Source organism: Tribolium castaneum, chromosome 1 (genome assembly GCF_031307605.1).
Source record: "Tribolium castaneum strain GA2 chromosome 1, icTriCast1.1, whole genome shotgun sequence".
Classification (NCBI taxonomy): domain Eukaryota; kingdom Metazoa; phylum Arthropoda; class Insecta; order Coleoptera; family Tenebrionidae; genus Tribolium; species Tribolium castaneum.
In genome coordinates this window covers 20321216-20434383 of record NC_087394.1, presented here as the reverse complement: position 1 = coordinate 20434383, position 113168 = coordinate 20321216, and the positions used below count along the sequence as shown (strand labels likewise).

Sequence of the window (113168 nt, the reverse complement as noted above, 5' to 3'; positions counted from 1 at the left end):
GAAATTCTACTAGGCATCAATCACCAATTGATTATTTTCGCTCCCCAATTTTGTTTACTTGTTAAAATAGTATAAAACAAAATAGTATAAAATAGTATTTTACAATGTAGGCTTTTTCGTTGGTGGTAAACACCATTTTGGAAAATTACTTTAATGCACTGGTTTTTGAAGTTATGTTTGTACATTACTCGAAAGCTGTTCGAAAGGGCTACATATCAGGGCTGATACAAAAGCCTTTAACGGTTCGTATTTGATTAAAATATGCACTTGAAACAGGTGCCGATTGACACTGACAGTTCTCTCAGATAATTGTCAAAAAATGAGGTTGTCAACATTATCCAACTAAATTACCCTGGTTTTTAGTGTAATTATTATAGCACTCCGTTGGATATAACGATACGCAAATCGTAATGACCTCAATACGAAACCGAAGTAGAAAATAGTATATTATGATACGAGGTTTATAAGACGCATTTTGACGCACGCACGAATTTAGAGTAAGTAATAGAATAAGTGCGACAAACTGCCTTATAAACGAGATATCATATAGTATTTTTCCTACTTTGCACTTTTTGTACCAAAAATTTAATTTCGAAATTTACGGAATTTTGTGGCAGTTAACAATATTTGCGCGCAGACAGTGAAATGAAATTAATTATTTGGACCGTCCTTAGTTTATCCGTACAAATGTATTCCAAGACGTTTTGCAATGTATCCGTCAACAAATACGGGCTTGTGTGGCAAATACGAGGAATTTGAAAATTGGCCCAGGGATAATGAGATCTCAAATTACTTACTTGCAATGGCTTTTGAAGTTATGTTTGTACATTACTCGAAAGGTGTTCGGAAGGGCCACATATCAGGGCTGGCACAAAAGCCTCTATTTCGTTCGTATTTCATTAATTTGATTAAATTATGCACTTGAAACAGGTGCCGATTGACACTGACAGTTCTCTCGGATAATTGTCAAAAAACTAGGTTGTCAACATTATCCAACTAAACTACCCTGGTTTTTAGTGTAATTATTATGGCACTCTGTTGGATTTTACGATACGCAAATAGCGTATCGTAATGACCTTAGTAGGAAACCGAAGTAGAAAAAGATTGTTTTGAAACTGAATTTGTCAAAAAGAAAGTTTCAATTACTGGAAAACTGCAAACTAAAACACCAGATGTAGGTACACCAGATTTCCTCAAGATTTGTTCTGATTTAAAAATGATTTCTTCTGATTTTCACTGGTTTCCTTTGATTTTTCCTGATCTTCTCAAAATTTCAGCTAATTTTTTAAAATATTTTCCCATGATTTCTTCAATTTTCTTATACCGATTTTTTTGCTGTTTACCATTCGGCGTAAACTAATATAAATCATAAAAGGGACAAATGGTGTTAGGTTTCCTTTTTGACATGCCACACTCCTGCTGGCACTTGCAACTTCTTCTTTTAGGGTGTTGTGATGTGAAGTCTTCCATCTATTGACTACAACTAGGGAGCAGAAAAAAAAAGAAACACGATGGATCATTGGCTACTAGAAGAGCAAACTTGCGAAATGTAGGAAGCACCTTCTTTAAAAGAACAATACACGTATGTGTACGTCATATTAACTTTTGTACTCATTTTGAATAAGTACTCTTAAGAAATGGAAAACAATTTGTGACGTTGATTAAAAATGATTCATTGATTTGTGTTATTATTATTATTATTATTCACCAAATATTGCAGCACATGTGATTTTTTGTATAACCACCATGAATCATATCCTACTTATTGATGTTTTTTTTATCGCTGTAAACATCAACTTAAAATGGTATTTTGAAAAAAATAGATTTCTTTAGTAACTTGAATTTTGGAAAAACATATAGAGTGAAAATTGCTTCTAAATCAGAAAACAAAATGTTGTCAATGGTGTGAAAACATGTATCGATGTACTTGTTCAAACACGAATATTGAATAAGGAATTTGGAAACGATGACATCCAATACAAATTATCTCTTTATCTATTACGTCAGAAACAATAGATCAGATAGCAACATATATATTACATGAGCAATCTAAAATATTTAAAAGTGTGTGTGATACTGACTTAAGACTGTGCAGAAATGAGCCAAATATAAACTTAAGGTTGATTGAAAGTTATTAGATATTTTTTTTATTTTTCGCTTCTAAAAGTGGTAAGTATAGGTATTTTATATATTAAAAATAATCATAGTTTATGTATTGATCTTTTTATCTGTTACCAAGCCTTATTATATGAATGAATGTGCATATTTTTGTTAATTTTATATACCGGGTGATCAGTTTCATACTCGGACACCCATAAAAAATATGACTATCTTTGACTCTCTAGTTTCTAAGGTGATCTTAGAGACATTCTTAATTTGCTTTGATGATAACAATATTCTAAAAATTACCTTAGAAACGATAGGAATAGTATTTAAAAGCAAGGACAATAATAATTTGTAATGGTGTTCGGGTTCGAAACTGATCACCCGATATGTGTACCTGCTTTTTTAATTAAAAATCCATTACAGTGCAAAAAACCTGCTCTTGGAAGTAACATTTCTATGAGTTGTAAGTTATGAGCTTTTAAATAAAAAAACAGGTATACAGGGTGTATCACAATATGTGTCTTAATTTTATCAGGTAACAGAGAGCAATAAATAAAACATCTTTTCTATTAGTAATTTTTCAATAAAAAAATCGTAAATTTGCTTAAAATCTGGAAAAAGATAACATACTGAAACGTTGTGATAGAAACGGATAATTTAAACAATTTAAAACAATATTGGAAATTGTTGCTATAAATACAAAATAATTATTAAACACTGACCGCCTCGTTTGTACAAAAGAAAGGAGGAAAACAGTGAAAATTATAAATACGAATATTGCAAAACGTTATATAGAAAAGATGTTGTATTTGGTGAGCTTTATTACATGGTAAAATTAACACACGTATTTTTGATATGTCCTGTATATGTATAACCTTTCATATAACCATATACGATAGCAAAACATCCCAAATGCTTTGCATTTTAATAAAACTGCAGGAATTGAATTTCTATTACACAGAGTTATTCAAAAGTGTCGAACAAGCTCTTGTATGGTGATAAAACTGATACTTTTATCACGTCTTTACGTTTAATTAAGCACAAAAATGAGGTCAATTTTTTTTTCAAGCAACCTTTATATATTTTATAATTTGTTTTCCTTAGCAATGGTATCGAATGTTACTCTTTTGTTTTCTAGGATGTGGAATTTAATTTATTGTCGAATTTATAAGTTTTTTAATTGTTTGACACATCATTTGACATTAAATATTGATTTTTTCAACGGGTATTTGCTTAATGTTGCAAGAGCTGTCGTTTCCGCTAGCTAAAGTCAAAAAAATGTAAACTGAGGCATCAAAAAATTAACTTGAAAATTTAACTTTGAATACAAAATACAATAAACAAAAATCACGAAAAACTAGATAGATACATAAAAACACATTTAATTATTTAGTTTTTGGAAATCCTTGACTATGGTTGTCAAACTAATCATTGTTTTATTAATTGTCAGGAATTAGAAGTACCTTTTTCAGACACTGTTATCAATAAGTGATAAATGCATGTGATTGTAATCTAGTTACTTTTATCACTTACTAACTAATAGCAGAAATAACGTTGAGTGTACAAATATGTAAAGACTGTTTTCATTAATATTAGTAATATTCCGAGTGCATGCCAAATTGACGGCAATTTCTAAGTAAGTACGAGGAGTATACAGACAAACAATTTTCAACAACTTTGATTAAATCTAATGAACAGTAAAAAACAATCCTTACAATGATTATAAAAATCGTTTCTGCGGATTTATTCTACTACTTACTGAATTTAAATTTCATTGATGAAATCGGGCCTGAGAGAAAATGAACTGATAGATACAGTACGTTCAACAAGTCCTTAGATCAACTTTTGCTGTGAAATTTTGAACGTATGTGGATTTCTTACGATTACTTCATACGAAAATACTGGCGATGGAGAAAATAGGGCGTTTGACACTTCAACAGAATAAAACGATAATCTATCAAAGACACAAAAACCTGTCAATCTAAGTTCCACAGCAAGAGTTGATCTAAAGACTTTTTGAACGCACTGTATCTATCAGTTCAATTTCTCTCAGGCCCGGTTTCACTGTAATTAAACGAAAATGTGTGTTCAAAAATTGTTTTTTTTTTAACATTTGTAAGGAAATTGTCGAGAGCAGGCATTAATGTAGTATTTTCGCAGTCTGGTAATCGTTAATGGGCTAATGGCTAAAAATAAACTATTCCAGCTTTTCGATTGGCTTAAATTTTTCAAAGGGAATTGTTATTATTTGTAATCGAGATCGTTTCGGAAAGTTTATTGTTAATTAATACAATCATGCGCTTCATGAAATTATGTGAAACACCCTGTATATCATTGTGAAAATTCATCCCCTTTTCCTACGCCTTCATTTCCGTGAATGTTCGAAAGTCGACTGTTACATTAACCAATAATCATTCATTTCATTGATTTATGTCCAAGAAAAAAGATAAGTAATTTTAAAAAAATGTTCCACTTTATGTGTTGGCTAACTTATTGCTTATCTTTAAAATGATACGCTAAAACCTAGATTAAAAATTTTCCGTTGGATTTTCATGAATTACTCACTTCCTTTACTTTTCAGAAAAAAATGGCTAACCGTTTAAATAAATTTATATTGTTGATGTGGAAAAATTGGACGCTTTTGCGACGACGTCCGATTCAAGCAGCATTTGAGATTATTTATCCTGTATTGATATGTTTAATTCTTGTTGCTGTAAGAGGCTTAATTAATGTTAGTAAGGAGGGGCCAATCAGTTATGACCCATTTATACCGGCATCGACAATGGGAGAATTATGTTCTTGGAGTTTTCAAGACGGTCATAGGACTAATATGTAAGTTACCTAAATTCAAATTTACGAAATTGTACTACTAACAAATTTTGAACATACAGTACCATGGCGTATTCGCCAACCAGCCCACTACTAGAAAAAGTGTTCGAAAATCTTTGTCTCAACGTTACACCACCACCCAATTTAATTCTTAAAAGTTATAGAACTGCAGCTGAAATGAACGCTGATATACCAGATAATAGATTTAATTTTGCTTTACAATTGGACGATTCTTTATTTGGACTTGATGACAGCAGCAAACTGCCTGAAAATGTGGATGTCACTTTACGGTAAGCTGGAGTTATTTACCGATCACCGTAACCATAACCATAACATTTAGGTTTCCATCAGAAGATTCAATTGTTTCTAGACGAGAGTGGTACACTAATTTAATATACCCGCTTTTACAAACACCAGGCCCAAGATCGAGTCAGGACAACTGGGGTGGAGAACCAGGTATAATACCATCGCCTACAATTTCAGTAATCATAGATAAGAATTATTTTTCAATAGGGTATGTCAACCGAGGATTTCTCTATGCCCAAGCTATTATTACTAAAATATTTATTAATAACGGCGAAAATATTCCTTTGAATACAGAAGTGGTTATGCAGCGATTCCCTTACCCTGAATGGTTAAACGATGCCTTTTACCTTGATCAAATGGAAACGATGGTATCGCTGATGATAATGATGAGTTTTATGTTTAACTATGTTAACGCTATAAGGGCCATAACAACAGAAAAAGAAAAGCAACTCAAGGTAAATGCAAAATATATCATTATCTAATCTAAAACAAACATTCAAGGAATCTATGAAAGTTATGGGCCTCCCTGGGTGGTTACATTGGATGGCATGGTTCCTACGTAGCTTTGTTATTCTCCTAATAGCAATAATTCTAATCACAATTGTCTTAAAAGTAAATTTCCAAAAGAATGCAGTCTTTGTGCACTCCGACGGCACTGTCTTATTTGTGTTTTTTATACTTTTTGCATGCAGCACCATCACGTTCACTTTTCTAATAAGCGTGTTTTTTTCGAAAGGTATTAACTAGTACAGAAAACTAAAATCTGAAATTGCATAATAATTTTTCACAGCAAATACTGCAACAGCCGTTGGCAGTCTGGTATTCTTTCTTACATATCTGCCATACACACTGCAACAACAGCAAGGTGATATAGTGTCTTTAGGTTCTGCACTAAGTTCAAGTCTTTTGGCCAACTCTGGATTGTCTTTTGCCATCTCTGTTATTCTAAAATTTGAAGCAATTGAAGAAGGTAAAGGCTTTATGCACACTTGGATGTATATCAAAGTTTTATTTATTTAGGAAGTCAATGGAGTAATTTGTTTTCAACTGTATCCCCCGATGATAACTTAACACTTGGTGCATTCTTCTTAATGTTTATCCTCGACACATTCCTCTATTTGTGTATAGCTTTATACATAGAAGCAGTGTTTCCCGGTGACTTTGGAGTGCCACAACCTTGGTACTTCCCTTTTACGAGAGCTTACTGGTGTAACAATATCCAGGCTATGGGTAGGTACTTTTGTGTTTTTTTTTTAGTTTTTATATTTTCCATTAAACTAGGTGATGAACAGTCGTCTGAGAATAAGGGAGAATTCTATGAAGATTTCACCGAAAAACTACCTGTTGGTATACAATTGAAGAACCTTTCAAAAACATTTGGAGGCAATAAAGCAGTTATAAATATGAATTTGGATATGTATGAAGGCCATATCACTGTTTTGCTTGGCCACAATGGTGCAGGCAAAACCACAACAATGTCTATGATAACCGGAATGTTTCCACCTACTAGTGGAACCGCTATAGTTAGCGGATATGATGTAAGAACCAGTATACAAAATGTTCGGGACAGTATGGGTTTGTGCCTTCAACACAACGTCTTGTTTGATAACTTAACTGTTTGGGAACACTTGTATTTCTTTGGTAAATTAAAAGGTTTAAGAAACGACGAAATTAATGAGGAAATTGATCGTTACCTGAAGCTACTTGAGCTGGAAGATAAGGTACTTAACTACCCCAAATATTCTTCTGTTTGTTAATATGATAATTTAGAGAGATGCACATTCAAGTACTCTGTCTGGAGGTATGAAGCGAAAGTTAAGTGTAGGAATGGCGCTTTGTGGAAAATCTAAAGTAGTGATGCTTGATGAACCAACAGCAGGGATGGACCCTTCAGCAAGAAGAGCGATTTGGAATTTACTTCAAAAGCAAAAGAGCGGACGAACAATTCTACTAACAACACACTACATGGATGAAGCAGATCTATTAGGAGATAGGATTGCTATAATGACAGGTGGCGAATTACAATGTTGCGGATCAAGTTTCTTCTTAAAGAAGAAATACGGCGCTGGTTATTACCTAATCATGGATGTAACACCAAATTGCCAACCGTCCAAAATTACACAGCTGCTGCAAAATTATATACCAAACGTGCAAATACATTCTCACGTAGGTTCTGAGCTGACTTATCAACTACCCGAAAATGAATCATGGAAATTTGAAAAAATGCTAGGCCAGTTAGAAAATGAAAGTACCAGTCTGGGTGTGCAAAGTTACGGAGTATCGCTAACAACACTTGAAGAAGTTTTTATGAAGTGAGTTTATCTACCTGAAAGTAATAAATTACAAGACTGTATTTTCAGAGTCGGTGCCGACCATGATAATAAACTTTCGAAAAAAATAAATGGAAACAGTGAAAGTACAAGTATACTTTACAAAATCTTTAGAAATGCAAAATGTATAATAATTGCTGTTTTCAGTAACTGTGGAAGAATCTGGTTTAAGTAGTTTAAACATCGCCCATCTGAGTGGTTTCAACTTACTGAGGAATCAGTTCATAGCCATTGTCCTGAAGAAAAACTTATCTCTTCTAAGATCTTGGTACTTGTTCCTACTCCAAGTTATTTTACCTGTGGCACTTTTGATAATCACAGTTCTAAATGCCCGAGGTTACGCACCCAAAACTTCGTTTCCCGCCTTAAAAATGTCTCTAGAATCGTACAATGAACCAATAACACTAGTCCAAAATGATGGCAGTTCACTGGCCAATACATACATAAATATGCTAAATGGGTACCCAGCAAAAACAGTTAATAATCTTGAATCGGAAATCATAAATTTGGTAAATATACAACACAAAACTTTCAACGTGACTCTAATCTTATTTTTCTGTTTTTTAGACAAAAGAGTCACCATCAACTGTAAAAAGGCACTATACTGTTGCGGCTTCTTTCAACAGTACAGTTGCCACCGCTTGGTTTAACGGTGATCCTTATCACTCAACATCACTATCCCTCAGTCTTGTGTTGAATACTGTTTACAAGAGCAAATTTGGAGAAAAAAAAACCCTTAATTTTATTAATCACCCGCTTCCTCTGAGCAAGGAAGCTGAACTCAACAATATGCAATTTAACCTTATGGTGTACCAAATAGCAATGGAACTAGGATACGGAATGGCTTTCGTTGCTAGTTTCTACATTTTATTTTATATCCGAGAACGAGTTAGTAAATCCAAACACCTGCAGTTCGTTTCTGGTGTAAATGCTTTCGTTTTCTGGGGAACTGCTTTCCTTTGCGATCTAATCACATATCTGATAACAGTCATTTTTGTTCTCATCACATTTGCAGTTCTGCAGGAAGACGGTTTTAAGACAACGGACGAAATAGGTAAGAAATTGATGTAAAGGTTTGATTTTGTTGTCTACTTGCAATTATTTCAGGTCGCATAACTTTAGTGCTTGTTTATTTTGGCTTCTTTGTCTTACCATTTGTTTATTTAACATCGTACTTGTTCAGTATTCCATCTTCCGGATTTTCTAGAATGATGTTGTTGGGAGCAGTTTCTGGTAAATTGCAAACTTGCATTATTTATTACTAAGTTTATTCACTATTTAGGCATTGTTGGAATTACGGCCATGCAAGTTTTGGAAATTGAAGCTCTAGGTGTTTTATATGTGGCACGACCTCTCCATTGGGTACTTCTTTTTGTTCCTTTCTACACTGTAGCTAAAGGAGCTTATGATGTGGGTTCAATAAGTACTTTGAGAGATGTTTGTCTAAAAAATGGTGCAAGTTATGAACAAGCTTGTGCCGCCAACTCAATGTGTTGCAGTAAGTTATTTTATTTCGTGCCACTTGAAATATAGAATTATTCGTAGATATTGACAACTACTATTCTTTTGATACACCCGGTATTGGGCGCAATATAGTTATTTCCTTTCTTATGTCGTTTATCCTCTTTGCTGTACTCTTAATCAACGAATATGGTTTGTTCAGTTACGTTATGAACAAAATAATTAATTACAATAAACCGCCACTTCAAAACGTATCTCTCGAAAGTGATGTGCAAGAAGAAAACGAAAAAATTCGAAATACATCTGAATACGACCTCACGAAAACCTACTCTCTCGTTCTCCGAGATGTCACAAAGTATTACAAGAACTTCCTTGCGGTTAATGGCCTTTGCTTGGGTGTAAAACCCTACGAATGCTTCGGGTTATTGGGAGTTAACGGTGCTGGTAAAACTACCACTTTCAAAATGATGACCGGCGATGAACAAATATCGTATGGTGAGGCCTGGGTGCTAGGACACAACATTAAAACGGAACAAAAGCAAGTCCAAAAACTGATCGGTTATTGTCCCCAGTTTGATGCCTTGTTAGATGACCTCACGGTCAAAGAAACACTGCTGATTTTTGGCCTCATCCGAGGAATTCCTTACAAGAAATGCATCCCGTTGGCCGTAAATCTAGCCCATGAATTCGACTTCTATAAACACATCCACAAAAAAGTGAAGGAACTCAGCGGAGGAAATAAGCGAAAACTGAGCACTGCTCTTGCCTTGATCGGGGATCCCCCGATTATTTATCTCGATGAGCCCACCGCAGGAATGGACCCAGCAACAAAACGGTTTCTATGGACAGCGCTAGCTAAGTTGAGGGATCGAGGAAAGTGCATCGTTTTGACGTCACACAGTATGGAAGAGTGCGAAGCGTTGTGCACAAGAATCGCCATCATGGTAAATGGCACATTCCAGTGTCTGGGATCCACCCAACGATTGAAAAATAAATTTGCGCAAGGCTATGCCCTCACGATAAAAGTGAAGAAGCACAGCGATAACGTCTCTCTTGATGATGAAATTACCGTCATCGATAGGTTCATTCAGACACACTTTCCGGGAGCTGAACTAAAAGAAAAGTATCAAGAGTTGGTGTCGTATCAGTTGGTTAACAATAGTTCGTTAACGTGGTCGAAGATGTTTGGGATTTTGGAGAGGGGCAAGAAAGATCTCAACATCGAGGACTATTCGTTGGGTCAGTGCAGTCTAGAACAAGTGAGGAAAAAAGTCACAAACAACTTTAAAATTATTAACACAAATTTTGTTTTAGGTCTTTTTGAGTTTTACAAAGTACCAAAACTAGTACGATTATTTGTCATTTGACAAGAAAGAACGTATTTAGGTAATTTTCAAATTTATATTTATTACAAACATAACTTACTGTTGCTGTAACGTACAAAATACATAGTATTTATTTTAAAAGTTTGGTTTCATTTCTCTTTTAGAAAATTTAAAAAAATCTATTAGCCGTTTCAAAAGAATAAAAACGCCAACGTCGCCTTTGCTCTCAAAATGATTATGTACGTCACAAAATTTATAGCTACTCGTAATGCAATATATAGTTTCAATGAGAGATGTAATCATTGTTAAGAATTCCCCTCCCTTTACGCTACCCCGACAACGGGGTGGGGGTGCCCATGAGGGTACCGTCGGTACTTTGTAAATATTGTAAATAGAGATTGAATATAGCTTCGTAAGAGTAAACAGCTTATTTGTGAAATTCCCCTAAATTCAGTCTCCTGGTCCTTCAATATACATATTTTTGGTCCAATCGAGCCGGATAAAGTGTTTGTGAGGTGCGCAATATTTATTGGACAAGATTCCGGTCGTGGAAGAGAAGCAGAAGAGAAGAGTGAAAAAGGTCAGTGGTCGTACTCAATCCTAAATCCTAAAATAATATATCCTATTGTGTCATTGTGAGAGTTTCGTAAGGTGTGCATTTATGCGGGTGTAAAATTGACTGATACGCCTGATATCAGTACTTAACGTAGGTAATTATTGTAAATTATCTAGTGTGTTTTTGAGAATTTAAGTAAAAAATGGGGGATGTGTTAAAAGCTGAACGTAAACAAATAAAATCGGCGACCACTAGATTTTCAAATTATGTCAGAGCATTTAAAAAGAAAGACACCATTCCGATGCTGCAGTGCAAATTAAAGGATTTTAAAGGGCTATTAGAGAGGTATAATAAGGTACAATTAGAAATCTAGCTTACTGCTAAAGTCGAAGAGCAAATAGAGGAACGCGAATCATATGAGAAACATTTTTATGCGACGTTAATCGCGGCAGAAAAAATAATAAACAAACGGGAAAATAACGCAAAGGAGGACTCATCTCCGTCAGGTGGCCATCGTTTGTTCAACTACCGTCAATCAATTTACCGTCGTTTAGTGGCCAATATGTGGAATGGACGAATTTTCATGATAGTTTTACAGTCTTGATTCATAATTAATACAGCGTTAGGGAATATAGAAAAGTTTCATTATTTGAAAATTGTCTAACAGGGGATGCCGAACGCACGGTTGACGCGCTTACAGTTTCGGCAGAAAATTATGATAAATCTAGAGAATTATTAATAAAACGTTTTGATAGTAGGCGGTTAATCGTACAGCACCATATTCATGCGTTGTTTAATTTACCGCAGATATCCAAGGCATCACCTAGTTCGTTACGGGAACTAGTTGATAGGGTTAATGCAAATTTAGAATCGTTAGCGTCGAAAGGCAGACCCACGGAACATTGGGAAGATCTTTTAATCCAGTTAATAGTAAATAAGTTTGATTCTGGGATTAAAACAGAGTGGGAATCAAAGTTAACGCCGCATGATCTACCCACGATGACTGATCTTTTAGAATTTTTAACGCGGTTATGTCAGACGCTGGAGTCAGTAGAAGCGTCATCGGAGTTAAATAGCGGTACATCTTCTAATCAAAAAACAAAAGTAATGGAATATCCAAAAAACCGTGTGAATTCTTATCAAACAAATTGCTTAAAGTGTAAACAGCCGCATATGATATATCAGTGTCAAAGTTTTTTAAAACCTAATGTGAATGAAAGAGTAGAAGAAGCCAAAAAACTTAATTTTTTAATTGTTTTAATTGTTTGAAATCGGGACATGACACACGAAACTGTCGTGCAAATCTTAGTTGTAAAAATTGTAGCAACTGTCATCATAGTCTTTTACATTTTCCAAGACGCCAAAATCAAAATATCGCGTCTTTTAATCCAGTTAATGCGGTGAGCAGTAATCATTGTAATTTAACTAAAAACACCGACGTTTTGTTGTCCACTGCAATTGTTGAAATTGTAAATTCAAGGGAAGAAGCAAAAAAAGGTCAAGCTTTATTAGATGTCGGATCGCAACAACATTTCATAACTGAGTCCATGTGTAACGAGTTGAAGCTAGAAACAAATGCCATAATTTTGCCGATTTTGGGAATTAATAAAACGGTGACTCAAATTAAGAAATCAGCTGACCTAACAATTAAATCAATTCATTCCAATTTTACAGCTGACTTAACATGCTTAGTTTTGCCGTCGATTACTAACAATTTACCATCGGAGACTTTTGACGTATCGGACTGGGACATTCCGGGAAATATACGATTAGCGGATCCTAATTTTAATATCTCGGCACCATTGGATTTACTGATTGGAGCCGGGGTATTTTGGCAGCTATCGAGAATAATCGACATCCCATTAACATTTACCAATTGCAAACAGTGACGTATGGACTCACGTGTGCCCCATTTTTGGCTATGAGGTGCTTAAGACAAGTAGCATTAGAAGCGAGAGATGAGTACCCAGAAGCCAGCGAAATAATTTTAAAAGATTTTTACATGGACGATCTCCTTACAGGAACAAATTCGGTAGAAACCGCGATTAAATTGAGGGATGAAGTAAACTTAATTTTAAAAAGAGGTGGGTTTATTTTACGCAAATGGGCCTCAAATAGTTTATTAGTACTCCCAGATGTAACCCATTCGCTCACAGACGTTGTGGTTAGATTAAACTCAGATTTAGGGCTTACGTGGAATTGCGGAAATGATACTTTTAGGTACGAAATTAAAAATAAAACTGGAGTAAGCAAAATTACCAAACGTACAGTTTTAAGTGTTATCGCCAAAATTTATGATCCGATTGGGGTGTTAGGGCCGGTTATAGTTACCGCAAAAATTATGGCTACTAAAAATTAATTGGGACGATCCAATTCCCCAAACATTACGAAGTAGATTTTGTATGTTCTTAGAAGAATTACACCTTATTAGTAGTTACAATATTTCGCGAAAAGTTATTCCTTTTTTTCCATATAATATAATCACCATGCAGTGATTTATATCAGAACAACAGATTTAGATGGTGAAGTGGCAACGCGTCTTTGGTGTGCGAAATCGCGCGTAGCGCCGCTTAAGCAAATAACGTTACCATAATTAGAATTAAGCGCAGCGGTACTTTTGGCTCTTTGAGAAAGTTATAACCACAGTAGGGATAACATTTGACAAATATTTTTTATGGTCGGATTCAACAATAACGTTAGCTTGGATCAAAGGAGCACCAAGTAAGTGGCAACAATTTGTGGCAACTCGGGTCGGTCTAATCCAATTAAATACTGAAATGGCTAACTGGGTTCATGTAAATTCAGGAGATAACCCCGCTGATATTATTTCGAGAGGCGCGAGTCCTCAAACGTTGAAAAGTTCGTCGTTGTGGTGGAACGGACCCACTTGGTTAAACAAAAATGAGCATGAGTGGCCAAAGTCCAATGTAAATGTGTCAAAAATTGAAGCTCCAGAGCAAAAAAGCGTAAGCTTAATTATTTGTATCGACACGTCGGAGTTACCAATTTTTGCTAAAGTGTCCTCATTTTCAAAATTAATAAACATCATGGGCTACTGTTTAAGATTTGCTAATAATTGTCGTAATAAAACGGCTAAACATTCTGAAATATTGCTGACACGACAAGAAAGAGATGCGGCTTGTAACACTATTGTAAAATTGGTACAATTAAGAATATTTCGCAGGACAGCAACAGAGTTAAAAAATGATAAAGAAGTCAGTAAAGAAAATAATTTACGATCACTTAACTTATTTCTAGACAGTAATGAAATTATTAGAGTTGGTGGCCGTCTACGGAATGCAAGAATACAATTTGATAGTAAACACCAAATGTTGTTACCAAAAGATCATATACATAGTTACAAAATTAATAATTCAATACTTTCACGAGAAGAATTTGCACGCGGGAACTCAAGCAATGTTAGCAGCGGTAAGACAAAAGTACTGGCCAATCTCGGGACGCAGTGCAGTTCGTCAAGTAATACATAAGTGCATAATTTGTTTTAAAGTAAAACCTTTGCCTTTTCAACAACTAATGGGTGATTTACCAACCGAAAGGGTTACTCCTGCGCGACCATTCGCGAATTGTGGGGTCTATTATGCAGGCCCTATACTAATTAAAGAAGCGCGTGGCCGAGGCAAAAGAACGGTAACGTCATATGTAGCGTTGTTTATTTGTTTGGTGACGAGAGCAGTCCATCTAGAATTGGTCCTTGATTATACCTCGGAGTCATTTTTGAATGCCTTAAAACGCATGATGGCACGACGCGGTAAAGTAGAGTCAATTAATTATATCGGACAATGGTACAATATTCGTGGGTGCAAACAGAGAGTTGCAGGAAATTGAACATTTATTTAAGTCAAATGAATTTGAAAAGAAAGTGGTCAAAGGATTAAATAATGAAGGTATTAAATGGAAGTTTATTTCTGCCAAGTCTCCATATATCGGGGGAATTTGGGAAGCGGGGGTTAAAGCATTTAAGCATCATTTTAAACGTGTTGTGGGACTCTCGTTATTAAGATATAAAGAAATGTACACCTTGCTGACATTAATAGAATCATGCATGAACTCCCGACCTATTACCCCTTTGAGTAACGACCCAAATGACTTGGAACCATTGACGCCGGGCCATTTTCTGATTGGGGCCCCTTTGACGGCGCCGTTAGAAACTCACATGTTGTCGCTGCCGGACAACCGCCTGTCCAGGTGGCAATTGGTGGAAAAAATAAGACATTTTGGAAAAGATGGAGGAGCGAATATCTGTCGCAGTTCCAAGTCAGGAACAAGTGGAAGACAGCATCGACTATTTCCTTGCAACCGGGCACCTTGGTGATTTTGCGGGAAGACAACCTGCCTCCCTTATACTGGCAGTTAGGGCGCAGACGGCATCACCAGGGTCGTATCAGTGAAGACCGCGAGTGGAATCACAAAAAGAGGAGTAAATCGTGTGTGTGTGCTTCCGATGGACTAGTGCGAATAAGCCACTAAAGTGCGACGACAAAAACGCGACGAAACAGTTCAAATTCAAATTTTGTGGTACACGTGGTAATTACCTGCTGGTTGAAAATGTATTGTGTTCTTAGTTTTAAGTTGTTCATTTTATAACTAATTTGTCTTGTCTTTTTTTCGTTATTACTTGTGTTTGTTAGTTTTAAGTTTTTACCTAGATAATTTTTATGTATTTGATTACAATGATATTGTGCATGTTAGTTAAGTTAGAATAAGTTGTGTTTTATTCATTAATTGTTAATTGGCGGGGGGGAGGATGTTAAGAATTCCCCTCCCTTTAAGCTACCCCGACAACGGGGTGGGGGTGCCCATGAGGGTACCGTCGGTACTTTGTAAATATTGTAAATAGAGATTGAATATAGCTTCGTAAGAGTAAACAGCTTCTTTGTGAAATCCCCCTAAATTCAGTCTCCTGGTCCTTCGATATATAATCATTAACAACTATTTTAAATTTTTATCAAACTTATTTAAATAAAAATAATTCGGTAAACTGCGACGTTGACGTTTTTATAGTTTGAAAGCTAATAGTACTTAATAAATTTTGGCTATTAAAATAAACACGTTTTGGAACTAAAACACGTATAAAGACACCAAGGCTTCAAAACGAAACAACTCTCCAGCCAATCGCTAGAGATTTTTATGTCAAACAGCTTGGTATTTTTTATTTTTTTTCTATTATTAAAAATAAGCTTGAAATCGCAAATATTCTAAATTATTGAAAGCACAAAATTTCTCGGGCAATGATTTATAGCAGACGATCAGACAAATCCACAGAAAGATTTACAATGGGACCGGACGGTCTGCGTCTGAGTAACAAATCCAAGAGCATTTTTTTGTTAGTTTTGTTCAACAAAACAATAATAACTTCCGTTGTTTCTGTTGAAAAAGAAATTTGTTCGAGACAGATTAGCAACCAAATTATAGAAAGTTAAACCATGTAACTAGAAAAAGTATTAGCCGCTTAATAATAATTTAGGGGTCTCAAGTTATTATAATTGATATTATAATAGGTTATCTAATATTTACTTTATTCAGGGCTAGTATTTAGAAATTAATTTATTTGTGAATACACACCTGGCTAATTTTCTATTACCCAAAAATTCTTAAGGTAGATTTAATTGTTATTAGTTTTTCTTTTTGAAAAGTCACTTCTAGAAGTACCTAATAAAACTCTACCTAATTATGATTGATAATAATCATAATAATTACGCCATTAAAAACAATATACACGACACTGTTTTGTCAAAAAATGACACCTACATTTTTATTCTTAATAAAAACCTAATTTTCATTTTAATAATTTTTAATTTTTAAATTAGCAAATAAAATGCAAAAAGTGAGGCCCTTGAAAACTAAGTCATTGGCATTTTCGCTTACTGTTTTAGGTAGTACACTTTTATCCTTCTGGTAGTAATAACAGTATATTAAAAAACAAATTTCATAAGACCAGTCTTAAAGTACGAATTCAGTTTCAAAAACGAGTGGCGTTTGCCCCCTTTTTGCCGTTTTTAAACAAAAATTAAATGAAATTAGTCGATTTTGGAATTTTTGTAACGGCTGGTTATGACTCAATTTTGAAAGTGAAAAATTGATTTAAAATTTTTGTTTTATCCAAATTTTGTCAAAAAACAAGAGTATGGATGATAATGAAGGTAGTCTTGCATAAACATTCCCTGAAATTTGTGAAATTACAAAAATACAGTGGCGAATTTTCTGCAAACCGTAAAATATTCCGTCAAATAATGACTATTTGACATTGCACTTGATGACGCTGCGTGCTTTAAGATGCCGTAAAGTATTAAAATGGCGGCAAATTACAAACGAATAATTGAAATTAAAATCAAGTAAAGTAAAAAGATTATTTTCTACTCTATCAATGACCATAGGTACATACAGGTGTCCGGAAAGTCGCGCACCGCCTTGACACTACATCATCGACCGATGCCCTAGATAACCAGAATAATGTTAAAAAAATCTAAGTTTTATATTGATGAAGATATGATGAAGTAAAGATTAAAAATTCTTTGCCAAAAATGAACGTGTTTGGACTACTATTTCGAATCCAAATTCATTTGTAGTTTAAATGACGTTGCATAAAAGGACTTAGTAACATAAAAACTGGAGAAACCTTTCCAGATTCTTTTAGAAATGGTAATTAAATTTTTGAGTCAACAATGATGTTAAATCTGGCAACACTTGGCACAAATCATTGTTGTTAAAATGATTGCTTATAATGTCATTAAAATGTTTGTTTCGTCTATCAGCGGTAATTTTTCAGTTTCAAAAAGTGTCAGTGAAGGATTAAAATGTTTTTCTACTATGAATATTGTAACTTGTGTGCTGTTTGGTGAATACGCTGGAGATGCAAGTGAAGCCGCTCGTCAGTATGCCGTACGAAGGCATCCAGACAAAAACTCTTTTCATAGACTGAACCAAAGTATGCAATCAACTGGTCGTTTAGATCTTTTACCAAGGGCACCGTTGGAAAAAGCAATTTTAGAAGAACTCGTGAGGAGTTGGTGAACCGAATTCATGCCGCTAGTGCTACGATCACTCCAGAAACAGCATTTGTTATATTTCTTTAGTGCATTGCTTATTCATTCGTACTTTCAATTGTTTAAAGTATCATTAAACTCAATAAATAAAGCTGTTCTCCGCTCTGTTGCATTCAATAACACAAATAAAAATTACGATAATGGGCGAACTAATTCGACTAACAACAATGGCGTAACCATGGTTTGAAACATCAGAAATTAAATGTTGTTCGACACCTTTTAATGGTATCCAAGACTTTCATTATAATTTTTAGTTTTAGTTTTAACGTGTATCTTTGAGCAACGTTGCTTTTTTCAAATAAAATTATAAATTATCATAGTTCCGAACGTCTTATATTAGCAGAAGCTTCCCCCTACTACTATACTTTCTAGAAAATTTATTTGTTTTATTTTTTATAACAAACAACACAGGTATAACAACGAATACGTTAACACTCTAAATACAGGTGTCCGGAAAGTCGCGCACCTCTTTGAAAGGGAGTAATTGGGTAGTCCCCCAGAGTACCGAAAAAATGTTAAAAAAAATTTACATGCTCTGTTTTTACGTAACAGCATAAACAATTTTTGAATAAATTCATGGAATCTATTGGTCCCTATAAAAATTGTATTCGATAATCCGATTATTAAGAAAAGTTGTTATTTTTTATGAACATGCTCATATTTTATTAGTTTTATTACATATATTTTAATGAAAATATGTATTTTAATTGTTCATTGTAACTTTAATTATGAAGAAAATTAATTTGGTAAATAGAAAAATCATAATCCGGAATCCCTTGGATTTGTTCCTATTTATCGAGATTTACGTGTATTTTATTACGTTTTCACTTTTTCATTAAATACACACTTCCAATTTAAAAGAAAACTGTCGAAAATGGGAAAATCATGATGGGAATACAAATATCAAGTAAGACATCTGCTTAACCACAGAATTTTCAGCGCCCTAAGCCGGTCGGGCCGACAGTTTTATGATCGACACCCTGATGCCGAGTTCGAGATTCCTTTTAACATAGCCTGAAAGCTATGAAAGTTCTGAATATGTTCTATTAATTCTACTTAAACAATAAGATCACTCCTATAAAATCTGTATTCTGAGGTAAATTTAGTTTTAAAAATGTTGGCTTGTTTCCATTTATATTCATAGAATCAAACCTATTTTATTACTGAAATTTTTGTCATTTGTATTTCAGAGTTTAGTGATTCAGTTGTGTGTCTATGCTATTATTCTAAGCACACAATAAAATCAAGCATACACTGAAACGATACACGTGCTTGTGATGTGATCCTGCTGAAATGTTTCTAAGGACTGAAACGCCTGCGTTTCAGCGAGAACACTTCAGAGTCTAACCTAAAAAACTCCTGACCTGAATATTTCCAGCATTTACAAAATGTACGATTTTTGTTTGTAGTGAAGTGAATAATAATTTAAAAACAAAGGTAAGACTGTGTTCTGTTTATTTTGAGCCATGACACAGTTGATAATGAATATTCATGTAATTCAATAATATGGAAGTTTGCCCTTTTATCCCTTTACACTATTTTCAACACAAATTCTCTTTCTTTACCTAAAGTAACTTTCTGCTCCAACAATACAGTGTAAAGCAAAATAATCAGTTTGTGCGCGACGCTAAATTCATTAAAAATCCCATAAAAGCGTTATTGTTGTTGAAAAGGTCATGCTACAATTATTATATATTTTAGTGATACTGTATGTATGTATGTGGATTTGCTTTAGTCATGATTTAATCTAAACAAAATTTAAATTAACCGTAACAGCGTATATTTTACATTTTAAACAAAAGTGCGTCCTTTGCACGAACAGTTGGAACGTGTGTTGAAGTTCAAACTCAAAAACAAGGTTTTGGTGTTTTTTTTTAGTTTAATGTATGTCAGTTCGAGTAAGTAATATATTTTTAAATACAAGACGTTTGTTGTGAACGCTACTACTTACGGTTATTAAAAAACTGTGTCGATCAATATATAATGAATAATCAATCCACTTTTGATGTCAAGTTCTAAGTAATCGTCATTGATATTGATCTAAACTTGAATTGAATGCGATTAAAATTTATCATTTCTTTATAAAAAAGTTAATCTTTAAACTTAAAAAGGAAAAGTGAGTTGGCACATTTTTTCGTCGCCATTTTAACTATAAAAATGGAAATATTTTAATTTTTCATAAATATGGTGAAACTTTTGATAACGAGTTATAAATAAGACAATGACAAAGAGAAAGTAGTACCTATACCTATTTACATATGTCATTTTTTCAATAAATGTTTCAACAATTTACTTAAATTTTGGAAAAGATAACATACTGAAACGTGTGGCCGCCTATGGCTATTTTCGTTGTGGTAGAAACAGACAATTTGAACATTTTAAAACAACAATGAAAATTGTTGCTATGAATACAAACTAATTATTAAACACTGCCCGGCTCGTTTCCACAAAAAAAAAGGGTGGAAAACAGTAAAAATAATAAATAAGAATTTTGCAAAATGTTTTATAGAAAAGTTGTATTTGATGAGTTTTATTACGTGTTAAAATTAACACACGTATTTCTGATACATCCTGTATACAGGGTGTTAGAGAATTCTTTGACCAAAACGTGGCATTTACAAACAAATCAACCTGTTTGAGGCTTTTTTGAAAAATTATCCACAACACAAATGCAAGATGAATTTGAAGGTTGTACATAGAGGGTGTTTACGGTCTCGGAGTTGAAACTTAAAGGAGATAATATGTGTGATAGAAGACCCCAAAAACACTATGCAAAGTGTGTTCTTGTTGAGTTTTATTACGTGATAAAATTAATACAAAAATTTCTGATACACCCGGTATACAAATCTAAAATTTAAATTTGAAAATAAATAAAACTGTATTATAATTAAAGTGCTCTTTTTTATAGTGCGTGGCATGAAACTCATATTTTTTGTGGGAGGTTAAACAAATTAGAAAATAACTCGATTTTCTGTTCCCAAAAATTTAGTGCCTGTGAGTATGAGGGTAGGGTGCTCCAAGGTTTAGACTAACTTAAAAATTCATCTACAGGCAGGAAGGTTTAGCGTAAAATTCTTAATAAGCTGAGAAAAATTTACTTTCTGAAAAATGAGAGTTGATAGTGTATGGGTCAAGTAAAGTTTATGTGATTCCTTTCTAAAAATTGCTTCTGAGGCAATACTTACAGGGTTGGGTATTACGACAAAGCACATAAAAATGAGAACTCTATGTAATTTACGTTTTTAATTGGTTATTTAAGTAACGCTTTATCTAGAAATTGCACCAAAGTTAGTAGGTTGAGCAATGCTGTTATATTTATTTTTTTAATTAGAATTAATAGCACATTTGAGAACCATTTTTTAAAATTTATGACAAGACAAATTTCCGGCATAGTAATGTCAAACGAGCCTTATCGGTTTTTGATATAGTGGTGCCCTTCTTGGTATTTCAAGTTAATAACTGTGTTTAAACCATAATCATCAAGAGAAATATTTTTATCACTTTATTGTTCCAAATATGTATGGTTTATCCGGATATTTCCTGGTACTAAATGATAAATCTAATACAGAGTCTAATATGAGTGAGTAGTTAATCGTAATCTTATCATTTTTTAAACAACATCAAAAAAATATAAATTTTGGCTAAAATGAATATTGCTTCCCAGGAAATAATTAAATTGCGATTATTTCGAATGATTCATTATTCATTTTAAGCAACATATCGACAAGTTAGCGAACTTAGTTTAGTATCCGTAACGAAGCCATCATGACGTAATCGAAACGCTTTTCGCTTCACCTTCCTATTTAATAAATTACAGCACGAGATTATCATAAAAAATAAAAAACATGGCATCTACATCAAGAGAAAATTGTTCATATTCATTAATTGGACAGGAAAGAATACAAAGTGCTGAAAATGATGAATTTCGTTCTGTTGGTGAGTGAAATTAGCTTTGTTAACAAACACTGACGACTGACATGAAGGACAAGGTCAATGTTATTATAACCAAATCTCTTATTTACACCAGTTTCAATGATTTAGAAAATACTTTAGTGACAAACATTTTTGAAAAAAATACATATTACCTACGTGTAAATACAGAATGAGAAAAAAGAGGATCAAAACTAAATATTTGTTTTTTGTACTCTGAAATTGCAACAAGCAAGGCAATGCATTCGTCCCGACATCTACCAACCACTTCTAAAATCAATACCTTTGATAATTTTTAGTAAGGGAACCTACATTCATGTAGCGCAAAATTAGAAGCAACTGGAATAGTACCCACTGCTTATCGTTGTAATTCTTTTATCTCTGAACAATAAACGGTATTGTTTACATTTGATTAAATGAGACAATTCATAAAATTTGGCCTCCTTGTCTATTTTTTTATAGCTCACAAACGATGGAGTTATCGAAAACGAAATACGTTCTATATTGTGTTTATTGGGAATTTCTAACGAAACATTTTATAAAATTGACAAAGAATGAGATGACTATTATCAAATAAATACTGACACAATAATATGACAAATTGTTACTGAAGGTAAGATTACACCAAAAAATCGTAAAGTCATATTTTCATAGTTCACCTGTACCCTCTCTCTTATTCTATGCCTGTACCCACTGATGTGACTGATGGGTGATATTTATTTTTGTATTATATGTGCAGATGTGTGTGGTAAAATAGTTGAAATATGTAAAAGAGATGTGCCAAAAAATTAAAACATATTGACAACGAAAGTGGTGTTTTATGAAATAAAATTTGTAATTAAGTTAAACCGCCTTCCACTTTTCACCATTTTATCCACTACAATATTTGATCTTGTAAGTATGTACGTACTTTCGCAGATTTTTTTATCTCTCTTCTTAAATACGTGATGTATATTATTCACTTAGGAGTGTGAAGTTCTTTTGTAACCTATAGGGTGGTCCCGATATTTTAAAATCGAGTAATAGCAAAACTCAAACATAAAAAATGTTGTTAATAAAAGTCTTTTCATTTTCGAAATAAAAATTATCAAACTTTATATCAAATTTTGCTGTGCGCTTACGATTTAATGGGGATTAAAAAGGTAAGTGTGGTTGTTTAGACTTTGTTATTCTTACAAGCACTAACAATTAATTTCTGACAATGCTTCTGATCAGTAGCGTCGAATGTGTGTGGATAGGGGTTAATTTATCTTCATAATTTTTGACCAAACAAAATAGTTTATGATACGAGTTTTATAAGACGCATTTGGTCGCACGTTCGAATTTAGAGCACGACGAGCGCAGCGAGAAGTGTCATAATAGAGTAAGTGCGACAAAATGCCTTATAAACGACATATCATACAGTTTTTTCTCTATTTCGCACTTTTTGTACCAAAAAAATTAATTTCGAAATTTAGGGAATTTTGTGGCAGTTGACAACATTTGCGCGCAGAGAGTGAAACTAAATTAATAATTTGGACCATTCGTACAAATGTATTCTAAATGTATTCTCTAAAGGTCCGTATTTGATTAAGTTGATTAAATTATGCACTTGAAACAAGTGCCGATTGACACTGACAGTTCGCTCAGATAATTGTCAAAAAACTAGATTGTCAACATTATCCAACTAAATTACCCTGGTTTTTAGTGTAATTATTATAGCACTCCGTTGGATATTACGATACGCAAATCACGTATCGTAATGACCTCATTACGAAACCAAAGTAGAAACAGAATTTTTTGGCCGGTTATATCGGGACCACGCTGTAGTAAAAATTAATATTTTCTACCAAGTATTTGATTTTGTAATAAATTTCTCAAGGAACAATGGGGAAGAAACTGGACAAGTTCCTTCTACTGATGTGGAAGAATTGGTTGCTGCAATACCGGAAGCCTCTCCAAACCCTTGTAGAAATTCTAGCTCCAGTCCTGTTCTCCATCCTCCTAGTCGTTATTCGAAGTCTGGTTGATCCTGAAACGAATGATCCAAAGATTTACACGCCCTTCTGTCTACTCCCAATTTTATGCTCGGATGAAAGTATTAGCACAAATCCGAAATTTCTAACGAACCTCGGAAATACGACGTTCAGAAACTTTACACTAGTGTATTCACCTTACTCAAACAAAGCCGTAAGACGGTCAATGGGAATTCTTGAAACTGTTTTGGGTGGCCACGTGGTTGGTTACAACAACTCTGACCAACTAGAAGCCCATTTCCTCGATTCGAATTCCTCTCTCACGTTTGCTGCCATCCAACTTGATGACTCTTTAGCGCACCAAGACACTCTACCAGACGACTTGGAAGTATCGCTGAGGTAAGCAGACACGTATGTAGGTGAACGTAAAAATTAGCACCAAATTTTAGATTTCCAAGCGAACTTCGGATTGGGTTCGATTTGTTTGGGCAAAACTGGCACACAAATCTTTTGTATCCTGTGTATCAAGTACCAGGCCCCCGAGCGCCAGAGAACAACACAGGGGCTCTCCCAGGTAGGCATCCCATCGAAATCTTATTCCAGTTTTTGGGTCAAATGCCAGTTGATAAATTTCGGAAAACGGGTATATTTAGTAATGTTTACAGAAAAGTTACGCGATTTAGATAGAAGAAAAAGAACGTGGAGAACTAATCTTTTATTTCCCATTTATCAATCACCTGGTCCTAGATCCCCAAGATCAGACATTGGTGGTAAACCAGGTAGGCCTGAGTGGAAAAACTGTGATCAAACTAACAACAGTGGCATGGGCAAACTCTGCATGGCATAGCTTTTCTTAACAAAAAATCAGTCATGACAAAGCATACAACGAGTTTTCTCTTATAGGTTACTTCAAAGAAGGATTCTTGACCTTACAACTAGTCATGACGTACATTTTTGCAATTGGCGGACACCTTGAAGCGCAAAATCTAACACAGTTTCAAAATATTATTACTACACTTCTGCCACCGCTAATTAAAATGCAACGTTTTCCGTATGGAAGTTGGATAGAGGATCCTTTGCTACAAGCTTTAGAAAGTTTCGTTGGAGTTATTATTATGTTGAGTTTCGTTTACACTTGCATAAACACGGTTAAAGTTATAACAACCGAAAAAGAGAAACAGCTTAAGGTATACAATCTATGATCCAAAATTAAAATAACGTTTTGTCTTACAGGAGGCTATGAAAATTATGGGTTTGCCTAACTGGCTCCATTGGACTGCGTGGTTTATCAAAACATTTGTCTTTCTTTTAGTTTCAGTAGTTTTAATTATTTTACTTTTGAAAATCTCGTGGTATTCACACACCGAATATAGTGTTTTCACGTACGCAGATCCCACAGTAATGTTGGTGTTCTTAGTACTGTACGTTTGTGCAACTATAACTTTTTGTTTTGCGATTAGCGTATTTTTTTCTAAAGCAAATACAGCTGCAACAGTAGCTGGTCTTGTATGGTTCCTCTCTTATGCTCCATATTTATTTTTACAAAAGCAGTATGACCAACTCAGTCTCTCTACTAAACTCATAGCAAGTCTTGGGTCAAACACTGCAATGGCTTACGGGTTCCAGTTAATGTTAATGTATGAGGGTACCAGTGAAGGTACCAACTGTTCCTCTATTTGTTTCATCTGTTTCGTAAATGTGCCATGTTCTAGGAATACAATGGTCCAATATAGGAAGACCCAATACTCCCGATGACAGTCTAACGCTCGGTTACATAATGATGATGCTGGTAATAGACACTTTTATCTATCTTTTTGTGGCTCTTTACGTCGAAGCCGTTTTTCCCGGGGAGTACGGAGTGCCACTTCCTTGGTACTTCCCGTTTACTTCCGCCTATTGGTGTGGTCATCCTAGCTATGTAGGCAAGTATTTCTAATCCAGTTTCTTCTAATTCTAATCTCAATTGAAGGAGTTGAAGATTTCACTAGTGTCCCATCACAAGAAGGTGAATTTTTTGAAAAAGAACCTAACAATCTTACACCCGGTATACAAATTCGAAATTTGCGGAAAGTTTTTGACCAAAAAGCAGCAGTTCGAAATCTCTCGCTAAACATGTACAACGATCAAATTACGGTCCTTCTTGGACACAATGGTGCCGGAAAAACTACCACCATGTCCATGCTGACTGGAATGTTTCCTCCCACAAGTGGTACTGCAGTCGTTTGTGGACACGACATTAAAACGGATATGGACGGAGTAAGAGAAAGTCTGGGTCTATGTCCTCAACATAACATCATCTTCGACGAACTCACCGTCCGAGAGCATCTCTACTTTTTCAGTAAACTTAAAGGACTGAAACGTGAAGCAATCAATGAAGAAATTGATAAATACGTCGAACTGTTGGAACTGCAACCTAAAGCGAATGCAAAATCGGCCACTTTGTCAGGAGGAATGAAGAGAAAACTTTGTGTGGGTATGGCATTGTGTGGCAACTCTAAAGTTGTCATGCTTGATGAACCCACTGCCGGAATGGATCCATCAGCAAGACGAGCTTTGTGGGATTTGCTTCAAAATCAAAAACACGGAAGGACGATGCTTTTAACAACACATTTTATGGACGAAGCTGATTTATTAGGTGATAGAATCGCTATTATGGCCGGAGGGGAGTTACAGTGTTGCGGCTCAAGTTTCTTCCTAAAGAAGAAATACGGGACGGGATACCATCTCATAATGGATAAGGCTTCGAATTGTCAAGAGGAACAAGTAACACAACTTTTGAAGCGACATATTCCTAATATCCAGGTAAAATTAATTTGTTTTAGTTGACCAAATTATTCGTACACTTTCCCTATTTCTTTTATAAAACATAAACTTAATAGACGACATTCATAATTTGAGGCTATTTGGAAAATTAAAAGCATAATTATTTAATTCCTAGAGATTTGATAACTGGAGCGGCCTCATTCGACACGACGAGCGTTGTCTAAACGAAAAACAGGACTAAAAGTTTTACAGAAATTCTTTCTTGTTAAGAAAATTGAACAAACGCGCTTTACGAGTGTACCGATGTTCATGATTGGAAGGAAGATTTCCTAATTTTTTGTTGTTAACTTTTTTTTTCGTGATAAATTCTTTGCATTACTACACCTTACTGCTACAATATATGATTTTTTTTTGATAATGCACGCCACTTTCTGACGTTCTTCATATGTTCCTCTTCTTTTGGTATCTCCACATACGCACTATATTTACCTAATCTGCTGTAAAAACAGATATTTTCTTCTCTTTTCCTTTGAATTGTTTTGTCTTAGTTTCAACACTGGGTGGAACTGACAGTTTTTTGAAAAAATCCGTTCAGGAATTAGGGTTTATAATACTTTATGGAGTTCAGGAATCCAGACTCTATAAACTGTATTTGACCGTCTTTTCCTTCGTACGTGTACCTACATGCATCACTTCCAAATATTTTAAAACACTTAAAACATTGGAAACTCATCCATTTAGAAATCCAAATTTCTTCCAGCATTCCTCCTTCAATTTTTGTTCTATTTATGCGATTTATGAAATTAGCAGTTAAAAATTTCGGAAAATATGGTCTGAACATACCTACAACATCTCTATTTTTATATTCTGCTTATCTATTTTATTTGGCGAATAGGGTACTTTAATGGTCAATTTGATTCCCATTTTTCCAGACATTCTCTCTTCTCATGGTTATCACTTAGACTAAGAAAATAATTCAACATATTTAAACCACTCCTTTTTTTACACACATGTGATTTATAAGATAGTTTTAGCAAGATAAATTCATGACCCAAAAGCGCGTGAAGCATCCTTGATTTTTAAAAGCTTTTATTTAACTTGCTTTGTTGTCTGTCTGTCTGTTTCATATTTTTGGAGCCAAATTTGAAAGAGTTCCCGTTGTCCTAATAAATTAATGCTCTCTAAAGGGCTTAAATGGGATTTTGTTTACAAATGTAAATGTTTAGAATAAGTAAAGACTAAAAAGCAATAAATAAAAGAATTTAAAAAAGTTTTCTCTTATATACTTGGTTCACTTTCATAAAAACCATTGTGGTGCAAATGGCGAAGCTGTTACTATGTTATTTGCACCACAATGGTTTTTATGAAAGTGAACCGAAAGTAGGTAGTAATAATGTTGTTCCTTATTCCATAGATACGAGTAGAAGTAGTTCACCTTTATTCTATACAAGTGATTACAATGGTACATTATTTCATTTAGTTATGATCTGTTATTTTTATAAACAATTGTTAGTGTCAAAATCGGGTATAAAAGTAGTTCATATCGCCTTAAAAGGGAAAATTGAGAAATTAGTAATTTGTGAGCAAAAATATTCTCCTCTGATAGTAAAACATTATTTTTTACTTTTTAGTGCATCTTTTAAATAAAAGCTTTTTTTTTCTTGTCCTCTTTATAGTTTTTCTCTTACTGCTGGCGTCCTTGGCTATCAAAGCTGTCGAATTTTCCAACGTAGTTGGTTATCCCAAGTTTTGTTTGCTGCAATGAATGAAACTAATTACCATTGTTTCCGGAATCTCGGCATGAACTTCTTTATTTTTACTCTTCTATTTGTTGAGCTACTCTAGCCGATGAATCCCATTTATAATCAAAAAATTGCTTTTAAGCAAGTGCAAAACTTTCATGACTTGAGTTATAAATGCTGTGTTCAGCACAACACTCTGGTACCTTTTATGACATCTTTATTGTCTAAAGCCCTCATTTTGATAAACTACGAGTTCTCAGCACCCTGAAGCTTTTTGGTCTTCCATAATTACTGATTCGAAATTTTGGCCCCTATCTGTTTCTTCTGTAAAAACAAAAGTACAGAACGTGTCCACGAAAATTTAATCACGAACTTTTTCGTACTTTAACCATATGTTTCACTAAGTTGTGGAATTTTGTTAGTAAATAAAAGAGTTACAAAGTTACAGCGTGCAACTATTTTAATTGCGCATGAATACTTTAACCAAAACTAAAATTGATAGGCACACTCAAACACACTAACCTTTCTAAAATCCTAAAGTTTATTTTGTTTTGTTTAGGTACACGGTAATGTTGGCTCTGAACTCACGTATCTACTATCCGAAGATCACTCTTCAGTTTTTGAAGAAATGCTGCGAGACTTAGAAGAAAATAGTGATAGTTTGGGTATTCGTAGTTACGGAATTTCACTAACAACTTTAGAAGAAGTTTTCATGAAGTACGTCTCATCATTTTTTTATTTTAAACAAATATACGATTTTTTAGAGTCGGTGCTGACCACGGCCAGGAAGAAAGCTATAACGGTTTTGTGCAAGAAACAGATTGTAATAAAACAATGCTGGGTAAAATAAAATCGAAATTGAAAAGGAATGAAAACTACGAAAATAGCATTAACGAAACAACTTGTAACTATACAAGAAAATAAGGGGTAAATTGTAATCATTTTTTTTCAGTAAACCTTGAAACTTCTGCTCTTCTAACCGGTTTCATGTTAATCAAAAATCAGTTTTTGGCAATGCTTATGAAAAAAATTTTATCAATCGTACGAACCTGGATATTGCAGTTTATTCAAATTTTGATGCCAGTTGCGTTTCTTATCATAGCCATTGTCGTTAGCAGAAACACTAACAAATCAGCAGATTTACCCAAACTGCCCATAACATTAGATTCGTATCGCAATCCAGTAACGCTAATTGAAGATAATGCAAATAACTCATATTCGGCCTTGTATATGCAAAGCCTTAAAGGTTATGAAATTCAAAGAGTGGCAAGCATCCACGATGTAATGCTTAATTTGGTAAGGAATCTTTATAATATGTTGTAAAGAATTTTTTCTACTTCGGTTTCGTATTGAGGTCATTACGATTCGCAATTTGCGTATCGTAATATCCAACGGAATGCTATAATAATTACACTAAAAACCAGGGTTATTTAGTTGGATAATGTTGACAACAATACGAAATACGAACCTTTAGAGACTTTTGTACCAGCTCTGATATGTGGCTCTTTCGAACATCTTTCGCGTGATGTATAAACGTAACTTCAAAAGCCAGTGCAAGTAAGTAATTTAAGAACTCATTATTCTTCGGCCAATTTTCAAATTCCACGTATTTGCCACAAAAGCCCGTATTTGTTAAGAGGTACATTACAAAACGTCTTGGACACTTTCAGAATACATTTGTACGAATGGTCCAAATTATTAATTTCATTTCACTGTCCCCGCGCAAATGTTGTCAACTGCCACAAAATTCCCTAAATTTAGAAATTAATGTTTTTGGTACAAAAAGTGCGAAGTAGAAAAAATACTGTATGATATCTCGTTTATAAGGCATTTTGTCGCACTCCTCCTCGCTGCGCTCGTCGTGCCCTAAATTTGTGCGTGCGACAAAATGCTTCTTATAAAACTCGTATCATAATATACTATAAACAAATTTTTCAGACCGTAACTGTTCCATCCACTGTCAGACTAAGATACATTGTTGGAGCTAGTTTCAACAAAACATTCGGCGGTGTTTTTACAACTATCACAGCCTGGTTTAATAATAACCCTTACCACTCCCCGCCTCTAGCATTAGGTCTTGCCTTAAACGTGGCTTTCAAGCATTTAGCTGGCACAAATCGTTCAATAAGATGGGCAAATTATCCGTTACCGTTTACAGCCGATACAAAAGTGCAGCAACTGTTGGAAGGCAACAGTATGGGTTTCCAGCTCGCTTTCAACATCGGATTTAGTATGGCTTTTGTATCCTCATTCTACGTCCTATTTTATGTGCGGGAACGAGTTTGCAAGTCAAAACATTTACAATTCGTGTCCGGAGTGAAAGTTTACATATTCTGGATAATGTCATTCGTCTGTGATATAATCACGTTCATTGTGACCATCATCGCGATCATCATTACTTTGGCGTGTTTCCAAGAAGATGGCTTCCGGTCGGCTGAGGACTTAGGTTTTTTCACCCTGTCGTAGAATCCTAAATCTTTAATTATTTTTTCAGGTCGCATGTTCCTTCTTTTGTTCTATTTTGGCGTTGCAATGTTGCCTATGATGTACTTTGCGTCATACTTGTTCGAAGTACCTTCGACAGGTTATACTAGAATGACCCTCTTTAGTGTTTTCACTGGAGTGGCTGCCTTTTTGGTTGTTCAAGTTTTGGCAACACCTGGATTGGATTTGGAATATGTCGCGAATACTCTACATTGGATTTTCCTGGTAGTACCCCATTATTCGTTAGCTACAGGTATTAGAGACGTTTATACAACATTTGCCACTAATAAAATGTGCAAATACGCCGTCCAAACGTGCGTCGAGAATAGGCCAGATATGACTGTGGACAAGTGTTGGGATTTGACTTGTCATAATGCAAGTGCTGTGCTACAGGATTACTGTTGTGGTAGGTAATTTATCAATAGTAATATCTCAAGAGCATTCCGAATAGTCGATAATTTGATATACACAAAATTTACTATAACAATTATTTTTGCTTTGTGAGAAATAAAGAAAAAGTAAGAGTTTTTAGACCTAAATGAGACGTTTTTTTTATAATTTGCACTAGTGCAATATTATTTATCGAGAACACTAGTTTGCAACGTTTGCATATATTTATAATCTGCATATTGCCTAAATTAAAGTAGAGATGAAAACGACTCAAAATCAAATCGTTTAACGTCTATAAAAGTATTTTTTTTTAAATTTCCTAAATAAAACCCCAACCCGGCGCATCCACCGTCATATTGTTAGTTGTAATTATAAATCACCGTCTCATGACTAAAGCTAGAACAAGATAGTACGAAAAAGAGTAGGCCAGGTTAATTCGTTGCTGGTACCATGCGGCAAGTGAAACAACACTAAGTTGACTCATTCACCTCTCGCTGTGCTAAGGCAATCAAAAGGCGTACCGTATTTAGGGCCTAAATGAATTCAATAAAAATTATAATCTTTAATTATTTTTAATAGCAAATACTGATTTCTGTGTGATTATTAATTTTTGAGTGACAGTAAAAATAGTTATTTACGAACCATTTGCGAGAATGCTCCGGATACGCTTCGAGCACAGAGGTTCGTACAATATTTTTTGAAACGAGCATTAAGGCGGCCCCCGAGAACTGTCAAAATGATGTGTTCATACTTTTATACATATCTCAAAAAATATACTACGGAGCAGTAACAAACAAAAAGCCAAATGATTAGAAATCAATTCCCCACAAAACTACACATTTTTTATTTAGTATTGAATCAGTTTTTTGGTCTGCTGATTGGAGGCTTGGGTCCCAAACGCAAGATACTGCACAGACCGGAAAAAAATACACCATTCATGCATAACAATATAGTAAATACGCTTGCAAAAATTTAACCCGATACTAGCAATAGCAAGGAAAAAACAATCTTTAAGAATAAGATTTTTTGAAACTTACCGCTTTCAAAATTTATTTGCCCGTTGGAGGCGCCACAATGGTTTCCGGTTGAAAATTGTTGTCGATTTTGAGATTTGTACAAAAGTAAAAAAAGTGTAAAAACATATTTTTTGATTTGACAGTTTGATTTTGGCAGTTCTCGGGGGCCGCCTTAATTATTATTTTTCTTATGGGCTTGCCAAAGTGTCAACTGTCAATCGAGTTAAAAAAAATATTTCAGCAGTTTCTTTTTACTCTTTCGATATTTTTTTAACATCCAAAGTGGAAAAATGGCGACTTGTAAACCCGATTTTATTATTACAAACTTAAATGATTATTACAACGCTCGAAAATGTTGCTGGTTTTTAGAAATTTTACGCACTAATGCGCGAAATCAAAGTTCTCGCACTAGTGCGAGAAATCTGCGTTTGCGGTTAACTGTTGCCTTCGCGAAAACTCATTTTGATAGTAGTGAGTTCAAAAATACTTTTTTCTACTTCGGTTGTTTCGTATTGAGGTCATTACGATACGCGATTTGTGTATCGTAATATCCAACGGAATGCTATAATAATGACACTAAAAACCAGGGTATTTTAGTTGGATAATGTTGACAACCTAGTTTTTTGACAATTATCTGAGAGAACTGTCATTGTCAATCGGCACCTATATCAAGTGAATAACTTAATCAAATTAATCAAATACGGATCTTTAGAAGCTTTTGTACCAGCCCTGATATGTGGTCCTTTCGAACACCTTTCAAACATAACTTCAAAAGCCAGTGCAAGTAAATAATTTGAGATCTCATTATCCTTCGGCCAATTTCCAAATTCCACGTATTTGTCACAAAAGCCCGTATTTGTTAAGGGGTACATTGCAAAACCTCTTGGAGACTTTTAGAATATATTTGTACGAGTAAATTAAGGACGGTCCAAATTATTAATTTTTCAAATGGAACACTAACTTTTATTGCATTTTTGGACGTAGCTTTTAATCCTGAGGATTTTAATCTAAACGTGTATTGGTCGCTTCTGCTTAGTTTTTAGTTTTAGTTTTTTAGTTTAGTTAAGAAAAGTTTAGTTAAAAAAAATATTACACAAAAACGGAGAATCGTAGAAAAGTAGGCCATTCACCACTTTAAAGGGAAAAGTTCAAACTTACATCTATTCCAATTGTTTAGCGCAATGCAATTAGAAACATAGAAAAAACTAAGTGTGATAAAAGTTGAATAACTTGAAAAAGTTAAATGAAACACCCTATCTTTTGTTCTTGCTTCTCAAAGATTATTAAATTGTCTATCTAAAAACATAAAGTTTCAAATGCCAAAGTTAATAACTAATAAACCGCCATGTTAATCCCGCGGCTGTAGGGATCTACAGCTAAGAGATTAACGAAGGCTTATTCCCAAGATGCATACAAAGCTTTCCAAATCAAATAATGAATTTATTGTTAGTGTTAATATAAACCTCAATATTAGTAAATAAAGAAACTTCAATGTTAATAAATAAAAAAATTCGAATTCCCTAGGAAATAAAGTACCTTATTTTTGATCAAAAACGAGAGAATAAACCTTCACTTTATTTTCGCTTGGGAAGAAAAGATATTTCACTTTAAAAGTTAATTTCAGCAACAATGCCCACTATTCATGATCATTGTTGTTACCATAGTAAACCATACCATAACCAAAGCAACTCCACCACAGTCCATTTGTTGTTTATACGAGAAATTAAAAATTCGCCAAAAATATTACAACTTTAGTTATTTCACTGTAATAAATGAGATATAATGGCCTGGAGTAACATTAAAGTTATTATTAGTAGAAAATTTCACTTTTCGACTACTGAATAATATTTAATATTTTTTTTTAATGTTTAATGTTAAATATCTTTTGAATAATCAGCAAAAGACACTTAACTGTTAATGATTTTAGAGAGACAATTTAAAGGTCTTTTAGATGCGAAAATAGAAAATTGGGAAATTTTGAAGTTATTCAACTTGCAACAAACCTCTCACTTTTTATCATCTTAATTGCAGTAAACTAATAAAAATAATATATCATTTAAGTTTGAACTTCCTTCTTTAAAGTGGTGAAAGAGTTCTACTTTTCTGCGATGCTTAGTTTTTATGTAATAATTTTTTAAAAAAGCGTGTTTTTGTCAAAAAAGACAATTTACTTCAAAACATATACGAAGAATTGACCAACACAAGTGTGGATTAAAATCATCATTATTAAAAGCTAGCTCCAAAAATGCAATAAAATTTAGTGAGTTCTATTTGAAAAAACATAACTTTAGAGTTTTTTTAATATTCTAGAAACAAGCAGCAAAAACACAGCTATTACCTAGAAAAAAAAAGAAAAAGTCAATATCTTTAATAATAAACAGGTTTATGGAGCTCTTTCGGATCGTTGGGACAGCCTGAAGATCCCATTTCAGTTCATAGTAGAATTTTGCAACAGCGCATTTGCATTTTTTGGAATGAAATGGAGCACAAATTGAGGGTTTATGGTGGGTTTTCTTAGCTCAAAACGTGTCGCTGGGATTTAGTTTAACATAGAATTCTTTTCCTTTACAGAAACTCTCAATTTGTGCTATATTTTTGATACCTCTAGTCATAAGACTTTAAATCTCGATGAAAACCTTCACCAATTCATCGTTTAAATTTCCCAATTTTGTTAGGATAATTTTACGAAAACTAAATAAAAGTTGTTTAGGCTTATTTTATTTGGCGAATGTTCTTACATGTATTTACAATATTTACATTCACTTGAGGACACTTCGATAATAATTGTTTCAAAACTTTTAGTGTGTATGTTACTTTAATGTGTAAACTTGGCTAGTTTTTAAACTAGTCAAACCGTTAGCTATTGTAACAGCTACCTATTAACCATGACCCAATGTTACAAAAGTGATCGGACTTTATGCCCAAGTTGAATGAATTTTATTCCATTTAAAAATTCCACTCTGTATGTTAGTGATAAGCTGATAAGAGAGTCATCAGAAAACAAAAGCAGTACAAATTGTCGTTGGGTAAAAAAATGTAAACCAGTGTAATTAGCAGCACTAGTGCAAATTATCAAGCACTTTGAATCTGATTTGCTTAATTTTGTGAAGGAAATATATACTGTAATACAATTGGTAATTGATTGCTTTCAGTACGCGAGCCGCACTATTACAAATGGGCCAGTCCTGGAATAGGCCGAAATTTGCTATACTCATTTTCCGTTGGAATAGTCCTATTTATTCTACTCAACATAAAAGAATATAAAATATTTTCAAAAACGATAGACCATATTGTTGAGAGCTATAGAAACAAATTGCCCCAGCCAGTGGAAAATGAAGACAGCGATGTCGCGGAAGAAAAACACAAAATCCACAACACTTCTGAAACAGAGTTACAAAAAGACTACATTTTGGTGCTTAAAGATTTGACAAAGTATTACAACAACTTTTTGGCAGTTAACGGATTGTGTCTGGGTGTTAAGGAACGTGAATGCTTCGGATTATTGGGTATAAACGGTGCTGGGAAAACCACAACTTTTAAAATGATGACCGGTGATGTAAAAATCACGCACGGAGAAGCTTGGGTGAAAAAATTCAGTATCAAATCGCAACTAAAACAAGTGCAAAAGTTGATTGGATATTGTCCGCAATTTGACGCTCTTCTTGATGACCTGACTGCCAAAGAATCATTGGTAATGTTTGCACTTTTGAGAGGAGTTCCAATGGACGAGTGCCGATACCTGGTCCAGAAACTATCGACAGATTTTGATTTCCAAAGACATTTGAATAAAAAGGTTAAGGAACTTAGTGGTGGTAACAAGAGGAAGTTAAGTACTGCCATTTCGCTGATTGGCGATCCTCCGGTGATATATTTAGACGAACCTACGACAGGAATGGACCCTGCGACGAAACGCTATTTGTGGGATGCCATCTGCAAAGTTAGAGATAACGGAAAATGTGTAGTCTTGACCTCTCATAGTATGGAAGAATGTGAAGCTTTGTGCACAAGACTAGCCATAATGGTTAATGGCAATTTCAAATGTTTGGGTTCCACTCAACATTTGAAAAATAAATTTGCCGAAGGGTATACGTTGACAATTAAAATTAAGAAAAGCCCTGGCGGGGAAGATGCCGATATTAAACCAATTGAAAATTTCATCTCGGACCATTTTCCCAAAGCAATACAAAGAGAAAAACATCAAGAGCTTTTAACATATTATATTGTAGATAAAAGCATCCCCTGGTCCAGAATGTTCGGGATTTTGGAAAAAGGAAAAAAGCAGCTAAATATTGAAGATTATTCTTTGGGTCAATCAAGTTTGGAACAGGTATGAGTGCATGTATGTTCTGACTTAGTATTTCGTTAAAAATTTGTTTTTTAGGTATTTTTATCTTTCACAAGGTTGCAACGTTAATTTAAACTAAACTTGAAGTAGAACATTTATTTTTTATATGTGTGCCTTTTCTTGTTGACAAGTGGTGATAAAACATGTAATACACTCATGTAACTAATATGCAAAACAGTATTTATTTTAAGTTATAATAAACTAAATAAATTTTATTCTATACAACTTTTTACCCTACACACCTCTTTTTTTCAAATTATCTTGTAATGTTTTCCCCAGCATTTGCATTATGCCATACCCCATATCCCTCATTTTTATATGGGACATACAATGTGTTCAAAAGTGGTTGTTTATCAAGTCGACAGTCAAATTCAATGTGCCGCTTTCGTCAGTTTTCGGCTAAGTTGTTTGAAGTTTGAGTTGGTTTGTTTTGATTTGTGTTTATATCGAGTGTGTCAAAAAGGTCTAGTAAACTTTTTGGCACATGTTAAGTACTGTTCATAGACCCCGAAAAAATATAAAAAAAATTGGTATTATTTTTTTAATGGTATATGGCCTTTTTAACAGTTACAGAAAAGTTAGATCACTTACGTATGGTATTAGTTATATGGTTTACATTGTCATAAAAGCATTTTATTGAAAATTTGTGTTCTATCTAAAGAAATAGTTTGGTTTTAATCAAGTTAAAGTTTGTGGACAAAAGTGCTTCAAATGTGCAGTGGCATATGACAACATTGTAATATTTCTATGGAAACAACTTTGAAGGTATTTTTTGGCAAAGTGTCAAACAAATGTGTCAAACTTTTTGATGATTTTAAATCATTTATTGTGAAACAATAATGTTTTCGGCAAGTGAATACTGCGACATGTACTTGGTTTATGGTGAAAGTGAAGGAAATGCTTTAGATGCGGTGAGACAATATGGCATCCGATATCCCCAGCGACGACAACCAAGCATTAATGTTTTTCGACGACTTGATCAGAAACTTCAAGAAAATCGCACTCCGGTTTCGGAATATTAAGGAATACATCCTGGAAGGCCTCGCGTAAGAAGAACTATTGAGACAGAGAAAGCAATTATTGATGCGGTTGACGAAAATACAAGTTGGATTTTCAATCAGTTGTCGTCAAGTTGGTAGACTGTTAAACTTTCCGTTTAAAACAGTTAATAGGGTGACGCGAGATGAAATGCTACATCCATATCATTATATCTACAAAAGTCCAGTCTTTATTGCCAGCAGATTACGAACGGAGAATGGCTTTTGCTCAATGGATACTTGATAAAGATGTGGACTTTTTAAGAAAAATTTTATGGACGGATGAATCTTTATTTACCAACAACGGAATCTTTAACAGGCACAAACATCATTATTTCGCAATAAATAATCCATTTTTGAATTTTGAAACGGGACGTCAGCACAGATGTATTAGCTGGAATAATAGAAAACCAATAGTTTCTTGCAATATGATTTAGAAAATCATTTATTGGATGATGTGCCTCTGGCAGTCAGAAGAGAGATGTGGCGGCTACAAATGGACGGTGCTGGTTCTCATTACGCTGTACCAGTTCGAAGATGGCTTAACGAAAATTACGAAAATAGGTGGTTAGGCCGCGGCAGTGCTACTCCTTGGCCGGCTAGGTTTCCAGACTTAAATCCTGTTGATTTTTTTATGGGGCCATGTCAAAGACATTGTATTTACTCCACCAGTGCCGTAAAATCTAGCCATTTTGCAAGAACGAGTTTTTGTAGCCTTTAACTCAGTTACTCTAGACATGTTAGAACGTACCACAAATTCTGTTAAAAGACGTGCCGAAGCCTGTTTATTAGCAAATGGCAGAACATTTCAACATTTATTATAAAATACATTGTTTGTTTTCAATTTTACTGTTTATTAAATTGCTTTGTTCCTAAATTAGTTTTCCCAATTGTTGTAAAAATATCTATCTATTCCGGTTTCCAAGGAAACATTTATACCTGATACTAATTTCGACTATTGCTATTGAGGTAACATACCACACTATAGCCGCTTTGGTCATTACTTTTTAAAGAATTACTGGCGACACGATGTCTGCACAAAAAAAATCCTTCAAATTTGCGATCCCTGAACTACTCTCCAGCTATGCTTAAAAGTTTATCCGACCTTTTTGACACACCCGATATACGCATGGTTTTTGTTGTTGGGTATTCTTTCGTTTTTAAATTAGCTTTTTTCCATAATTTTTCACAATCCACAATTTAAATTAAGGGGCAAATTAAGTTCAAATTTTATAGGTGTCTTGAACAATCATTTTTGAACAGTGTGTATTAAAGAACACGGAGTAACCTTAAAAACCAAGTGACAAAGTAATTTTCAAAATCCTATTCAATGCTGCACGAACTCATTTTGTTCATTTAAAAAAATATTTAAAAAAAATTAAAAAAAATAAAAATGTGCATATTGAAAATTGCATCAAAACAATTTTTTTTGGGCGACTTGTCTGGAAAACGACATCAATATTAAACCCTACTTTCGAAAGTTGAAAATTACGTAGACTTATACGGAAACAAAATTTTACATGAAGAGTGCATACATAATAACTTATAAGAGTTAGTGAAGTTTTGTTTGCAAAATTAATCAAGACAATTTACTTCAAAATAGAGTCACTGAAGGAAGGGTGTGAGTTTCAAAACACCGCCTTCGGAATCGCTATCTGATTTTTGCACCATTTCTTTTGAGAAATTCACCTAAACAGAATTAGCGACCCAGGGCCAATTGAACAACAAATTTGAATGGCGTGTAAAAATACGTACGGGGTGGCCCAGCTCAGCTCCCGTCTTCTGTAGCTCAGTTATTAGTAAAATTGGACTTTTGATATTTTGTAGGTGTTATTTATACTCTAGGACGTATTTCAGGAAAATATTTTTGATTATAGAGTGTCCCAAAAATGACGTCATAATAATAGTTTTTAATGGCATGCTATTATTTTTTAGTGCTCATTAGGACGCCTTTCTAGCTTCTTATATGTTCTAAAGTTTTTGAAATTAGCGAAATAAAAGGCTCTGAATTTTAAGAATTTCGAAAATAAATTGTAAATACCTTTTAGTAATTCAGATCAATCAAACTTAATTATTAAGTCTGTTATTAGAACTTGTTCACGAGGTACGTACTAATAATGTTATCAAGAAAGCACCGTTTCTATTTTTTATTAATTTTTAAAACTAAAGGTGAAAACCGATATTTTGGTTTTTATTTTTTTTAACAGTAATCCCTGGACTGATTAAAAAAAACTTTAGGGACATTTCAGAAGCTAGAGAGACATACGTCCTAGAGTATAAATAACGTCTACAAAATATCAAAAGTTCAACTTTACTAGTACTTGAGCTATAGAAGACGGGAGCTGAGCTAGCCCACTCTGTATATTGTTGTCCAAAAAATTGAGTTCACAACATGTATCGTAAGTGACAATCATGCTTATGCTACTTTATTCGAATCCGGCTTTGCCTCGTTCGAGTAAATGCACGTGTGCATTGATATGACACTCGATATGAAATATATTATTTCATCGGTATTAGGAGAAATAACATTTTTTCCATTCTCCAAATATGCCATGAAAGTACATGTCACGATCAGAAAGAATGGCACCTCTGGGTATGTATAAACCCAGCCGGGGTTTATAATTTTTAATTATAATTTTAATTTAGCTTCTGCATATCGACTATTACTAGTGGGCGACACAAATAATTACTTAATGGCGTTGGAAATCTTTCGAAAATGTTTGTATTAATTAGAAAATTATAATTTTACTTTATTTAAAAAGTTGGCACATCAAATAACTCGTGCTCTAATTTACGTAATACAGTTTTAATCATTTTGGGTAAAAAGTGAATTAATTACATTTATTAATATACGCGATTAAAATATCGTTGATGTTAAAAAGCACGAAATCATGTTTCTAAGCCGATGACACCCTCCAAGAAATATTTGTTGATGTTTACTATCCATTTATTGCTGCGGTTTGAGTTTCGCCCCGCCCCTTGCTTACTGGCCGGGTTTGTAGGGGTGTAATTCTTTATGATCATAACTGTACATCATGTCGCATGTCTATGTTTTTCTTCCCTTGACATACAATCAACCATTTTGAATGAGATCAGACTTTTACCAATTTGCACTCTGCCCCATATTTTATTTTTCAAAACTCTGCAAATACGGTCACAGATACAAGAAAAATGTTAAGAAGAAAGTTGTTGAGACTTAAATTTTCTACAAAGTACTCAGGAGACTATATCCCTATTTCAACTATTTAGACCCTAAAGTCGTCCAAAGACGCTCAAGCGTCGAATTTGTTTCATTTTATAATGGTTAAGTACGGAAAAATAAATTTATAGCTAAACCGTTGAAGATAGAAATAAGGTGTAGCTTACACTTTTTTTGTATCTTCAACCGTATTCGCTGCGATTGCTAAAATCAGTTGGAAGGCAAATTGATAATTCTAAGCGATATTTTTTCGCATCGTCGCTTGTTTATCAAAACGGTGCGAATGCAATTGAAGATGTAAGAGGCAAAGTTGTAGAAAATTAAGTTTCCTACAAAAAAAGTCCGCGATGTTTAAGACGAAGACGAAAATGCAGCATCTAACGACGATTCTGAAGACTTCTGTGCCCCCATGTCTCCCTATTTCTCCTCTAATGAAGTGTTTAGTTTATTGTCAGGTTTTCAAATCACAAGACATTCTCTTTTAAAACACATTTTCTTACTGATTATTTGTTTCCAGACTTATAACTCGCTTATGGTTAGTCCTACAAGAAAAATACATATAATCATTTTATAGGAAATTTTATCAGCTTTAATTTTGGTAAGAAGATAAAAATTTATAGGAGTAACACTTTCCGAAATTTAAGCAAAAAACCAAAAAAAGGCTGCTTTAACCCCCTCTCACTCCTCGAGCTCGTCCCCCAACCTCAGAGACTTTTGATATATGTCTACCCAAGTGTAAAGGAAGCTTTTAAAAAAACTCCAATTCTCTAGGATCTTCTTCCACCGATTAGTCTAATTTGACTGGGCTATTATTTTTTTGGGTTTGGAAAATCGATAGTCGAAAATTTGCTTGTATCTACTCAACTCGTTTCACATAATAAACAAGTGAAATAAACTGCCAATTTGACAAGTGACACTTTTGAAACAATGGTAAAAAATTTAGACAAGCTCCTCTTGTTAATATGGAAGAACTGGTTGTTACAATACCGAAAACCCGTCCAAACTATAATAGAAATATTAGCTCCCATCCTGTTTTCAGTTCTCTTGGTTGTTATTCGAAGTTTAGTAGATCCAGAAACCAAGCCTCCACAAATCTACACTCCCTACTGTTTATTGCCAACTTTATGCTCTGAAAAGAATATTACCACAGATCGGAAACTCCTAGTAAAGTTTGCCAACACATCGTTCAGAAAGTTCATCCTAGTTTATTCTCCTAATTCGAATAAAGCCTTAAATCGATCAATGTCAATTCTTCAAGAACTTTTGGGTGGTCTGATCATCGGTTACAACAATTCCCATCAACTCGAAGCCCATTTCCTTGACTCTAGCACCAACAAAACATTCGCAGCCATCCAATTTGACGATGCCTTAGCAAAACAAGACACTTTATCAAATGACTTGGAAGTATCGCTTAGGTACACAAACATACAGGGTATCTAAAAGGTGTGGAGAACACGTTTAGCTGTAGCCATAGTTTTTAGTGACTCTCTGAATCAGTTAAAATGGAAAATAAGCAAATGGTTTCAGGTTTCCAAGTGAACTTCGGTTTGGAACCAAATTTCTCAGACAAACTAATTGGCAAACAAATCTCTTGTATCCTTTATATCAAGTGCCAGGCCCGCGGGATGCAAAAAATAATACAGGAGCGGTCCCTGGTATGTATTGCAGTTTTTCCAAACATTCAGTACATATTTTGGATAAACTTTTTTTTTGGTACACGCTCCTTAATGCTTAATTTGGGAACTGATTTGACTCCGCAAAATGTCATTTTAAAGGACAAATACTTAAAGTCGTCATAGCAACATCTTTCGGATTCTAATTAATTTTTTCTACTTTTGTTTCACAATGAGAACTTTTGTGCAACTCCTTTTAGTAAATTTTTAGTTGTTTTGGGAATGCTGGGCTTGCGTGTCACCTGTAATTTAGTGTGTGATCTGTCAACAGTGTCAAGTCGTTTATAATAATTAACAAAATTAAGAGGAAATAGTTTGAATAGGTTCTGATAAGTTAAACTAAATAAAAACAAACAACAAAAATAGAAAGTAGAAAAAATTAGACTTAATTGTAGCACTCATTCTATTAGAGTACTCCTTCGTCGTGCTCCAAAATCATTCGTACCAATAAATTAGTCGTTGTTATGACTATGGGTCGACTGCACTTTTAATGAGGGTGAATTAGAAATGTAAAGAATTTTACAATTTTGTTGTTTTAGAGAGCTGGTACCAAAAAAGTTTGTATGCAACACTTCCGCAAAACACTCTATTTTGCGGACTTGTTACAGAAATAACTATAAATGAATTGTGTAAAAATAGTTTTTTTATAGGCAAAAAATAATTCAAATACAAAATTATTCACATAACGCCAGCTAAAAATGCAATATGAAATACGTTTTACAAAGCAAGTTTTACATCCAAATTTTAAATTGGAAAATCAAATCATAAAGTAGATATTAATTAATTATGACATCATAATAAGAATCCAGTTAGCTTTATAATTTGTATTTTGTAATATCGGGTGTGTCAAAAAGGTCGGATAAACTTTTAAGCATAGCTGGAGAATAGCTGAGAGATCACAAATTTGAAGGATTTTTTTTTGTGCAGACATCGTGTAGCCAGTAATTCTTTAAAAAGTAATGACCAAAGCGGCAACATTGTGCTATGTTACCTCAACAGCGATAGTCGAAATTAGCATCAGGTACAAATGTTTCCTTGGAAACCGGAATAGATAGATATTTTTACAACAATTAGGGAAAATTAATTTAGGAACAAAGCAATTTAATAAACAGTAAAATTAAAAACAAACAATGTATTTTATAATAAATGTTAAAATATTCTGCCATTTGCTAATAAGCAGGCTTCGACACGTTTTTGAACAGAATTTGTGGTACGTTCTAACATGTCCGGAGTAACTGAGTTAGAGGTTACAAAAACTCTTTCTTGCAAAGTGGCTAAATTTTCCGGCACTGGTGGAATAAATACAATGTCTTTGAAATGGCCCCATAAAAAAAATCAACAGGATTTAAGTCTGGAAACCTAGCCGGCCAAGGAGTAGCACTGCCGCGGCCTAACCACCTATTTTCGTAATTTTCGTTTAGCCATCTTCGAACTGGTATAGCGTAATGAGGACCAGTACCGTCCATTTGTAGCCACATCTCTCTTCTGACTGCCAGAGGCACATCATCCAATAAATGATTTTCTAAATCATATTGCAAAAAAATTAAAAACTGATCACCTCCTAGCCGATCTGGCAAAATATGAGGACCTATTAATTGGTTTCCTATTATTCCAGCCCATACATTCAACGAAAATCTGCGCTGACGTCCCGTTTCAAAATTCAAAAATGGATTATTTATTGCGTAATAATGATGTTTGTGCCTATTAGAGATTCCGTTGTTGGTAAATAAAGATTCATCGATCCATAAAATTTTTCTTAAAAAGTCCACATCTTTATCAAGTATTCATTGAGCAAAAGCCATTCTCCGTTCGTAATCTGCTGGCAATAAAGACTGGACTTTTGTATAATGATATGGATGTAGCATTTCATCTCGCGTCACCCTATTAACTGTTTTAAACGGAATGTTTAACAGTCTACCAACTTGGCGACAACTGATGCTTGGATTTCGGCAACTGCATCAATAATCGCTTCCTCTGTCTCAACAGTTCTTCTTACGCGAGGCCTTCCAGGATGTATTCCTTAATATTCCGAAACCGGGGTGCGATTTTCTCGAAGTTTCTGATGGAGTCGTCGAAAAGCATTAATGCTTGGTTGTCGTCGCTGGGGACATCGGATGCCATATTGTCTCACCGCATCTAAAGCATTTCCTTCATTTGCACCATAAACCAAGTACATGTCGCAGTATTCACTTGCCAAAAACATTATTGTTTCACAATAAATGATATAAAATCATCAAAAAGTTTGACACATTTGTTTGACACTTTAAAATGCTTTTATGACAATGTAAACTATATAACTAATACCATACGTAAGTGATCTAACAAAGGAATTTTTAGTTTCAAGCTGTTTTTCTGTAAATGTTAAAAAGGCGATACACCATTAAAAAAATAATACCAATTTTTTCAATATTTTTTTCGGGGTTTCTGAACAATACTTTAGATGTGCTAAAAAGTTTATCCGACCTTTTTGACAACCCGATATGCTTTTAACTTGGTCAGGTTCGGAGTGAATTAATCAATTACCATGTATCGACCCCGATAATTATTCTACTTATTATGAATCAGAAAGTTTGAGTAGAATTGGTCCAAGCTTTAGTCAACTGCTATGTGCCAAAAAATATACCACCAAAAGGGAGTCAAGTTACAAGGTTAAAATTTTCACAGTACTACCGTGATAGAAAACTAAATGATATGCATTTTGAGAAAAAGTAAGAACCTTACCCAGGCTTGTTCCTACGAAGCACTTGCTAGGTGCATCCACTCCTTTTTAAAGTTACACAGCGGCTGAAAAAACTGCTCGCTTCTTCCTGTTTACAGAAAACAAACTAGTTCAACACCAGAAATAGAATTTAAGCTCTTTCACTATGAGATTTTTATCCAGAGAATAGTTGTTTAGTAAAAACTTCCAACTTGTAACTTCATTCCTTTTGAGTGAATTTTAGTTGGCTTGGATTGTGTAATTGGAAACAAACAGTATTACCTACTGTTTTCTTTGTAGATTATTTTAAAGAAGGATTTTTGACTTTGCAACTGGTCATAACATACATTTTGGCAATCGCAGGTCATTTTAAAGTGAAAACTTTAAAAGATTTTCAAATGAAAATTATCAGCCTTCTTCCGCCACTGGTAAAAATGCAACGTTTTCCACATGCGAGTTGGGTAGAAGACCCATTACTGGAAGCTCTAAAAAGCTTTGTGGGAATTATTATAATGTTAAGTTTTGTTTACACTTGCATAAACATTGTTAAAATGATAACACTAGAAAAAGAAAATCAGCTCAAAGTGTGTTAATAACAAAACGTAAGTGAAGTCGATTAATTCTTTTTTTTTAGGAAACTATGAAAATAATGGGTTTACCTAACTGGCTCCATTGGAGTGCATGGTTTATCAAAGAATTTATTTTCCTTTTAATTTCAATAATTATGATTTTAATACTTTTAAAAATCACCTGGTACCCGGGAAGTAAACATAGTATTTTCACATACACGGATCCTACAGTAATGTTCGTGTTTTTAATGCTGTATATTTGTGCTACTATTACTTTCTGTTTCGCGATAAGTGCATTTTTTTCCAAAGCCAATATAGCTGCGGCAGTGGCTGGTCTTATGTGGTTTCTGTCATTTGTTCCATTCATGTTTTTGGTACGACAGTACGACCAACTCAATCTTTCTGCTAAATTGGCATCAAGCATTGCACTGAACACTGCAATGGCTTACGGGTTCCAGTTAATGATAATGTACGAAGGTACTAGCGAAGGTAACATCTTTTGTTTTTAACCAGCTTTTTAATTTATTCCATATTTCCTCAAGGAATACAGTGGTCGAATGTCGGAAGACCTAACACTACTGACGACAATTTAACTCTTGCTCATATAATGATAATGCTAATAATAGACTCTTTCATCTACCTCTTTGTTGCAATATACATCGAAGGCGTTTTTCCTGGAGAGTACGGTGTGCCACTTCCTTGGTACTTTCCTTTTACTTCTTCATACTGGTGTGGCCATCGCCGCCACTTGGGCAAGTAATCAATTTTTTCCCTTCAATCCTAGTTGTAATTCTCTTATAGGAGATGTTGTCTTGTCCAGTGTTATTACAGAGAACGCATTTTTTGAAAAAGAACCCAATCATCTCAGTCCCGGTATACACATTCAAAACCTGACAAAAGTTTTTGGCCAAAAAGCAGCAGTTCAAAACCTCTCTATCAACATGTATAACGATCAAATTACCGTCCTTCTTGGACACAATGGTGCCGGAAAAACAACAACCATGTCCATGTTAACTGGAATGTTTCCTCCAACAAGTGGTACCGCATTCATTTGTGGATATGACATTAGAACGGATATGGACAAAGTTAGAAAATGTCTGGGACTGTGTCCTCAACACAACATCCTGTTCGATCAGCTCACTGTCCGCGAACATTTATACTTTTTTAGCAAACTTAAAGGACTGAAACGTGAAGATATCAATGAAGAAATTGACAAATACCTTGAACTGTTGGAACTGCAAACTAAAGCTAATGCAAAATCGGCTACATTGTCAGGGGGAATGAAGAGAAAGCTTTGTGTGGGTGTGGCTTTGTGTGGCAATTCGAAGGTTGTCATGCTTGATGAACCCACTGCCGGAATGGATCCATCAGCAAGACGAGCTTTGTGGGATTTGCTTCAGAATCAAAAACACGGAAGGACGATACTTTTAACAACACATTTTATGGACGAAGCTGATTTATTAGGTGATAGAATTGCGATTATGGCCGGGGGTGAGTTACAATGTTGCGGCTCAAGTTTCTTTCTAAAGAAGAAATACGGTACTGGATATTATCTAATCATGAACAAAGCCCCAAATTGTCAAGAAGAACAAGTAACGCGATTCTTGCAAAAATATATCCCTAATATCCTGGTATAAACACTCTAGTTTTGTTTACTGAAGCAATGAATCAGTTTAGGTGCATGGTAATCTTGGATCAGAACTTACTTATCTACTAGCCGAAGAACACTCGTCGGTTTTTGAAGTCATGTTAAGAGATTTAGAAGAAAATAGTAAAATTTTAGGCGTCCGCAGTTACGGTATTTCTCTAACAACTTTAGAGGAAGTTTTTATGAAGTGAGTAGAGAGTTTGGTTGCTTCTCTCAAAATGTGTTTTTAGAGTTCGTTCTTATCGTGACCAAGAAGCACAACACTTTGTGAACACCAAGTTAAAATTAAACAAAAACTATAACAATGAGAATAAGATAAATGAAACATCAAGTCCTCAAAATACTCTAACCGGTTTCAAGTTAATGACAAATCAGTTTTTGGCAATGCTTATGAAAAAAAATCTATCACTAAAACGAACATGGATTTTGCTGTTTATTCAGATATTGATCCCTGTTGTGATTCTCACAATGGCAATTCTTACGGGAAAGTACTCTAATAAATCGCGTAATTTGCCAAAACTGCTCATAACATTGGACTCCTACCGCAACCCAGTAACGTTATTTGAAGATAAAGCGAATAATTCGATTTCAGCCTTGTATGTAAAAACACTTAAAGGATACAATGTGAAAAATGTGAAAAATATTACTGAAACAATGCTTTCTTTGGTAATAAAGAAAAGATCAGAACATACTTTTTTGTAATTTGCCGCCATTTTGATGCTTTAATAGGTATATTAAAGAACCCAACGTCATCGAGTGCGATGTCATAATAGTCATTATTTGACGGAACATTTTATGAAAATTTTTAGGTAGGCAGGAAGCAAATTCGTGACCGAATTTTAACAAATTTCAAGGGGCTTTCTTGTAAGATTACCTTTATCATCATCCGTACTCCTGTTTTTTAACCAAATTTGGATAAGACGAAAATTATAAATCAATTTTTCACTTTCAAAATTTAGACATTCCCAACCGTCACAAAAATCAATAAATCGATTAAAATTATAATTTTTGTTTAAAAACGGTAAAATATGGGCAACTTACAAAAAATAATATAAAAAAACTCGTTTCATAAGACCTTGAAGCACTCATTCTTTTAAAAAAAACTCGTGGCTAACGACACTCTTTTTTTGTGCTTCAACAATGGTCTTATAAAACTAGTTTTTTTATATACTATTAATTCCAATTTGTGATTCTAAAACGGTTTGACACAAATATGGAGTTAAAAATAGAGGAAAAACCTAATTATAGTGACTAGAAATTTGGTAAGCAAAACTTTCTGAAAATTGAGAGTTCATAGTATATGGGTCAAGTAAAGTTTATGTGATTTATGTGATGATAAAGTTTATGTGTAGCTAAATAACTATTGTTTAAAAACGGCAAAAAGGGGGCAAATTACAAAAAATAGTATAAAAAAACTCACTTTATAAGACCTTAAAACACTCATTCTTTCAAATAACTCGTGATTAACGCCGCACGTTTTTGTAATTGAATGCGTGTTTCAAGACTGATCTTATAAAACTTGTTTTTTAATATACACAAGTGTTCAATAATTGTTCTGGTCAGATCGCTTATATGTGGCAATTGTCACAAAAAACGTATGTCTCGGTTAACATTACAAAACAATGACAGATGACAGTGTCAGGCCAAAAATGTGGCCAAAAATTCACACGTTCAACTGAGCTTCCAGAGTAAATTCTTGAACGTCTGCATACAATTACTATGATTTTTAATGTGATTTTTATCAAAAACTACTAAATGCAAAAATAAGACTACATTTAGACAGTTCACAGCAAACCATATGAACTTATCAATGATACGTTGTCACGCAACCTACGTTCATGCTAGAAAGAGAAAACCACAGCAAACCACGACCAAAACAATTATTGAACACTTGTTATATCCTAATCCCGTTACCAAATGTCAGGTTTTAACTTAATTTTGATGTGATGCACTGTCACTTATACACTACTCAAAACGAAAACGGAGCCATTTGTACAATGAATAATAGTTTTTAACAGGAACGTATTGCTATTATAATTCTTTTTTATTTATTTGGTTTAGGCTTTTCTCTGATACTACAGTACAGTTTGTTGAGATCTGTTCGTACTCTTTATAGGAAAAATCGAAAATTGCATAAATGTGCGCATAACCGTTGTATGCGTATATTGAAATCTTGACAGAACATTATAATTAATAATGGGTATGCCCTCCTCTAACCCTTAACACTTCAGCAAAATGCCGGGATATACTTTCGACTAAACGTCGAATTTCTCCCATAATTCCACGAGGATGGCTTCAACGTGACATAGGTCCTGGATCGGCTGGTCTTGCCGTAAACGTTGCCTAAGTGTGCTCACCTCGACATCTCCAGACTCGAACACGTCCATCAACGAGATTCAAACAGAATCTGGATTCGTCCGTGAATAGCACGTCGCTCCTCTACTGCAAAGTCCAGTAGCCATGTTCTTCAGCAAACAACCGTCTGGCGTTGTCGGATAGCCCAAATCCGTATTAAACGGTCTTCCCTTCCCGAAGTTACCCTTGCACGCTTTGGATAAGGTTGCCTTCGGACAATACCAAACATTTCATACCGACTCCAGGCCCTATTTATACCAGAGCGACTAACATTTAGGAATCTGGCTACATCGCGTCTGGAATGGCCCTCTTGAATTAGCGTGATGACCCGAGCAATTTGAATTTCCGTTAAGAAGACTCTACCCCTTTGGGGTCTACCAAGCACATCAACATTCATGTTGTTTCTTTTACAATCAAAAAGAAAATGAAGCCAAAAGTGCATAAATGTATTTATCTCTGGATAAATTGCCCTCCAAGGCAAAACTGAATCACTTTTTTGAAGTCAATTTTTACCTACTCTGTATTTAGTGACCACGAAGTTTGGTTGTTATTTCTTGAGTTACAAAAAAATACAGACTGATCCAGAAATACTGAGTCTGTTGGCAACACATTTGAAAGTATTTGCGCTCGTAATTTGCAACATTGCAACCGAATTCAATTTTTCTTGACAATTTTTGAGGTACAACCCCACAAGAATGTTAAATTGTTGTTAACTGGAAGCGTACTCTATTGGTATCCGTAAAAATTTAAGTCCACTGTTGCCAACAGACTCAGTATTTCTGGATCGGTCTGTATTACAATAAGAATAACGTGGCTCCTTATTCGTTTTGAGCAGTGTATTACGAAACTCGTTAACAGTCGAGGCTAATAACTGATTTGTTTACTACTATCTTTAATAAAGTTTCAGAAATAAATTTTAATTTACGACGGAATTAGGAAAATTTTTTTATGTAATACGATATGAAAAGCCTATTATTGTTAAACTGCATAATTTTTACAAAACTGCGCTGCGCTTGTTTTGGCAATGATTATGCTTGTTAAACAAAATTGGTGTTTTCATAACTGACGACGTAAATAACTATTACAAATATATTTTTCAGACAAAAACTGTTCCGTCAACGGTTAGACTGAGGTACATCGTTGGTGCTAGTTTTGACAAACCATTGGGCTCGTTTTTGACCACTATTACAGCATGGTTTAACAACAGGCCCTACCATTCTCCACCTCTAGCCTTGGGTCTTGTCTTAAACGTAGTTTATAAGCATTTAGCCGGCCAAAATCGCTCAATAAAATGGGCAAATCATCCACTCCCATTTACGGCTGATTCAAAAATGGCACAGTTATCGAAAGGTCAGAGTATGGGTTTCCAAGTAGCTTTTAATATCACATTTGGAATGGCTTTCGTATCCGGATTTTATGTCTTGTTCTGCGTCAAAGAACGCATTTGCAAAGCAAAACATTTGCAATTCATGGCTGGCGTAAATGTTTATATATTCTGGTTGACTTGCTTCATTTGCGATCTTCTGACGTTTGTTATTACCATAATAGCAGTCATTGCAACATTGGCATATTTCCAAGAAGACGGTTTCCGGTCGACAGAAGACTTAGGTATTCCTTGGTACTGCATGTAAAACCTTTAAGTAGCTTTTTCAGCTCGAATGTTTCTCATTTTGTTCTTTTTTGGTTTTGCTATGTTACCAATGATGTATCTTGCGTCACTCCTCTTCAATGTTCCATCAACAGGTTACACCAGAATGACGCTCTTCTGTATTTTCACTGGTTCTGTTGCTTTTCTGGTTGTTCAGATTTTGAAAAATCGTGAATTACATTTGGAATATGTTGCTGACACTCTGCATTGGATTTTCTTAATATTCCCCCACTACGCATTGGCGACCAGTATTAGAGACATTTACACCACATTTTCCACCCACAAGATGTGTAAATACGCTGTCAAAACATGTGTTGAATATAGACCAAATATGAATGAAGACAAATGTTGGAGTCTGGTTTGTCACAATACAAGTGCGGTGTTACAACGTCATTGTTGTGGTTAATAGTTTATCAAAATAACAAGTTTGAGACTTGATAGATCATTTCTAGTTCGCGAACCAACTTATTACACATGGTCCAGTCCAGGGATAAACCGAAATCTGCTCTACTCACTTTTAGTTGGATTAATTTTACTTTTAATCCTTCATACGATAGAATATAAAACATTTTCCAAAATTAAAGACTACATTTGTGGAAATTACACAAAAAAGCTTCCCCAGCAAGTTGAAGAAGAAGACAGTGACGTTGAGGAAGAAAATTCAAAAATTCGTAGCACATCTGAATCACAGTTACAAGAAGATTACACGTTGGTGGTCAAAGATTTGACAAAGTATTATAAAAAAATACTAGCAGTTAACGGATTGTGTTTGGGTGTTAAAAAAAGTGAATGCTTTGGTTTGTTGGGCGTAAATGGTGCTGGAAAAACCTCCACCTTTAAAATGATTACCGGTGATACAAGAATTACGTACGGCGAAGCATGGGTAAAAAATTTTAGCATCAAGAATCAAACCAAGCAAGTCCAGAAGTTGATTGGATATTGCCCTCAATTTGACGCGCTACTTGACAACTTAACAGCCAAAGAATCTTTGATAATGTTTGGTCTTTTGAGGGGAATTCCCAGGAAGAATTGCCAATCCCTGGCCAAAAAATTGTCGGAAGATTTTGATTTCCAACCGCATATAAATAAAAAAGTTAAAGAACTTAGTGGTGGTAACAAAAGAAAGCTGAGTACTGCTATTTCGTTGATTGCCGATCCTCCAATTATATGTCTAGACGAACCTACCACAGGAATGGATCCTGTGACAAAGCGGTATCTATGGGACGCCATTTGCAAATTTAGAGATAACGGAAAATGTGTAATCCTAACTTCGCACACTATGGAAGAATGCGAAGCTTTGTGCACCAGACTAGCCATAATGGTTAATGGCAGTTTCAAGTGTCTGGGATCTGTTCAACATCTGAAAAGTAAATTTGCTCAAAGATATACGTTAACTATTAAAGTTAGTAGGAGTTCAAGTGGGGATGATATTGATTTAAAACCGATTGAAAACTTTGTAATGAGCAATTTTCCCAGTGCAATACAAAGCGAAAAGCACCAAGAAATTTTAACTTATCAGATATCAGACAAAAGTATCCCTCTGTCAAAAATGTTTGGAATTTTAGAAAAGGGTAAAAAGAAGTTAAATATTGAAGACTATTCCTTGGGCCAGACAAGTCTAGAACAGGTAAATAGGGTGTATGTATACTTTTGGTTTTATTGAAATTTACTTCTTTTCAGGTGTTTTTATCATTCACAAAACTGCAACGTTAAACTAATTAGTTTAAACTAAAACCATTAAGTTCTTCATAGTTTCGGTAAATGATTTTGATTTTTTCGTTGTTGTAATAAATTATTAACCAAATATGTTTTTACCAAAAGTTTTATACTACTGTGTAGTCTATAAGTTTTAAGTTTGTTTTCCTACATTCGCTATGCAAAATAAATATTTGCGCTTCGAGTTTGTAGTGCAAAGTTGACGTTTTCTCAAATTGGAAAAAATGCTCGCTCCCCCATTTAGGGGACACAACACAAATCAAGCCAAACCCTACACTTTAAACAACTTTGCCGAGAAAATAAAAAATGTGAGTAAAAAGCTAATTCAAAGATTTGACAGAGATGACAGTACTTGAAAACTACAATAGTCATATGGACGAAGCGGCATATTGAATTTGAATTCCATTGTCGACTTAATGAACAACCATTTTTAAACACATTGTATATTCTTAATACTTGCGATTGAGAAAAAGTCTGGTGTGTGTTGCGAGCGCAAATGTACATTGTCGATTTCGAGAAAATGCCGCGCTTCTTCGTCGCGCGTCAATATTCTCTCAATAAACAAGGTACGGTCTGTGCTAGGTACTACTTTACGCTCTTAATACACAAATAGCTATTTTGGTTTATTTGAAATTTAAATTGTGTTGATCAATTAAAGGGCGAAAATTCTCCGTGCTGAGTCATTTTTAATTTTTCCAATAGAATCAGCTACAACTCATAGGGCAAAATTAAGATTAACAAAATTCGAATTAAGTTGCCATTTAAAATTCATTGACAAATGTCAAGTTAATCTAGAATTAAAATTTGATTGCACCTAAAATGTTCTGTAAACCAATTCATAGATTTTTACGAATTAACAATTGACAATTTCAAGTTAAAACAAAAGCAATTTTATTGCCAAGAGTCCACTACAATGGTCCAAAAATATTTTCATTGGTGATGGTAAATAATGTTAATAAATAACTTTGACTAAGGATTATAATGCTTTAGTTTTTAGAGACGTAAAAGTTTCTTTTCAGGAATATTTTTTCAAATACGGACCTGGTAAGAAACATCTTCTCATAAGTTCCTGTGACGGATTTATTAAGGTACCTAAACGACCCAAAAAGTTAAATACCCTGAAAGACCATAAAATCGCTACAGTGTGTTAGAGAATGCTTTTACCAAAATGTAGCATATACAAAAAAATCGACCTGTTCGAGGACTTTTTTGAAAAATTTGGCAACACAAATACAAGGTGAATTTGAAGGTTGTTCATATATTTTAGGGGGTGACAGTAGAGCTCAAAACAAGTAAAAATATCTCAACTTGCCTTATCCGAATTGTAGTACGGGAACGGCGCATGCGCGCCAAGTGACGAGGACCAGTCTACAACTGGCCGATGTACGAACAACTTCGGATAAACGATTCGTCCTGAGACTCAAGTTATTACACAAATGTTTACAGTTTTTTGCACGATTGAGCTCTATTTGATTGTTTACTACGCCTGTTTCCAAGACAGTACATGGTGTTTACTAGTTGCTACGTCCAAGGACTCGGTAAGTATACACTGTTCACGATTGTTTTAAATTCGGACTATCTATGAAAATCTGACATTTTATTTGGCAGTACTGTGAGTTGTCATAAAAAATTTATTTTGGGTTATAAGTTATAACTGATGACAACCAGGACTGTTGTCAGTTTGCTTCGTTTTTTGAATAAATAATTGAATACGTTTTTATTGTTATTCTACTCATTATCATTAGTTAAAAAAGTCGGGTCTGTCTTTCTTGCATCCTTCAAAGCATCTTTTGATACACACTTTCTTATCAACAGTAAATTATTTTCGACATTTTAAATTAATAAGCAGTAGAACTGACAACACAGCGAATTTTTGACAAGACAACGTCATAAAAACAGTACCTGACAGGACCTGAGGCCAACCTAACAGAAATATATCTACGCCTGCTGAGAATTTAAAACAATCGTGAACGGATAATAATTTTGTCGCCGCCACCATGTATAGATAGTCCTGGTGAACCAACTTCCCTTATTTTCCATTGTCGGGCGCAAACCAAAATGTGGAGCAAGTTGGAGCTTTTATTTTATCTGACAGATGGCACCAGCGTAGACTGGGACTGTCACAATGTTTACAAGAAAAAAGATACACGCATCACGTTGTTAAAAATACGACATTTATGAAGAACAATTAATACCTGAAGGATGCCCGCACCGAATGGTAGTGGAGTTTTTTTTCTGGAAAGCATTTATTCTGACTGCAATGTTTCGATGTCTTTCGCGGCCGAAAATGCATCGAACCGAAGTTTAGAACTATTCAGAAAATATTATTATTTCAGCGCGAAAAAAGCAGAAGTTGTTACAAGATGACTAACTTGGGTGCTGAGATAACATTTTTTAATTTCGCATCATTTTTTTATAAAAAACAAAGAAAATTTGTGAAATTGTGACAGTCCCAGTCTACCGTGCTGCCATCTATCAACTTGCTCCAGCGTTAGAATCAATTATAATAGCGAGTTGGTTTACCTGTCTGTCTCTATATCGTGGTCGCCGCCTTGAATGTAGCAACCGGTAAACATAACCTGCTGTTGTGATAATTATTTTGAAATTATTTAAGAAATCTATAAAAAAATGTCGTAAGCATCACTAACGTTAATAAGCATTACCGATCTCAGACAATAATTGGAGTTGTCTTCGATCGGTAAAATCTTCTTACCGTTCTTGATACTTAATAAAATACAATGGCACTTTTTTATTCCTTTGTATCATTTAATTGTTTTCTGTCTGACATGATTATTTTGCATTTTCGTTACTTTCTTGTTAAAAATAGGAAATTGTAGTGTTAAGTAAGCATATTTACATCAAAAACTGTCATCTGATACGGAATTTGATTATGTTTTTGTGTTTCCGTATCTACATTTTCATATAGATTTTTTTTGCCAACATTAATGACATTTTTTCAAAATAAATCAAACACTGAAACCAACTTCTTTTACTTAAATTCTTCCGAATAAATTGGCTATGGTGGCAACGTTAAAACTATTTAATACATGTGTGTTTAAAGAACATCTCTTAAAAAAGTATTTACTGCAATCTGTTCCTAATTTTAAAATTAAAAAAGTAAAAAACAGGTATCAAATTACTCGTTTTTTTTTAAATTCGTATTCATTAACATTCATTCGGTTCAAAATGTGCAACAAAGAAAATAAATGTCCTGTCAAATTTTATTGTCTTTTTAAAGTTGCACAAGGGGTTCACCAATTATTGTCGAATGTTAGAAGGGGTTCGTAAGATGAAAAAGGTTGGGAACAATAGTTCCCAATAATAGCTTCATTTCTTCTAGATTATTTAATGAATTAATTAAGGGATATTAACTAAAATTCAATATTTTTTGAAAAGTATGTTTGAATGAGGAAGTATTTTGTTTGGCACTAACATAAAATAGTTTTTTAAGAACCTATTCACTCATACTCAATCTAATTTTTCCAAAATGGGCGTAGAACTTGTAATTTCATTGATGTTTTTTTAACAAAAATTAACTAAAAACAATTCTAATAAACCTCTTGATAATACATGCTCTCATTTGTGCACATACTCTGAACTGAAGTAACAATTTCCTCTATTTGTTCTGTAGACTAAATTTCTTGCAATCTGCAAAAGACTTCTTGTAAAGTCCTCCGAGGATTTTCATAGACTGTAGTTTTTATTTCTGGGTTGTCTCAGATGTGCTTAATCGGTCTGAGATTTAGACTTTTAAGTGGTCACACTATAACATTAATCCCTCTTGCGGTAAGCTCTCCTGTCATAATATTTCCAACGTTTGGTCCAGCGTTATCATGCATTAAAATGACTTAGTTTGCGAATGGAAATTATGGATTTATCTCTAATCTTAAGATAGCCATTGAACTTCTGCAAAGAAGTGCAAGTTTTTTGCGGTCCTCAAAAGGTATACCTCGCCATACCATAACAGAGCCGCCACAAAATTGGTTTATTTTTCAAATGGCACACTAAAAAAAACATTCATCTAGCCTTCTCCATGTCATTAGAAGACAATTATTGGTTTAAAAACACATTCTGGAGTCATCTCTAAAAAACATGTGCCTCCAAATGTCAAACTGTATTCGAGCAAATTCTTGTCGAGCTCCTCTGTAAGCTACCGTTAAAACAGGACCAGTGTCAGAGAGATATGGTTTTAGTCCAGCTTACATGACCTTCCCTTTAGGGTATTTAAGCTAATTATGATACCTGTAGCATGCTGAAGATCATTTTTTAAATTTTTTGCAAAATAAAAACCTTTCTTTTAAGGTAATGCGTAAAAATCGGTCTTCTGCATTTGTTGAATTTTGTTTTCTAACATTTCTTGGTCTACTACGGAAGCTACCATTCTTCCTATAACGTAGCCAAATTGTAGTGACTACTGGATTGTTGCACATCCATTCTTTGACCAGATTCCTCATGAGAGAATCCTTCTTCAATAAGAGTCACTATTTGGCAACCTTCGTATGAAATAGATGCCTGTTCTCTACATTCATTTATGACGTGCACTTTTACAACAATTTATTTTTTTTATTTGAAAAATTAAAAATATTACATTATCACTTGCATGATTTTTTAAATTTTATTTTAATTTTTATATAATTTTCAGTTTTCCTGGGTAAAATTCACAAACAAACGATTAGAAATAATAAAAATAATGTATTATCTCTAAAAGTAAGTAAGATTATACAAAACTGCTCTGCCAAGATGAAAATATCAAATTTGGTATCCCTGAATTTTTATCTGAGATATAGTAAAATTGTAAAGAAATGTGATCTCTGAGTTCAAATCGTATTACATTGTACTAAATAAATTGAGCTAAAATTGGGAAAACCTGTCACAGAAAAAATGTCCTCACATAAAAAAAATACAAAAAAGGTAGAAATTTTGTTATAAATTTTTTGTTGAAAATACTACCAAATTTAATTGTCTCAAATACCACCGACTAATAGTCATGTAAGCTTGAAAATAAAGTACTCAAAGAACGCAAACTCCGTTTACATTGCATTTTTTGACAAATTTTTAGACGCTAAAATGAAGGTTGCATTGATGATGTATGATATATGGTATCACAACTCCCTTTAATTCCCCATATAAAAATGTCAACTGAACGCAATGCTAGCAACATGGCAAGGTCGGGAACTTTTTTGAACATTGTTCAGCAGATGGAGCTGTTCTACAAATTTTTGACTATTTTTCAAATTTACGTCATAATGACACATCATATTAAATTCTGTGGTCTAAGGCTGTTTACGGTGTTTACGGCTATCTACGAACCTGTGCCAGGTTCGTAGATAGTTATTTAGTTAATGAATCACAAGTATGGTCTTTAAAGGGAAATTGATTTATTTAGCAGTAAAATGGTTTCACTACAATAATCTTTTGAGTAGAGACATCAGCTATCATAAACATAAATAAATTCATATCAGAGGCCCGAAAACAACTGTGAACGCATTATAAGGTGATTGATGTCTGTACAAACGGTAGTTGCATTTGAGTTTTCGAAAGTGTTAGAAAACAGCAACGCCAAAAACAACAAGGTAATTATATCGCTTAACACCATAGACAAAATGATTTTGAACTATGTACTATTTGCAGTTGTGTAAAAAAAGCATCAATCCATCGAGTAATCTTTGTAATCAAACCCATTTGGATGTAGGAACCAGCCTTGTTTCAATGATTTTAACTGAAATTCCGCATAACATAAGAAATGAGAGTAATTAATAAAGTTATTAATATTTTTAATCAAAACTACAGATGAGAAGTATAAAACACAATTAGCAAAATCAGTCTTTTAATTAATTACAGTTGGGTGTGAGTCTCTTAGGTATGTAATTGTGTGAAGTTGTCTTTGGGAGCCACTTTTTGCAAAAAATTTACATACACAAGTACCACTGAAAACACAAACCATCACAAAATATCAGTTTGATGTGCCCGTCACTCAGTTAAAGACCGGTAATAGTATCACTATCTTACCTTTTTCAGTAAATTGAATCTTATCTGCCAAAATGCTACTGTCACTGAAATCAAATCTGAGCATTTTTGAAGTTCAAAATGTGATCGGTAATAAGGATACCTTTAAATCAAATTCAAAAAGCGCTATCTAATGGCCATTGTATGAAATGGTTCCCGACCTCGTCAGTTCGTTCCAGTTTAAAACAAATGAAGGGAGTTGGAGCACCATACCCTCTAACACCACCGTTGCATTCTCTATATTTCAGAAACTATAAATATTCGGATAAGTCAAGTTGAGTTTTTTTAACTTATTTTGAGCTCACTATCACCCCTTAAAATAAAATGTACAACCTTCAAATTCACCTTGTAAAAATTCTGTGTGCGTTACTCTTATACTTTATATTGAAACAGATATTATTTAGTTGTAGCCCCGTTTCTTTCTACAACCAATCTGGCGGGTGTTTGAGTTTTTGATGTTAAATTATAAATTAATGAGAATTAACTTCCTTTGGTCGAGCGGTGTCCTGCCAACAGCGCGATTAAATTTGTTTGTGCGTAAGATCCCCAGCCATCATTTGTGAGCACAACCAATTTCAGGAGAGAAAGAATGTGCAATCATTAAAAATTTCAATAGTTTCCAAACTAATTTAATTTAGTGAAATAAGATAAAATGTACAAAAATACGTTGATACCCAAAATATAAGAAAACTTAAATAAAATGATTAAACTCTCTGAACAGATCCAAAATACAATACTTTTACATTTTACATCAATTTTTAGGGCTTATTCAAAATAACCAAAAATCTCAATTATTACAATTTAGACACAAAGAGATACATTTTGACAACAATATTTTATAATGGCCATTCTGAAACAATTTTAAAAGCTCTTTATCATTTTCAACGAGGATCCTAAACAGTACAGAAAATCATCATTTTACTTTTATAATCAATTATTTAACCATAACATAAAGACAAAAAACTTATTCATGGAGAGGCACAATAACCAAAAGAAAGCGTACGTCATCATATTGGTGGAACAGCAAGTCAAAAACAAATCAAAACTTATATTTTTTAAGACACATTGGCACTCAAAGTACTACTTGGTAGTACCGACTAAACGTCTGAAGACCGAATCTTCAAATGATCGAATACTGCAGCCCCTTTTAATCAGCTTGGTCAGATGACCAACCGTTAGGTGCCATTTTTACCCTCAGCTTGGCCACGTCGTAGGCCACTTTCTCACGGCTAAAATGCTTTCGTGATTCCTTCCGGCTGCTTGACAAGAAAGCAGTAAAGTTTATAGCAAAGATATTTTGTTTCATGCAAAGTTAAAATTACACTTACTGGATGACGATAACCAGCTTCATTCTCGGAAACAAATTATACCAATTCTTATAAACAATAACCCCCTAATGTGATCTCCTTACATTATTAATAAAAAAAATATTTCTTTGCAAAAATGACAAGGAACCTTTTAGCCTGTCACATCAAATGCAGACGTCGAGGCACTGAAGAAATTAAGCTTTGAGCTTTGACAATAAACTAGCGTTAAGTTATACCACCCGTCTCTTATGGAATTTAGTAAATCTTGACGATTTTGAGGAATGAAATGGTCTACCCATTTTTTTACTATTAAGCCCTTTTTCTATGGGGTTAAGGTCTGGGCTTTTGAAGAGCCATAGCAAAATATTCATATTGTTAGCAATATGAATATTTACAATACATTTACATTACATTACATTAGTGTACTTACTTGCATCAACATAGTAGCACTGTAGATAGGTAGTGATGTATGTTCCGAGTTATTCGATAACGCTTTCATGGTACATATTCGTATATAGAAATCACATAAAAACCACAGACCACAGCATAAAACATAAAGTAAGAGAATAAGTCACTGCAACATAACCTTAACTTGTTAAGGATATTTCTAGGGAAAGCTGCTCTACCAATTTTCTCACCGAAATTTTGACTTGGTAATTTTAGGTATGCCCAAAGTTTCCAAAATTTTAAAAGCATAGTCAACAGTTTTATTTATACAGTTTATTTATATATCAGAATTATTGAGTAGCACCTACTTTTAAATCGATTCGTAAACAAAAATTAAAACAAACTGGTCTTGGATCTCAAGCTTTCCTAACGCCTTACTTTCCGAATTAATCGAAGTGACAAAATGATTGATCAGAAACGAGTAATCGTTTTAGAATTCAGCAGCAAGGATATAGATCCATTAGGTACCATTTATTGCTCGTTAGCTCAAACTTGTCTTAAATTACAGAGTAAATCCTGAGCTGGTACGTACATTCTTTTTTCTGCTTTTGAATTTTTGGAAACTGATTTAAAGTAGGTAATTTCATCGTTCTCAACTTGTTCACGGTTTGGAACTTAACAATTTCGGAGACTTGGTATTTTAATAATCGAATATAAAGTCTGAAATAAGTCTGAAAAAATGGATTATTTGTGCATAAGATCAACATTTTGTCAATTATGTCAACAACTGTGACATTAATTTTACGTAAATTTTTAAATTTCAAGAATTAGAGTTTCCTTACGATTTTGGGCTAGTGGAAAGACTAGGACAGACTTTATTATGGACTTTATATTACTGTCAATCAACGCAGACGACGATTTCACTGACTAAAACGGACTGAAATTAAAAATTGACAACGTCACTACACAGAAAAAACTCGAAAATCAAAAATGTGATTTGCTCTTCTAACCACATCAGAAGTGCAAAACATTGACTGTCGCTTTACACAACAATGGGGAAAAAATTTAATACGTTCCTTTTACTAATGTGGAAAAATTGGAAACTGCAGTATCGAAGACCTCTACAAACCACGATCGAAATAACTGCACCTATCATTTTCTCGATTCTTCTAGTTATGCTCAGAAGTTTAGTAGAACCGGTGGACAACCCAACACGCGAATACCAGCCTTTCCATCCAATCCCCGCAGAATTTTTTGCCCAAAAGAAGGTCAAAAATCAAACAGTGCAGTCATACCTTGAAAATCTAAGTATAGTATATTCACCATCTCCACACAAAATTATAGACCAAGCAATGGGTTTTTTAAAAACAACTTTCCGAAACATTAAAGGCTACAAAAACGCCAAACTTTTAGAAGCCCACTTTCTCACCGACGAAGGTCGTAAGACCTTAGCTGGGATCCAGTTCGACGACAACTTGTATAACCAAACGGAACTTCCGCAAAAATTGCAAATTTCGATACGGTACTTTATGTAAATTTCAACTAACTACTTTCATTTCAAAACTTAGTTTTCCAGGTGAATTGCGCAGTGTTGGTGGTTATCTTTTCAAAAATCAAAAACAAGGAACAAATGTTTCTGTAAATAATTCCCACAATGAGTCTGAATCTATAGTTGACAAATTAAACAAACTGTTTCAAATTCACGATTGGAAAACAAACTTGTTGTACCCCGTTTTCCAAAGTCCAGGACCCAGAGAACCGGAGAAAAACAGTGGTGCTACCCCAAGTAACTTCCTTAATATTACCCAAACATTCCATAACGACTAAGTTTAGGTTATCATTTGGAGGGGTTTTTGGCTCTACAAATACTAATAACCTACTTCCTTCTCCTTACACAAAATGAAGTTTACTCGCTACTTCAACGAGAAACAGCTTTAAATATCCAAAATCCAGTTATTCTCTTGCAAAGATTCCCACATGCTGCTTGGAGAGAAGATCCCTTATTACCAGCTTTGATCAGCTTCATCGGTATTCTCATAATGCTAAGTTTCGTCTACACATGCATTAACACAGTAAAGGTAATTACTGTCGAAAAAGAGAAGCAATTGAAGGAAGTAATGAAGATAATGGGTTTGTCAAACTGGATACACTGGACTGCTTGGTTCACAAAGTGTTTTCTATTTCTTTTGATTTCAATAAGTTTCATGACCGCATTGCTAACAATTTCGTGGTATCCGCAAACAACATTTTGCATCTTCACTTATTCTAATCCCATAATCTTATTTCTGTTTTTGTTGTTTTACGTTTGTGCGACCATCACTTTTTGTTTTTCGGTCAGTGTTTTTTTCTCGAAAGCTAACACTGCTGCCACCGTTGCTGGGCTGTTGTGGTTTCTTTCTTACGCCCCATATTTATTCCTTCAGTCACAATACGAACAACTAAGTTTATCGACTAAAATGTTAGTAAGTTTGGGATCTAACACGGCAATGGCTTACGGATTTCAACTCTTCTTGATGTTTGAAAGTACCACTGAAGGAATCCAGTGGCACAACATGTGGCAACCGATCACTCAGGACGATTCTCTCACTCTTGGACTGATATTGGTCATGTTGGCTATCGATACCTTGATTTATTTATTTATCGCTCTGTATATCGAGGCTGTTTTTCCTGGCGATTTTGGGACACCACAACCGTGGTATTTCCCATTGACTTGTTCGTATTGGTGCGGTTATCCAAAAGGTGCTCATGTTCACCCTTTTGACGACTCGAAACAAGATGAAGAATTTTTCGAGAAAAATGAAAATTTAAATCCAAAAATAGAGATCAGAAACTTGCGAAAAGTTTTCGGTAAAAAAACAGCCGTAAACAACCTCACACTAACCATTTATGGCAATCAAATCACGGTGTTACTTGGTCATAATGGCGCTGGAAAGACCACAACAATGTCAATGTTAATAGGAATCATTCCACCGACGAGTGGAATAGCAATGATCTTAGGACGTGATATTCAAACGAACATGAAAAATATCAGAGCCAATATAGGACTCTGCCCTCAGCACAATATACTTTTCGATGAGTTGACAGTAAAGGAACATTTGTATTTCTTCTGTAAACTCAAAGGTCTCAGTAGCGTCGAGATCGAGAAAGAAATTGGGAAGTATGTCAATCTTTTGGAACTGCAACCAAAAATCAATAAAAAATCCACAACCTTGTCGGGAGGCATGAAACGCAAACTCTGCGTCGCTATTGCACTGTGTGGTGGATCGAAAATTGTTCTTCTCGATGAACCAACAGCTGGAATGGATCCTTCCTCCAGAAGAGCACTATGGGACTTGCTTCAAGTTCAAAAGAATGAAAGGAGTATACTATTAACAACGCACTACATGGACGAAGCTGATTTGTTGGGGGACAGGATCGCAATCATGGCAAATGGAGAATTGAAATGTTGTGGTACAAGCTTTTTCCTAAAGAAGAAATATGGTGCTGGCTATCACTTGATACTAGAAAAGCTTCCAAACTGCAACCCGAAAAAAATCACCGAACTTTTGAAAAAATACATTCCAGACATTCAAGTATTGCAACTCGTTTGGAAAGGTTTTTGTTCATGAAATTTTGTAGATACATGGAAATGTAGGCTCCGAACTCAGTTATTTGTTGAAAGAAAATTATGTCGCGTATTTCGAAAATCTGCTCTATGATTTAGAAATAAATACAGAAAATTTAGGCATTCGCAGCTACGGAATATCTCTAACGACTTTAGAGGATGTATTTTTGAAGTAACTCTCTAGAAAATACAGGGGGACGTAGACGTGCGTAATCGGTCTATAACTTTTTTATTATTTGAAATATTGCCATACCGTTTTTATTATCCGATAGATTGACCTTTAGGTCCAGAAGCTAAAAATATTTTATTATACACAGAGTGTTATATACAGGGTAGTAAACCAAAGTTTTATTTTTTAATAAAACACCCTATACAGGATGTAAGCAAAATAGGTAAGTATCTACATTAATTTTAACCAGTGTAGAACTCATTAAGACAAACACTTTTTCTATGTAACATTTTTTTAAAATCGCATTTTTTAAAACATTCCCCCCCCCCTTACAAATTGACGAGCCTTTTATGAAATGCTCCAAAAAAGAAAGGTAATAATAAATAATAGTCGGAACCAACGGTAAGAAAATTTTATAAGATTTTAAAATAATTTTAACTCAAAAACTAAAACGTTTTGAAAAAAGTTATTAGAAAAAAAGACCAACATTTGAAAAATCACTCCGAAGTCGCCTATGAATATTTTCCGACAAATTTCCAACAGAAAAATTCAGAATACCCCGTAGTTTTAGCAATAGTCGACTTTTACTTGAAACACGCAGATAATGTACAGGCTGTGCAAAAACGCAGCAAGTTGAATAACTCATTCTTTTGAAATGAAACAGCATGTATGTTTTTACACGTATCGATAGCATTTTTCTTAAGTTTCTAATGATATGCGGTTTGTATAATAAATTTGAACTATTTCTTAAAGTGTTAAAAAAATATTTTTTTTATTTATTTTATTATTCATTCTTGATGAGCAAAATTAATTAATGATTAAAAGTCAATTTTATAATAGTCAGATAAACCCCGGATAAGTTATTTCTAGTATAATTAATATAGTTACAATTGTTACAACAATGTAAAAAGATGAATAAATAATCCTAATGACAAAATTCTCTATCATGAACGGTATTCAAGAAAAGAACGTTTTAATTCGACCAATCAGTCTTTAAACCACCCAGGTTATTCCTCATAATTGTTGGTAGGTTGCATGTTTTACTAGCTTTATTACCTTTCCAATAAACTGGTCGACTACGAAATTTTTGAGAAACGTCAGCAATACAGGGTGTATCAGAAATACGTGTCTTAATTTTAACAGGTAACAGAGCTCAACAAATAAAACATCTTTTCCATTTGTAACTTTTCAATAAAAAATTAGCAATTTACTTAAAATTTGGAAAAAGATAACATACTGAAATGAGTACCTGCCTATGGGTACAAAAATAGAAGAGCCGAACTATTTTCGTTGTGATAGAAATGGACAATTTGAATACAAACTATGAATACAAACTAATTATTAAACATTGACCGGCTCCTTTGCACAAAAGAAGGGGGGAAAACAGTAAAAATTATAAATAAGAATTTTGCAAAACTTTATATAGAAAAGTTGTTGTATTTGATGAGTTTTATTTCGTAGTAAAATTAACACACGTATTTTTGATACACCCTGTATATTATTTGTTTGCGTAGAATCCAATTATGCAAAAATATGTAGAATGTTATATTCAAAAAGATATAACTTTGGTTAACCATAGTGTATATAACATCCTGTGTATAATAAAAACATTTTTAGTTTGTGAATTTTAAATCGGTCTATCGGATAATAAAAACGGCATGGCAATATTTCAAATAGCAAAAAAGTTATGGACAGATTACGCACCCTTGGGTCACCCTGTAGATACACTGTAGGACGTAGTGATATTGTATCTATTTTAGAGTCGGAGCTGATCCAAGTGGCAATGATTTATGTAAAAATATTTCTTCAACTAAAACGATGGGGCTGCAGGGAAGGAGTACGATCATGGAAACTGCAACCATTTTTAGTTAAAAATAACTGTTTCAGTTTCGCCAAAAAACATAACACTTTCGACTGGTCTGGAACTGATTCGAAATCAGTTCATCGCTATGTTAATGAAAAAAACTTTAACTTTTATGCGAACGTGGTTACTACAACTCGTTCAAATAATCATCCCGGTGGCTTTTCTGATAATTGCCATAGTTGTTAGTCGGAATTTAAACAAGAATAAATTTGAAGATTTACCCAAATTGCTTCTCACTCCACATTCCTACAAAAATCCGATATTTCTTGTAGAGGATCATTTCAAGAACCAGTTTAGTCAAAATTATTTTAAGAATTTGGAGGGTTTTGAGGTCAAATCTGTGACCGATCTTAGCACAGCAATACTGAATTTGGTGAGTTGGTTGACAAGAATCGTTGCTATTTTTTGCAGTCAAGAACAATTCCAGCCATTGTGAAGAAAAAGTACATTGTTGGTGCCTCTTTTGCATATGATCGGAACAAAAGTCCTGTTTTAACAGCCTGGTTCAACAATAATCCGTATCACACACCTGCTTTGTCTTTCGGACTTGTGCTTAACTCCATGTATCAAGTGATCATGGGCCCGAATCACAGCATTGTCTTCGCAAATCACCCACTGCCTTTTACAATGAACACCAAGGTCGATCGGTTGCTCAAAGGCAACAGTATGGGTTTCCAGGTTGCGTTCAATATAGGCTTCAGCATGTCTTTCGTTTCGTCGTTCTACATTTTGTTTTACGTAAAAGAACGGGTTTGTAAAGCCAAACATCTGCAATTTTTGTCGGGCGTAAAAGGTTACATTTTCTGGACGACTTCATTCCTGTGTGATTTGACGACTTTTGCTGTAACTATACTAGCAGTCATCATCACTTTGTTGTGTTTTGGGGAAGAAGGGTTCAGTAATGTCGATGAATTAGGTAAGAAAGCAACAGCTTCGAAGATTGATTCTTTTACCATAGTAACAGGTAGGCTCTCCTTCCTCTTGTTTTACTTTGGTTTTGCGATGTTGCCAATGATGTACTTTGCATCGTACTATTTTGAAGTACCATCAACTGGATTCACTCGAATGACACTTTTTAACGTGTGTTTTGGTAAGAATCAATACATTTCTGCAGTCAACTAAACAAACAAGTTCAGGTGTTACTGCCTTCTTGGTGGTGCAAATTCTACTAACACCGGGTTTATTCTTAAAATATGTAGCAGATGCTCTCCATTGGTGCTTCCTTTTGATCCCCCATTACTCCTTAGCCACTGGTATCAGAGACACGTACATTACATTTGCAACTTCAAAAATGTGCAATTTTCTTGTTACCAATTGTATGGAATATGTAGCGAATACGACCCGTGATAAATGTTGGGATTTGGCGTGTCATAACTATTCAGCTAGTTTATCACACTATTGTTGTGGTAAGTTAGCCCAGTCAACTTAGACAAAAATAAGGCGATCTGTGGAAAAAATACCTAGAGTTGGAATTTTTTAAAGCATCCTTTACATTTGATTAAACATACAGGTGCGCACAAAAACTGGCTCACCAACTCAGTGGTATGTTGTTGAGAAGTATGTGTAGATTACGGGAAAAATCTTGAAAAAATTCCTAAAGTCGTATTTTAAAAAATCTGTAACTATAAACTTATTTTGTTAACTTCTTCAGTTTTTGTTATTCTTTAATGTTTTTATGTTTCACACCAAGTAATCGTTCCCCAACAAAACGATGAATAATTATTTTTAATTTTACTATCAGAACTTGGCAGTTTTTTTAATTAAAAAAAAATAAAGTCATCAAAAAAATCACAGTTTGTAGATGTGCCACCTCTTGGAACTATTTCCTAGGAAACCGTTCAAAAATAATTTATTTCTATTGTTGATCAAATTCTATTGAGATCACGACTGTTAGACAACGTTGCCACATTTCATTTACTTCGTTATTTATCAATAAATTTAATACAAAGAATTTTTTTACTATTTTTCTATTTTTACCTTTAAATGTAAGCAATTCTCTACCACACACCATTGAGTTTGTGCGCCGATTTTTGACCACCCGGTATATCAAAAGTCCCCGAAGGTGGGGAGCGAGCTTGAGGAGGGGGAGGGTGTTAAAGCTGTCTTTTTTGTTTTTTTGCTTAAATCTCGAAACCGGTCACCCCTATCAATTTTTATATTCTTACCAAAATTAAAGTTGATTAAATTTCCTACAAAATGGTCCTTATATTTTTGTTGTAGGACTAACCATAAGCGAACTACTAGCTTTTGAAGTTTGGTGTCTACATGATACTGTATAACTAAACATTAGTATATCATAAGTATTTATATGGAAATAGTGTGTGTAAAGCGTCTCCCCCTAAGCTTAGAGTGGGAAATAAGGGAGAAAAATACTTTCTTCCCACGGGCTCTTCAGTTGAGGACCACAATTCAGCATCTGAAGATGACCCAGAAGATATGATAGAATGAACTATCTATTGCATACAGTTTATTATAAGATTTATTTAAAACATGTATAATAAATCATCTATTTATTAATATTTTACTGAACAAGACTGTAATTCAATTTTCAATGTTTGAGACGAAGACGAAAATGCAGCGTCTAAAGACGACTCTGAAGACTTCTGTAACCCCCATGTCTCCCCTTTCTTCTCTAATGAAGTGTTAGACCCAATAAATTCAGTTTATTGTCAGTTTTTCAAATCACAAGACCTTCTCTTTTAAAACACATTTTTTTAAATGATTATTTCTTTCCAGCCCTATTACTCGCTTATGGTTAATCCTACAAGAAAAATGCATATAACCGTTTTGTAGCTTTAATTTTGGTAAGAAGAGAAAAAGTGATATGAGTAATAGTTTCCGAGATATAAGCAAAAAACCAAAAAAAACTGCTTTAACCCTTTTCCTCTACTCGAGCTCGCCCTCCATCCTTTGGGACTTTTGATATGTCTACCCAAGTGTAAAAGAAGCTTTTAAAAAAAACTCCAACTCTCTAGGAATTTTTTACACTGATTTGACTGGGTAAGTATTTTTTTTTTAATTCCAAATGAGTCTGCTTTTGTAGAAAAAGTTGAAAGTTTTTTCAAGTGGGAAAAACCGGGAATCGGCCGTAACATCACCTATTCACTCCTAACAGGAATAATGTTATTTATATTTGTAATTTTATGTGAATACAAGATCGTAGCGAAAATGAGATGTTTTCGTAATTATGGCATTAGAACATTTCTAAAGGTGCCATACGAAGACCAAGACGTCTTGGACGAAAAAATTAAGATTCGAAATAGCCCCGAATCAAAATTGCTCAAAGAATACGATCTGTTGTTGAAAGACTTGACGAAATATTATAGAACCTTCCTAGCGGTCAATGGTTTATGTCTTGGGGTAAAACAGTACGAGTGTTTTGGGCTTTTGGGGATAAACGGTGCTGGTAAAACTACAACTTTCAAAATGATAACAGGCGACACGAAAATTACATTTGGTGATGTTTGGATTCACGGCTTTAGCGCCAAAACTAATCTCAAAGATGTGCAAAAGGTCATTGGGTACTGTCCACAGTTCGATGCACTGCTAACTAACTTGACAGCAAAGGAAACCCTAATTATATTTGCTCTCATAAGGGGTGTTCCACTGGATGAATGCACATACGTAGCAGAGAAATTGGCGCGAGACTTTGATTTTTATCAGCATTTAAATAAAACTATAAAGCTACTAAGTGGAGGTAATAAAAGGAAATTGAGCACTGCAATATCTCTAATAGGAGATCCTCCTGTTATTTGCTTGGACGAGCCCACTGCTGGTACATTTAGCCAAAAATTGAATAATCATTAATTGAATCTGCATAGGTATGGATCCTGTGACTAAAAGAAACTTGTGGAATGCCCTTTGCACAGTCCGGGATAATGGAAAATGTATCTTACTTACGTCCCACAGTATGGAAGAATGTGAAGCTCTGTGCACAAGATTGGCCATTATGGTAAACGGAGACTTCAAGTGTTTGGGTTCTGTTCAACATTTGAAAAATAAATTTGCGGCTGGATTTACTCTCACTATTAAAGTAAAGCGGGAAGAAAGCAGCGAAACGATTTATAATTTTACTAAAATCGACAAATTTGTGGCTGAGAATTTTCCGGGGATAGTGCAGCAAGAAAAACATCAAGAATTGGCTACTTATTACATAATCGATCATAATGAAAGTTGGTCTAGAATGTTTGGAATTCTCGAAAGTGCCAGGAGTAGACTCAACATTGAAGATTATTTTCTGGGACAAGCTAGCTTGGAACAGGTCTGTTGTATTACGATTCAGGGGACTAAACTATTAGGTGGCGGCCTATAATGATAAGTTGAGCAAACTCATTTTTTCGTAAATCTGAGCACGCAGCTATTTCGTTTACCGGCAACAGTAATGACACAACTCAAAAATCTTTTTTTGAAAATACACATGAAATCAAACATTTTGCACTACTTTAGATAGAAAGACTGTATGCTAAGTATTACAAATCTTAACATTCAATTTATTATTTATTGGCCACTGAAGTGAATTCAAATTTTGAAAAATGTTTTTCTTAACTTTCTAAACAATTTTTAAACGATGTTGGTTTTTGTGATGTGCCACTATTGTCGCCAGTGAACGAATTGTTCCTACAGATACAACATTTTAACATTTAAACAAAAAATTAATATTAATAATTAATGTAATCTTCGAAATATTCTGTAATGAATAATATGAAACATTTGCCCACGTGGAATACAATTATAAAAATACAAAAATGTGTAAGAAACCGTAAAAAAGAAGATACTTATATACCTACTATCGCCTGTAATTCTCCAAATGAGAGCAATACAATTTTCTGCAATACTTCCGACGTAGAGCAATTTCCCTTATTGTGTTTTATCTATTTTTTTTTATCGATTTTTAATCATCATTTTTATTTTTGGAGTGTAATAGAGTACAAATTTAGTTTCTGTGAAGAAAAGAATTTTGTGTTAATTATTTTATGTATTGTACGTCAACAGAATCCATTAGTAGTAACGCGCAATAATATTTAGTTTTTCGTTCGCGTAGGAGGACACACGTTTTTTTAAACAGATTTATATAACAACTTTTTTTGCTGACTTCAAATCGAATCCAAAGTTCGAATTTCTGTTTTTGTTTCTATGGAAATTTTTGAAAAACTTAAAATTGGTCAAATTTTAAATTTACATCGTCGTATCTTCCTTCTGGATAAAGCTAGAAACCTATTTTTTTTGCAAAAGATTCCTCAATAAATGTGGATTCTAACACAACGAGTATTAGAGAAATCCTATTCTTTTAGTCTAAGAAATTCGGCTATTAAAACTAAATACACCATTTTCGTACAACTTGTGGAATAGAATGCATACGTATTTTCTTATCTTCTCAAACATTTAAGAAAAAACTCTTGGACAGCTCGACTTTCATTTTTAATTGTTTGTTTTCCCGTCCGATTAAAAATTTTGTTTAATTTTTTTACAGAAAACAAACAGCCATTCCAGGAAAAATGCAATCTGTCACGGAAATTTTAAAATGATTTTAGTAATGTTAAGTTTGTTTCAAAATACACAATTGAGAGAGGATAATCATTAAAATTGAAGTAATTTATTGGATTCTAAAATTTACCTCCACTGCCTTGTAACAAACATAAAATGCTGACGTACTACAACTGTTGAATGTTTTTTGAAGAGCATTTTTCTAGTTTCTGGTTGTTTAGAAAATGTAAATCAGTAAGTAAATTGATCAGTATTCTTATTTTTTTATCTTTATATCTTTTGCTGTTTCGTCCGTTACCGCAAACATAAAATGTTGTTCTTATTTTTTCATTGTTATTTCTTCATTGTTCATTGAAATTAAGAATTTTTAATTTCCTTTAGTAATTAAAACTTGTCTGAATAATTTTTTAGATTAATTTTCACACACAAGGTTTTTTTTTGTCTCGTTCGTCATGTGTAAACATAAAGTGAATTAATCAGAAATCATTGCACACTGCCGTATTCTTCGATTATATGGTTTCAAAAAGTTCACCTTTTACTTCAAAAATAGTTGTTGGAATTAGTGCCTTTTAAATTAACAGGATTTTATAACGATTGTTCAACGATAAAAATGTAAGTTCTTTTTTGTGTCCCGTCCGTAATCAATTTGTGTTTTTTTTTTGCTTGTGTTTCAAACTTTAAAAATGTGACACTAATTGTAGGTTGCAAACAATTTGGATGGTACTAAGTTCCTATAAAGAAAAATTCGCTTGTACTGAATACTGTTCGTAAAAACTGAAAATGAAATCTAAAAAATTGTGCAACGTGTCCCGTCCATTAAAATGAAATGGCTACAAAGGTAATTCATTCAGAAATGAAATATGCATTTAAAATTGACCACAAAATAATATAGATATTTACCAATTTCAAAAACACCAAAAAGTTTTTCATCGATTTTTTATTTCAGCAACACATTTTGAGCTAAGAAAACACACCAGAAACCCTAAATTAGTGTTTCATTTCACTCCAAAAAATTCAAATGGCCTGTTACAAAATTCTACTATTAGTCCGGGGGCAGGCATCATAAAAGTCGCATTTAAGAAGTTGGTCCGGACTTGATTGCACACGATTGCTGAAAACTGATTCTTATGTAGAATTTCCAGCTGAATTCGAATCTGTAGGTCGCTTTTTGATCTGGAATTGCCTTCATTATAAAAAAGACGTTTTTCTAAAATTTTTTGAAAAACTAAATTTTCACAAATTTCGTGTTTACATCGTCATATTTTCCTTCTAAATAAAGCTAGAAAATTACTTTTTTTTGCAATAGATTCCCCAATATATGTGGATTCTAACGCATATAAACACGCTTAACTTTTTACAAAAGAAAAGTAAGAAAATTACAATTTTCTTGTAATGTGTCATATTTGTATAGTGGAATATTGAAGATGGGAGATTTTTTTTATTTTAAAAGATACACCCCTACATATGCGAGATGAAATGATACCAAAAGTTCAAACAAATTTTTGGTGCAAGAATCATTTTGATATCTGTAATACTTACTAAGCTATTGCAATTTAAATTACTGCAATAGGCGCGCGAGGTGGAAATCGCGGCATATCTCCCTTTGTAGTGATTACAGGACCACTGAACCAAGCGCGCCAGGTCAAATGTAGCGCTGTGTCGTCCGACTTCTCTTAGTTTTTAGTCTTTTTTTTTCAATTACAAACATTTCAAAGGTAAAAAAACGATAAATAATAAAATAATTAATAATTTTCACGTCAAAGAATAGTTTATTTACTAACTAAAATTAGTTAAAATTACACATTTTTGTCATTTGTTTTTTGACCTTTTAAGTTTAGCACCTTACCAATTTAAAGATGTTGTCTATAAAACGAAGCCCTGCAATTGCATTCTTTTTCTTATTAACAAATCAGTTATAGGATGATGGCAAATTGAAATTTTTTTAATAATAATCCTATTTCACGTATTCACAAAAGGGATCGAACGAAGAAACTTTATTACTCATTATTTAAAAGCACTTACGTGATTTCATTTTTGAGTAATTTAACTCATTCTAGAATTATAAAAACACATATTTAAAAAAACGACAAAAAAGTTAAGAAAATTATGAATTAGAAATAAAATGCCTAATTTTAAACAATTGCAAGGGATTTAATTCGTAAATAAAGCGTATTGACATGAAAAATCATTGATGATTTTATTATTTACCCGATTTTTGGCCCTTGAAATGTTTATAATTGAAAAAATTTTAAATAAAAACTAAGAGAAGTCTAATGACTAGTGCGAGGAAATTTCATGGGGTGGCCACTGGCCATGAGGCCACAACCGATCAGCTGACTCGTCGTAGCGCTCTTGCGATGTTCATATTTATCAATGAAATGGTCCGTTATAGCGCGTGCATTGGCGTAGTTTACTAGGGGTTTATACAATTAATGTTACCGGTTAATTCGTTAGAAACGTTACGATTTGTATATTTTTTAAAAAGGACTTTAAAAAAGGATTATTTAGTTATCTACAAAATGTGCTCGAGGTGAAATCGCAGCGTATTTCCCTTTGAAACGTGGTGTGGTTGAAATCATTTCAAGGGCTAAAAATAGTAAATAATTAAAAAATATTAATGTCACACCAAAGAATACTTTGAAATGAATTACAATTTCGTAATTTAGTTCTACTGGGTCACTTTTATGCTTTTTAAATAAGTACATGAGATAAAAATGTTCTTTTGACTTTTTAGATATTATTAAAATTAACAGAGAGTTAGGGCGGTTAAAAGTAAAGGTAAAATATTAATAGATAAGTGACATTAATTATTTTTTAATTATTTACGAATTACGATTTTTAGCTCTCGAAATGTTATCAAAAGCGATGAACACGCTTCAGAGGAAAATACGGTTCGGTTTCACCTCAGGCGCATTTTGCAGTAATTTTAAATTGCAATAACTTGGTGAGTCTTACAGATAACGAAATGATTCTTGCACCAAAAATTTATTTCAAGTATTAGCTTTATTTCGTCTCGATTATGTGGGAGTATATCTTTTAAATTAAAAAACTTTCTCGCATCTCGAAAATTTCACTACACAATTATGCAACGTTACAAGAAAATGTAATTTTTTTGGTTTCCCTTTATCAAAACTCAACCTTGTTAAACTACGTATAAATCTGCATTTATTGAAAATTTGTTTGCAAAAAAAACGGAGTTTCTAGCTTCATCCAGAAGGAAGATATTAGTATGTAAACGCAAAATGTGTCCAATTTTAGGTGTTTGCAAATTTTTAGCTAAAACGTCTTTTTAGCCCCTTCGCGAGGGTTGAAACAAAGAATTCTTTGTCTAAACATTTTTTAATACTCATTCCTAACTTATATCAACAATGCAAGCTGTTCCACATTTCGATTTAAAGGTTTATCTGACTGCAAGCGCGCGCCCATGCACTAACCTTCGCCCATAAAATTTCCTCACACTGCTAATGACACTGCACCACGCTTGACCTAGCGAACTTGGTCCAGTGGTCCTGTAGTCACTACAAACGCCGCGATCTCCAACTCGCGCGCATATTACAGTAACTTTAAATTGCCATAACTTGCTGTGTATTACAGATATCGAAATGATTCTTGCACCAAAAACTTATTGGAACTATTGGCATCATTTTATCCCGATTATGTAGGAGTCTACCTTTTAAAATAAAAAAAATTCTACCATCTCGAAAATTTCACGTTACATGAAAACTGTAGATTTTCTTACTTTTTTTGTAAAATCTAAAGCTTGTTCATATATGTTGAAATCTACATGTATTGGGAAATCCAGTGCAAAAACTGAAATTTTTAGCTTTATTTAGAAGGAAAATTTGCGCAATTTTAGTTTTTGAAAAATTTTCAGAAAAACGTCTTTTTCATAATGACCGAAATTCCATCAAAAAGCGACTTACAGACTCGAATTCCGCAGGAAATTTTATATAAGAATCAGTTTTTAGTAATCGTGTGCAGTCGAGTCCTCGAAAACAGAAGGTTCGTAAAAACAATCCGAACCCAAAATCAGGTCAATTTCGCCAATTAGCTCCAAATTATCCAAAAACAACCCCCAAGTTTTTAGCTTTATTTAGAAGGAAAATATGACGATGTAAATACAATATTTGCGTAATTTTAGTTTCTCAAAAATTTTCAGAAAAACGTTTTTTTCATAATGACCGAAATTCCAAATCAAAAAGCGACTTACAGACTCGAATTCCACAGGAAATTTTACATAAGAATCAGTTTTTATAATCGTGTCCAGTCGAGCCCGGACGGCCATGTTGAATTTGTGTAGCTTGCTCCCGGAATATGAACTGAATAGGAGTTATACGCTCTATATTTTCGTTACCTAGTATTAAATTAATGTCATCATTTTATTTTTTTACGTTGGTTAGGTTAAAGAGACCGATGACGAGTGGACTACATTTTGATAGAAATTTAATTCTTTTAAACGATCTAAGCTGGAACGCTCAGGCCCTTACTTCATCGGTTAAATTTTTTTGGTACAGTAACTTGAATGAAATATCTATTCGCCTCCTAGTTTTAGTCCTCCGTAGTTCCCATTTACTGATCGTCTTAATTCGTTTCTTTTTGTAGATATTCCTGACACTCACCCAACTCCAGCGTTGATTCAAGTAATGTAATGCAGAAATTCTGGTCTTGTAATAAATAAAACTCCAAATTTATTTAGCTAGATATTTATTATAACAAAGACTACTTAAAATTGACTAACAATTCTTTAACAGCGTCATCACAAGCTACATCCTCTGGACTCAAACCTTCTCCATCGACGATATCCCGTCTTGCATTACAAGTTAAAAGTATTTTAATACATTCCAAATGGCCACAACTCGAAGCGTAGTGTAAAGCAGTTTGCCCGTCGGAATCTTGAAGGTCGACATTGGCACCGCACTTGAACAGAAGTTCTAAAATATCAACCGATCCTCTATCTGCAGCCCAATGAATCAAACCCAATCCTTCTTCATCAAGCTTGTTTATCAAATCCTTTGCTATTGATGGTGACTCCAATAGTTTAGCAACTTCCAAGTAATTTTCCTCTTTGACAAAATCAGCAACAGTTTTCTCCTTAGCTTCTTTGAATCCTTCTAAATTTTGCGGTACGGAAACAGAAACCCAACTTTCCTTTTCCGGAACGTTAAAAGTCGGGTCTAAAGTTTTTATAGTTTCGATGTAAATCTGTTTGGCTTTATTTTGAGGCATGTCTCCTAGTTTACTCCACGCTTCCCATTTGGATTTAGCTTTCATGTCAAACCAACTTGGCTTAGGTGTATTGCATGGTCCTTGCGAACCTTGTTTATAGTAACCGTACAAAGATAAAAGAGTGTGATTATCTACATTGGGTAAAAGATTTGGTAGGTGATTAGCAGCTTTGTTAAATGCGTCTGTTAAAGAATCGCTATCTTCGCAATCGATCCCTAGTTCTTTGAGGTCGTTAAAACTATCTAAAGAAGTTGCCATGACTATTGATCTGACTGTGTTTGATTCGCGGGAAAGACTTTCAGCGTGTTGCCTTCTAATTTGTGTCCTTCAGTGTTTAACGCCTTATCAAATTCGTCCTTATTACGGTAAAAAACAAATCCGTAATTCCGTGACAGGCCTGTATCTTTATCAAAGATTACGTTAGCAACGGCGACTTGACCGTATTTGTTGAAGTAGTTCTTCAGTTCAAGATGACCAATTGTCCAAGGCAGATTCCCCACGTAGACCTTATAGAAATTTCGTGCGACATTACCAGCCATAATCAAATTTGTCTAGAGATTTCCAACAAATGTATGCTATGGTCCCCAACTAACCTATGTATATCCAACCCAGCACTAGCCCCCAAATTGCTGATGTTATGCACTTGACAATTCAAATTCCACTTGGCCAGAAGATGCTCAATGGACCAGTCAGAACTACGCTCCTGATATGTGCACAAAAACTTGGCCCCTTGATTTAAGTCGAGCAGATACGAAACTGAGACCAACACGTCCTCGAAAACAGAAGGTTCGTAAAAACAATCCGAACCCAAAATCAGGTCAAGTTCGCCAATTAGCTCCAAATTGTCCAAAAACAACCCCCACGTCAGTCCAATTATGTGAATATCTTCATTCAAAACCAGATTATTCAACTGACAACTCCTCTTTGTGTGATTCAGAGATTTAGGAAGAGTGGTAGAATCGCTTAGAATTACCTTCGCTCCACACTTTGCGGCCACGATTCCAGGCAAAGCGGTCCCAGAACCGATCTCTAGAATTTTCTTTCCGGTGAGCTGTTGTCTGTTCTCCCACAGGAACCACGCAAGGACGGGTGCCGAAGGCCAAGTGTAGAAGGAATAGCTGACTTGAAGAAGCTGTAAATGGAAACTAGCTTTGTCTCCAAACGACACGCAATGAAATGAATGAATGATACCTCAGGAATGATTACTTCGAGTTGTTCTTCCTGAGGCTCGCCTTTGAGGTTATATTTGGACGAAAACACGAACTTTTTTAACGTTTCAGGAGGTCCATCAGACATTTGGGAAAGTGACAACAAGCGGTTTAGGCATTATTTACGCACACAACAAGCAGTTTTTATAAAACACGCAATCCCAAAATCGCAAATCTTACCTCGCGTTTTTTGCCGGAAATTGACAGCTTATGTTGGTATTGGAAAAATTCCCAAATTATGTAACAACCATAAAAAACGGGTTTATTCCTCGAAATGATTATGGTTATTTATTATTTGTCGTTTTATGAAACAAGATAATTGAAACAGAATTATTTTACCTCTTGGCATTGGTAGAATAAATTATTTAAAAAAAATTAGGTACCAACAAAGTGAATTGTAAAGTCACTAAACACCTAAATGACAAATCATAACCTCTAGTCTAGTTAATTTTTCTTCAATTTAAAAAAATAAATAAATATGATTACATACGAGTTGTGCCTCCTTTACAGAATCATGCCAAAGGTTTGTTTTCCGTTTTTGATGCAATGTTGTAACCGTATCTTTTTTAGGCAGAACTGGCTTCCGTGGTCAAGAGAACCGCAAATGCGATTTTTGAAAAAGGTGGCATTATCAGGAAATTGGAGCATTTGGGGACTCGGGATATGCCGCATAAAACGAGTATACATGGTCTAGTTCATCATAAGGCTAGGTATTATATTTTGTGGTAACAACTGAGCTAAATTAAGTAATCTTTTAGTTACTTTTTAATTGAATTTAACGCTCCTCCAACGTGCATTGATACTTTATCAGACGAGTATATGCGTGACGTGGATATTATAAGGAAACGTATATATAAGAAACAAGAAGTTAAGCCATTTGAGTGTACTTTGCATGAAGATATGCTGCCACCTCCATATCGTAAGAGCGTGCAAGAGTTAATAGCACAAGCCAAAAAGTCAGAAAAGCCTAAGTTTAAATATAACACTGGTTTGGATTATTACCCGTTCCAAAAATAAATTTGGAACAAAATGTAGAATAAGTCTAGGGAAATAAAACTTTTTGTAGTTATACCCAAGTTTTTATTTATAAATAAACACTCAGTAAATAAATAAATAAAAAGTAAAAAAATAATACAAAATTCACATTAATACTGACGAATTAAAACTATTTTTTCCTCCATCGTCTGTTTTTTCGGCAGCCTTTTCCGAACCACCCCGCTTGAATTTTATTTTTGATTTGCTCCTTGTTTTCATCAATGTCTTCTTCGTCAGTTGTGTAATCACAACATAGACAAACATTCGGTTTCTCCTTTTGTTCAGTCTTACTAAACCTAAATAGAGGATTGCTAAACAGAGCTTCGATTTTCGGGTAAAACAAACAACTTGTTGAATCGTAATTTCTATCACAAAATTCACATGACGGTTCGATTTTCGGACTGGTCTTTTCGTTTTTGACTTCCGGTATAGGAAAATCTGAGACTGGGTTAATAATGCTATGAAGACCGGGGTACAAGAAACTGGTTTGATGAGGGTAATAAATAAAATCGGAATATGAGCCTAATATCTGACATTGTAATAAATTAGTGGCGAAGTGATTGTAACTGAGAAGCGAGTAATTCGACAATAAAAAACTAGTATCTAACGGACTTGGTGTCTCTCGACGAGGTAATGCTGAAGTTTCGTGAACACGATCGCTAAGGATGTCGTCGATTGAAAACGCGGTTTCTCTTGCAGGAAGACAATTTAGCGTAGATTCAGAATGACTTGGTGATGTATCACTATTGCTACTAGTATCACAGAACTCTGATTTTATTGAATTTGTCGAACTGAGATCATTATCACGATTTGTGGAACAGTCTTTTATACCGTTTTTTTGTACTGGAAACTCCTTTTTCTCATCTTCCAGCTTGAGCAATGGCTGAGAGGTCGTATGCAGCTCAGCATCGCACAGCAACGTTCCGTGGGCAAAAATGGGGTCCTTGCTTTTGTCGTATGGGGGCACTTTGATGTCGAGCAAATTCATTACGGCCTCCATCACCTGGTCACACTTCCCGTGGATCTTGACGTTGGCAACGTCGTCTTTCGGGGTCCACTGCAAGTTGACAATGTACAAATTTGGCCGCTTTTTCGCCGGCTTATCCATGCGCCATAACCAAGGATATTTTTTCAAAACTTTGAGGCTCGACCCCAAACAAACGATCGTTGTGGCCTTCTCCGCGTTTTTGCAAGCACCGGCCCAATTTAGCGGCCACTGCAGGCTCCCCCTTTCCCCAAAGTGAACGATTGTATCGACCAAAGGCTCGTTGCACACGTAGCACCTGCGTGATGTCTTGTGCGAGTATCGCGCGGTGTTTTCCGTTACATCAAACAACCGCCAGTACTCTTTATGAGGCTTGCAAGTTTTGCACACTTCAATGTACATATTTCCGTGCAACTCTGACAAAGCAGTCCGTGGCAAACCTGAACGCAAATGCAACCCGTCACAATTCTGTGATACTACATATTTGAGTATTTTGTTGCGGTATAATTCGGACAAAGCCATGTGCGTGTATGTTGGTTCAGCCATTGAGAGGTCATGAGCCCTGCAAGGAAAATAATAATATATTAATATAATAAATAATATATAATATAATAAATAATAATAATAGAACTTTATTTAAAGAGCGATGTTTAGCGAGATGCTATTCAACGTAACATTTTGTAAGATTGAGTAAAACGTAAAATAGATATATTGATAATTCAAAATATCGATATAATAAATGACAATAGAGAGAAAAAGGAATAGTAAACTAAAATTTAAACAAAATAGGAACAAATGGATTATCAAACTATGAACACAGGTAAATTATACAGCATTCATTTTCGAAAATTCCTTATGTACCGGTTAGGTTGTTAAAAAGATTCAAATTGCTATTATAAAATTTAGCAGAAGTTAATAAAAGTAGCAGATTTAAGATATATAAATGTACGAATCCTGTAAGTAATAAACGTTATGTTGCATTGCGAAGACTAATGGGAGCAGTACGGGAATTTTGTCGTTCATGAAATTTATTCCTAAGGTATAACATATTTTTTAAACATTTTTATTCAGATATATACTTGAAGATGTAATAAAATTTTTTGAAGCCAAAGATAAATCTGCAACAATTATTTTGAATTTTTTTTACAAACTACATATTTATCAACATCATATAAACAATGATAAAGTAGATTACAATGCAGCAAAAGATAAAGGGAATTACTAGAGTTTCAATCAGTTTTTTTTCTCAATTTGTAATTTAAGATGTTGTAATTAGTATATAAGAGCTTCGAAGAGATAAAAATTCGTTTTTTGTACTCATAGCGTTTAGACTGACACAAAATTCCCTAGACGACATTTTTTTTATTAAAATAAGAAAAAAGAGAGTGCAAAGTATAAAAAACAGCATCCATCGCCTACGACTCGTTTTCTAACTTGGGATTTGTGCGCCAAATCAATCCTTATAAAAACTTGTTTATCAATACAGTACTATAGTGACAGGCACATAATTGTGTTTTAAATCGGAGATCATTAAAAATAGTAAGACCTATTTGTTTTCTCAAAAACGCTAAACGCTTACTTCCTTGAGTTTTAAGATAATATTGCTACAATGTTTGTCTATTATTATTAGATCATTGTTTATTTGATTGCATACAGTGTCTTTTAATACTGTAACACCTTTGTTTGGGACTGAAGTGGCTGAATGTGACTGAAGCTTCACAGTGTGAGTATTTTGTAATGAGCAATACGAGGTGAGTCTACTAAAAACATTTTTCACTACAAGGTTGTTCTGAAATTCTATAAATATGCAACCAATAATTCTGATTCTAGCTGCCTAGATCAAGTTTGTCTTGACACTTTTGCTAAAATTTCATTATGGATTATTATTTAAATGATAAAAACCCAGTGTTGATTCAATTAATGTTTTTAAAAATTAAACAAAGTATTCAAGTGGTAAGTGCAAAGAGTATTTTGGTTGCATCCGTCAAAAGTAACCCACCATTGACTCACTCTGTATATCTCAACAACCAATTCGGAAATAAAATTAACTAGACGCCCTCTGGTGATGACTTTTGAACTATGTCGAAAACAGTAAAGAAATTTTCGTAATGCCACATTTAACTGACATTTAATGAATTGTTCAACAATTTTGCGTGTATAGTTTTAATTACTTACAATAGAAAGAATTACTTTAAAAGTACGTGGTGGTAAATACTAGCGTTGACTTTGGTTCTGTAGTTTTTCGTGGTATAAAGTGTTTATTGTTGGAACTTGAAAGTGGATAAAAAGTGAAAAATATTTAAATTTTGATTACAAAGTGTTATCAAACAGTTGTCTAATTAAAGATTATAAGTAATGGATCACAGCGGACACAAAGTTTGGCTCAAGATACCAATAAATTAGTGAAGTGCTATGAATTTTAGGTTAGAATTTTTCAATGAAAAAATCATGAAATGCTGCGGTAAATCTACAAAACTACAATAAAGATTAACAACTGCTGATACATTTAAACGTAAATTATGCCAAAAGGTAGGCTTTTCAATGTCTTTGTAATAATTTTCCAATAAAGAAAGTGAACCAAACAGTCATTCGTTATTCGTGTTTTCCTCGTCATCGCTCATTTGTCAACATAAGTTTCTTGCATCAAAGATGCAATAACCCCATTCCGCATAGGCAATGTAATAATTGTGAAGCCCCAAAATTCGTACAACGCTCAAAATATCCGAATAAACATTTTCCCGCCATTTATGGTTACTGTTTTCGACCTAGCTCAGTGGCGCCTCCAACGGTAATTTTACTTCCGAATAGTCGCACTCAAGTCAACGTTTACTGACTTTACATACTTTATATTCTTCTTCATACATGTAATTTTTTTCAGAATTTTTCTTAAATAATTATAATTAATATTAATTAATTAAGAATATAATATCAAAAAAATAAAATAAAAAATATGAAAATACTAATTAATCGAAATTTTACCAAATAATTTTGTTAAATAAGATTGATAAAATTGTAAAATAGTTATTAATGATTAGATCTCTCATTGAAAGTATAAATTACATTAGCTGTTATTATTTTGAAGTGCACTGAATAATTTATAACAGCTAATTTTGAGAGAAAATGCGACGTTGGCGTTTTTATAGTTTTGAAATAGCTAATAGGTGACTATGAGTAGAACTTATACACAATTTTTTTTCGTTATCGAGGTAAAAATAATAGATTATTAAAAATGCCATTAGTTTAATTTGATTAGTCAGATTTGTTACGTTACAAATATTGATTACAAATGATTCAAGTTGCTTGGACATAGATAAACTTACAAGTACTGACAATTAATTCCTGACTATGACTGTGTTCATTACCGTCGAATGTGTGTGACCATACAAAAAAGGTTTTCTGGACTTGTGGAATCTTTCTAGTGACTCAGAATTTGTTTAGCAGGTTATATATCGGGTCCATCCTGTACTTTTAATTAATAAAAAAGGATTGGATTTAAAACTGAACTTTGGGGCACACCTTAAGTTATGTGCGCTAAATAAGATTTTTGCTTCTTACAACTTAATACCGATCTTGGAAGTAGAAAGAGAATAACAAAACTGCATTTTCATCGAATTCATAAAAAGCTAACTTTTTGCAAAATCTAATGAAATTACTGTAATGCTTGCAAGTCTGTCACCGGCTTATTTACTAAATTACCTAACATAAAAACCTGACTGGTTGTCACACAGAATGTTTTCTGAACTTTGTTTATGAATAAATTTTTCGAAAACTTTTGACAGAGTTGGTAAACTGGTACTCACCCAATGTCTTTTCCTTGCTGAAGCCTTGTCCAAATCCCATTAGGACCTCTATAATCTGGAATTTTAGCTGCAGTACTGATTCCAGCTCCAGTGTAAACTACCAGATGTTGTGCCTGTGCTATAGCTTGTGCAAGGATTAGACATTTTTCTTTCAACACTTCTGGAGGTTCCTCAAATTCCTCTAATCTTCGTTTGGCTACGTCTCGCTTACGCCACCGCATCTGGACCTCTTCGACTACTTCAGAGCATTCATTTAATACCTGAGCTTCTTCAAAAGTTCGATCAGTCTCCGATTTCTGGAGGATAACAGAAACCTACAACGAAGAATATATTAACAGCCCGCTCGATTTACAAGCAATAAACCTTTTTCAGTGATGCGTTTCTCTCATCTTTGGCACAGAACCTCTTTGATTGCACTACTTGTCTTCTAGGTAGTCTACATCGTTTCATCATTCGTTCTTCAACGTCCATACCAACATTCTCGAGACTCTCCACAACATTTACTTCGTTTTCCATTTTAATTAACTGTATTATTAGTGTTTTTGTTGCAACATTTTACATAAACAAACTGCCAGCCCCTCACGTCCATTTTCACCTGTTTGACAATTGTTGTATTGGCATTATTGGCAATGCTGATGGCCCTAGAATAACACTAAAAACACCCGCGAAATTCAAACACACTCAAAATGCTTTATTATCCTTTTATTAGATAATCAATTATTATTTATTACATAACAACATAAATAAATAAAATATACAATTCTCATAAGTCTGTACCGAAATTAGTCAAATCTAACATTACGGATATTTCTGGTATGTTTTCTGGGTAGATTTCTCGTAGCTTGTTCAACTTCAGCTAAAAAGCTCGTAGAATTATGGATTGTTGTGCCTCCAAGAGCAATATTAAAGCTCGGATTACTTTTGTTGAAGGAATGTACAGTTAAAGACTCCTCGTAGGTTGTGCCTCCGACCATAAAAATGATGATGTCTTGAGGTCTCCCGTTGAGAAAATGATTTCCAACGTAGGGATAAAGGCTGTCTTTCAATCGTCCCTTAACCAATTCTTCAAGGGTTTCATGGATTAAAGGTTTATGTTGCGTGTATACATTATCAACTCCACTTAATCCCTTAAAGAACCGCTTCGTGCTTTGAAGGGCGTTTTCCACGTTGAGAAAATCACTTTGTCTAGCGTGTGAACCCGCATATTCCAATATATTGACAATATTCTTAATAAGACGTTCGGAAACTCCTCTCTTTTTTAGCAATTCAATAAGTCCCACCACGTCATTGTTGCTGTGATTTTGATAGCGTAACGCATAAAGCATCACTAATTTTGCAATATCTGTATTTCTAACTTTATCATTGTTTATTAGCTTCTTGATGCTTTGCAAATGTGATGAGTGGTCATTATGTGAGGAAATCTCCTGCTCAATTTCAGACACATCAAGTAGGTGGTATTTATTGACCATTGAACTTAACTCACCAACGACTGTCACATGTTTAGTAACGTTTCCTGAGAGTTTCTTAAATTGTGGATAAGCTTCAACAAAATTCTTCATATCCGCGATACTTTCAATTTTTTGGTGGCTCTTGGCTTTGGCTTGGAACTGATCCATTAGTTGTTTGATATTCTGTCCAATTTCGCCGTAATTCAGAAAAATATTTTTGGCATAAAATGGGTCCTGTTCTGCTGATAAAACCACTTCAGATAATTCTTTACCGACTCCAGGGATTCCCGATAAGTTGACGCGATTATTATTGATTGTTAATAGTTCATGTACCATAGCTTGATATGTCCACTGGTTTAGGAGAGGAGTCATTGGGTCATCTCTTCGGTCCAAAATGAGCAACAAAGGGTGGCTGTTTTGGCCGAACGCAAACAATGACGATTCTTTATTCATAACTTCGTCAATTCGTGTTCCAAGGTCTTTGCAAAGCTTTGAATTGGCTTGATATCTGATTGCTGGACTCTTCTTCAATGAGAGGAGAACAGCAACAATTCCTTGAACTGTTCTTTGGAGAGCTGTAGGGTTCCAAGACAGACTGTTCATGCAAGTTGGTAAACCTATTGAAAACAGATGAGGGTTCACAGCTAAATAATCCATGTACAACTCCTGAACTTCCTTAACAACTTCTTGCTCATCATGTTCAGCTAAAATCTTGATGTCAGCTTTGGCCACAATGTTGCTGAAGTAGATGTAGTAAGCGCCGTACTTGGGATAACGCAATTCATTACACAATAACCCAATGTTTTCCTGCGTGGGGCGGAGGAAGACTAAACATTTTAGATAGCGCAGCCCCAACGAATTGCTCTGGTTTGGTGAATCCAATCTCTCGAGCAGGAAAACCTCTTTTTGCTGAATTTCAGACTGGCCGTAAACCATACTGATGACACTGGTTGTCTCCTTGTCCATTAATAAGATTTTCATTCCGGGTTCGCTCTCTTCGGTCATTTTGGTGACATATGCCTTTACTGCTGCTATTAGGTTCATCTTTAATAACTAACTCTTGGCATAACAATTAAATAACAGAAGTAGGTAAAAGCGGCTTTATCATCTTTCTTCAAATTGGAATCGATTTTCGAGACGTCAAACTAGAGACGTCAACGTTAGTAGAACTACAGTTTTGGTACAAACAATCTACTTTCTACGGTTGACTGGAGCTACGCCACCGTAGTTCATCTGTGTAAAAAAAAAATGTGAGGTTAATTCAGGTTATCTTATTTGAAAAGTAGCCGAGAAAATGATTTTGCGATTAATTTTGCGACAAAAAAGACATGTGAATTTTTGTTATTACTGCACACAAAATGAAAAGAAAAACAAGTACAGTAGTACAATATTTTTGCCAAAAACCAAATTTCCATTGAGGTTAGAGAACAAAAAATTGGTGGAACGTGACGAAAAAATTACTACTGCAAGTAATATTTTTATGTATCTGGTTCATTTGTGATTCAAACGTCTTTAGATTGCCGAATTTGATCAGTTGTACAAGTGGCAAAGAAGTTACTTATCGGAGCCTGAGTTTGTTTTACACGATGGACCCCCATACGCAAACGGAAAGCTGCACATGGGGCATGCTCTTAATAAAGTAATAGACCATTTTTACTTTTTAGGCTTAATTATATTTGAAATTTGCAGATTCTTAAAGATACAATTTTGAGATATCATATTTTAAAAGGGCACAAGGTCCACTATGTGCCAGGGTGGGATTGTCATGGGCTACCAATTGAATTAAAAGCACTATCAAAACCTGGCGCAGAAGCATTAGAAATTAGATCTAAAGGTAAATCAACTGTGTTACTACAAATTACCCACTTGTTCCGGATCTGGTGACGAACTGACAGTGACGTAAAAGACTTGAAATGCACCAACTTAGTTAAAATTATGAAATTAGTTGTCATTTTAACAATAATAAATAATATTAGCCAACACCAATGTCGTATCTTACCGTATTATTTTTCTTTTTAAGATGGATAGAATTGCAAAATAGTTATTAATGTTATTAATGATTAGATCTCTCATTGAAACTGTAAATTACATTAGCTATCAATTTTTTGAAGTACAACTGATTTGAAGAGAAAATTCGACGTTGGCATTTTTATAGTTTTGAAACAGCTAGTATATCAAATTTCAGTTCACAATAGAATTGCAACAGTGAATTTTTCTGAGTGAAAAATAAAGCACAAATAGAGAGTTTCTGTAAAGGAAACGAATTCTGTGTTAAACTAAATCCCAGCGACACGTTTTGAAAACCCACCAAAAACTGTCAATTTTTGCTTCATTTTTGGAACCCAAATTCAAATTTACTGACATGGGATATATATCCCATTTCATTTATATGTAGTAGAATTTTGCAACAGCGCATTTGAATTTTTTGGAGTGAAATGGAGCAATTCTACTATGAATTCTAATACATATAATAAATTTTGAGGACAAAGACACAGAAATATTACTGTTATTATTAATAATTTGTTCATTATGTTATTCTTCATCTTACGTATCTTATTATATTTTTTTAAAGACTAACAGTGGATTTGAAAGACATTGTATTACGACGCCTACGGGCAATTTCTTTTTCAATTGTAAACATATATTTAATGCAAAAATTCACTCATTTTTGACAATGTCAGTTTGCCACCAGATTTGGAATACGTTCTATCGAACTGCAAGTAAAAAAATGTGGTCAAGCGTGCTGTGAAAATTTTATGGAGATAACCAAGATAACGTCAGTACCTGTCAGTCATCTGGCAAATTTACAAATTTACGAATCATTTCATTTAAAACCAATCTTTTTTATACCTTTTCTAATTGTAGCTTAAAATGCGTCAGATAAATTTCAAAAAGTATCAACTGTTTGTGCTTATAATAAATTAAAAATTATGCTTTCTGATTTGCAAATGATACGTCTGATATACAATGGAAAAAGGTGTTGCACAAACAACAAATTCTGTTCGTGTATTCTGTATAATAATTTGTCCTTTGATTAAACATAATATACGCAGGACACGAAATTTTCACAACACTCTGGACCACGTTTTTATTACTTTACTCCCGATATAATTGTTTTGTGTTTAGCTAGGAGTTTTGCAAAAAACACTATAAAGGACCAAAAAACTATTTTTCAATCATGGGGAGTAATGGGTGATTGGAATAACCATTATGCCACTTATAATCCTGATTACGTTAAAATACAATTGAAATTATTTAACAAACTCTATCAAAAGAACCTCATTTATAGAGATTTTAAACCCATTTATTGGTCACCTTCATCAAGGTAGAAAATACTGAGTTATTTTCATTTTAAACGTACTATAAACAATTTCAGAACAGCTTTAGCTGAAGCTGAACTGGAATATAATGAACATCATACAAGCAAAAGTGTTTTCGTTAGATTAAAAGTAAACCAGTTTCCTAACAGAAGCAATGAGCAGTAAGTTACAAATTTAAGCCACAGCGGAGTAAAAATGTTTTAAAGGGTTTACGCCTTAGTTTGGACAACAACTCCATGGACATTACCGGCAAACCAAACAGTTTGTTATAATCCAACTTTACAGTATTGTTTAGTAAAAAATTCCAAAGACAATTGTCTTTATATTATAGCCTCCGATTTGCAAGCAAATCTGAGTGAAACTTTAAATACTGAACTAGAAAAAGTGGAAAACTTCTCGAGTGAAACTTTGTCACATTTAACATACGTTCACCCAATTTATAAAGACAGAAACATGAGATTTGTACCATCATCGCACGCTACGTCAAGTAAAGGCACAGGTCTGGTACATACAGCACCTGCTCACGGCCCTGAAGATTTTCTCGTAGCTCTGAATGAAAAAATGCAAATTGTAAGCACATTTTTTGAATTTTTCTCGATTTAATTGGAAATTTTAGGAAAATCTAGTGAATGATCTAGGGTGCTACAATACCAATGCTGGTAAAGAACTTGAGGGAAAGTTTGTGCTAGAAGACGGAACAGAAAAAGTTTTACAAATGATTAAAGAGGATATTGTTCATTTACACGATTATGTGCACAGTTACCCGTATGATTGGCGAACGAAAAAACCAGTCATTATCAGGGCTAGTCAGCAGTGGTTTCTGGATACAGATTCCATAAAAAATAGAGCAATTGTTGGTATCTACTACCTTGTATACTTCTTCTGAATTTATTCGTTTTAGGACTTGTTGGAAAATGTTGAAATTATTCCGAAGGTCAACAGCCAAATGTATAAACGCAACTTGGTAAATCAGATACAAAAACGGCCGTATTGGTGTATCAGCAGACAAAGAAAGTGGGGAGTTCCAATTCCGGTCTTCTTCAATAAATCAAATGATGAGGTTTTGATTAGCGAGTATGTGTTTAACTTTAAGACCGATTCCCTAATACAGTAACATACCGGAGCGTGATCTGATAAAAAATATTATACTAAGAATATTATGGATTTTGAACGTATAATTTTAAATTAATTAAAAAATATGCTGTACACAAGGACGTTGGGTTTTATGAATACTTTTACGAATAAATTCGAAGAACCTGTTTGGTATACACTTAAAAAGTTTGGGGACTTAAGAGTATCCTCCTTGATTCTCACCAAACACACGAGTATGAAACAAATACAAATCAAAATTAGTTATTTATTTGTACAAGACGATAAAGAGATTGTTTATCTACAAGTGAAAATGTTAAGTTCAAAAGTGACAAAGTCACGGGTCGACTTATTTCACGAGTAGATAAACAATCTTCATCCTCGTGTATAATACAATATTTTTTATAGCGAGACTTAAATTTTAAGAGAAAAAAATTATTGTTATTCCGTTAGTCTTTCAAATTAATATGTTGGTAAACATAAGATTACAAATTTCCGTTTTTTTCCAATAATTCAAAAATAAAAACGACACAACAAAGTGTCTAGCAGATAATTGTTCAGCATAAAAATACGCAAGTTTGCCCTAATTTAACTGACCTCGTATCTCTTATAATAACTGAGATCCCAATGGTGGAGCTCGAAAAACGGACACCTGTATACAGGGTGTATCAGAAATACGCATGTTAATTTTACTACGTAATAAAACTCATCAAATACAACAACTTTTCTGTATGACATTTTGCAAAATTCTTATGTATAATTTTCACTGTTTTTCTCATTTCTTTTGTGCAAACGAACCGCTTAATTGTTTAATAATTTGTTTGTATTCATAGCAACAATTTACATTGTTGTTTTAAATTGTTTAAATTATCCGTTTCTATCACAACGAAAATAGTTCGGTTCTCTTATGTTTGTACCCATAGGCGGGTACCCGTTTCAGTATGTTGTCTTTTACCAAATTTTAAGCAAATTTGCGAATTTTTTATTGAAAAATTACAAATAGAAAAGATGTTTTATTTGTTGAACTCTATTACCTGTTAAAATTAAGACACGTATTTCTGATACAACCTGTATACCTACAGGAAAAGTAATAATTAGTAATTGTAAAGTTTAGCGTTTGCTAAAATTATGTAAGTCACTCCAAAAAATAATGTTTTTTGTCAGAAATAGTTAACTAAACAAAAATTAATTAACTAACTAATTAATTAGTTAATTAATTTTATTAATTAATTAATTTTGGGACTAGTAACAATTTTTTACGTATTTTGTTTGTTTTATGATGACACTGGAGATAATAAAATTTTGATTAATTAATATTTTAATACTTCATGGCAGAATAGAAAATTTATTTGAAATGAAATTTTATTTTTTCATTTAATTCAATTCGCGATTCACTTCACATTTGTCGATGCAATGTAAATGGCAACTTTAGTTTCATTCGGGATTAAATTTAAATTTTTAAACTTGATATAGAAAAAAATTAAGTATTCATCAATAGAGTAAACACTTAGTTCTGTGACTATTAGTTTTTCAGACACAGTAAAAAATAACTTTACCAGACTCACCTTGTATATTGTTACTAGCGCCATCACGAGATTTGAACGTTGTTTCCCATAAAAAATTAAATTATTGAAATTTTTACCCCGTTACAGATTTGGTTTCAAATATTTGGTTTCAAGACAAACTGACCCGTAAGGTACTGATTTAATTTAGAAGCGACCGTTTTATTTATAATTTTTCTCAAAATATCTTTTTTTGTGGTACAGGTAATAAATATTCAATGAAACAATTATAGTATGAGAGCAGAAAAAAATTATTAATTCTAAAGTAAACGTTTAAAATTCCATAGTGTTGAAGTAGAATAAAAAACAAAACAATATTCTTGCTTCTACCAGAATTTTGATGATAAAGTTTCAAAAAATTGTTTGATGCATTAGAATGAAGAAAAAAAATCGTTTTTGAAATTTTAGGGATTTAATTCGGCATTTTTGCGTGCTGATAGACAATCACGGAACCGACTTTTGGTGGCAAATACCAACAAAACATCTAATTCCGGAGGAATTACGAAATGGGCTTCAAATCGACCAAATCGAAAAAGGACAAGTATAATTCAATTTCAGAAAGGTGCAGATGTTATCTCGCTGTTTTAGGATATTTTGGATATTTGGTTTGATAGTGGAATATCTTGGGCTAAGGCTCTTGAAGGCGACAAAGTTGCTGACATGTACTTGGAAGGGGTGGACCAGTTTACAGGGTGGTTTCAGTCTTCTCTACTCACATCTGTAGCTTTGAGAGATAAGGCCCCTTATAAAACCATTTACGTGCACGGGTTTGTTGTTGATGAAAAAGGAATGAAGATGTCCAAGTCTGTTGGCAATATTGTTGATCCTTTAGATATCGTTCAAGGAACAAAAAATAAAAAGGCCTATGGGGTTGATACGCTAAGGTCCTTATTCCATTTATTTGGAAAAAGTTAGTTAAATCAGTATTTTATAGATGGTGGGTGGCGTGCCATGCCAACCAAGATGCACTTGCTCACATCAGCAACAATGTCTTGCAAGCAAGTGCCGACGAATTACATAAAATTAGAAGCGTTATTAGATTCTCATTGGGATGCTTGTATGATTACCAGCATTCGAGTGTGGATTACAAAAACTTATCGTTGTTGGATAAATACATGTTGCATTTGTTGTACTTATTTCACGAACAAGTATGTGCAAATAGTTGCAGGACAAACATTACTAATTTTTTGTAGGCACTTGAAGCAATTAACGATTATAGATTCCAACAAATTTGCAAGTCTGTTATAAACCTATTAACTAATCCAGTATCAGCTCTTTATTACAACGGAATTAAGGATCGTCTATATTGCGACCCGCTTGATAGCATTTCGCGCAAATCATCTCAGTTCGTTTTGTTACAAATTTTTGAAATTGTGACTCAAGCGATCGGGCCAATCGTACCACACTTTGTTGAAGAAATGTTCCTACACTTGCCCCATAAAAATGGGAAAACGTATTTCACTTCAACTCACAGTAAAGCCGAGACTTGCTGGAAAAATGACGTTGTGGACAAAGTAATGGAAGTTATTTTAAACATCAAAAAAGAAATTAACAAAGAAATAGGTGCGGGCACACAAAATACAGTAGTTAAAATCGCTTTTTCGCCAAAAATCGAGAAACTTATTCTAGTAAGCAGAAAACTATGTTAAACTTTCGAAAATAATGTATTTCTTCCAGGAAACGACAACAAATGGTGATATTCAAACTGAATTAGAAAACATTTTTCAAGTGTCTGAAGTTCAACTGACTAAAGTTGACATAACAAGTGATTATAAACTCGAATTGTCTAAAAGTTTGCGATTTCCGTGTGCACGGTGTAGGCGAGTGCAATCCGAGTGCGAAAATGAATTATGTGAACGCTGTAATCGCGTGATAAAAAACTTAACAAAAACTGCAGTTTCTAACTAAATATTTGAATATTGAAATAAACGTGTTATTTTTTACCATTTTTGTTTTGAATTATTTGTTTTCTTGGACATGAATTCTCCATAACTCAGTCTCTCGCCGTCTACGTCACTGTCGCTTTCATTATCAATTTTACGTTTGCGTTTAGGTGGAGTTGGCATTCGTTTGGGCGTCAAAGACTTAGGAGGAGGTGTGGGAGTTATTTTGATACTTTTTTGTTTCGAAGCTTCAAGTCGCTGAATTTCCTTCTCAATATTGTCACATTGCAAGATCAGGTTTTTCATTTCTTGCTGACACAGTTCGTTGTCAGCGTTCAATTGAATCTTTTTCATTTCAAACTCTTTTAAAGCAATTTGGTGGCTTTCAGCAGCTTGTTGCAGATTTTTATTATCCAATACCTTTTCTTCAATAGCCTGCTTTAGTTCAATGTTTTCAGCAGATTCCAGTTCCAGCTGTTGCATTTTACTCTTGATTTCGGATAACTCCAAACTGGGAACTGTCTTTATTACGTTAAGCTCATTTTCTTTTTCACGAATTTCCTCTTCGCACTTTGATAGCAATTCTCGTAACTCCATTGATTTGTTTGTTAAACTATCAATCTCTTGTGAATTGTATGGATTATTTACTTCTTCGGCAATTTTTTTCTCGTTCTCATTAGCATGACCTGAAAGTGAATGAAGCTCATTCTCAAGTGCCGCAATTTTTGATGTGATATGTTCCACTTCCTACAACAAGAAATGAATAAGATATTCAAAAATAAACATACCCTTATACGTCGTTTAATGTTTTTATTTTTTCCTCACACGCCAAAAGTTCATTTTCCTTGTCATTTATAATTTTAGTTTTTGAATCAATATCCAAATGTAAAAGCTCAATTCGTTTTTTATTTTCTGCCTCAGTTGCTCTTAAACAGACTTCTGTGTTCATACATTTCACGTTCAGTAATTCTAAAGTCTTCCGCATATCAGCTTGTTTTTGTATAAACTCTTCTTTACTTTTAAATATTTCCTTACATTTGTGCGACAAAATTAGGACTTCTTCCGTCTCCGACTCAAGCAATCTTGAAAAGATAAAATCACCCATTTCAAAATTAAATCAACTAACACTTACCTGTCCTTTTTGATGATTTCGTCTTTTATCTCTTCAAATAGATTTAAGTTTGTCTTTCTATTTTCTTGAGCAAGTGTTTCCACCTGATGATTTTCCGTATCTACTTTATCTTGTAACATCTCAGTTTCCAGCTTAATTGTCTGAAGCGTCTTTTGCTTGTTTTCGAACTCATCCATAACATCTCTCCACAACTCCTCGTATTGTTTTTGTTCAGTTTTGATGTTACTGATGGTGCTTTCTATTTCAAGAGATTCTTTTGCCACTTTATCGCCCACATCCTTTTCCAAAATCCCCAACAGTTTAGTTTCATTGATAAATGTGTTTTCTAATCGTTGGATGCGCTCAGAGTTTTCATTAAAAGACTCATTTAATGCATTTTCTTCTTGCAAAATCTTATTCAATTTATTTTCGATTTCCTGAGCGTAATCATACACTTGACCAAAAAGTTTTTTCACCAATCTGCAATTTTCGTTAAAGGCATTTTTGGTCAAGTTGTTAATTTCCAATATTTCCAAGTTTTGTATGTTTTCTGACTGCGTTTCTTGCAAGCTTTCTTTCAGCTGATTTATGTATTCTTCGCATTGCTTTAAATTTAATTCGTAGGAGCTCAAGTTTTCACGCACAACACTCTGTAATAATTCGAAATTAGAACCGAAATAAACACGAATTATGGAATTTTACCAAATTTTCGATCACTTTTAACGTGGTCTCTAGAAGATCCATCTTGTAAGAAAAAAATTCTTAATTCACCGCCAACTTTTAATTCAAAACACCTTGAAATTGCGCATATGCGATAGGTGCACATGATTAAATGCAATGTTGCCACCGTTGCCATTGTTATTTAATCTAATTTATTTTTATTTATTTTTCTCACAAATGCAGCCAATTTTTGCAAACTCACGTTGTTAAACTACTGTTAAATCATCAAAAAGATTTTTAGTAAAAGGTTACGTAACGCGGCGTCGCACCACTAACTTTCCCAAGTTGAGTTGACCCTTCACTCACTTTTCACGTAATTAAAATTTCAAATTAGTGTGTTATTTTTCAAAATTTACATGTTTGCAACGTCAAAAACACAATGTATAATGTAAAAGGGCCCAGCAAAATTGTTGCCAAAACTACAAGACGAGGTAACCATTTGAAATTCTGAGGTAATTTTCTAACCTCAATTGTAGGCATTTCACAGAAAATGGATAATATCCGCGAATATACACGGAATAAATCGGTGGAGAATGAAGACAATGAACTGCCGGCGTATGTATCAAGAGTAAGATGCAAATTAAAGCTTATATTCAAGTTTTAGGGTACCTAGACCAGTGTTTCACAACAAAAAATCAGTCTCACATCAGCTGCACAGACAGGAAGTTATATCACCACAACATGAAGAAATTATAAAATTTATCAACGATTGTAAGTTTCTCTCGTTTAAAAATTGTTTTTTTAAGTGGTTTCTTACAGCTTGGAACAAGGTTTGTGCAGAAATAAGCCAAGATTCTGATGGTTGTGCTAGCCCTAAAAGTAAGTTTAAGCGCTTTGAAGGCAAAGTGTTTAGGTAATATTTTTTTGACCAGGTGATCAGTCAATTTATTATGAAGATGAGCCTCTGATTTTGGAGGGGTTTAAGCCATTTGATCTGGAATCGTGGTGGGGCAAACGTCTTTATGCATGCATTACTGGTTCAACAAATGGGAAAAACTAATTCTTCTGAAAGAGTCTCGTAGCTAGTCACATTTTTTGTTAAATCGTATGTACAAATATTTTTGGCTCTTAATTTTTAGGTGTAGTGTAGTTTCGACTTTTTTAATTTTTTTTATCAGGTTATACGGTTTAATTAGATTTTATGCCTTGTTAATTGCGAAAAGCCTCTTTGTTACTATTTTGCGAGGTTTTTTCATTTTAATTTTGTAATAATTACGAAAAAATAAAATGTGATATTTGTAATAATTTTTTGTTACCATGATTATGCCACTTTCCGATTTCTGCTTAAAATATTAAGTGAACTGTCAATTTGTATTCTTCAATTGATTGATAAATCAGTTTTTTGGATTTATTTTAATGATGTCAGGTGTAATTGAAGATGTTAGATTTTGCGGTATTTGTGCTCAAAAAGAAATACGTGAGTTGGTTGCAGGATCGTAAAAAATTTAAAGAACACGTTAAAGAGATGGAACAGACTGTTCAAACGCTTGAAAACAATCTAAAAGAATCAAATCAAAATGAAAAAGAGCTGATGCTTTCAGTGCAAAATGATCAGATTAAATACCAAGGAATTAGTAACCAGCTAAAGGAAGCGCTCAAAGAGAACCAACAGCTTATAAGTGGGCTCATTGGCATCCCATATCAACAATAATTTCTTTCAATTTCAGACATCTTGCAACAAAAAACTAATGATCAGGACACTTCTCGTACTAATTCTCAAGTTGATTTGAGCTCGTCTTGTTCCACAATGAGTATAGTCCATTTACAGTATAAGTAAGTTAAATGAAAGAAGGAAATAATTTACGCGTAACTGTAAAATAAGGTACGAAGAACTTTTGACTAACCACCACGGATTGTTAAAACTTCTCGACATAAAAAGCGAAGAAATTAAAAAAGTGCATGAAGAGAATGTTCGTCTGAAAACAGAAATTGAGCAACTCAGGCAAAATCTCTTAGAAACTGAAGAAAACCTGGAAAATCTTGAGTCGAAATTTTACAGAATGAAAGAAAAGAAAAACGAAAAGGTGTCCTTTTGTGAACGTTTTCTATTTTCTATCAAAAGTTATTTTAGATAAATAAGTTAAAAGCGCACAAAGAGACTTTACAAATGGTTCACAATCAGTTGGTTAATGTACTGGATAATCAGTGTATGGAAAAAGATAGTGTTATGTCAGATGAAATCAAGAATTGTCGAGATTCTGAAAAGGCCTTATTGTTACAAGAAGTAAGGAATTTTATTTAAAAATATTCTTCTGGCATATTTTCGCAGATACGCAAAAACAACATGTTGGCTTATGAAAATTTCCAACTTAATCAACAAGTGGAACTTCTACAATCAGTTTTGCGTGCCCAAAAGAAAAATGCTAAGTAGTTACTAGCTCCACTTAAATGAATGCTTTATTTTGTACGAAATAAATGCTCGTAGCAATTCATTTGCACTTTGAATTTTAAGTCTTTAGTAACTTTTTTTTCATTCTCAGGATGTAGTCATACCTCACACGACTTTTGTTGTTATAAAACTGAAAAAAAAATCAAAAAATATCTTTTTAACGGTATCCAGTCCAATCCCGACAGCGTCATGAACCTTGAAAGTGACGTCATCAACGACCGGGATTTGGCTTCGGCGCGACTAACAGTGACAACAAAATCAACCAGTGCCCAAAATTATTTTTTATGTTTCACTGAAACTGTGTAATCGTGCCTTTGCTAAAATCGATATTATAACCAGTGTTTAATTTTCTAATTCTGTTCCTGTTTAACCTGTCACATGATGTCGAATGTATTTAAAATTGCACAAAAATTTTACTTTTCTCAATTAATTTTCAATTAAGACGTGCATTAGATTTAGACGTGCAATATAAAACAACCCTAGTCACAGTACTTACTTTAACAAAGGAGTGATTTCACAGCACAATTTTCAGTGAAAATAAATTATTTACATAAAAAATAGTGGTTTTGGTTTTTTGTCGCCCTGGATGTGCAGAAAGTCGGAATGAGGAAGTTTCCAATTTTAAAAAATGTTATTATTTATTTTCAACAGAATATTACTCAAATCAAGAAATTGAATGCAAAAAAAATAATTCGATAGCTTTAAGAATAACAAAAATATAAGGTTCTTTGTCTGCCGATTTGACAGCGGTCCCGCTTTGAGCCTGATGACGCCACGCGGCACGGGACAGTCGAATTCGTTCCCAGGGATGGTCGAATTGGTTCCCGTCGGTCAGATAGTTCAGATAAAAGCTTTAAAGTATTATGATAACAGGAATGACATTCTAAGTGCATGAATAAATTCACAAGTTCAAAAACGTAATATTAAGGTAAAATCCATGGCCGAATCTCCTCGCTAAGTTGAAAAATGTTAAAATTGTTTTTGTAATTTGTCTCCATTTTAATGCTTTAATAGTATAAGAGTGCATGGAATTTAAAATTGACGGATAATTTAGAGCAAATGATGTAAAACCGAACAAGAATAGAACTCTAGAGCCACTCAGAACCACATTCTTTGTTTAATACTTGACACATATCTAAGTTCTCTCAAACTTTTTTCTCGGAGCACATAGAACCCCATCTGTAAGAATTCAATCTTTAATGCCCAACGTAATCTAGAAAAAGGAAATGCAATGGCAAACGCAAATTAGTAAACTGAGAACGATCAGAGCGAAATGAGCTTATTTGCAGAACATTTTACAAAATTTACGGGGAGCTTTGGGCTTAAAAAATAACATTCTCCTTTTTTTAAATAACCAGTTAACTACAAATAAATGAAGTTTGTTGTTGGATATCGTGCCAGGAAAATAATTACTTAAACATTTCTACCAGCATTAAATCTAAAATATAAACATATGTGACTTTCTATCTACCTGCTCATGCGAGAGCCAATTCCCCCATCTACCGGGAACCAATTCGACCACGACCCGCGGCACAAGGTAGCAGCAATTCACACACTACTGTTCTTTACGCATTGCACTGAGATCTCTGGATAATTTTATTGACTTAAAAGAAATAAATATTGAAAGATAGTGTTATTTTCTACATTTTTTTATAAATAATAAATATTAATTAATGAGAAATATTTACATTAATAAAATATTATTTTATTTAAAAAACTAAAAAAAAACTAATGGACATTTTTATGATTTTTAGAAGAAGCTATGCTTGCAAAATCTTTTGTACAAGAAATATGTAAAAAAATAAATGGTCTACAAACGACTTCTTATAGATATCGACTCTTGCATAAACAGAAATTCAATTTCTTCATTTGTCCACGCTTTTGAAGATTCGTTCGATGAATAAGTAAATGTGGTTTATAATTATAAACATAGAGTTTTTAAAGATATGAAATTACGGTTTTCTTGTTTTTTAAATTTGTAATGTTCTCATTTTTTGATATCAAACGGTTTTATAAAGTGAGATTTCTAAATTTTATTTGTTTTATTTAGGGCTTATAGTTCATTAAATATTGATAAAAGACATAGGAGTGCAATAGCTAAATGTAAAAAATTGGGGAATAGCGAAGTAATTTTGGAAACAAGTTAATTTTAACCAGATACATTCCTTCAAAGAATCGAATTTTCCACTCGCGGCAGTGGGTAGCTGAGTCAATTGTCAGTTGTGATGTCACATCTAGCGAGACCAGTAAAGCACGCGATCTGTCAAATTTCGAACTTTGAGGTCTCATACCTTTTTTATTTTTTGAATGAATTGTGAAGGACTTAGAACCAATACTCGAAGTACTATTATTAATAATAGACATGGTAGTACTAATTTTATCTAGTAACACAAATTGATCTGTACAATTTATTACATCTGAAACATTTAAAAAAAAAATTGTGAGTTACTTTTAGTTTTAAATAATTTTGTAGATCAAAATCTAAATGAAATTTGCATAACAGTTTGAATCAAATGATTGTAATGACATTGGTGCAGGTATTTCCAACGGTTTACTTTCGGAATTAATCGACATGACACAAACTACCAGAAAACGAGCAATCGTTTTAGAATGCAACAGCAAGAACGGAACTGCATTTGATGCATTTTTTTATAAAAAAATATTTTTAAAATATTTTCTTAAATTCCAAAATATTCCCTGAATCCATTTTTTTTATTTGAAATTTTTGGAAATTTATATGATGAAGTAATTTCATCTGTCTCCACTTCTCCACAGTTTGGAAAACGCCATGGAAACACACCAAGTTCGGATACTCGGTATTTTAATTTTTAATAATTATTATTGAAGGGTATAGGGACCTCAGTACACTTTGTTAAGAAAATGAGGTTGAGTTGGCATCTTACAGTTATTGAGAGTACTATCAGATAGTCGAGGCGGAAAATAGCAAATACAACTTTCGACTAAAGTGAAATCTACTAAAAGATTTACTTTATTGACGAAAAACGGCATCAGTCCACGTTGGAAAACTTGGAATCTGAGTTTAGTCGGACTAACGTCGTTTTTCCTCTGTTCCCTTCAAATGTACCTACTTTTTTAGGTATAAGAGATGACAAAAGTATACTTACTTAAATTTGTGATTTGATCTTTAAATATAGAGACATAACGTGTGCACAAACAAAAGTACAGTCCTAAAATTGAGAGTTGAGCGGTGGAAAATGTAAAACTCGTACCCCTATCCCAAGAACGCTCCAATAATGCTTCGGTAAATTGTGTGGTATGTTTACACATTTTCTCTCAAATTTGGTTGTTATAAATTATTTATGCAATTCAAAAAATTAATAGCTAATGCAATTTATACTTTCAATGAGAGATCTAATCATTAATACTAATAACTGTATTTTACATTTTATCAACCTTATTAAAAAATTAATTTGGTAAAATGCGACGTTGGTGTTTACATTCGGTTCACTTTCATAAAAACCATTGTGATGGAAATTAGGTACTCTTGGCATTAACTTTTATATGTTGTCATGGTAACAGGTTAGTCAATTCTAGAGTTCCTATATTGGAACTCCAGTCAATTCCACCACAATGGTTTTTATGAAAGTGAACCGAAAGTAAATAGTTTTGAAACAGCTAATAGGTACTGTTCGAAAGTTAAGAGATGAGCGGTCTAACGATTATAGAAAATAAAAAACGCTGCGATAATTTTTAAATCAGTTGTGTAATTATTGCAGCGTTTTTTTGGGATAGGGGCATGAGTTTTTCACGACTACATTTCTGAACGGAGCAAGTTAATATCGTACTCCACTGGTAGTGTGTATCTCTTCATAAAGTGCCCAGAGATTAACCAATGATCGTTCTCTTTTTTCCCTCTCTACTGAAGCTTTTACTTTAACTTCCTCAGGGCGAATTGTTGTACAATATGTACAGTACATACAACCACACTGACTTGGAGTTTACCTTTCTCGGGTGATAAGATAGAGGTCTTTTTTATAAACTTGCAAAAGCCAGTTTCTGGTGTAACTTGAGGACGAACTGTGTGACTTCGTGGAATGTTTGCCTGAAGGTAGCCTTTGGTATCAAAATCAACACCAATGTGTTAATCTAAAATAAGAAATGAACGGAAGACGGAAGTAATTCAGAGGGTCTCGATTTTTTCCTTTGATTGCTGACTTTTTTTATTCTCCAAATTCTAAAATTTAAACAGATTCAACCTCGCGCCAAGTTACCATCATGTGGTGAATGATGATTCAAAATTAATTCTTTATCGCGCCACATTTATTATTATTCCATTTAAAAATCGCAAAAAATTAAGTTATTTTTAAGAAATTTTGACACATGTTGCACATATTCGTACAGGTTAAAATAAATAATTAATATAATAATAAAATATAGTCAAAATGCTTCATTTTCAATAAATATCCGAAACAAGAAAATTATTGTTTAGTTGGCGTTATCAGAGCTCTTGATTGTAACACCCGTTAATGATCAAAGAGTCGGTTTATAGAAAGCTTTTTAAAAATTTTATTCGTTGTTAAAAGTTAACAACGCGAATGGACCAATCACATTTGTTCAATTTGATTACGTGATCAGTTAATCACACATTTAATTGCGGATTAAATTAATTGAGGCTTCTACAAACCGGTCCTTAAATTTGTAAATTTTTTTTACTTTAATTTCTTATATGTTAATTATTTAAATATCACATTGTTTTGTTAACTTCCTGTTCTGTTCCTGTTCCTGAAATAAAAGAGCCGAACTATTTTCCTTGTTATAGAAACGGACAATTTAAAACAACAATGGAAATTGTTGCTATGAATACAAATTGATTATAAAACATGGAGCGGCTTGTTTGAACAAAAGAAATGAGGAAAACAGTGAAAATAATAATTAAGAATTATGCAAAATGTTATACAGAAAAGTTGTTGTATTTATTGAGTATTGAGTAATGCGTGGTAAAATTAACACACGTACTTCTGATACACCCTGTATAACTACAAAAGTGCTGATCATAAGCCAGCTAGACGAAAAAAAACAAACTATTTTTATACGCATTTTATTTTTATTACAATTCAAATTCTCACTAATTATTACAACGCCCAGATTTTCACATAGTCAATTTTTAAAGCTGCATTATCAGTCTCCAGCTGCCACGTTGGCAACCACTGATCCTTTCCCTTCCAGAAATCCGTAGAAGCCGTTGGAGACGTATTAGCCCACGGTTTACCCCCAGGATTAGTTGCATCATCTGGGAAATAAGCTGTTCCTCCACACGCCAAATTCAAGATAATGTAAAATTCTTGATCAAACGGTGCCAACTTGGATTTGCTATGTTTCCAAGGATTGTCCAAACCAGTGGAATCAAAATTACCCCATTCCCAAAAACCACCTTCTGGTGGCTCAAATGTGGCCAAAGGCTCATTGTCGATAGCGAAAGAAATACTCTTTTCGTCCCACGTTAACTGATAGTTGTGCCAATCGGCGTCAAAACCATTCGGATCAAGTTTCTCGGTGTGTGTGAGACTGTACATGTTGTAATTTGAAGCAGGGCCCCAATGCAGTGTCGAACCGACCATTTGCGTTCCGATATTGACCCCGGAACCGTTGACTAAATTGCGATTTCCTCGACTTTCCATTAAGTCAATTTCACCAGAAACAGGCCAACCGGAGTAAAGATTCCATCTAGGTAAGAACCAAATCGCTGAAAAATTGAATACAGGTTTCGTGACATGTGTTAGGTTTAGTATTACCAGGCCACAACCAATCACCAGCTGGCAATTTGGCTCTTATTTCTGCTTTACCATATTTGAAAGAAAAGGAATTGACAGTGCGAATACGAGCACTTTTAATAGGGTTGAGGTAATTGGTTGGGGTACCATCCCTCACGCATCCATACCACTGAGGATTAGTGCACCTAAAATTCAACACTCCTGTAAGAACATTTTTTTCTATGTATCAACCATTTTCTAATTACTCATCAGCCGGAGAACCCCCGTTGATGTCTAGATGGCCAGACGATAAAAACTCTTCCCCCATTTCATCAGCGACCAAAGTTGGTTTCAGGTACAAAAGACCATCTTCAACGTAACTGTTATATCGGCTGTTGGCATACCATTCAAATTCCCAATTCTAATTATAAACAAATAAGTTATTCTATTAAACAAAACAAAAACGATACATACACCGCCACCTCCTAGAGTTAGCTCATGGCTCCACTTTTTCAAGTCAAATTCGTCAAACTCATCTTCAAAAATGAGATCCCCGGAGCAGTAAGGACCAGATGGAGCGTGGGTGCCACTTGCTGTTGTGGGACTAGGAGTGTCACATTGGGCTAAGGTGGATTTGAGAGAGCCCAGGAGAAGAACTGTACTGAGTAGTGATCTAAACATTTTGTTTGTGTTATTTGATTATGTGAGGGCTTTTATAACAAATTACGAAATTTATCAGTTTTTAGTTTTAAATTTAACCACTTATCAACACTTAAAACTATCTCGATGACAGCGAATAAAGTAATTTTGGATTTAGCAAGGTTACATCTGATATGATGTTTTCCATGATTCACGCTTTACTGGATACGATATTAAAAGATGGGTACATCATGGATTTACCCATTTCTCTAAAGTCATGAACTTATTTTTTATTGCTGGAAAATATGTTAAACAGTTTAAATTGCATTACAAACCTGCAGCAAAAAAGGTAAGAAGTCACAGGACTAAACATTGTGTAGGTAAAAGAAAAGGTTTTTTTTCCAAACATCGTAAGAGTGACGGAATAAGTTATATTTATATGATTATGCATCTAAACTATTTAATATGCTTGAGCAATAAAGTCTAGAAGACTCGATTAAACATAAAAACGGTGTAACTAATAATCAATTTTTTTACTCCAGAAAAAATTGGTTTGTTTCTAATAGAGTGAAAAACAGAATTGTCACGTGTGAATGACTTAATTATCGGGTGCTGTAGTGCTTAATCGTAATCTATACGTCAGGTAAATTTTTATATTCCAACGATTGGAAGTGGAATCAGTTAGTTTATTATTGGTTTTTAGAACCTAAAAGGGAAATAAATCATTAATCATATAGTATACGCGTATAGAAACTGAAACCAATAAATAACCCAAAAAGATTTCGCTTTTATAATTTTAGTCCAAGCATACGAGTTTTATTGACAATTTTGACAATTACACGGTTTTTACGATTTGACATTTCACAAGCAATAAATTAGAGAATAACCCTATACTACTGTGTTCTACTGAATCCCAGTGTTTTTCCTAATTTTACATTGAAGGCTACGAATATGTTTTTTATTGTGTTTTTATTATATAAATTAATTATTATTTTTATTATAATTATTGTAATGGAGTTTTCATCCGCTTACCTTGAACCTTAGGTTAACCACTTTCGAAATATAATGTATTTACATTTTTAAGGTACTTTTGCATTTTGCACCCATTAGCAGAAAAGAACTAAAATATCAAAATATTTATTTTTGTTTTTTTTTTTAAATATTCGTTACAAAAATTATTGAACCTATTCTACCTACATACAGCGTTAGGCAAAAGTACGGAACCAAGCGTTTTGTGCCTAAAGTATGTACCTAAAAAAGAACAATTAGTGCATCATCAACTACTTTAAAAAAGTGATTATTTTTTAAGAATAAAATTTTTCAAAATTTTTTTAGTTTTCGAGTTATTATTTTTTGTTTCCTAATGGCACCCTACCACGGGGGTTTTTTAGTAAGAGACTATGCTCTAGAAATTAATTTCAATTCAATAATATTGTTTTTAAACCAATGGTTTAAATTTCTAATAATTCGAAAACTAAAAAGAAATTAAAAACAAATTTTTTTTGAAAAATTAATTAGTTTTTTCGTAAGGTATATAGTGTAGACACAAAACACTTTTGCGGAACGCTGTATGTATCTTATTTGGAAAGCAATTTCTTACATTCGCACTTCATGTGAACATCACAAGAGGCTTTCTCTTATATTAGCCGTTTCAAAATTATAAAAACGCCAACGTCGCGTTTTTTTTCAAAATTAGCTGTTATAAAATAAAATAAATTAATAAATTATTCATGCAGTTAAAAAAATAATAGGTAGTGTAATTTATACTTTCAATGAGAGATCTACAATTTTATCAATCTTATTTAAAAAAATAATTTGACAAAATGCGACGGTGGCATTTTTATAGTTTTGAAACAGGTAATAGGTAGTAATAATAATGTTGTTGCTTATTCCATAGATTCGAGTAGACATAGTACACCTTAATTCTAAATGTGGTTACTATGGTACATTATTATGGCTTGTTTTTTATAAACAATTATAAATGTCGAAATCGGGTATAAAAGTAGTTCATATCGCTGTAAAAAGGAAAACTAAGACATTACATTTACATTACGTACCCGGGGATTTGAGATGAGCAATACACCTAGTTATATAAATTTCTATGCTTAAAGCCATACAACAAAAATTCGATAGAATAAAGTAAAAAGAAGTAAAGATAGAGTGCTCCGCACTCGTTTCTAAAACTCATCACTCACAGATTATGAACAACTTTTCTTTACTTGTAGAATAAACTACTATTAATGTCGTTTTTGGTTTAGTCAATGTTGACAATATAACTACAGTCAGTATAACTACAGGTATTGAGAATTTAATACTCCATGGTCGAATTGTTTCAAAAAAATATCCTCTTTAATACTGGATTAAACCCATCGCGACGATTGTTACAAGAATTGTTGTTATAATAAAGCGATCAGTAATAAATTCGATTTTGATCAGTATTTAATTAATTTTTGCACAGTAAAAAATTTAAATGACTAGTAAACCACGCACAGTATTTTATTAAAATTTGCCCAGTAAAAAAATCGTATATGCACATTATCTGGTTTCAGTTTGCACAGTTTAAATAATAAACGCTCAGTAGCTATCTCGCAGGCTGAAGTTTCGCCTCAGCGAACTAAAAAGAAATATACCCCTCGAACGATTAAACTCGAAAACGTAAAACTTGAAATGTGGAATTCTACACTATAGTTTTGAGATGCTATTATTTACTGTGCATTTATTATTTTTACTTTGCATCTATCATTTGTACTGTGCATTCACTATTGTTACTATGCATTTGTTATTTTTACTGAATTTATTATTTTTACTGTGCATTTATTATTTTTACTGTGTATTTATTATTTTACTGCACATTTATAATTTTTACTGTGGACCGATTATACAGACTCAGCAAAACTGAGTCTGTTGGCAACACATTTGAAAGTATTTTTGCTCGTAATTTGCAACATTGCAACCGAATTCTCTTGACAATTATTTGACGTACAACCCCATAAAATTGTTAAATTGTTGTTAACTGGAAGCGTACTCCATTGGTATTCTTTAAAATTTACATCCAGTGTTGCCAACAGACTCAGTATTTCTGGATCAGTCTGTGATTTGCCTTCATTTTAATGTAAATTTGCGACCGTATTTTTGCTAATTAAAATAAAAATTTAAAATCAATTTTTCAAGTTTCAAAATTGTGACATTGTACCAATCGTCACAAAAATCCCTAGATCGATTACTAAGAATTTTTGTTCAAAAATTGCGAAAAGCGAGCAAATCACAAAAAAAATAGATAAAAAACTCGTTCCATAATATCTTGAAGCACTCATTCTTTCAAATAACTCGTGGCCAATGCCAATCGTTTTGAAACTTGTTTTTTTTTAAAATGTACTATTTTACTTGCCTAGCAAATTTCCTTGCCTTAATCCGTGTTGAGCTGTTTAGCTCAATGTCGACTTCCACGAAGATCTTTTTTAAATTAGGACATAGGCAGTAATCAGTAATCACTGGGGGTTAGGTACGGTTAGGTACGGTCAAGTTATTCAAGTACACAGTTTTGCACAACAGCCTTCGCTTTTGCACACTGAACATTTGCGTACCCATCTTTGTAAAATTAGGAAGGTCATGAAGAATATCAAATACCGTATATTAACTCAGGTTATTTAGTTGTGGTAACATATTTATCCTTATATGCCATCTTCCGATACAAGATTTTCACCTTTTTTCGTATTTGCATCTGTGGTGCATGGGTCGTGTCTTGTCTGTCTTTTTTAAATTCACTTGACCACTTTTGAATCACACATCTTGAGGGTGTAGAATCTTGGTAAACATAAAGTAATCATTTTTTGATTTTGTTCTTGTTTTGTAAGATATTTTAATTTTAGGATTTTTGCTAGTATTGACGCGTGAGTTGTAATATTTCTCTTTGACTACGAATTTTGACCATATAACGTTGCAGTTTTGTGTGATGCTTGTTTGTCTTGTGCTCACCGCCGGTATTTAAATACAGCCATTATTTTAAATTCATTGCTCTTAAAACTTAAATACTATCTGGCGACACAAAGGGAACTATCGAGGATCATATCTAGTGTGAAATTATTTGTTAGTAAACATTCAATTCCGAGATTTCCGAGTGCACTTCACATACCCGTCTCTATAGAAAACATAATAGGTAAAAAGTGGCAAAAATCAAAATCACGCAGGAAACATCTGATAGGTACCAGTTTTAAAGCAGTATTGCAAATTTAATAATTGTGCTTGTAGTGGTCCTTCAAAGATAAAAATCTGTTACTACCCCACGGCCCATCATAGGTATCACAGCTACTTGGTAACAGTGACACTTATGGTTTTAAAATTTTAAGTACTAGTTTATTACTTTTATTTCCAATCTAATCTGACTAATCATAATTTATCAATAATGACATCCATTTCCAATCTCATCTGAAAGAATAATGCCCTAGGGTATTAGGGAGTTGATACTCATTGTGTTCCAATATACTAGGTGGGCAACCTTATCACGCACCTAAGAAAATCGCGGTTACTAATTAAAGAAAAATTTTTTGCATTTTACACGCCTGACTGTACGTTCGAAAGATATCTCCCCTAATTTTTTGGTAATTTTTCACTTGCAGTGAATTAAACGCACTTTTACATTTTAACTTTAAAAATTATTTTTATTTATGCGTTGCTACATGTGGCGTCCTAAATTTAGGTGACAATGTGAACTGTAACTGGAGTAAGACTGTAAAAGAATTCGTTGGGAATTCAATGTAGGCATCAGTTTTGTTGCAAGACTGTAAATAAGGGGCTTCCAAAAGGTCGACTACTGGTAACTGATCCCTTTGTTGGCAAATTATACCATCTTCTAATAAATCACGCGTCTGGTTTGCGTCTAAATAAAAAAGACCGATTATTTCACCAACCAAGTAAAAATTTATAATTCCGATACCAGCGTTCGATGGGCTAGCAGGTAAGGATTCATTTAGTCTAAAAACTTTGTAGGTAAATTAACAGTTAGTGCCCAAAAAGTCATAAAACTGCTACGACTTTATTTATTAACAAAAAATTGAATAAAAATCGAGAATGGTCCTTATCAATGTACAGGCTGGTGTGTAAAGTTTCATGATTTTCATTCCATTAGAAGTTGCGATTTTCTTGGGTGCACTCCCGGGGAGATGAAAAGGAACGACCAATGATGACTGCTTATTTTAAAACAAGGGTGTATTAATTAGGGATATCATCATGGTTAGTAGAGACATGGTTGCGCAGTAACTTTGTGGAGGAGTGGGAGAACCGCCACATTGATACGTCACAAGATTACAAACGAGTTGTTTACGTCGTGTTTTTTATGGTTTTTAATAAAAAATAACGATTGTAACCCAGGTGATTGGGCTTTAAAATGATCCGACCGACTTGAAATTCAACATACAAAAACAACATAATGATGGCTATCATTTGGTATTACTTTTAACCCCTTTGATTCAACCTTAAAAACATCCCCCAATTCTCTAGACGCTAGTCACCCCTATTTTGAAATATTAAATGACGCTCAATTTTTGGAAAAGAAAGAAAAAGCTTGTGTAACCGTAAAAAAATGTTGATTTGTTTTTGGGTTGGGGGTGGATTTTGAAATTTTTAATCACTGGGAGCCTTTGATTTTAAGCCAATTTGATTTAAACAAACAATACTTCAATTTGACTTGCAAAGGTAGAGGTCAAAACCAACATTACATATGTTTATGTTTAGGCTTCATCCCCTAGTCGCTAGCCACTCGTTTAACATTTTAAATAGCGCCTCCTACATTTTGAATCATTATTAAAAAGAAAAAAAATATATTAGACAGAAGGATAAAACTAATCTAATTGAAGAGAAAACACATAATTGTAGATTTGTTTTTGAGTTAGGGGTGGTTTTATAAAGTGGGGGGTACAATTTTGAGTTCTAATTAAGGGGATGATGTTACCTAAAACGAAAATTTTGCTAGTTTTATTGGACTCGCGCCTTCCAAGACGAATCTATATGTTCTTTATTTAAATTAAAATGGCTTAAAATCAAAGGCTACAAGGTACTACGACCAAAAATAAAATTACTTCTAACTCAAAAACTCTCCATAAGCTATGTTTTAGCTAATAAATATCGAAGACTTTTAATATGAATAAAACAGCAATACGTATTTGGACCAAACTGGCCCCAGGGGAGAAATGGCATATTTTCGACTAGGGGTTGGTATACAAACGTTTTGTCACGCAAGAACCTCCCCAAAGTGTGGCACCATATCTTTGGAATAGCGTTGTATATCACAATTTTCTGTGTCCCGTAATTATAATCTTCTCCAAGTCAAACAAACATGCATATAAATACATATGAAATTCAAAAGTGTAATCTCCTGACGTATTCGCGCGCCGTCTGCTAATTGCCTAAAAGTTATGGCGCAACCATGTCTCTACTCTCTACTAACCATGGGTATCTTCCTTCAGGAGCCTGGTGTGTAATGGTCGAAGGGTGTGTAGCGTACGGAATTACAGATTTCTGAAACAACTTTAAAATGTATGTTACTTCTACGTTTTGGATAATAGGTGGAAGCACTTCCTGGGCTAAGATTGGTGATTACAGTACTCCAAGGGAAATAGTGAAGACTGACTAAGATAATATTTCATGCCAACAATACAATGGGGATAGAAAATGATTAATCTGCAGTAAAATGCCAATTAGGGATTTTTCGGGTAAAGATGTTTATTGCTCACTTCGTCACACTTTTCAAAACAGACGTTGCCATGAGCAGATATGGAGCCTAAGCCGAACCAAGCTCGAAGAAATCCTAATTTGCATTTTACTGCAGACTAATCATTTTCTGTCCCCAACTGCATTGTTATCATAAATTATTGCTTTAGTCAATCTTCACTATTTCGCTTGGAGTACTGTATACTGAGTGTGTCAAAAAGGTCGGATAAACTTTTAAGCATAGCTGGAGAGTAGTTCAGAGATCACAAATTTGAAGAATTTTTTTTGTGCAGACATCGCGTAGCCAGTAATTCTTTAAAAAGTAATGACCAAAGCGGCTATGTTACCTCAATAGCGAATGTCGAAATTAGCATCAGCTACAAATTTTTCCTTGGAAACCGGAATAGATAGATATTTTTTACAACAATAGGGAAAACTAATTTAAGAACAAAACAATTTAATAAACAGTAAAATTAAAAACAAACAATGTATTTTATAATAAATGTTGAAATGTTCTGCCACTTGCTAATAAGCAGGCTTCGGCACAGAATTTGTGGTACGTTCTAACATGTCCGGAGTAACTGAGTTAAAGGCTACAAAAACTCGTTCTTGCAAAATGGCTAGATTTTACGGCACTGGTGGAGTAAATACAATGTCTTTGACATGGCCCCATAAAAAAAATCAACAGGATTTAAGTCTGGAGACCTAGCCGGCCAAGGAGTAGCACTGCCGCGGCCTAACCACCTATTTTCGTAATTTTCGTTAAACCATCTTCGAACTGGTACAGTGTAATGAGGACCAGCACCGTCCATTTGTAGTCACATTTCTATTCTGACTGCCAGAGGCACATCACCCAATAAATGATTTTCTAAATCATATTGCAAGAAATTATTAATTGGTTTTCTATTATTCCAGCTCATACCTTCAACGAAAATCTGTGCTGACGTCCCGTTTCAAAATTCAAAAATGGATTATTTATTGCGTAATAATGGTGTTTGTGTCTATTAAAGATTCCGTTGTTGGTAAATAAAGATTCATGAGTCCATAAATTTTTTCTTAAAAAGTCCACATCTTTATCAAGTATCCATTGAGCAAAAGCCATTCTCCGTTCGTAATCTGCTGGCAATAAAGTTTACTGGACTTTTGTATAATGATATGGATGTAGCTTTTCATCTCGCGTCACCCTATTAACTGTTTTAAACGGAATATTTAACAGTCTACCAACTTGACAACTGATGCTTGGATTTTTGGTAACCGCATCAGTTGTTGCTTCCTCTGTCTCAACAGTTCTTCTTACGCGAGACCTTCCAGGAAGTATTCCTTTATATTCCGGAATCGGAGTGCGATTTTCTCTTATCTGAAGTCTCTGATGGAGTCGTCGAAAAACATTAATTCTTGGTTGTCGTCGCTGGGGATATCGGATGCCATATTGTCTCACCGCATCTAAAGCATTTCCTTCACTTGCACCATAAACCAAGTACATGTCGCAGTATTCACTTGCCGAAAACATTATTGTTTTACAATAAATGATTTAAAATTATCAAAAAGATTGACACATTTGTTTGACACTTTGCCAAAAAATACCTTCATAGTTGTTTCCATAGAAATATTACAATGTTGTCACATGCTACTGCATATTTGATGCACTTTTGTTCACTAACTTTAACTTGATTAAAACCAAACTATGCCTTTAGATCGAACACAAATTTTCAATAAAATGTTTTTATGATAATGTACACCATATAACTAATACCATACATAAGTGATTTAACAAAAGAATTTTTTAAAATTACTTTACTTTTGTCCGATTGTGTGTGTGCTCGAACTCTGGAAGTGGTCATTTGACTGCTATCATTTTTTCAACTTAAGGCGGCCCCCGACAACTGTCGAAATCAAACTGTCAAATCAAAAAATATGTGTTTTTACCCTTTTTTACTTTTATACATATCTCAAAATGGACTACAATTTTCAACCTGAAACCATTGTGGCGCCTCCAACTGGCAAATAAATTTTGAAAGCGGAAAGTTTTAAAAAATCTCATTCTCAAAGAAATTTTTCTAAAGGTTGTTTTTTCCTTGCTATTGCTAGTATTGGGTTAAATTTTTGCATGCATATTTACAATGATGTGCATAAATGGTGTATTTTTTTCCGATCTGCGCAGTTTCTTACGTTTGGCACTTAAATCTCAGATCAGCAGACCATGAAAATGGATTCAATACTAAATAAAAAATGTGTAGTTTTGTGGGGAATTAATTTCTAATCATTTTGCTTTTTGTTTGGTACTGCTCCGTAGTCTATTTTTTGACATTTGTATAAAAGTATGAACACATCATTTTGACAGTTCTCGGGGACCTCCTTACCGTCATCAATT

At 33.9% G+C, this 113168-nt stretch overlaps 13 protein-coding genes and 2 long non-coding RNA genes across 26 annotated transcripts; 8 read left to right on the top strand and 7 right to left on the bottom strand.

Annotated features, from left to right (window-relative positions):
• The first annotated feature begins 2017 nt into the window (after positions 1–2017).
• Positions 2018–10498, top strand: LOC659485 (phospholipid-transporting ATPase ABCA3). Of its 3 annotated transcripts, XM_064355461.1 has the most exons (17): positions 2018–2169; positions 4688–4938; positions 4998–5225; positions 5276–5391; positions 5449–5696; positions 5743–5977; positions 6032–6211; positions 6262–6471; positions 6523–6962; positions 7012–7553; positions 7602–7663; positions 7719–8080; positions 8139–8625; positions 8679–8804; positions 8854–9069; positions 9117–10291; positions 10347–10498. In XM_064355461.1, the coding sequence occupies exons 2-17, from the start codon at positions 4694–4696 to the stop codon at positions 10377–10379; spliced, it is 4905 nt and encodes a 1634-aa protein (XP_064211531.1). In that variant the 5' UTR covers positions 2018–2169; positions 4688–4693; the 3' UTR covers positions 10380–10498. The 3 variants fall into 3 exon arrangements, with proteins under 3 accessions (XP_064211531.1, XP_064211522.1, XP_064211527.1); XM_064355452.1 differs by having other exon boundaries at positions 6262–6962; XM_064355457.1 differs by lacking the exon at positions 2018–2169 and adding an exon at positions 3603–3742 and having other exon boundaries at positions 6262–6962.
• Positions 10499–19210: 8712 nt separating this feature from the next.
• On the top strand, positions 19211–36817 carry LOC659344 (phospholipid-transporting ATPase ABCA3). 7 transcript variants are annotated; one of them, XM_008200930.3, is made up of 15 exons: positions 19211–19414; positions 23769–24261; positions 24312–24436; positions 24528–24641; positions 24766–25049; positions 25096–25519; positions 25575–25784; positions 25832–26664; positions 28927–29084; positions 29132–29271; positions 29320–29663; positions 30306–30813; positions 30862–31257; positions 35410–36584; positions 36639–36817. In XM_008200930.3, exons 2-15 carry the CDS (start codon positions 23774–23776, stop codon positions 36669–36671), a joined length of 5232 nt encoding a protein of 1743 aa, XP_008199152.1. In that variant the 5' UTR covers positions 19211–19414; positions 23769–23773; the 3' UTR covers positions 36672–36817. The 7 variants fall into 7 exon arrangements, with proteins under 7 accessions (XP_008199152.1, XP_008199150.1, XP_008199148.1 ...); XM_008200928.3 differs by lacking the exon at positions 19211–19414 and adding an exon at positions 19749–19875; XM_008200926.3 differs by lacking the exon at positions 19211–19414 and adding an exon at positions 21711–21913.
• Positions 36818–37186: 369 nt separating this feature from the next.
• LOC135266729 (uncharacterized) lies at positions 37187–38483 on the top strand. Its single transcript, XR_010334899.1, has 2 exons — positions 37187–37454; positions 37509–38483. It is a non-coding gene; the product is annotated as an uncharacterized LOC135266729 (long non-coding RNA).
• Positions 38484–41671: 3188 nt separating this feature from the next.
• On the top strand, positions 41672–53208 carry LOC659273 (phospholipid-transporting ATPase ABCA3). The gene is made up of 12 exons (XM_015984869.2): positions 41672–42253; positions 42366–42493; positions 45510–45793; positions 45844–46267; positions 46321–46530; positions 46580–47409; positions 47456–47613; positions 47657–48092; positions 50882–51389; positions 51435–51830; positions 51882–53056; positions 53110–53208. The coding sequence occupies exons 1-12, from the start codon at positions 41766–41768 to the stop codon at positions 53140–53142; spliced, it is 5070 nt and encodes a 1689-aa protein (XP_015840355.1). The 5' UTR covers positions 41672–41765; the 3' UTR covers positions 53143–53208.
• A 734-nt stretch (positions 53209–53942) lies between these two features.
• LOC659203 (phospholipid-transporting ATPase ABCA3) lies at positions 53943–76661 on the top strand. 2 transcript variants are annotated; one of them, XM_015984874.2, is made up of 14 exons: positions 53943–54087; positions 54143–54233; positions 62019–62367; positions 62414–62631; positions 62679–64417; positions 64464–64621; positions 66379–66455; positions 66506–66855; positions 66894–67398; positions 67447–67572; positions 67619–67888; positions 69526–70257; positions 70304–70743; positions 76569–76661. In XM_015984874.2, exons 3-14 carry the CDS (start codon positions 62021–62023, stop codon positions 76599–76601), a joined length of 4995 nt encoding a protein of 1664 aa, XP_015840360.1. In that variant the 5' UTR covers positions 53943–54087; positions 54143–54233; positions 62019–62020; the 3' UTR covers positions 76602–76661. The 2 variants fall into 2 exon arrangements, with proteins under 2 accessions (XP_015840360.1, XP_008199128.2); XM_008200906.3 differs by lacking the exons at positions 53943–54087; positions 54143–54233 and having other exon boundaries at positions 61269–62367.
• Positions 76654–77450, bottom strand: LOC659124 (acyl-CoA-binding domain-containing protein 6). Its single transcript, XM_965456.5, has one exon. The coding sequence runs from the start codon at positions 77448–77450 to the stop codon at positions 76686–76688; it is 765 nt and encodes a 254-aa protein (XP_970549.1). The 3' UTR covers positions 76654–76685.
• A 283-nt stretch (positions 77451–77733) lies between these two features.
• On the bottom strand, positions 77734–78634 carry LOC659042 (uncharacterized protein). The gene is made up of 2 exons (XM_008200924.3): positions 78384–78634; positions 77734–78324 (listed from the first exon to the last, which is right to left on the bottom strand). Exons 1-2 carry the CDS (start codon positions 78486–78488, stop codon positions 77734–77736), a joined length of 696 nt encoding a protein of 231 aa, XP_008199146.1. The 5' UTR covers positions 78489–78634.
• A 79-nt stretch (positions 78635–78713) lies between these two features.
• On the top strand, positions 78714–79469 carry mRpS6 (mitochondrial ribosomal protein S6). The gene is made up of 3 exons (XM_965314.4): positions 78714–78923; positions 78971–79110; positions 79159–79469. The coding sequence occupies exons 1-3, from the start codon at positions 78879–78881 to the stop codon at positions 79415–79417; spliced, it is 444 nt and encodes a 147-aa protein (XP_970407.1). The 5' UTR covers positions 78714–78878; the 3' UTR covers positions 79418–79469.
• Sirt7 (Sirtuin 7) lies at positions 79458–84845 on the bottom strand. The gene is made up of 3 exons (XM_965249.4): positions 84584–84845; positions 84221–84534; positions 79458–80982 (listed from the first exon to the last, which is right to left on the bottom strand). The coding sequence occupies exons 1-3, from the start codon at positions 84734–84736 to the stop codon at positions 79566–79568; spliced, it is 1884 nt and encodes a 627-aa protein (XP_970342.1). The 5' UTR covers positions 84737–84845; the 3' UTR covers positions 79458–79565.
• A 62-nt stretch (positions 84846–84907) lies between these two features.
• On the bottom strand, positions 84908–86849 carry Vps45 (Vacuolar protein sorting 45). Its single transcript, XM_965180.4, has one exon. It carries the CDS (start codon positions 86710–86712, stop codon positions 85003–85005), a length of 1710 nt encoding a protein of 569 aa, XP_970273.1. The 5' UTR covers positions 86713–86849; the 3' UTR covers positions 84908–85002.
• Positions 86850–86884: 35 nt separating this feature from the next.
• Positions 86885–93582, top strand: IleRS-m (Isoleucyl-tRNA synthetase, mitochondrial). The gene is made up of 13 exons (XM_008200921.3): positions 86885–87133; positions 87185–87307; positions 87358–87502; positions 88795–88993; positions 89045–89149; positions 89195–89558; positions 89605–89841; positions 89890–90062; positions 92048–92180; positions 92228–92523; positions 92574–92787; positions 92833–93267; positions 93317–93582. Exons 1-13 carry the CDS (start codon positions 86963–86965, stop codon positions 93545–93547), a joined length of 2826 nt encoding a protein of 941 aa, XP_008199143.1. The 5' UTR covers positions 86885–86962; the 3' UTR covers positions 93548–93582.
• On the bottom strand, positions 93573–95468 carry LOC103314553 (putative autophagy-related protein 11). The gene is made up of 4 exons (XM_008200922.3): positions 95336–95468; positions 94655–95283; positions 94319–94604; positions 93573–94269 (listed from the first exon to the last, which is right to left on the bottom strand). The coding sequence occupies exons 1-4, from the start codon at positions 95375–95377 to the stop codon at positions 93580–93582; spliced, it is 1647 nt and encodes a 548-aa protein (XP_008199144.1). The 5' UTR covers positions 95378–95468; the 3' UTR covers positions 93573–93579.
• A 30-nt stretch (positions 95469–95498) lies between these two features.
• LOC658612 (uncharacterized protein) lies at positions 95499–97785 on the top strand. 3 transcript variants are annotated; one of them, XM_064357952.1, is made up of 10 exons: positions 95499–95784; positions 95830–95908; positions 95958–96064; positions 96113–96172; positions 96226–96733; positions 96786–96972; positions 97021–97126; positions 97176–97377; positions 97425–97577; positions 97623–97785. In XM_064357952.1, exons 5-10 carry the CDS (start codon positions 96710–96712, stop codon positions 97722–97724), a joined length of 774 nt encoding a protein of 257 aa, XP_064214022.1. In that variant the 5' UTR covers positions 95499–95784; positions 95830–95908; positions 95958–96064; positions 96113–96172; positions 96226–96709; the 3' UTR covers positions 97725–97785. The 3 variants fall into 3 exon arrangements, with proteins under 3 accessions (XP_064214022.1, XP_008199142.1, XP_970081.3); XM_008200920.3 differs by having other exon boundaries at positions 95525–95784; positions 95952–96064; XM_964988.4 differs by having other exon boundaries at positions 95540–95784.
• Positions 97786–102785: 5000 nt separating this feature from the next.
• Positions 102786–104162, bottom strand: LOC658535 (Gram-negative bacteria binding protein 1). The gene is made up of 4 exons (XM_964917.3): positions 103928–104162; positions 103720–103874; positions 103496–103659; positions 102786–103446 (listed from the first exon to the last, which is right to left on the bottom strand). Exons 1-4 carry the CDS (start codon positions 104132–104134, stop codon positions 102836–102838), a joined length of 1137 nt encoding a protein of 378 aa, XP_970010.1. The 5' UTR covers positions 104135–104162; the 3' UTR covers positions 102786–102835.
• Positions 104163–111237: 7075 nt separating this feature from the next.
• Positions 111238–112458, bottom strand: LOC135267377 (uncharacterized). Its single transcript, XR_010335802.1, has 2 exons — positions 111720–112458; positions 111238–111665 (listed from the first exon to the last, which is right to left on the bottom strand). It is a non-coding gene; the product is annotated as an uncharacterized LOC135267377 (long non-coding RNA).
• Positions 112459–113168: the final 710 nt, after the last annotated feature.

Bases quoted from the DNA above. Each gene is read 5' to 3' on its own strand.
- LOC103314553 (XM_008200922.3), bottom strand. From the start codon at position 95,377: ATGGATCTTCTAGAGACCACGTTAAAAGTGATCGAAAATTTG. The intron at 95,284-95,335 runs GTAAAATTCCAT...GAATTATTACAG, and splicing joins TAAAAGTGATCGAAAATTTG to AGTGTTGTGCGTGAAAACTT. The intron at 94,270-94,318 runs GTATAAGGGTAT...TTCTTGTTGTAG, and splicing joins AAATAAAAACATTAAACGAC to GAAGTGGAACATATCACATC.
- IleRS-m (XM_008200921.3), top strand. From the start codon at position 86,963: ATGATTTTGCGATTAATTTTGCGACAAAAAAGACATGTGAATTTTTGT. The intron at 87,308-87,357 runs GTAATAGACCAT...TGAAATTTGCAG, and splicing joins TGGGGCATGCTCTTAATAAA to ATTCTTAAAGATACAATTTT. The intron at 89,150-89,194 runs GTAAGTTACAAA...AATGTTTTAAAG, and splicing joins CCTAACAGAAGCAATGAGCA to GGTTTACGCCTTAGTTTGGA.
- LOC658612 (XM_064357952.1), top strand. From the start codon at position 96,710: ATGATGTCAGGTGTAATTGAAGAT. The intron at 96,734-96,785 runs GTTAGATTTTGC...AGTTGGTTGCAG, and splicing joins TGTCAGGTGTAATTGAAGAT to GATCGTAAAAAATTTAAAGA. The intron at 97,127-97,175 runs GTAAGTTAAATG...CTGTAAAATAAG, and splicing joins ATAGTCCATTTACAGTATAA to GTACGAAGAACTTTTGACTA.
- Vps45 (XM_965180.4), bottom strand. From the start codon at position 86,712: ATGAACCTAATAGCAGCAGTAAAGGCATATGTCACCAAAATGACCGAA.
- LOC659203 (XM_008200906.3), top strand. From the start codon at position 61,898: ATGGGGAAAAAATTTAATACGTTCCTTTTACTAATGTGGAAAAATTGG. The intron at 62,632-62,678 runs GTAACTTCCTTA...GACTAAGTTTAG, and splicing joins AAACAGTGGTGCTACCCCAA to GTTATCATTTGGAGGGGTTT. The intron at 67,889-69,525 runs GTAAGTTAGCCC...CTGCTTTTGTAG, and splicing joins TTTATCACACTATTGTTGTG to AAAAAGTTGAAAGTTTTTTC.
- LOC658535 (XM_964917.3), bottom strand. From the start codon at position 104,134: ATGTTTAGATCACTACTCAGTACAGTTCTTCTCCTGGGCTCTCTCAAA. The intron at 103,660-103,719 runs GTAATTAGAAAA...GTTGAATTTTAG, and splicing joins GGGGGTTCTCCGGCTGATGA to GTGCACTAATCCTCAGTGGT. The intron at 103,447-103,495 runs GTAATACTAAAC...TCAATTTTTCAG, and splicing joins TGGTGATTGGTTGTGGCCTG to CGATTTGGTTCTTACCTAGA.
- LOC659273 (XM_015984869.2), top strand. From the start codon at position 41,766: ATGGTAAAAAATTTAGACAAGCTCCTCTTGTTAATATGGAAGAACTGG. The intron at 45,794-45,843 runs GTGTGTTAATAA...CTTTTTTTTTAG, and splicing joins AAAAAGAAAATCAGCTCAAA to GAAACTATGAAAATAATGGG. The intron at 46,268-46,320 runs GTAACATCTTTT...TATTTCCTCAAG, and splicing joins GTACGAAGGTACTAGCGAAG to GAATACAGTGGTCGAATGTC.
- mRpS6 (XM_965314.4), top strand. From the start codon at position 78,879: ATGATTACATACGAGTTGTGCCTCCTTTACAGAATCATGCCAAAG. The intron at 78,924-78,970 runs GTTTGTTTTCCG...TATCTTTTTTAG, and splicing joins TTTACAGAATCATGCCAAAG to GCAGAACTGGCTTCCGTGGT. The intron at 79,111-79,158 runs GTATTATATTTT...GTAATCTTTTAG, and splicing joins CTAGTTCATCATAAGGCTAG to TTACTTTTTAATTGAATTTA.
- LOC659124 (XM_965456.5), bottom strand. From the start codon at position 77,450: ATGGCAACTTCTTTAGATAGTTTTAACGACCTCAAAGAACTAGGGATC.
- LOC659485 (XM_064355452.1), top strand. From the start codon at position 4,694: ATGGCTAACCGTTTAAATAAATTTATATTGTTGATGTGGAAAAATTGG. The intron at 4,939-4,997 runs GTAAGTTACCTA...TTGAACATACAG, and splicing joins GACGGTCATAGGACTAATAT to TACCATGGCGTATTCGCCAA. The intron at 5,978-6,031 runs GTATTAACTAGT...AATTTTTCACAG, and splicing joins AAGCGTGTTTTTTTCGAAAG to CAAATACTGCAACAGCCGTT.
- LOC659042 (XM_008200924.3), bottom strand. From the start codon at position 78,488: ATGTCTGATGGACCTCCTGAAACGTTAAAAAAGTTCGTGTTTTCGTCC. The intron at 78,325-78,383 runs GTATCATTCATT...TTCCATTTACAG, and splicing joins TCGAAGTAATCATTCCTGAG to CTTCTTCAAGTCAGCTATTC.
- Sirt7 (XM_965249.4), bottom strand. From the start codon at position 84,736: ATGGAAAACGAAGTAAATGTTGTGGAGAGTCTCGAGAATGTTGGTATG. The intron at 84,535-84,583 runs GTTTATTGCTTG...TCTTCGTTGTAG, and splicing joins GAAACGCATCACTGAAAAAG to GTTTCTGTTATCCTCCAGAA. The intron at 80,983-84,220 runs GTGAGTACCAGT...TTTTCCTTGCAG, and splicing joins CAGCAAGGAAAAGACATTGG to GGCTCATGACCTCTCAATGG.
- LOC659344 (XM_008200926.3), top strand. From the start codon at position 21,823: ATGGCATCTACATCAAGAGAAAATTGTTCATATTCATTAATTGGACAG. The intron at 21,914-23,768 runs GTGAGTGAAATT...AAATTTCTCAAG, and splicing joins TGATGAATTTCGTTCTGTTG to GAACAATGGGGAAGAAACTG. The intron at 31,258-35,409 runs GTAGGTAATTTA...GATTGCTTTCAG, and splicing joins GCTACAGGATTACTGTTGTG to TACGCGAGCCGCACTATTAC.